This window comes from Lissotriton vulgaris, unplaced genomic scaffold (assembly GCF_964263255.1).
Source record: "Lissotriton vulgaris unplaced genomic scaffold, aLisVul1.2 SCAFFOLD_959, whole genome shotgun sequence".
In the NCBI taxonomy this organism is placed as follows: domain Eukaryota; kingdom Metazoa; phylum Chordata; class Amphibia; order Caudata; family Salamandridae; genus Lissotriton; species Lissotriton vulgaris.
Genome location: NW_028250762.1, coordinates 508833 through 653011, shown reverse-complemented (window position 1 = coordinate 653011; position 144179 = coordinate 508833). Strand labels below are relative to the sequence as shown.

The following is a 144179-nucleotide window of genomic DNA, read 5'->3' as shown; positions in this document are numbered from 1 at the left end:
GTTGAGGTGAGTTTGAGGCAATAGCCATGTTGGATAATTTGCCTGACCCACTTGTCTGTAGTGATATTTAACCAGACTGGCAGAAATTGTTGTAGCCTTCCCCCGACCGGTGTTATATGGTCTGGGGGTAGTTCCATGAAGTCACTGTTTGGTGTTAGTGGAGGATCTATTTGCATTGCCTCCACAACCTCTTCCCTTGGTATTGTTACCTCTGTATCCACCCCTGTTTGTGTTCTTGTTGTATGTGGATTGCGTGTTACTTTTGTAGGTGGAGGATTGCTGTGATGTATTACTTCGCACTCCTCCTCTATAATTGGAGCGACGAAAGGAGCCTCGGTGTTGTTGGGACTGAAGGGCTCCCATGGATTTTGCTGTTTCAGCATCCTTTTTCATTTTGTCCAGAATTGAGTCAACTGCTGGACCAAACAAAAAATCTGGGTTTATGGGCTGATTAAGAATAGTGGATTGGACTTCATTCTTAAAGCCTGATATGCGAAGCCATGCGCGTCTCCTAAGCAGCACGCTTGTGTTGATGGATCTGGCAGCTGTGTCTGCTGCGTCTAGGGCACATTTAATTGAGGAATTTGTGCTGAGCTTTCCCTCTTGTATGAGTTCATCTGCCTGATTTTTGTAAGGCTCAGGTAAGTGTTGGAGAATTTCCTCTAAACTGTCGTAGTGCGCCCTGTCATACCTGGCCAGCAAGGTCTGTGTATTGGCTATTCTCCATGAGTTTGCTGCCTGGGCTGCTACTCTTTGCCTCTAAGATCTTTGACTCCTTGTCTGGAGGGGCAGCCTCTCCAGTAGTTTGTGAATTTGCACGTTTTTGTGCGTTAGATACCACTAAGGAGTCTAGAAGTAGGTGTCCCTTGATGTATGTAGGGTCTATAGGTGCAGCCCTATATTTTTTCTCAATACTAGGGTATATGACACGTGCTCTAGCAGTGTCCTTAAAAATGTCGTATGCGTGCTTCAAGACGCCCTTCAACATGGGGAGTGTTTTTACATGTCTAAAAAGTGGTGTCACCGAGTGGAAACTAGGGCGAGACAGGTCATACAGCTCTACCTTTTGAGTTATAACCAAGGCTTGAAAAATTCTCATCAGGCCACCCTTAATGGTGGAGTGTCGTCACATGAGATTAGTAAAAGGATCCAACCATCGCCCTGACCATCTGCTGATGGTACGGAGGTGGATACCAATGGTGTACTCCAGCCAATAGTTTCTCAAAGGTGGTGCTGATGTGGTGCAGTGCAATAAGGAAGTGAATAATACAAATTGAGCAATGGAGCAAAAATATGTTTAATAGGGGTTGTTCCAGTGTCAATGGTTAAAACAAGCACGCAAGGTAGTTATGAATTTATAGCTACCCCGTTGCGTGGTGCAGGAAGGTCAACATGTTTCTGCCATGAGGATCTACTATCCGGCTTTCATCAGGACCTAATAGGATTGAATGCTACTGCAAAGAACCAAGAAGTGATTCGTGATAAATAATAAATGTGTGATGGTGTAATCAAAAATTCAAAAAGTCTTACTACCAGGACCTTGGAGCCCCAATGTGTCCTTGCAAAGTAGACCACGAATTCTCACCTAGAAAAAAGGAGAAAATTACCAAACTATTAGTCATTAAATTATAAACCTGTCCCATCACCCAGAACACACTCTAAACACTACAAGAGTCAATTAATCTTGCTCCTGTCTAAGGACTAAGCCCTATGTAATCTTAATGATATACATCTCTTAGCACTCCTACTACATTTACGCAGGGGCATAAGAACAAGATAAAAAATGTTGCTTATATCATGTATGTCAAATCCGAACTCGGGGGTTGGGATACGCACTCCGTTTTTCTTCAAGAAAGTTCTTAGCAAGTGGGTGGTGCCCGTGGGGTGGAACCCTCTGTACCAGGGTTGGGAAAAATGAAATTGATGCACTCTTTCCTCAAAAAAAGTGTCTCCCCAGAGCACTCTAAAGCGATTTTTCAAAATAATGTTCACAAATTTGAAGTTAGGTTCATAATGTCTTTTAATTTTCTTTAAACACGTAGTTCATTTTATCTTAACATGATTCATCTCATGATTTAGCATTTCAACTTGTTGGCCCAATGCATTTCGGGCATAGCCCTTCTTCGGGGGCCCTGTGATGGGACAATGAATGCCCCGTAGTTCATAGCAGATAACGAGAATCGGGTGGTTTGTACACGTCGTGGTGATAGAATGTCCGATAAAAATATCAATATTCGGCCGGTGAGTTGCGTTCGAGTATCCATACTCGGACATTCTATCACCACGACGTGTACAAATTGACTCTTGTAGTGTTTAGAGTGTGTTCTGGGTGATGGGACAGGTTTATAGTTTAATGACGAATAGTTTGGTAATTTTCTCCTTTTTTCTAGGTGAGAATTTGTGGTCTACTTCGCAAGGACACATTGGGGCTCCAAGGTACTGGTAGTAAGACTTTTTTGAATTTTTGATTACACCATCACACATTTATTATTTATCACAAATCACTTCTTGGTTCTTTGCAGTAGCATTCAATCCTATTAGGTCCTGATGAAAGCCGGATAGTAGATCCTCATGGCAGAAACATGTTGACCTTCCTGCACCACGCAACGGGGTAGCCATAAATTCATAACTTTGTGTTTGTTTTAACCATTGACACTGGAACAACCCCTATTAAACATATTTTTGCTCCATTGCTCAATTTTTATTATTCACTTCCTTATTGCACTGCACCACATCAGCACCACCTTTGAGAAACCATTGGCTGGAGTACACCATTGGTATCCACCTCCGTACCATCAGCAGATGGTCAGGGCGATGGTTGGATCCTTTTACTAATCTCATGTTACGACACTCCACCATTAAGGGTGGCCTGATGAGAATTTTTCAAGCCTTGGTTATAACTCAAAAGGTAGAGCTGTATGACCTGTCTCGCCCTAGTTTCCACTCTGTGACACCACTTTTTGGACCCTAGTGTCCTTCTTCTTGTTGTTTGGCTGTAGTAGGGGATTGGGACACATCGGTCTTTAAATATTCCCCTCTTTTTGACCCTCACTTAATGTCGTTTTTTGGTTTTGAGTGTTTTTACATGTCTTTCCGATGTTGTTAATGTATCAAAGAGAAAGTCTTCTTCAATAGCATCAGAATGCATTTCTACATTATGGTAGGTTGCTGCTCTATCTAGTAGAGAGTTAAAAGCCACTGTATCTTCTGTGGGTGATGGCTTTGTTGGGTATACTGTAGGGTCTGTAATGGGCAGAGACCCGTCAGTGTCTGGTTCACCTCCCCCGCCCCATGGTTGTGAGTTGGGGTCTACATATGGGTTTTGTGGATAACCAAACCCCACATCTGCATCCTGATCTTCATCTGGGTTGTAGTCAGAGCGTGCAGGTGAGTTTGTGGCATATGGAGCAGGCATAGCTGGAGTGATAGGCTCAAAATGTATTGGAGAGGTAGCACAGTCTCTCTTTTTCTTTAGTGGAATTTTTGTAGAGTCTTCAGTTGGCAGAGGTCTTTTCTTTTTTGTATAAACAGTCACCTTCCCAGTATTTGGCTCTATATATAGTTTTGATTGGTCTTCTGTGGAAGGGTCTGGATGTATAATCGCTTCTTCCACAGTTTTTGTCCTTGGTGCCGTAGCTTTTGGTTTGACCTGTTTCGCCTCAATGCATTTAATGGGTTCGACCGATCTTGGTGTTTGGATCGGTTTTGAGGTTTTTCGACCGGTTTTGTAGGTTGTACGTCTTTGGCAGGCTTCACCATTGTTTTCGGACCGAGCGGTTTTGTCGGTTCGGAAGTGTCTTTAGGTGTTAGAGGTGTCTTCGGAGCCTGCGGCTTTGGCTCGATGCCCCTTTTCGGATCGACGGGTTTCGGCTCAACCGATTTGCTTTGGTCCACCTTTGGTTTCACTTTCAGTTCGACGTTTGTTTTGGGCATAAGCCTTTTGCTTTCGTCGACCTGTTTTTCCCCCTTGTCGATAGTTGAGCCTGATTTGCTCAATTCGACGTGCTTTGTCTTGGGGTCGAGTCGACGTGCTTTTGTTTGGTGGTCGATTCGACGTGTTTTGGTCTTGAGGTGGACGCGACTGTTTTTGACTTCGAGGTCGTCTCGACAGCTTTTGTTTTAGAGGTCGACTCAACGTTCTTTGGCTTCGAAGGTTGTATTGGAACTGTGGCCTTCGGGTCGACGCCACCTGGCTTAGTCACCTTCGGTTCGACGACGTTCGGTCCGAAGACAGTATTGTCGACGAGTTTCGGTTTAGATTGAACCGGTGTCGTATGTCGTGTCTCAGAAGGTTCTTTTTGTATGTTCTTAGCTGGGCGGTATGGCAGGGCTGTAGAACCAGAATTTTGATCTTGGCTAAGGCCTGTTGGCGATGCCTCGACCTGAGTCTCTGATATGGGTGTAGTGTCTATACTCATGGTTCGCCCCTCGTCGTCATCGGAGTCGTCTTCAACAGCTACGATGTCTTGATCGTATTCCTCGAGATCGACGGTTTGTTCTTGCTCTTCGTGTCACAATCTGCTCCTCCTCGGGATCAGGGTGATGCTGAAAGGGGTCCACCTCCTGAATTCCCCACACTCTGACTGTAACATAAACACAGAGCGTAGAGGTAATCAAGCGAGGGATAAGTCAGGGAAGGGTAAGGGAAGGAACAGCAACGGAAGGGATAGCTGAAACGACAAGAGGCAAGAATTAACACATCAATTCTAACTACTCTCATTCAATTCTCGCTAATGAACCGATACATACCCCAATAATCAGGAGGTGACCTCTGCCTCTCTATTTCATAGATACTTCTCTATACATTGAGCTTCCTGTAAGAAAACTAGAGGTTACTGTTTAGTCAATAATTTCAAGGACATGCACACAACACACATACCCTTATCTCACTTCCCCTGAAAGTATAACAACTCTCTCCAGTAACCCAGCGTGGGAATTTTTGTCAATGCGTAACCAACAGTTCAAGACACTGGAGGGTAAGGATTCAGTAAAGTCTTTAGAACAATACCAGTTCATCCAAAGATAGGAAAAATAAACACGGAATAGTATTCCTAGCAGGGCCCAACTAACATGGAACACTAACAAAAATAGAAATAACGGATTCAACCTCCTCCAAGGCTTACCAGCTTGTCGAATAAATTGGAATGCACCTTTTAGTGTTTTGCCGCGAGCGCTTTGCTCGCACTCCTTGTAACAATTGTTCTCCACTGAACAAGCCGACTCCTTCCTCGCGGCAGCCGCACGCGGGAAGAATGAAAGTGCCAAAAACCCAGAAGCAGGGTTTCCTTTCTCGCAACCGAAATCCAAACAAAACAGTTCTCCAGTAGAAGCACAGGAGCAGGGAACCCTTCCTCGCGGCCGTCTCACGCGATAGGGTGTATTGTCAGAGTACGGAGATACTTTCCGTTGTCCACAATCTCCAATCTAAGCGTCTCCGCCGAGACACGCTATTCTTTGCTCGCGGCAGCCGCACGCGGAAAGAAAGGACGGAGAGTAGGTTCTCTTCCCGATGTCTTCACCAGACGAATATTCTTGCACCAGAAAAGCCTACAAGGTCGCAGGCTTCTTTTCTTCGATCCTGAACAACAGTTCCCAAACACGGAACTCGATACAAACACAGCCAGGTTCAGAAGAGTAATCACTTACAACGCCCCCTGGTGGACGCCGGGGATATAAAGGTTTAGCTCTGCCCACACCTTAGCATTCTGGGATACGTAGTCAGGTAGGCGCAAGTAGGCAATTCATGACACTTCGAAGTAATAATCGGAGTCGTGATCCGAGTATTATTCTTCGTCTTGATCCGAGTCTTCGGCGTTAACTAGGTCTTCCTCATCGTCGAAGATATTATCGGGCTCTGGTGCCGACCTCTGCATTTCTTGCCTCGCCGCCCGTCGATTCTGGATCGTCTTTTTTGACCGGAACTGGGCACAGGCTAGGCAACTATCTTCATTGCGATCTGGAGATAGGCATTTGTTGCACACTGGATGCTTATCTGTGTGCGGGAACTTGCAGTTGCACTGCGGGCAGTATTTGAATGGACTTTGTTCCATTGACGGTCGGACCACGTGGCGTCGAGAAGGCCTAACGGCCCGATTCAACGACCGGAGTGCAACAGATGTTCAAGAAGTGTATCGGTACCGAACGCTTAACAATACCGACGGACCCGAAGGCCTTTTGGCCTTAGAAAAGTTTTTGCTGATTCCGAACTTGGAGTGCTGGAAAGTACATCCGAACCCAATGGCGGAAAAAAACAATCTGAGAATGGAGAGGATGCCTATGCGCACTGTAGTCCAAGGGAGGAACCACCTATCTCGTGATACTTCGAAGACTCTTCCAGGACAACAATATGCAATCATCCGGACCCAACACTAGGCGGCGATCTATGCACAGATATGAATTCAGCAGCCCACATGCCTCGAACACTGTTTTTTTTTTGTGATGATAACATCTGCCAGGAGGGTTTGCGAGTTACAAGCACTCTCCGTTAACACTCCCTACACCTCATTTCCTCCAGACCAACTGGTTGTAGGGACTCAAGCATCCTTTTTTACTGAATGTGGTGACACCTTTTCACATCTGACAAAGATCACTCTGCCTGCCTTTTTCCCCGTTCCTCATCCTTCTAGAGAAGAGGCGATACTCCACTGCCTGGATCCAAAGAGAGCATAATCATTCTATATTGATTATACCAAACACTTCTGAGTGGAGGATCGATTCTTTGTTGGATTTGCATCGGCAAAGAACGGAAAGGCAATTCAAAAGAGACCCATCTCTCAATTGCTCATCCTCTGTAATAAGATTTGCTATAAAGTGGCCAAGAAACAGCCCCATAAGGACCTCTGAGCTCACTCTACCAGAGCTACAGCTGCAACCACTGCGTTAGCTAGAAGAGTCCCAATCTTGGATATCTATCAGGCAGAGATGTGTGCATCGCTGCACATGTTTGACAAACACTACTGCCTCAACAGTCAAGTCTGGTGAGATAGGCACTTTGCCGGTGTGTTCTCCAGGACTTCTTAGTTCGAAACCCAGACCCACTTCCTGGCAGAGATATTGATTTGGTATCTATTCTAAGGTAAGGAATTGTCAAATAGAAGTCTATCAGATGAACACGTTACTTACCTTCTGCAATGCTTTATCTAGTAAAGACTCTATCTCTCCGCAGCTTCCGTAATGACCCTTCCTCCCCGTTCTGCAGAATCATTTCTCTAAATTAAGAGATCCTTTTGGATCGCACTTTTGGCACACTAGCCATTGTTCCTCTACTTGGCTCCGTGCTTCTGGTGCCGAAAAAAAAGTCAAGAACTGAATACAGCATGCTGGGAAAGTGCCTTTATAGTCACCACACACATCACTACCAACTTGCACGACGTCTCTGATGCCACTCAGAACAGAATGCAGTCCCCTACCTGTGTCAAAAGGGGGATATCTGCAACTATTTCTGGAACCAGTCTGATGCCTGGGAATATTCTAAGATAAGAATCTGTGGCTGTAAAAGTCTTTACCAGAATAAGCGTTACCGAAGGTAAGTAACTTGTTCGTCCAGCGTTGACACTCAAACTTCATGCCTGCTAACCCCAGAGTGCAGGAGGACTGGATAGTGCCACAAACTGAATCTTAGTGTACTATTCTTTACCCACAGGGATATTGCCCTCATCAAGGTGGAAACACGAAGAAATGCTCTGGCAGAAATCTTAGACTCAGCGTCACAGAGCCCTTTTTACAATTTAATAAAGATTCTCTTCAGCCCATTTCAGCTGCTTGGTAGAAGCCTTTCCATGCCTCAGTGGTGGAAAAACAGATAGCACACAATCCACACTTTGCCTCATCTAGTGCTTATGGTCACCACCAAAGTCCAAGATCGTGGTAGTCCCGGCCTCAGTGATTAAAGCTAAACAGATCGACTATTCCCCAAGATTTGAAATCTAGGAAGTTGTAGAAAAAAAAGGAGAAAACCATCCATGTCTCCGATTCTTTACATGCACACAAGGAACACAGCTTCTACATCACAGGATCTTCATTAATTGTCATAAACACTTGAATAATTCCACGCCATTTGCATGGACCCCGGAACACCATTAAAAAGTTCATAATCATGTGAAAAGCATCAAAGATAGGTCCGCAGCAAACTCGGCTAATTGCAGAATTCCAGGTTTTAGGCTTTGACTTTGAAGGTTTGCAAGGTGGCTCAGTGAAGGCTTACTCTTTCATTGTGGTTTGGGTTACAGTGCCATAACACGAAATCGCTGATTCCCGGTGCAAGCAAGAATCCCCATTGTGGTCTTGCTATCTGTAATACCAGACCAGGGTACCTTGACCATCGTTTTTCGGACCCTACCACCGAGGGCATTCTAAAACGATCTAATTTGTCCTTTGCTCTCAAGCAAATCATCAAGCCTAAGGAATTTTCCGTATTGGGTGCCACACAATTGTGTTCCATTTGCAAATGTGTAACTTTAAGGCAATTACCCTCTGTCCTGAGGATGAACCTTTATTAAGTATGGTTCGAAACGTCGTCGACACATTACACTAAATGCATAAAATGTATATATAATTTTTCTTGCATATATGTATACTTTAGATTGTCTGGTTTATGTCTTATTCTAATCAGATGTCCTGCTATTGCCTGTCATTTTGTATGTTGTATGTCTTCTCAGTGTGTTAGTCGGACACCGGACGGTGTCCCGCTTCTATCACACCTAGTGTTCTATTGGTTTTAGAATTACTTTTGTATCAGGGAAATAAATCGTCCGGCTGGACAATTCCCCCAAATATATTTCCATTTGGTTTATATTTATCTTTCACTTCATTGGTTTGTTGCTCTAAGGACCCTTGTTCTTTACAATATAACACGAAATCAGAGTAATGCCATTTAATAATTAAATAGTTGAGTCTGTGTTATATTCTGGAATTAACCATACCACATGGAAAAGTAGTTCCTAAATTCAGGATTACTGCAGTAGTGCAGATGTCCTAGTTCTGATGGATAATTATAAATGTGGATTCCTCACCTTTTGAATATCCCCATGTGCCAGCATTTCATGGAAACCTTTTTGAACGCTCTCCCACATCAACAAGGGCTTCACAATGCCCACAACTCGCAGCACTTCATGACGTCCCTCAAACCGTGACAAGCCCTCATTGGCGTGCTGATGTCCGGTTTCCTTTTTTCCGCACATTCAATGTGTAACAGTTTCTGTTGGCTCTCTATTAGGAAATTTTCAAAGCCTTTCGATGTTTTCTTGAAATTGCTGCAGTTCTTGGTAACAAGGTCTCCACCACGGAAGTAAGGATTTAAGTCTTGTAAAAACTGTGAGGGTCAGATGTCCATTACTGAACCTTATGGTATTTCTCTTTGGTGCCTGGGGTCGAATCATGATGTTGACTCCTGCTATTCGTGCCAGAAGATGAATCCTAAAGCATTGAAGGAAAGGGAGGTAAAGCTGTTCTTAGCTAGAGCAAAGCTTGAGAAGAGAGGTCACCAGAAGTCTCGTCCTCAATCCATGTCCTCGTATCCCCAGTCATTGAGGTCAGCAAGGAAGAAGAACAAGCAGAAGCAGCGTCATGGTTCTCGACGCCATTCTTCCAAAGAGTAGTCACCGAGGTTGGTGTCTCCGCGACCAAATTTGGATGTTGGACGTCAAGAAGTCACTCCGGCTAAGACTGACTTTGCCTGAGATGCAAGAAGAGATGCCGTTCTTGGATCTAGCGCCTCAGCCTAAGCAAGTGCAGGATTATCCATCCTTTCCTGTTCCAGGTGGGGATCCTTACCACTTTATAAATGCTATAATTATCATTTTTAATAGAGTGATGAATCCAGGTGGTGCACCTGTGGTCTCCATGTGTCCGCTCTCATGTTCTTTGGGCTTTCAATCAACTTATCAGCAGGATCCTTTTACGCCCTTCATGCCGGTGGCCCAGGTTTTCTGGCCAACTCTGGAGCCGAGAGAACCCCCGAGAAAGAATACTTCTCCACTGGCTATTCTGCCAGCTGAAGTGTTGCCAACGTCAATCATGACTTCGCTAGCGCTGGCTAGCTCCGTTCCAACAATGCATGCTTCGACTCTGGCAACACTTCTCACCACTACAGTATAGTTGCCTATGACACTGGGGACTGTGCTGACATCGCGAGTGCCGTTACCGATGCCACGTCATAGGTCAAGAAGAGAGGCCCAAAAACTTCTTGAAGAAGAAAGGTATTTCTTTGGAGATAAAGATCCTCCAGAACTAGAAAAGGGAGACATTATATCTCTAAACCTGGGGCCTCATTTATGAGAAATGACGCATCGCTGCGTGAAAGCAGCGATGCGTCACTTCTCAGTGCGCAATCCTTGCGACATACCTGATGCGTCATAATTAATGTATGACGCATCATGTCGCAAGGAGTTATAGATACATCAGTATTTCTGACGTATCTGTAAGCGTAAAAATGACGCATTGCTGGAGTGTGTCACAAAAGTGACGCAACTCCAGCAATGCGTCCTTTCACATGGGGCAAGCCCCATGTGAAAGGGCCTGCGTCAGTCTTACGCCTGCTGTGAGGTAGGTGCAGGATTTTGACGCAACGGCGTCTTAGAAGTGACACAGTGAAATCTTATAGATTTCACTGCGTCACTTCTACGAGGCTTTTGCGGGGGAACGCCCCCCCTGCATACATTATACCTGATGCAGGTATAATGTAGCGTATCGGTTTACAAAGTGGCGCATCTGCTTAGATGCGTTACTTTGTAAATAGTGCGCAACAGGAGGCATGTTTTATGCCGCCAATGCGTCACAAAATGTGACGCATCGGAAGCGCAAAACTGATCAAGGCCTCATAAATGAGGCCCTGGACTTTAAAGGGTTGGAAGAGGCAAGTAGTTTGGACACGTTCCCGGAATGGGAGTTTTAGATACCAAAAGGTTTTCCGCCTCCAGAAGTAACTTCCTACCACTCAGTTATAAGGAAGGCAGTGGAAATGTTGGATCTGCCTATTCCCACTACAGAACTTAAGTTCAATCTGTTGAGTGAGGTGCTTCACTCATCATCTTCAGAAACTTTGTTTTCTTTTAGTGAGGCTTTAACAGAGTCGATATTGGACGTTTGACAAAAGCCTGCGATGACGCCTACTGTATCCAGGCCGATACCTAGGAGGTATAAGCCATCTCCAGGTGATCTAACCTTTTTGTTTTCTCACCCATCACCTGAGAGTTGTTTGTTAAGGCTTCGTGTTCATCAAAGATGACCCCTCAATTCTTTCATTCTACGCCAGCAGATAGGGAATCCAAAAAGATGGAACATCGGCTACAAAGGTGTTTTCTTCAGGCATCATGGCGCTGAAATCCACAAACACAATCTGCTTGTTGGGTTGTTACATACATGCCTTGATGACTTTAGCTGAGACAGTGATCCCAAAACTGCCTGACGATATTCAGGGGCACTTTTGCCAAGCTTCTGAATGATGGCCAAGCTGCCGCCCAGCAAGTGACACAATCTGAGTTGGATACCACCGATTCAGTGACTAGAGCGATGGAATTATATTCGCTACAAGAAGACATGCATGGCTGAGGGGATCTGGTTTCTCTCCAGATGTGCAAAATGCCCTCATGGATTTGCCTTTTGATGAGTCAAAAGTATTTGGTGCCGAAACAGATTCTACCCTTGAAAGGTTTACAGACAGCAAGGCGACAGCTAGTTCCTTGGGTCTTCAGTTTCAGCCCAAGGATTACAGACAGTTGATAAGGTTCCGGGATTTTGGCAGAAATTTCTCCTTTTGTGGAAGACAGCAGCACCAACAGCAGCAATCATTTCTCCCTTACAATCAGGTTTCATCGCTACCCGCTCTACATCAGTTAATCTAAGAACCATATTTGCGGTTTTTACTCCGATCAAACCAGGATCTACCCGCTGCAGCAGTTCTACTTGATGCTGAGAAAGCATTTGGCTCACTGGAGTGCCATTTCCATTTGGCAACCCTGAGCAAACTCGGCATCCCTAAGGGTTTCTGTGCTCTTGTCCATCTTTTATATGTGACTCCATTAGCAGGCTTAACAATCAATGGCACTATAACAGACCAATTTTTATTTACCCGGGACACTAGACAGGGATGCCCTCTGTCCCCTCATTTATTTGTCATAGCTATGGACCCTCTTGTATGACTTGTACAGGAATGCCACTTGACAAGAGGCCTCCGTTTCCACTCTGGCCCCCTCTTGGCATCTCTATACGCAGAGTATGTAATGCTATTTGTCAGGGATCCCGAGTCTAACCTTTCCCCTATCCTTCGCGACGTTGTACGGTTTGGGGTGCTATCTGGCCTTGCGGTTAATGGAATAAATCTGAGATCTTTCCCCTAACAGATAACACAGTGCCCTTTCTCTTACCATTTCTCCTGCAGAGGTGCACAGACCCCCCCCCCCCCCAAAAAAAATTCCTCGGTATCTGTCTCCATTGCCAAAACACAGAAGTTGTATGTTTAAACTATGGTCCTACAATCGACAAGTTATCACCCAAATTGACTGATGGATAAAACTTCCCCAGTCTCTCGCAGGCCGGATAGCGGTTATAAAGATGGTGGTACCGCCCCGTTTTTTTAAATTCATTCGTAAACATTCCTATGGTACTAACTAGTACATTCTTTGAAAATCTATGTAGCATGCTTACGTGCTTAATATGGGCAGGCAAACAACCTACATTTAGCTGTCAAACCCTGATCCTACCATAAGAAAGCGGTGGGTTTAATGTTCTTATTTTATACCTCTATTGCTTAGTCGCACAGGTGCATTTTGCTTACCACAGGTATTTCACTATGATGCATGGCTACAGGTTCTGAAGCTGGAATTTTCACAAGCCCTCCCATACCCACTTTCCATACTCCTGCCACGAGGAGTACCTAGAAATTCTTCATAAATACAAACACTCTTAACCACATGCAGGGCATGGACTTAACTCCAGTGGTACCTTGGTTTTGCTCATTTATGTTCTCCACACATTTCTCTTGCTGACAACCCTTGGCTATCACTCACTAAGAGAACCATATCCACTTGTCTGCTCTGTCACATCTCTAGCGGAGGAGCATGGTGTTAAACACATGGACAGATTTATTTTACATAGACTACACATCGCACTACGCACAACGATCCTGACACCTTCTCTGGAACCTTTTGACTTACCCCCCCATCCCTGGTCATTACTATCCCAGATGGGACTCACTTTATATCTTGACTCTACCACACAGCTCTGTCTCTGCCTGTTGTAGATAAGGGAGCTAGGGTGGCAGGGAAGAGAGATCTGGGAGGCCAGTGCCAGATAAGATGTGGTACTATTGCTGTGAGCAGACTAGAATGGTCTCTAATAATCATCAACACAAACTACTCTACTGCACTTCAAATACCTGCACCACACTTACGCTACCCCCATTTGTTAGCTCAATTCGATTACACCAGGTCAATTGCTGCCCTAAGTGCGCAGCTGAACACGCTTGCTTTACACACCTAGCTTTAGAACTGTACACCTATACTTGCTTACTGGGAAGAGGTGTTCCCTGTCCTGTCATAAATGATCGAGATCAAACTTGATCCAACACCCCTGACGGCATTATTGGGCTTTGTCCCTCTGCTCCCCATGGGGGTTCCGCCATTATGCAGCTGTTGCATTTGCACTAGCTAAATGGCAGGTGTCCCTATACTGGGGGGTTACATCTATCCCAACGGTCAAGAGGTGGTCCCAGATCCGGTGAATCGCGATAACATGAGTGATACCTACAAAGCTCTACAACCACCCACTCCTAGGCCTAAAAGCATATGGCAACCACTGGGCACATATTTATTGCTTTGCCCGCTTGAGGCCCGGGACCCCGTGCTTGATTGATGAATCTAGGATGAGTCGGGCTGTGCTGTTCTGTATGGTATGAAGTATTTTGAGGAGCTGGGTGGAGATTCTGGCGTAGAGAGGGTTGCCATAGTCGAGGCAGCTGGTGACGAGGGCTTGCATGATTATCTTTCTGGTTTTGAAGGGGATCATCTGAAGAGTCTGCAGAGCATGCGAAGTGTGTGGAAGCAGGACAAAGCAACTGAATTAACTTGTAGTTTCATGGTAAGTTGGCTGTTGAGGATGATGCTGAGGTTGCGTGCATGGTCTGTTTGTGTGAGAGGTGATCCGAGTTCTGCCGGCCACCAGCAGTAGTCCCATATGGAGGTGTTTCTTTTTGTCTGAGTTGAGTTTGAGCCAACTCAAATGCTATAATTATGCAGATGACACACATATATTCCTTAAATTGGAAAGCCCCTAGGACATAGAAAACTCACAGATCTTCAGTTGCCTCAGAGCCATTTATCTGTGTATGACATTGAGCCATCTCAAATTAAATGTTTCCAAAACTGAAATAATCACATGTTGCGATTGGAAAAATTATGACCCACCCTTCGCCTGGCCTGACGTTCTGGAACCACCTTCTAAAGTAGCTAAGGAAGTAAGAAATTTCAGAATCACCATGGACTCCAAGTTATCAATGAATTCTCTCATGGGTAAATTAGAAATATCAAGTTTCACAACTATAAAAACTCTGCAATGCATCTTCCCCCACCTGGCATTCCCACACAAGGTCCAGGCTACTATCTGTCTTGTGCTGTCTAAATTTGATAACTCCAATGGTCTTTACCGAAGTTTATCTTTATCAACTGTGAAAATACTACAGTGGATTCAGAACTCTGCGCCAGACTACTTCTACATGTAAAGCCACAAGCCCACATCTCCACTGCCTTGAGGGCCCTACATTTCTTACCGGTTGCCAGGAGATCCACATTCAAGTTGATTTGTATCACCTACAAAGCAATACATGGAACAGGACCGCTTTCCATCTGAAATAAAATCACCAAATACATTCAACAAAGGAACCTTCGTCTCAAGATGGGCACCTCACCTCGGCACCCTACCATACAAAAAAAACATAGGTAGTACATCTTCTCTTTTTAAAGAGAGAAACTATGGAGTTCATTACTCCCAAACATAAGAGCCACAGATAACTATCTTACCTTCAGAAGACTACTCAAGAGGGCAAACAGCTTTTACAACAAGGTAAATTCATCGCATGCATTTGCCTCGCATTTTTTTAGCACGCATTATTTTTATTATGCATTTACATCGCATACCAATACCACAAATTTAAGGTAAGTTGGGGGGGTGGTCCCCCCCACAAATACATTGTTTTTAACACGTTTACTGCGGCCCTGATTTTTCGGAAGTGTGGCACTCCCGCAAAATGGGCGGGGTCGCGTCGGCCATTGGCCGACGGCAGCACTTGGGTGGTAGTGCTGCCGTCGGCCATTGGGTTAAATATAAAAACAATGCGTAGTATTGGAATGCGATGTAAATGCATAATCGCAGAAAAAACATACGTGCTAAAAATGTGAAGAAAATGCATGCAATGTATTTACCAGCATTGTGCAGTCGTACAACCCTCAAGAGTTGCCTCTTTCCTACATAATCACCATACTCAAACACTAAAGTACAGCATATCCCTATGTTTGCAAACACTTATAATTTGATTATATGTATGTATCTAGATATGTGTTTTACTTTGTACAAATATGTACAATAACTATAGTTTTAAAATTAACAGATATTCTTTAGGTCGGCTCTACAAATGTAGATATCTGATCTAGACTTCTAGCTGCAAATAATTATGCATAACAGTTAACAACAGCCACGTCAGCTGCAGCCTCATTTATAGCAGACACTGTGGCAGCTACTGCCATCTCACTGTCGTTATCATCGTAAAAAATGGATAAACCTTTGACGAAGCTTCTATCGATGAAGACTGTTGCCACTATCAATAATAGTTAATGAAAACAGTAACCATGTCAAGTGCAACTGATGTTACAGCGACCACAGTGCATTATATCAACGAGAAAGGCAACATTAAATTCCAACCATTGTCAGTAGACACACAAAGAATTTGGGAATGGTGAGTACCCACCATTGTCACTACTAACCACGGATTCCTCATCTTTAGAATACCCCAGGTGCCAGACAGGCTGCTGAAAATTTTAAAAAGCATTGATCGAGCAGGCTAGTAACTGGCACTGTGCGGCTCAGTGTTGACTTTTTCTGCCATGGAAGTGACAATGGGAGCTGCATATAAGTGCCACCCATGTGTGTCAACGTCAGTTTCTTTCTTTCTTCGCCTTCATATGCTGATCCAGAGCTTATGCCCTACTTTTTCTCTTCAGTTGATAAGTTTTTTCTTACAAATTTCAGTTTTCCAGGGTGAAAGGGAACAAGGACCCCTTCAATAACTGTAGGGTTTAAGCCTTGTAGTGATTGTCGAGTTATCACTGCCAGTTCTGCGCTTGGCGCCATCTATGCCTCCCAAAACAGCTTCTTATTTGGATACTTTCCATATCTCGTTATAGACAGCATAAAGGACGCGCTTTTGACATGGTTTCAGAGGACCCACTAAGTGCTGTTGTACCTGAGACAGTGTTGAGGTTGTTAGCAAATCAAGGCACAATTTCCCAACACTGTGAGGTTTTTACCACCCCTGAATGTTTACTCTGCACATAACGCATGTCAGGCCTATTTGCTGTAAATCCGTCGATGTTGCCCAGGAATCTATCCTGACATTTGTCAGCGTCTAGTGGTCACACTAACACTCCCTTTCAATTGGGATCTGATGAGTTATGTCTACTCTTACGCAGCATAGGGTCAATAGTGTTTTCGCCATATGGTGTTAACCACTGCCAATTGTCAAATTGTGTAAGAGTGGGAACCACGGATGTGTTTAAATCCTTTATTTTGGCTAGGCAAAGACAGGTTGTCTGCTGCTCAGTTTTGTTCAGGATAACCATCTGTTGTGGTATTAAATAGGCTCCGAGTAATCTACATCTACTGTGTCCCTCCAAACATTGAAACCTTGTACAGAGAGTTGGGAAAGGAAGGAGGCAGAGTAAATAACCTTAGCATCAGTTAATATATTTTTCTTTGCAGGTGAAAGTCAAAGCCTATATTAAAATGAGGCTGGGTCAGATGTGTCATAACCAGAAAAATAGTCAAACTTCTGGGCAAATGCTTATGAACTAACTGTAGGAAGTTCCCCTTTTTGCACTGTTACCCCCTAACCTTTAGCCTAGAACTGATGCCAACTTGACTGGAGTGTGTGGTGGGATCCTGATAACCAGGCCCCAGCACTTGTGTTCGTTCCCAAAACTGTACCTTTGCATCCACAATTGGCACAACCTCGGGGCCAGATGTACGTCCCTTGTAAAAGGTACCACTGTTACCAAGGGCCTTGTGACCAGAGAGAGCCTCTGAGGGCACTGGCGTAACGAAAACGGAGGCGGCCTCCCTGCACGGTACATAGAGGGGCCCCCTCCGGGCTCAATTATGAGCTCTCTGGCCAGAGTGCAGTGCCGAGGGGGCCTCTTGGAGCTTGGGGCCCCCCTGCACTGCGGGGGCCTGTGTTACGCCCCTGTCTGAGGGCTGCAGTTCGATTACGCCACCCTCAGAGACTCCTCATCTGATACATACACCCTGCCACTTCAGCCTATGTGTCAGAGTGGGGCTTCAAACCCAGAAGTCGACATGGCACCCATCCCTAGGTCTATAGGGGGGTGGTATGCACACCGATTCCTTCTCTTGTTTTAGTCCCGATTTCAAACGTTACTAATTGCGTGCACCCGAAGATTAAGAATAATCTATCAGAAGAATGTTCCATTAAGCCTGCGTGTTTGGCGTTACAGCGAGTTCTCATCAACTTTACAGGCGGTTACATCTTGGGAGTGAACATACAGACTAGTTTTGTTTGTATTGAATTTAACATTAGATAAATGCGCGCACACGTTTCTTTTTATATTTGTAATGTCAGCATGGTAATTTTGTTAAGGAACACAGTGAATTATGGGAGTTGCAGTCCATAGTTTGGTTGGTGGAGTCAGGTGATTAATTAATTAGTTTTTTGGGGAGGTGTCTTGAAAGAGGCTTTAAATGGTGGGTTTACGCATGGGTCTAAACAGCTCATGAAGGTGGATGTCGAGTGTTTTGATAGTTTGCAGAATGGGCAGGTACGTGCTCAGTCGAATATGTACTAATGTTGTGTGCTAGATGGCCGAATGCGAAAGGAATATAGAGGGTTTTTGTTGGTTAAGTTGCGAGTGAGTTGGAGTTTATAAAAGACAGGATGGATGTGCTTGAGTGCAGGGAGTGTGAGCGGACAGAGTTTTGATTGAGTGGGGAGTAGGTTTCATGGGATGCTAAAAGGGAGGAGTTCTATATTAGTTGGCAATGAGGGTTGATATACTGATTATCATGGCACAGTTTTAGGGAAGGATGGGTTTTGGTTTGATAATAAAAGGTGCAAGTTTTCTCATGTTGGGGTCACTTTAGAGTAATATGTACAAAGGGTTATCTGTTTGTAGGAGAAATTATGTTGTAATTAGCTGAATGTTTTATGCTATACAGAGGACAATTCAGTAACTGTGTTTTTTCAATGTGTTAACTTGCAGTTTCCCCTGACGAAGGCTCAAAATGCATTTGGACTTAAATAAAGAACTGCTGTTTTGAACAATTCTTTGCATTTTGGTTCATGTTCTTGAAGAGGTCCGGATGGACACACTAGGATATGTGAAGCATTCGAAATGCATGACGTCACACACACAAATTAAAAAAAGTGGAAAGCATTTAAGTTTATGAAAGAACTGTGGATAAATATGGATTCATAAGGAGGAAATCTAAAATGGAATTATCAGTAGGATCTTGTAACCATCACAGCAGTGCATCTGGGAGTGGAGCGTCACAGCGCTCCCCACAGCATTGGTTAACCCGTCCCTAGGTGCCATGCCTACCAAAATAAATTGCCTGTGGCATAGGTAAGTAACCCCTCTAGCAGGGTGCACTATACCATAGTTGAGAGCACAGTGGCACAAGCACTGTTCACCTACGGTGTCTGTGCCATTCACTGACATTGTAAGTGCAGTGAAGTCATTTTGAGTACATGGGCTGGGAGTTTGTCATCACGAACTCCCCAGCTCCATGATGGCTTTACTGAAGACTGAGAAGTTTGCTATAAAACCTCACAGCACATTAAACCAGCAAACACCCTGCAACCTGCACCTGGTTTGACCACGGTACCTGCTGTCCTTCCAGAAATCCGGCCTGACCTCCAAGAAACGCTGGAGGACCTGCACCCTTCACCAAAGTGCCAAGAACCTCTATTCGAACTAGAGGCCCCGGTGTCCGACAGTAGAAGAACTACCAAAGTGAGGACCGACACGGGTGTCGACATGACTCACTGATATAAAAGAACTCGCTGTCCGCAGTGGTAGAGGACCGACACTTGTGGTGAAGCGACTCTGCCCTGCCAGAAAAAAAGCATCCCATCCGGACAGCCTCCATGACCTCAAGGGATCCTCTCGGCCCATGATCTCAGCTGTGCCCTGCTGATGCTCGAGAGCCCGTACCCTCATGCAAGTGGCCCTGTTGGGCTCCTCCGGCGCCTCCTGCACTGCCTGCCCAACCACAACCTCCCGGTGACGGTCCAATGAAGGAGGAACTTCTCCACCCGATCGACAGCAGTCAGCCGCCAGTGACCGTGACGGTAACCATGTTGGAGGTCTGATGAAAACCAACCTGCTATATTACTCTCCATGGACTGAAAGGGTAAATCTCATATCCAGTATCGACCACTGTGGTGTAGATACTGAATCCCGCACATCTGGGTGCCCCCATTCACCCACGTCCGACATTGCCCACAGTGTTGACATGAGACCACCTGAAGGCTGGAACTGAAGCTGGGTACTTATGCGTAAGTCCATCACCTATCTTTCCCTCAACAGCATTGCATAGCGTTCTATCTATATTGCACTAACTGTATATCCTGAATACCAAGTATTTTCTTTCTGACTGAAAAGCATTGCTTGAAACTCTACAAACCTTTCTACCTGAAAAGCTTTGATACTTTGATACTTTGAAAGTTTTACAACTTAACTGCATTAAGTAACCCTTGGTTCTTAAATAAAATACAAAGTATAACTTTTTACACTTACCAATTGGTCTGGATTCAGTCTTTGAGTGATTGACAACACTATACCTTGCTTTGGTATAGTATATACAGAGCCAGCTTCCTACACTACCCCATGGTGGTGTAGGGCAATGTTCCCGTTGTGTAAAGTTAAACACTTCACAAGGTGTAGTGGCCTTGTGTAAAAAATGATGACCATAATGTTGAAAGCAGAACATGTCATCAAAATTAGCTGTACCATCATAAAACTCCTCATAAGAAAACACGGTTGAATGTTCTAGATCTTCTAGAATTTCGTATGCTGTATCAATATCCCTATCATCAGAAATAGTACTGGGGGTGAAAATATAATTTAAAGAAATCTTAAACAAATGCGGTATTGACAAGAGTTCAGTGGGACTATACACATCAAATGATACTCTGTCCTATACAATCCCAAGCGAAACTGAACAGCAGAATTGTTCGCCAGGGAGACGTTTCTATGCTCACAGTGTGATGATGCATGTGGCTAAAGAACTAAGTTCACAATGTGTACTGCAGAGTGTTCTGGGACAAAGTGTCCATTCCAGAGAAGGAAGAACATAGTCACAAAACCAATCCAAAGGACAAGTAAAAGTAATGCAATTATAATCCAAAGGTGTCCCCTTGGAGAAACAGGTAGTCCAACCACGAAGGGACTTTCTTTGCATATTACTGAAGGCCCTCTGCCTGATATAGGTGATTGGCCAAACTGAGAACCGAGCCTAATACCCTTGCTGTTAAAGACTGCTTTAAGTCCGGGTTTTTCCTCTTCGCGACCGCATTTCGCTCAGGGTGGTATGGAGATGAGAAACATAGGGTCACATCCCAACTTTCCATGCCCTCTTTGTGAGCCCTAAAACTAAATGCCAGATCCTGGTCGAAATGTAATATGCCAACTGTATATCTCTCGATAAAAACTTTCAGATTTCAGATCCTTTAGAACAGCTCAGGCATCAGCTGATTGCTGTGTCCATCCATACCCACAGAAATCGAGAGCAGGAATCCACTACCACCAAGATGTACTTGCAAGCCCCATCAGATGATAGGGGGCTGCAGTGGTCCAAATGCACACAAGCCAGAGGCGTGTTTGAAATCAAAAGAGATATCTGGGGTGGACATGCTACAGTGGAACTGTTCATCTGTTGACAGATGTCACATTTTAGGTCAACTTCCTTGGGCTGTTTATAAAGAACTCGCCACTGATAGCGTTGCTGCTATAATGAAACTGTAGCTGCTACCCCTGCATGTGCCTAGGCGAGAACCTCATGCGCAGCCAGCATTAATCCCAGTTTGTGATCACTGTTAGGTATTACTGTGTCCCCCACTCCTGGAATTTGAGCATACTGAGTGTTTTGTGCATCCTACTTGTAGAAGTAATTGAGTGGAAAGCTCTTCGGCATGTCTGTGTCACTGCGCGCAGCCTTGACGGCCATCATGATGTCTCTCCCCATTCTCATACTTGAACAAGTTTTCGCACCAACTGCGGCGGTGTGAACTGTCACTTTTGCGGCTCTGTCAACCAGTGAATGCCCTGCAACGTGAACGCCAACATGTTGATGACTAGGTATATGAATGACATCAGCCTGTGACAAGCATTCTTTCAGCTTTGCCACCTGTTCCCAAAGAACTTGTGCTTCACTGTGCATCCTTTACAGTCCCTAAATCCATTCTGGCTCCAATGATGAAGATACTCATTATATGACTGCACACAATAATATGAATCACACACTACAAGTGTAGGGAATCCAGCATCCGTATTCAGTAGTGCCAGTACTACAGCCTTAAGTTCCGTCAGGTATGCAATCACCTAGTGACTGCATATAGGTTTTTTCAGGAATGAAGGTTCCATCATTCATACGGCCTTTCATGACTTCCCATGTGGCTGAATAGTACTGTTTGGTCCCTACAGAAGGCTCAGCAGAACCATCAGTGTAAATGATATAGTCATAGCATTCTAGAGACATTATTTAATTTGGCATAAGATATTCTTACTTGTACTGAAGCAATGCATGTGTCTGTAATGTAGCGTCAAATCTGTAGTCTACATCTGTTGCAGTGATGGAGTTTGCCTATTGTATCCATCTTGGATGTAGAGCTTTAGCGTTCGAAACACTTGCTCTGGGATACCACATCTAAGGTTGGTACTGGGGTCCCAACAATAATTTGTTTCCCCTGAGCCAGGGCTCGCTCTCTCACTATAGCAGTCTGAACTGCTGTCAGTATTTTTTCAGTCAGTGCAAAACGCATTTCAGCATTTGTATAGAGATGCGATTTATATGCAATTGGTACTGCGTCACCTTCATTGAACGTGATATATGTGTATCCGGATGTATCCGCGATTACACAAATAACCATGGAGCATATTATCAAGGGGGTTTATCTCCGCTTTTTTGGCTTTAAAAGCCAAGAAAGCGGAGATAAAATTATCTCCCTATTACCAAGCTGTCGCTAACACCAGTTAGTGACAGCTAATAGGAGATAGCGACCATCTTGGGCCCCGCTTTGCATGTCAGTGATATTTATCACTAATGACATGCAAAGTGGGCGTGCCAAGATGTTAGCGACTGGAAACAGTCCCTAACATCGCTATCTCCTATTACCAACATTTGGAGATATTCGCGCTAAGCGCGAATATCTCCAAAAGCTAACACCTGCCCTGAGCAGTTCTTAGCCATGTTATCCAATGGGAGGTGGATAACATGGCTAAGAGCATTTGCTCGATAATGCTTGAATATCGCTGACTTTTCAGCGATATTCATGCATTGCGGCCGTTTTTTATCGCATTTGCGATAAACCTTGCTAATAGCAAGGTTTATCTGCGATAAAAATCGCCGATGTGCGGCGATAATTTTTGTCTCTAAACAAGTTAGAGACAAAAATTATCGCTAGTTGTTGGTAATATGCCCCAACCATGTTTGTAGTGTTTACACAGGTATGTAAGTGTTTGTAAGCTATAATGTCAGCTTGTATGGAATGTGGAATTTCCGTGTGTTCTTGTGTCCAATGTGTCCCTGAAAAGTCTGGAAGAATGAAGTCGTAGATTGGTTTTACCTATACTGTGTAATTAGGAGTGTAAATTCTGCCAAAATATAGAAAACCTAATATGGATTATAGTCTTTTCAGAGTTGTTGGAGATTTGAGCAATGCACATTTTTCTAAAAAACGCATTGCCCGGCTCTTGCCGTCACTTGACAACTCGTATCCCAGAAACAAAACACTGAAGAGGGCAATTTTAGATTTTTTTAAATTGAACCGAAAGCCCATGTGAGTGAATCCTAAGATTACACGGTCCACTCTGGTCAAGTACTCCATCAGGTCATCATCTTGTAGGTATACGTCATCGAAATTTGACAATACATGATCATCAAAATTCTCAAGTAATTCTGTGGCTCTGGCTGCAAATTGCTCTGGGCTATTCTTATTCCCCTGAGGTACACGGAAGAACTGTTTCTGAGAGCATAGCGCTATGAAGGCTGTCAAATATCTGCTTCCAGGTGCTATATTTTGGCAAAAGAACCCATTAAAAATATCAAGTGTGGTTTTGATTTTTTTTCCACACAATGTTATTCATTAGCGTTGTGTGCATTTTGTACTGCAAATGTGCAAGTAGCTGTGTTTAAATGTCTGTAGTCTAATACTAGACGGTATGATTGATAGGGTTTCATAACTGGAAAAAGAGGATTATTCATTGAAGACGTGCAACTTTCAATCACACCTTGATATTCAAGTTGTTTTAGGAGTTCCCTAACATTTTGTTTTGCTTCATTTTTTATAGGGTATTGCCTTTGAGGTTGTGGGGTTATCCTCAATGGTATATCATGATAAGGTGAACCGTCATCCCACCCCACATGGTTGCAGTGTAACGCAGAAGCCGGAGATAAAGCTCACTCCTTGGCATATGAGTGTTTAATTGAAACTGGAACGAGGTTTCCTTCTTTGGGCAATCCATCACAAAGTCAGGTGGCCAATATTTTTCGGCCAGTAGAATGTCATAACTTTGAGTGAGTTCCTCCCAAAAGAGGACATTTATAAATCTAGGTACGTCCCCCTCTAACTGTAGCTGGACTTCATATAAACAGTGTTGAATGCTTACCCTGGTATCCGGTTTTTCTACTGTGATATACTCACTCAGTGTAGCTCCCACCAGACAATCCATCAGATTCTGGTGAACTATTGTGACTTTTGCCGCCCTGTCTAGAATTGTTAGTGCTCACTCCCCGTTCAGAAGCGATCTGGGGCAAAGCCTGACTTTTAGTCTGGCTACTTTCTTCTTTTTAAATTGAGGTTTCAATATTTTAGGTTTGTCTTCCTGTTTAATAATGTATTCAGTTGAGAATGGTGAGTCCTTCCTTTGTTTCATGTTCTCTTTTGATCTCCACTCTGACCGTCCTCCTCTCTACGAGGGTCTGTCAGATGTATCCTGAAAGGAACAAGAGTAAAGTGTATCAGTATGCTGATACCTGACATGTGGTTTAACATTATCACGGCTACGTAAACTGCAACTTTATTGGTCGATTCCTGTGTAGGAGACCCACCCCATGATTTTGTTTTTTCTTATTTTTTCTTGTTGTCAAAGTTCTTTGTGGAAGAGTCAGGTGCTTGCTTAGAGTTATCCTTTTTAAGAATTACTCTTAACCTATGTTTTACCTGGTCTGTCTCCCAAATTAACTCTACTCAGAGTAGCTTAGGTTTCTTTGATCCTTTCAGGTAATTCGCGATCCTGTGGCGCAGCGGGCAAATCTCTTAGACGTTGGCGCATGGCTAATGCTACTGCTTCTCCTTTAATGTTACTCAACATTATGGCAGATACTACCACAAAAATTGCCCATCAGTTTCATCCTTAAATGCAGGGCAGGTGCTGCGCCATGCTCCTTCTCTGCCTGTTTAATACCATAGGTAGAACCGCTAAGGAAGGAGTACCATGTGTTCTGATATATACTGCAACAAAGAGTGGCACAATTTTCTACTGAGAAAGCCATCCCCATTGGCAAGCAAATTGTTAGTATCCTGTGTTTTTCCTGCTTGCCCATAAGGGGAAAAATTGCTTCAAGCTGGTTTGTTTTTTGTGCGATCCAAAGCAGAATTCCCGCCCTTCTGTTGGGAATTTACCCTTTCACTGCATTTAATATGTAAGACCTAATATCCGATGTTGCTAATTTTAGTGCTACTGCTTGAATGGTCAACGCAGAGGCGAGTGTTAAAACCCCCATCACAAGGATTTGGTGCTAACACAGGAAGTGAGCATCTAACTTTGGGTTACTTACATCACATACAGAGGTTGGAAAATCTGTACAGATACAAAAGAAGTACCCTATAAACAGAAATACTTCAAATCCTATTGAAAATGAATCTGCATACATTTTTTCAGGTATACAATTAAGGTAATGTAGCACTGAATAAGAACCTATCAAATGGTGCACAGCAATGTAGAATACACTAGTCATCTTGAAATCAGCCATTATCAATATCAAATAACTTATAAAATGGGAAGGTTGATGTGTCTATATTGTTCAAAACAAGTTCACTTTACTATTTGTTTTAAAAACTAAGAGTACCTTGTAATTCGATCTAAGTCTTGGAACATAAAAAACAGTGTTATTTATTGCAGGTCAAGTTCTCCCAGCAATTCTCCTTTCCATGACATGGTATACATACTTCTAAACCTTTGGAGCCATTGAACCTTTCCAGGTTTACTATCACTAATTTCTTCTACAGAAAACATGCACATCACCGGTACAGTATACTTGTGTTGATCACTATATCTGCATTAGCAATTTAAAGAGTGTTATGAAAATATGCGCAGATTTTACTCACATGGACGAAGATAATGACTGTCATGTTGCTACTACATTACTGATGAGTAGAGATGCTCCTGCTCAGCTTCCTTGGAAAGAAGAAGGCACTGACTGGGCGAATGGAAAGAGGCCAACAGTTCACATGTCCCCATCTAGAATCGTATCTGCTGGTATGAGCAGCAGAGGGTTCTAGTGATGATTGGTGCATCCTCCAATGTAGAGACTGACTTGATTGTAAGTTGATGCTCAGCTAATATGAAATCCAGAATAGGCTGACTGCCACAGACACAGTATACCGATATCTGAATAGCGTACTGGCTGGTACAAAGAACAGTAGCTGTACTGATAATTGCCAGTCTTGATAAGACGACAAATAAGTGGACAGCAAGTGCTTTGCTACCGGAACTCAAGGTGGCTAACAGTGCTTTGTAATACTGGTTCCATATTTCTACATATGACAAGCTTATGTGATGAGGCTACGTATCCACTATGACAGAAAGAAACTAAATGGACAGCAGGCTAGTGCTTTGCCAATAGTGCTTAGAAGCATACTGGCTGCTCTCTTATTGCCCCTGAATAGGTTACTGACTTCTGCAATCGCTGTCAGATATCTTCAGCTGACACAGGCATCAAGGGGACTAGAGGCTGACTGAGGAGTAACTGTTGTTTCCCTGGCCATCAGAAGGCCAATAATGCATGGCGGTGTGATAGCTGCTGTCTTCATGCTCCTGCCGAGGCTATTGGCTTCTGTGATCACTGCCAGATTTCTTCAGGTGGCATAGACTCAAGGAGAATGGAGAATGATTGAGGAGTAACTGTTGTTTGCCTGGGAAATGCGAGGCTGCTTCTCTGCTTGAGAGAAAGGAATAGCTGATTTTTTAAAAGGATACCTACGGTGGCACTTCAGCAAATCTGCTGATGGCTTTATTCAAATTTACCTACTTAACCTTGTTAGTTTCACAAGCCATTATCATTAAATCACGAGTCTCTTGTCTCCACATTTATTATGCATTTTCTTTACCCTTTTCTTACAGAAGAATCTCTCATTTGTAGCAGTAGTAATAGATAATGTAAGAACTAGATGTAAAAGATTCAAAACCCAAGGAAACGCTCCAGGTAGATACATGAGATACAGCCTGATAGTGAATTCCTGATACATTCTTTTCTGAAAGATACGATTTTGCAGTTTCTAGTTCCAGTTCAGATTGTAGAAGACTTCGGTCTACTGCAGCCTCTGGATATCTGTCAACTATAACTAGTGCAGAGGAAAAGTCCAAAACATTTGCAGCTTTTGGATTGAACATTCTGACAGCAGACATGAGACCCATGTTGTCTGTAAATTGAGCATCAAACTCAATTACAAATCTATCCAAAGCAGAGAAGTAAACGTGCTGCTTTAATTGCTCAGACAGTGGAGTTTAACTTCCTGAGACACCAAATGGCTGGAATTGTTCCTTACAGAGGTACTGAGAAAATAACCTGACAGTTGCTACTATATTTATGATGTCTCAAATGTGGAGCCCATGGATTGGATTTTTCTTCAACCTCAATTCCACACTGCTCTGCTACGTCCTTAGCCTGACTTAACAGTTTGGTCCACCGACTGTCTTGATGGAGTTACACTAAATCACGTCTTGTTGACTTGATTCAATCACATGCTCTCTGCAAGTGAAGGTCTTTGCTCTCTAGTACTTCGGATAGACTGTGAATCTTTTGAAGAATAAGTTCCATACATTGCAATTTTAAGCAAGAAACCAAATTTCTCAATATTCTTAGGAAGTTTTTGGCTTCTGAACTAGCCTCCTTGTCATGTTGTTGTGATTCTATTACACGGAGAACAACGATAATAGACTCAATCCACATCTGAACTTTTCTAACATAGGAGTACCAGTAAAAACACCTTGTACATGAGTCTTTTTAGCTCCATTGCAAACAGCTTACTCTCTATCTGAACTTTCACAAAGAGCTCATGCCTTGGTGAACTTTGTGAAACTAACCCATAAAGTACTTGCAATGCTGATTGTATGTTAGTTACTGTTTGCACTAATGCAAGGTTTAGGCGATGGGCATGGCAGTGTGTATAAATTGGTTGTGATGCAATCTCTCTTATTTTTGCTTGGACACCATTAACCCGTTCCCAGCGTCGAACGTTCAGAGCCCAGTGCTGAACGTTCGGAGAACGAATGCTGACCCGTCGGCCAACGGTCGTGCGCAGCACTGGGGAGGTAGCGCTCGTGACGACCGTTGGCCGACGGCAGCAATTAAAGGGTTAAAACAGCCACTCATAACGGATGCCCCATCATAGCACTGTGCAACACATTTCTTCCAGTCAAGTCCAGCTTTCTGTACTTCTTCAAGAATGCCAGCTGCAAGGCTGGAGGCATCTAACTTCTCCATATGGCAACACCCTAGGGCATTCTCCTGAACATTTCGATCACCATCAACAAAGAGGATAATAAAACTCAGCTGGTCTTTATGTGTGACATCTCTGGTTTCATCAACTACCACCGCAAAATATTTTGTCACTTTTTTGAAAATACGCTCACGGAAAAGAGCTGCCACCATAGATATCATATCATTTTTGTAATCAGGAGACACATAGTGCCCATACCCCGGGACATTTTTTCTTTTAACATCCCATCTTTAGAAGAAATCATCTCTAACAATACGATGAAATGTACCCTATTGTGAGAATGCTCCGTTTCATCAGTGGCTCAAAATGCAAGCCCTTGATAACCCAAGAAACATGTTATCTTAAACAGATGCTCCACATGTTGTCTATTCTCCACAATTTCCTGCTCCGCACCTCTTACTATCATGGAAGAAACTGACTGCTGACGGTTTGTAGGATACAGTAATCTTCTGAAGTTGGTCCAAGCAATAAACTTCTCTAACTGTGAATGTTTGGACAAAGAACAAGTAAGCTTTTCCCACTTAATGAAGCCAATATCAATGAATGCAAGATTGCCAGGTTCACGTCCTCCTCCTCCCACAGAACCAGCACTAAAATGCCTGGATGCAAAACAGTTAAAAGCATCTTTAAAGGAAAGAATACTCTACTCAAGGATGGGTTTGTAATCTCCATTTAACCTACGGCATGCAGTAAGGGGAATGTTTGAAGTTTTGGTTGCACTGGGTTGCTATAATGTCTCATTGACAAGTCGTCTGCCAAGAATTCACTTGCCGGGTCGCATTTTGCCATTGGTGTTTGACTAGTTCCTTTGATTCGAGGTGTCTCTATTATGTCACTCCTCAAAAAAGAGCTGGCAGTATTGTCATCACAGGATGATGAACAGTCAGCAAGGCCAGGAAGTACAGTCATCTAAGCTACCAACATAAGAAGATGAATCTTCAACCGCAGCGTGAAATGAACACTCATTACTGTCAACATGTGAAGAAATATCAGTAATGTCAACAATGGCAGAACTATCATCAGCACCGGGAGAAGCAGCTGCAATGTCAGCAGGTGATGTTCCAGGGGTGTCATAAGAATGAGAGCACATGCCTTCACTAATAGACAGAGCAGCAGCAGACAACTCTTTTGTTCTCCTGCCTTCATTAGCACCTGTAGGAGGGTCTTCGGAACGCCTTTTTTAAGTGAACAAATCTAATATTGATCTTTATTTTGGATCTTTGGGTTTTGTAGTAGGGAAATAAATGTTTCTGTGTTTCTCTGTTTCCAGCTGAACTCAGCAATGTCACTGCTAAAATGTCAAACATACAGAAAAAAGGGTTATAGCATGGCATGGCATATAACAGTGAGAAAACATCGGACACCGAACAATGAGGAAAATTTGGAGCATGAAGGGCAGGAGGGAGGGGGCTGGTCCATGGACTCGGACAACAGAGGGCAGGGAGGCAATGGGTAGAGGCAGCAAGATAACTGTGCAGGGTAGGCTGGAAAGGCAGTGGCAGAATAACAGCCACAAAGGGCTGGACATGGTGGAATGGGTATGAACTTGGACAATGGAGGGAAAGGAGGAGGAGAGGGTTGGGGACAGCAAGTTTTGATGGGGACAGCAAGTTTTGATGGGGACAGCAAGTTTTGATGGGGACAGCGCAGTGAACAATGCCAGGCCAGACCCTGCACCCTGCCCCCCTGCCGTGCAATACAATGGACATCTTTGTTTACGTTATATAAACCCTATAAATTCACTGAAAAAAACAAAGGTTAAAGTGACAATATAGTTAGGAATTTTGAGAATATTTGACTTTACATTATTGAAACCTTCAACATTCACTGGGAAAAAACGCTTAAATGTGTAGTTAGAAATTGTAAGAATACCTAACTTTACAATAACAAAACCTTAGATATTCACCGGAAAGTAACGAAGGTTAAAGGGATGTTATAGTTAGGTGACAATGTAATGTAAAACATACCATTTTAACCCCTTCCATGCTCATGACGAGCTTAGCTCGACATGCAGCACAATGCTCGTGTGCTCATGACGAGCTGAGCTCGTCATGACCACACCCGTTTTAATTGTGGTCCAGCACAGAAGGGGAAACTTGTAAGCAGCGATGTGGTTAAACTAACAAAACCACAGAATTTTCACCCTAAAGTAACTATTACTTGCACCCTCTCCAAATACTGCTTTTGCCCTTAAGAGGGAAAGAGAGACACAGTCTGAGATATCTAGGGAGAGGGAGAGAGATATTTTTGAAGTATCAGAGGTGAGAAAAAAGAGAGTAAGAGATAAGCATATCAGCGGGATCTTGGAAGGTAGCAGCCTTTGCAATTGTCCTCATAGATCATTCCTTAACTCCTTCCGTGCTTATGACGAACTCAGCTCGTCATGAGGCACGGTGCTCGTGTGCTCATGACGAGCTGAGTGCGCTGCAAGGTTTGGGGAAGGGCATGCTTAGCTTGGTTCACTGCTGAACTCTAGGACATAAGCAGCAGTGAGTGTAAAGGCCGTACCAACAGCCCCACGAAGGCTTCAAGGATATGTGACCTGCAGGTGAAGTGTTCTAATAAAGGCAAAACTAAAGCATCCTTCTGAGGTTGGAGTACTGGGTACTTTTTAATTGGGTGAAAGGGACACTTCTACAGACACTGCTTACAAAAATGCACAGTGAAGTGCTATACAGAAGCACTTGTTCGTCTTTTACAAATACTCACTGCAGATAAACAGGTAAGAGTATCAAGTCTATTCCCAGCAGAGTTTGCATCACCAACAATTGATGCAGACCAGTTACACACCCCCAGGAAGCACAGCTAGTGAGGCATATGGCCTAGCTCCTCTTTCTCTTATTTCTCCCTCTCCCTCTTTTATGCATGTACACACATACATTTCTATTTTCCTCACCTAACACCACCCTTGATCTCACTACTTCTCATGATTTTTGTTCACTATTTCACTCTCTATTTTCTTGATATCTCTTCTACTCAGTTATGGTACTTCTTTCTCTTGCTTGTTCTTTTACCACAATTGTACTCTTTCGATCCAGCACTTTCTTTCTAATATGTGCGTCTTTCTGTGCTTCTTACTCTTTTCACAGCCCTATCTTGCTTGGTCTTTTCCTCCCGCCTATCCCACACCTTACTTGCTCTATCTCTTATTCTCAAGGATCTCCTCTACCTTTTCTCCGCCCCCTAGCTTGTTAAGTTTTCTCCTAGTTCTCCCTTTTTGCTTCCTCTTATGGTACTCCCAAGGTCTGTGGGCTTGCAGGGGCAGCACTGCTGCAAGACATGCGCAGAGAGCCTGAAGGGCGCAGGGACAAGGGCAGCATAAAGCAGGGGATGATGTCGGGCTCATACAGGGCCCGATTCACAGAATGAACTTAAGACTCAATCCTAAACTTACTACTATTTTGGTATTCACAGAATGCACTTTCTCATTTCGGTATTCACAGAATGCACTTACTCATTTCGGTATTCACAGAAGTTAGTAGTCCTAACTTTAGGGCTCCTAAATGCCTTCTGTGAATACCGAAAGTCTTAAAATTAGGATTTTTCTCAGTTTAGTAGTAGTAAAGTTAGGAGTCCCAACTTTAGGACTCCTAAATGCCTTTTGTGAATACCAAAAGTCTTAAAATTAGGATTTTTCTCAATGTAGTAGTAGTAAAGTTAGGACTCCTAACTTTAGGACTCCTAAATGCCTTCTGTGAATACCGAAAGTCTTAAAATTAGGATTTTTCTCAGTTTAGGAGTCCTAAAGTTAGGAGTTCTAACTTTACTACTACTAAATTGAGAAAAATCCTAATTTTAAGACTTTCGGTATTCACCGAAGGCATTTAGGAGTCCTAAAGTTAGGACTACTAACTTCTGTGAATACCGAAATGAGTAAGTGCCTTCTGTGAATACCGAAATGAGTAAGCGCATTCTGTGAATACCAAAATAGTCGTAAGTTTAGGATTGGGTCTTAAGTTCATTCTGTGAATCGGGCCCACAGTGAGGAAGAGGTGAAAATGGTGCTTCACTGCTTCTTTTTTAAATTGAAAGCTCCTTTGAAACCTGGTGGATGGGCGAAGGTTTCTCACTGATGGGAGGCTTATCTTGCACTTATGTTTGGGTGTTTTTAATGTTAAATATTTTGAAAATAAAAAAGATATATGTTTTTGCTAAACCAACTCCAATTAAATGATATGGGGGCAGATGGGTGCGCTGAGAGTTTTAAGCCAAAAGAGATGTTGATGTATGTCAAAAGTGTTTTTGTGGCTTCTCGCTACTACATCTGTCACCAGCACCGCCTCTAAATGCATGCGTGCATTCAAGGGAAGCACAGCAAGTTAACATACGTTTAACCCCTTAAGTGCTGCCGTCGGCCAACGGTCGTTGCGAGCACTACTACCTTGCCAGTGCTGCGCACGACCGTTGGCCGACGGGCCAGCATTCGTTCTTCGAACGTTCAGCACTGGGCGCTGAACGTTCGACGGTCCTAAGAGGTTAAAAATAACTATTCAGAATAGGTGTTATTTAATTTGGTCTCCTGGATAGTATATGCATGATCGACTTGTAAATGTACGTGTACGTGTTTGAGGATTCACCGGCTTCAGCGCTGGTGGCACTCAGTGCGACAATCTTTGTTGGCCCTGTTCTCGCATGCATTTAATTGTTTTATAGCGCAACTCATACCAGTAGTGCAGGGTGTCAGAGCACTTTACGTCACACACAAAACAGAGCCAATGAATCATGCATATGTAAATCAGTCTATAGGCTCTTCACAGCTGGACTTCAGTGATGCTGGTTCTACTCACTCCCCACCGTTCTCCAGCCTCAATCTGCACACATTATTGTGTCCATGGGTGGCCCAAGACAGCTCCATACACAAATGCTATCAGCCCCACCTAACAGGTGTGGGATTACAAGATGTTATCTGCTCCTGCTGCAAGCTTTGAGAGAGCGTGCTTATGCCCCACATAAGCCCTGGTGACGCCAGACAATACACGTCAGCTCACCGCAAAACCTTTTAAAACGTGCACACCACTGGATAAAAAAAACAGGCCACAACTTGGCCTCAGGCACTGGCCATTCGCCCGCTGTCCGAATGCCCAGTGTACCAATCCAACCCTGAGTGTCAGGCACAGCTATTAATGGGGTACTGTTTCTTACCTTCACTCATCACTGTTTATGCGACGTAATGTAGACCAAAGTGAGAGAAACTACTGCAGGAGGACAGGGACGAAAGTGAGGGGCCAGGCAAGGCAGAACAAATAATGATGCCATGCAGCCAGTGCAATTATTTACTACCACTGGCTGGTGGTTGCTTTCGGATTCCACCTGGGCCCGGGCTTGGCTTGGTGGCTGGCCTGAGGCAGTCTGCACAATGCACATGCATTGCACAGCCTCCAAGAGAGAGCACCAACAAGAGATCTTCTGACAACTCGGAAGGAGGAGAGGCTGTGGTGTGTGACAAGGTGATGAAGGGTGTTAGGAGAGCACGGGGCAGGAAAAAACGATACGATTGGTGTGATATTATACAAGGGCTGTCATTGGTAGCACTTTTGTGCGCTCCTACAGATTGACGGCCTTGTGAGCAAACTCACCCCTGGGGTGGTCCTGTGGTGTGTATTCTTTTTTTTTAAGTAACAGTTGAATCCATGTAAGCACTGGCCCAGGGAGGCTGGAAATAACAGTGAGAAGTGAGTGATGATTATGCTGTTCAAGGGGTCGGAAGCAAGATGGCAGGGGTCGCAACGGGGGGCTAAAGGGTCAAAGTTACGACCTCTGGTGACCTCTAGTTGATGTCCATGTTCTCCATCTCTCTACCTGGGCTATCTCCTGTCTTTTCTATTCCTGATAGTTCTGCTTCTGCACTGTCACTCATCCAGCAATTTCTATCCTCAAACAACCCCCATCCTCAGGTGGACAGCATCCTTGATTCTCCGTGCCCTCTTCCTCTGCGGATGTGTCTGCTTTCTCTCCTCCTACTTCGCCCATTCATTTGTGAAGGTGCAATCCTCTATTCTTTACTCCTTTTTCCTGTCATTCCATCAAACCAGTCATCCCTTCAGGGATAGGGAATATCCATTCTTGTGCAGCTCCCCTTACTCTCTTCACACTTATTGCCAACACCCCTTACCCTTATTCACTATATCTGATTTATCTGGGACCATCTCACTCCTTTAGCTTTGTACCATACTCTCGCTTTCCCGTTTTGTTGAAAAATCTAGCTTGTCGCCTGTGCAGGAGGCATCACCCAACAATCCCCGTTGTGTCTCCACCTCATTCCCTCTACCACTTGATACATGATGTCCATCCGAGGCAGCATCTTGTTAGGTCCAGATACACTCTACGGCCCGTCTGGGGTCTCTCCCCATCACCCTCAAATCTTACTGAATTTCTTGGGGCAGCGTCGGGCTGCATAAATGACCCTTTCGGATCTCATACACACTGTAATATTGTAACATCACAGCTAGTGTTTGCTGCACTCCCCACACTCTAGCAATTTCCCTTCTTGCCACCATCAGCTCAATAGCGTGCAATATCTTTCTGTATGTTTGTGTGATATCGTCTCATCAGATTCCTATTAATTCAAATTTAACTGTCAAGTCAACTAAGGTTGCAATCCCTCCTAACAAGCATACTCTTACCCTTCCCCTAAATATCTTGTACTGGTGGGACTCTCATAGCCCCCGCACGAAGCCCACTCCAGCATAGCATGCAATCTTCTATCACCTGAATCTCTCATAAAAACAGCCAACATGCGTTGTAGTTATTGTAGTCATTGTTGGCCTCAGTTTTATTACCATTAAATGCATATATGCATAATACTCTCTTCATTTTAACAACACTCTGGTCATAATTTTATGGCCCCTGGCCATAAACCACAATTGTGAACTGGCATATCTTGTTTGTCATAGATCATAAGATTTGCTTTTCATAACACATTGCTGGTCATAATTCATTTGTACATCATAAATTCGTAAATCACCCCGACAGTTCATTGGTCCACTCTTTTGCAGGCTTATCTCATTTCTTGCCACATCTGGGTCATAGTATTGTTCTGTTGGTTTCCACGCTCTTTGCGTGGGGGGGATAGCTGCTCCGCGGAGTTAGGCCCCCAACTCGCTACCTTGTTAGTCTCATTTGTGCTCTGCTGTCTGGCGGGCTCTGAGCTGTGAGCGCCGTCTCCATTTGCTACCCCCTTTTCTCAGGGCTACTCAACCTGCCGTAAGGCATCCCAAAGTGAGTGGCCCAACCCCTATACACAGACCTGTTGGTGTGTCTCCATAATCTACCACTGTACCCTTACTTATCCGCCACGCCGTCAAGGAGGCTAAAGTCTTCCTGAGGCTCTCCCCTGCGTCATCAGTTGTTTGTTTTTTACTTGTAGCCTGCCAGAACCATTGTGCCCCACAGGTTATCCCAAAACACACGCATCCCTTCCTCCGATAGGTGAACCCCATCTCGCCCATAGAGCTCTGGGCGGCCTGGGTGGATAAGGCCATGCCTGATGCTTTCCAGTCCATTGATTTTGCTGAACTTGTTTACTGCGATGTTCAGTTTCCTCCCCGAGTTTTCAACCGCCTTGAGCGACTCGGCCCCTCGTCAAGCCATTCTACTGATTCTACTGATCAACTCTGAACATCAGATGTACGTATTACCAAAGCACCTTGCCACCTCTGTTAAGTCTGTCTGGATGGCCTGGAGGAGCACCTTCCTCCCCAGCTGGGTCAGGTTGTTCCTCCGAAGTGTATTATCAAGATGGAGAAGTGTGGCTCAGTGGTTAGAGGCGGCAGACCCGGAAGCTGGGATCGACCGTGGACCAGGGTTCGATTCCCCGCCTCGGCGGGTCTCGGGCTCAAAAATTCCACGGCCTCGACAATTCTCGCTCCGGTGCCTACTCAACTCACGGGGTCTCACTCTGCAACTCTGGGCAATAGCTTGCTTAATCTCCACGACGGCCCCTCGCGGCGGGATGCCTGGCTTTCACCCTGTGATCTCCCTGCCGGGGCCTCTCACAGGGGAATACCAGGACGGGTTCCCTAAGCAAGCGCCAGGATGGCCTTTGGGTGACAGGTTGCGCTATATAAATACACCTACATTTACATTTACATTTACATGTCCGGATGCCACGCCGTGTCAGCCTGTAAATCCCTTAGTGCCTCCAGCAACAGGTTCCATCTCATCCCTGGATGACACAGCCATCAGGCACATGTGTTGACCAGCCTTCCCGTCTGCTTGTGGCCCCCCCGCTGCCACCAAGACTGCATCCCAGATACAAAAGAGTGCCCCACCACCCTTAACAGTCGGGGTCGCCTAACTGCTGAAGTGATAATCACAAATGTCAGATGGCTTCTCGCACTGGAGGCTGCGCCCCCCTCACAGCTCCCTTTTCTTTTGCCAAGCGTTTCTACAATAATTGGGGTATCAAGTAGGTCCTGTATGCCCTGGACCGCCATTTGCCGGTTGCCTTGATCCCTGCCTCAGTCATCCCGTGTTGGGCTGCTGATGTTGCTGTGCCAATCCGTAAATGAATGAGAGCCGAATGCTGCTGTGGGGGAGCCATGCCCTGTCGAGGACTTGGCACATCACTGCTGTGAATTGAAATGTACTTAAGGGGCTCCCATCCCCATGTTTGAAAGGCAGACCCTCCCTTGCTGGTCGCTCTGTCATGTAAGTTAGGAGGCAGCAGACTGCGCAGTATCTGTGGTCCTTAATGCACTTCTACCGCACCACTGCCCCTTTGCCAACCTGGTCTGTTTTTGGCCACCTCAGTAGTAGCTCAACCTCCGCCAAGCCAGGTTTGACGTCAGCTGCTTGCAAGCTGCGCCCTGCTGGGCCAGACTTCCTGGGGCCACCAGCTCACTGAGCAGAAATGCCCAAAGAACACGGTCGCGAAGGCAGCCTTGAAAAGGTTTAGCTCAAATGTGTCCCTTGCTGTTAACCTCAGTGTGTTCATGAGCCGGGCCACTCTTGTGAAGTCTATGGGTCGCCTGTTATCTGTTTTATCCCCCTCTGACCGCTTCCACCCTTTCATAGCTGCTTTAATGTAGTGAGAGGCAGTGGGGTCCAGACCAGTGATTATCTTAGCGAAGTGAGCAATAGCTGACAGGTGGTCCTGCGCCCTTGACCTCGAACTTTCGCTAGTGAATGCCCACTGGATGAACCGATCGACCTCCCTCCTCATCTTGAATATATCTCCCAATTGCGCACTGCATTCCTGGAATTATATGCAGCACTTACGCTGGCAGAAGAGAAGCTGGTCATAGATATACATGGGGGTTTGGATAATACAGATTCGTTAACTGGAGTAGCCCGCTGTAAGGCTAAGATCAATATGTATTGGAGTACAGAGACGGCCAAGCAATATATGACTAAAAAACACTTGAATTATGAGTATGGGGAATCTAGTGGACGGTGCCTCGCTCAGAAACTAAGAGCTAAAGAGGCGGCCCAGAAGATTAGTGCAATTAGAAACAGTCAGGGTGATCTTATAGAGACAGAGGCGGGGATCCTGGAAGTATTCCATGAGTTTTATGAGACTTTATATAAAGGGGAGGATTATGATATACAAGCGGGTGAGGCTTTGGCCTTGCACTTCTGTGATAACAACCTTAATGAACAAGAGGTCGATCTCCTTGAGACTCCTATAACTTTGGAGGAGGTGGAGCAAGCTATTAATAGCTTGGCATTGGGAAAGGCCGCTGGGCCGGATAAGCTCCCACTTGAAATCTATAAAGTTTTCTTTGACTGTTTGAAATTGGATATGTTGGCTACGTTTAAGCAGGCACAGATGGGCTCCCCTCCGCACTCATGGGACGAGGCAAGTATTCTAGTGTTAAAAAAAAGATAAGCCTGCCGATAATCCAGCTTCATATCGTCCTATATCTTTATTAAACACGGACAGTAAGATCTATTCGAAAATCCTTGCGACCCGTTTAGTCGAGGTTATATCCCCCGTAAGATAACATGGTCTTTGTTCCTCAACGAGGGACGATCAATCACATTAATAGGGTGGTGACACTAATGGATATTGCCAATACTACGGGGGGGGGTCCCTTTAGACTTATACTATTAGATGCCGAAAAGGCTTTTGACCAGGTCCGGCCCTCCAAAACCGACTTTGGAGAACCCTGACTGATTTAACAGTGACATCTAGCAATAACCAGAAGTGGTACCATTTGTGATGACGCTCATGTAATAGCAGAAAACCGAAATGGGCCTTGACTCAAAATCAGTCAGGCTAAGTCAAAACAATCTAAAGAACAATATGTATGTCAGGACTGATAGTTATTTGAAACAAATACTTTATGATTTATGAATGAAACATAAACGTCTGCTTAATCATTTGCATCATTTAATGATGTAGCTTGCATTTTTTCTTTTTTCATACATTTTTGAAAGAAATATTCTTTGTGCAAACAACCTTGTATGACAAATTACTAATTATATATAAAAATATGTATACAATACATTTTCAATTGAACAAATTGCACTTACACCACATACATACTTCTTTCAAACTTCACATACACACTGCACAATGGTCCCTAGGTACACTCCCTAGGTACTCCCTAGGTACACTCTGACGTGGGTCCAGCGGAGGGGCACATCAGAGCTATGACATTGTCATTAGACATATCCACCACTCTATGATTGACAAACCTGGGCTCCTTTCTTGTTCAATAAAACGTTACCAAAACCCTGAAACTGACAGAAGTGACTAATGAGCATTCACATTCCCACCTTGCAATACACAACAAATGTGCAAGGTTGATGAACATACATAATGAAACTGTGTGACTGTAAATTCAACATTACTGAGGTGTGTGGAAGAGTCAGTGATCCTCAGAATGTCTCGATCACTTCTGTTATGTTCACTCTATGTTAGACATGTAGCGCCCTTTTCACGCCACATCTTGTTCATCTACAGATCTTACACCTCATCTCTTTCCTCTTCAGCACTCTCTTTTCAGTCTCTCCTGAATCCATTCCCTCTCATCTCCTTCACTTCACACCCCAAATCATATAACACCCACTCACCTGTACAAGGGCTGCATTTCCTTTTCATGTTGCTTCATCAATAATGTCACAACGGTTTACTTCCTTCCCACACACTTACACAGAATCACAACTACAATTGGAATATGTGGCCATTGCTTTGTGAGCTCTGCATAGAGTCAAGGATTACAGGGCATTATATTCTGAATACCTTTTTGAAGCACTGAGAGGCGCTGTCACAAACTTGCACTGCCTGCAGCATGAACTCCTGAGCTCACAATCGTGGCCCGTTATAAACACCTGGAGGTGACTCAGTTCAAAGTATGCACTACACAAAAGTAAAATGTGGTGCGCAAAAAAACAGAAACACAACATTCTGGAAATTGCTAGCACTCTTAGGGACAGCAATGTTAAGTCATTCATCTAAACATGTGAAACATGAACAGGAACTAAATCGCTGACAAAGATCACCTTAACGTTTTATACATATTTGTTCAGAAATCGACCAGTGTTTTTGCTATTACATTTAAGGACATGGATATTAGGCCCGATAGGGACCTGTTTCAATGCCTATTTTTTTTTTGGGGGGGGGGGAACCTTTATTGTTACTTCAAACAGTTACAAATATGGGCCTACAACCACCAGGGCCGGCCGCTAATCAGTTTAATCACAGCAAGTCAGTTAGGACACGACTCGGCAGCCCAGGAAGCGAAGGTACCACAAATTCGGTTGTAACTGGCTATTAAGCATACCAAGCAAATGACAGGATTCTAAAGGCTCCATTTTATAATATAAAACTGAAAGGATCAGGTGCCATACAATATCACAGAGTCGCATAAAGGGCGGGCAAAATAGTAGGACATCCACAGTTAGAACGATCTCATTTAGAACAGTGGCGCTAAGGCATACAAATCAGGATAGACAAGCATACAATCACAGTTCGCACCCGTTAAGCGCCCGCCTATCGATACTGATATACTGTAGAAAGTATAGGCACAGATAAGGAAAAATCGATAATAGACACAAGAGTGGACCCACTACGCTGACCCGAAAAAGAAAGAAACGAAAGAATAGGCAAAAGGAAAGATACGAAAGAGAAAAAAATGCCATAGAAACAATAAAGGCAAAACAAAAAATAACCCTCCCCCAACCCCCCACCCTGCAACCCTGCAGATGACTACGGCCTACCCCCCTAGCTGCGTGCCTGCCGCCCCAAATAACTGAAACCCGAAATATAGGAAGAACAAAGAGATATAAAAGAAGAACAAACCCCTACACTAAAAGTAGAAATGGAGGAGGGCATTATCGTACACATTCCCGGTCTCCCCCCACCGCCTTAACAAAGAATCCCCCACAAAGCTGACGCAATCAAGTAGAACACAATAGAAGATTACACCGGAGGAAACTATAGACCCCGCCCGGTCTCCGTGAACCTAATAAAGCAAATCGAGTTACCGATGAAACCACATTAGTAAACCCAAAACAACAGTCTCAGCCTTGACCCTGTCGATCAAACTTGCTGACTCCCTCTGGTAAGTAGAGCCCCATCCACAAAGTGTCAAAATATACATAGAAGTTGCCGAAATATAGTCCGCTAGATGGAGAAAGGATGGCAAACCCCAAAGTACATGGTCGGTTCCAACGACGCCCCTCCCCGACTCCAAGGCCAGACACTGTCCCCTCCGCCATCTTGATGAACCAGCTGGGAAGGGGGTGTGACACAATTCAATGCAGTTCACAGCGCCGACCAAAAGTTTCCAGAGTGGGAACAGCAGTTAAATGTTCCACTGGTAGCGAAACCAAGGATTCGCCCACCCACGACAAAGGTCACTTGCTCGACCCAGTATTTACCAACTGCCCCACTCTAACTGTCCGTACCATAACTCCTCTACCTTGGACAGACCACTATCTAATTTCCCTTAATTGGTCCACGGGGAAAGCCACGCCGCCGTCCCCCCAGAATTCACGGAAGATGAGAAATTGGTCTAAACTTTCCTTAGAGTCGTGGGCTAGCCTTCTGTCCAGCTCCAAACCTGTCCTTTCCAAAAACCCTGAACAGGACAGCATAATCTTTAACAAATGGCTAGAGAACTCCATCGACACCATCCTCCCCATAAGGAAAACAAAGCTAAAAAGAGCCCGAGAAACCGCCCCCTGGTACTCGGAGAAACTCAGGGAACTGAAAAGACAGTGCAGAAAAACGGAAAGAAAATGGCGCCTGGGATACGCCGCCACCGACAAAGAAAGATATAGAGAAAACATCAGAGCCTATAAAACAGAAATAAACTCTGCCCAAGCGAACTACTACACGGAGAAAATCATGGCAGCTCGCTCCAAACCTAAAGAAATATACCAGGTAGTAAAAACCCTCTCCAATATCCCCCCACCAATAACCACAACCCACGACCCCATTTCCCGCTGCAATGAATTGGCTAATTTCTTTTACCAAAAAATAAACAAAATATACTCATTATTTGCAGCCCCCAACCCAGAGGAGGTTACACCACAACCCACAAACGCTATAGAATACCACACACAAGTTCATTTGAATGAATTTCCATTATTAGACCTAGAAGTACTTAAATCTCTCGCATCTCAGGTAAAATCTGGCTCCCCCCTTGACCCAGTACCCCCTAAAATAATGAACATGGCCGACCAGACCATCTTTCCCACCCTTTTGGACATTCTCAACTGCTCTATATCAACAGGAGTGGTCCCGCCCGTATGGAAACAAGCAATGGTGAGAGCATTGTTAAAAAAACCCAGCCTCAACCCCTCAGATCCTAATAACTATCGCCCAATCTCCCTGCTACCATGGGCAAGTAACATTTTGGAGAAGTATATTAACCTCCATCTTGCTAAATATCTTGAGGAGAACCTTCTATTGGACGCAACCCAAACTGGGTTTCGCCCCAAACACGGCACAGAAACGGCGCTGTTAGCCGTTACGGAAGAGGCCAGGAGGATCTTGGATCGAGGGGGATCAGTGGCAGTGGTCCTCCTCGATCTAAGCGCAGCATTCGACACAGTATGCCATAAAACTCTGCTGTCCCGACTGCTCGATCTTGGCATCTCAGGAAACGCCCTCGGCTGGCTGAGTTCTTTTCTCAGCAAAAGAACCTTCCAGGTCTTTGACGGCGACTCGTATTCTGAAAGCCAACCCCTGAACTGCGGCGTGCCCCAGGGCTCATCACTGAGCCCCACGCTGTTTAATGTGTACATGAGGCCGCTGGCTGAGGTCGTTCGAAAATACGGTATCAAAATCATATCGTATGCGGACGACACTCAGCTGGTGGTCTCTCTGGCACAAAAAAACAGCAAGCTCCCCCAATCCAACCTGGCATCCTGCATGGAGGATGTCAGAAGTTGGATGACAATGTCATCCTTAAAACTCAATGGCGATAAGACCGAGATAATGACCCTCGGCCCACCCTCCTTCACCTATGACCTGCCATGGCCCGCAAGTTTAGGGCCACCGCCAACTCCGAAGGAAGACATCAAAAGCCTAGGAGTATGGCTAGATAAGAAGCTCACCTTTAACACTCAGGCAACAAAAACAGCGGCAACCTGCTTTGGGATCATCCGAATGATGAAAAAAATCTTACCGATACTACCCTTTGAAGCCAAGCAGGTTGTCATACAGGGCCTCGTACAATCCAGGCTAGACTTTAATAACGCGCTATATCTAGGAGCCCCTGAGTATGTGCTGGAGAAACTACAACGAACACAGAACTGCGCTGCCCGCATTCTTCTCCAGATTCCGCGCAGACAGTCAGTCAAGGCAGGGATCAGATCTCTGCACTGGCTCCCTGTCAGACAGAGAATAAAATTCAAAACACTCTGCCTAGCGCACCAAGCATTCCACAGAGCGAGCCCCGAAATCAATCACTCACTTCTCTCCCCTTACTGTCCCGGCAAAACCCTTCGTTCCACTAATGCATTTCTCGCTGCAATTCCACGAATCAAAAGGGCTAGAGCAGGAGGCAGGTCCTTCTCACTCAATGCTGCCAAGCTCTGGAACTCTCTGCCACTTTCATTAAGATCTAACCCTACCCTCCCGCTTTTCCGCAAAGAACTGAAAACATTCTTATTTAAAAATTAAATCTTCTTCTTATCCTCCCTCTTCCTTTCCCCCTCCCTCCCCCTCTAAACCCCTTTTCCTCTACCAGCGCTTGGACGCCTTCGGGCAGCAGTCGCGCTTTATAAAACTCCTTCACTTCACTTCACTCACTTCACTTCTGACCATATAGTCGATACAGAGATCTCAGCATGTTCAATCAGTTCCACTTCTGTAGGGGCAGGCACAGCTCCATGCACCGGGTCTGAATGCACCGCTGGGGTGTCTATCGGGAGTAGAGCTGACCGCCGAGTCCCGAGCAACGAGTCAGGATCTGGTCCCAATCGCTTAATTCCATCTGCTGCCGACATCAGTTTACAGACCTGGGCCTCCATAGTCACCTGAAGTGCCTCGAGGGCTGCCAGCACTAACCGCAATGACGGGCCGCACTCAGCCCGCTCCGCCGGGTCTAGGATAACATCAGGCATAGTGATCCCCTCGGAGAGCCGCTCTCCCCGAGGGGAAGATAAGGCGGAGCAGGGATGAACTATGAGGGACAGATCGTCAACTTGCGTTCGTGCGTGCCAAGTCCCCAACCCAAGGGCGCCGGCGATGCGAACGCTGGGCCTCCGGGTCAGGGACCACCGCCACACCGCCTCGGGCGTCACTCGTCCATTCACCTTCGATACGAGACCAGGCAGCAGATCGGCAGCAAAGCAGTCCAAAAGATGTCGAAAGTTCCATTGACCGGACCCTGCCGCCCTCACCAGTCCGCTGTTATTCAATTAGGACCCGGGTGGACCAGCAATCGAGACCCCGGCTTCCAGTCTGGGTTAGGCCTTGAGTCAAACCTCGACATTACTCCACTCCACAATGTCGGAAAAGTCTCGGGATTGCTCCATCGGACTGCAGATTAGTTCATAGACACGGATATGGGGCGGAATATCAGGATAGATGACAGGATCTTCAAGCGAAAGACGAAGGTCGGCGGAGCCGGGAGACTAAGCGGCCATCTTGGTTGCTGTCGTAGCTCCTCCCCCTCAATGCCTATTTTTATTTACCACCGGTTTTTTGACCAGGAAGAACCTGGCTCACTTAAAGCCCTGGATTCGTCTCTAGATCCTTATGCACTGCAGATACCACATTACACCCTCCTGAATTTAGATTTGTCTCCTTCCAGACCTCTTGACTAACTGCAAGGATTTCGACTGGGAGTTGTGGTTATGTTTTGTTTAATTCCCCTCAGTTGTTCTCTGACATAGTGATATTAATCTGGATGCCATGCGTTGATTAGTGGGTGTCCAGGTTTCATCTGACACAATATATATATATATATATATATATTTTTTTTTTTAAAGTTATCCTGGTCTTTCTTTTCTGCTGGAGGAGGAATTCCACTCTCTGGACAGTCGAAAGCTGCTAACACTTACTCACATTCCTATGGTACAGCATTCTATACAAAGAGTTCAAGGTGAGGCCAAATTTTCCGCCACACCACTGCATTAGACTGGGACCTCAAATGGTGTGCTATTACATGGACATATGGACCAGCTAGGATTTAAGCTCTTTCTAGGGTCGAAGAGGCAACGTGTGTGGAATGCAAGGTCTCCCTTATAACCTTTTGTGAGACGGCTACTTTATGTATCCCATTCTCTTCCACTGCACTCTAGCTGATATTACTGCAAGACTAAAACAAGAGTCTTCGGGCCTAAGATTCTAACACAAGAGGCCTATGAGTGCTGTGTTGCAAGTTGTGGGATAGGTACACAACACTGGTACCACAGTGTGGTTCCTGTTGATATGTTGTGGTTGAAGCATCTCGCCAGTAGACCAGCTCGGTGGGTATGAACAGATATATCCTCAAATAAGCAATGAGTGGAACAAGAATGGAGAAGAGAGACGAGGATCTGATGATTAGATTATTACTGGTTAATGTAGGGGGACTCGTCGAATGTGGAAGAAACTAATAATTAGAAGAGGAGTCGTGGAACGGGTGGAAGATCTTGAGATGTTGGGTTTCTTATTAAAGCTGTGTTGTCCAATTGAAAGTTCAAGTTTGCCTAAACTCTCAATGGAAATGTATTAACAACTAAAGATTGGGGTTCTTGCCAGTTGTTTCTATTACTTCAAATACCCTATTTCTCATTACACTCACCACGCCGACTTGGATAGCTTCACGCCACGCAAGCTGTCTTCTAGGGAGGTCTTTCTAGGGCCCGACTGGTCAAGGAGGGGCAAACCTCCTTGAACTGAGTTCTCTGAGCAAAAAAGATAAAGGTGGCAACACAGGCTCTGCCCATGAAAGTGACTGAACTGCAGAACCCCCCACTCTTAGCGCCTTGAGACACTCACGGTGGGTAGTCGTGCTTTATAAGATTTCTGATTGATCGATTAATACACCAACCAGCAATAACCCTTACTCTGTTGAGAGAACCCGTGAGGAGTTTGGTGGGAGCAGGGACACGCGACACAGGTCATCTTTGCAGAAAGGGGTGGGAGTGACATGTCCTGCCACTGCTGACCTTTTCTTCATGTTACATTATGTCACAGCTGTCAAATCACCCACATTTGACGTCACGTGTCACCCGCTTTTTACTTCTAAAATAGACTTTAATGGAGTCACCAGCTTTTCAGACCTATATCACTCTCCAAAGAAGTGTTCATTTCCAACTGACTTAAAGGATCAGTCTTTTAAACTCACATTTTTTAGACAAGAGGCTGTTGATGTTGGCAAGAAGTGTTATGGATCTGAAACCTTACAAGTAACCGGTGGGGAGGGTGAAAATGTGACTTTCTTTACAAATGGTGTCTCCAGGCCCGGACTGGCTGTTACAGGCACCGGGCAATTCCCCGGTGGGCCGCATGGTTGGGGGCCGGTTTTGGCCCCCTGGGGGCCGTTTTTGTTACAGGGCCGTTATTTTGCAAAAACGGCCCTGTAACAAAAACGGCCGAAAACCGGCCCTGGCACAGAGTGCGGTCACACCTCCCACTCCTCCCGCAACGGGGGGGGGGGGGGGGCGGGGCCGGCCGGCCGAGCACTTTGCCAGGGCCGGTTCTGGTTCCCAGTCCGGCCCTGGGTGTCTCCCTCATTGAACAAGGGGCGAGGTGAGCGCAGCTAAAGTCAAAATCCCGTTTGTGGGGTTTTCTCGCATCCTCTTTCCGTCTGACACGTTTCGGGGGCACATTGCGTAGAACAAGACATTTGTAGCCGGCGGGGGTGGTTTGTTTAGAGAAGGGAAGTACATTTTCCGAGTAGATCAGGGTGCGATTCTCTGGCTTACCCAAGGAGCATGCACTCGATCACGGCACCCGCAATCGCTAGACTGCACAATTGGCCCTACTTCCGCTGACTGCATCACTTCTCAATAGTATTTGGCAATGCAAGCGCAGGGGGGGGGGGGGGGGGGGGGGGGGGCGGTTGCTCAATCCGCTCGAGTTCAGTTTCATTTCTCGCTCTCTGCACGAGAAGTAGCAAGTTAGGCTCCCTCCCCTCTCTGCACGTGACTGTCCGGGTATAAACTTTGTACAGAGCGAGGCGCCCCCTCCCTCCCTTCACCCACTCGCTAGTTACTTTCTTCCTGCACTCCATATCCGCAGACAGCAGCAGCCGCACCTAGCGCTTCCCGAAGCATAGGAGACCACCCAGCCGCTGACATGGGCAGCCCGACGCTGTGGAGTTTCATTCTGGTCTTATCTGGTGAGTGTAGCGCCTTGAATCCAGCCCTTTTGTTCACGATCAGTTTGGTGGATTTTTAATTATATACGTGTTGTTCGTTTTATTGTTTATTCACGATACAAGCGATTGTTTCTCTGAGCTGTACGAATGAATGGTTTGATTTTAGTTTCCTGAGTAACAAACTCGTATCTAACTGTACACAAAGACACGCACGAAGGAGCGCTGAGCGCTACATTCCATGAAAGTGCACTCACCGTGTCGCTAGTTTCGGTGCATCCACTTGGCAATGGACCCGTGCCCTCTGTGAGAGGGAGGAACGTTTTAAGGCCCTTCAAACTACCCCCCCCTCTCTCTCTCTCTCTCTCTCTCTCTCTCTCTCTCTCTGTCTCTGTCTCTCTCTCTTTCTCTCCATCCATTATTTCTCCCTCTCTCCATCCATTATTTCTCTCTCTCGCTCCTTCTCTCCTCTTCTCCCTCTCCTATGACCTTCTCTCTCCCCCTACCTCCCTCTCTCCATCCATTTATTCTCTCTCTCTCCTTCTCTCCTCTTCTCCTCTCGTCCCCCTACTTCCCTCTCTCTCCCTCCATCCATTCTCTCTATCCTTCTCTCCTTTTCTCCTCTCCTATGGCCTTCTCTCTCCCCCTACTTCCCCCCTCTCTCTCCATCCATTCATTCTCTCTCTCCTTCTCTCCTCTTCTCTCTTCCCCCTACTTCCCTCTCTCTCTCCATTCAGTCTCTCTCTCTCTCCTTCTCTCCCTCTCCTATGGCATTGTCTCTCCCCCTACTTCCCTCTCTCTCTCCATCCATTCATTGTCTCTCTCCCCTTCTCTCCTCTTCTCCTCTCTTCCCCCCTACTTCCCTCCCTCTCCACCCATTCATTCTCTCTCTCTCCTTCTCTCCTTTTCTCCCTCTCCTATGGCCTTCTCTCTCCCCCTACTTCCCTCCCTCTCTCTCTCTCTCCATCCATTTATTCTCTCTCTCTCCTTCTCTCCTTTTCTCCCTCTCCTATGGCCTTCTCTCTCCCCCTACTTCCCTCTCTCTCTCCATCCATTCATTCTCTCTCTCTATCCTTCTCTCCTCTTCTCCCTCTCCTATGCCCTTTTCTCTCCCCCTTCACTCTCTTTCCCTTGAAGCCTCCCCATGCCTGCTCACAGCAGCCAAGTTTTCAGTTTGCTTATGTGTGACATTTCCAGTTATTGGGTTTGCTTATCTGTGACTTTTTAAGGCCATATGTGTGATACTCTGAGTGATCCTTTTTTGTGAACTGAATAAAGCGGTTTTGATTGTGAAATAAGATAAATATTGGGAAACTCTCGCTTTGCATATTAAAATGGTTTAGAAATTGTCCTAAAACAGACAAGAAAGCTGATTAGTCTGTTCTTGTTTTACTCAGAAGATCAAAGATGTCAGTTGTCCAAAGAGAGGATGACTTGTCGATCAATCAGTCATTCAATCAAGTGGATTTATATAGCGCAGCTAATCACCCACAAGGGTATCCAGGCACTTGAGGGTCATGATGGCTCAGGTGACTCAGTCGAACAGCCAGTTCTTGAGTGCTGTCCGGAATTCCAGTAGAGCGGTGTAAGGTCCGTTGCAGCACAGGGAGGTCCTTCTGTTTTTTTGCCGCGCGGTAGAAGGAGTGTCCTTCTCTGTTGCTACGGTGGATGCGCGGGTGTGGGCGAGTGAGAGGGAGGCGGAGCGTAGTTGTCTGGTTAGGTGGCAGTCGAACAGCCGGTTCTTGAGTGCTGTCCGGAATTCCAGTAGAGCGGTGTAAGGTCTGTTGCAGCACAGGGAGGTCCTTCCGCGTTTTCGCCACGAGGTAGAAGGAGTGTCCTTCTCTGTTGCTACAGTGGATGCGCGGGGTGTGGGCGAGTGAAAGGGAGGCGGAGCGTAGTTGTCTGGTAAGGTGGCAGTCGAACAGCCGGTTCTTGAGTGCTGTCCGGAATTCCAGTAGTGCAGTGTAAGGTCCGTTGCAGCACAGGGAGGTCCTTCTGTTTTTTTGCCGCGCGGTAGAAGGAGTGTCCTTCTCTGTTGCTACGGTGGATGCGCGGGTGTGGGCGAGTGAGAGGGAGGCGGAGCGTAGTTGTCTGGTTAGGTGGCAGTCGAACAGCCGGTTCTTGAGTGCTGTCCGGAATTCCAGTAGAGCGGTGTAAGGTCTGTTGCAGCACAGGGAGGTCCTTCCGCGTTTTCGCCACGAGGTAGAAGGAGTGTCCTTCTCTGTTGCTACAGTGGATGCGCGGGGTGTGGGCGAGTGAAAGGGAGGCGGAGCGTAGTTGTCTGGTAAGGTGGCAGTCGAACAGCCGGTTCTTGAGTGCTGTCCGGAATTCCAGTAGTGCAGTGTAAGGTCCGTTGCAGCACAGGGAGGTCCTTCCGGGTTTTCGCCGCGAGGTAGAAGGAGTGTCCTTCTCTGTTGCTACTGTGGATGCGCGGGGTGTGGGCGAGTGAGAGGGAGGCGGAGAGTAGTTGTCTGATAAAGTGGTGGGAATGGTTGATGTAGGCTGGTCCTGGTTGGGCCAGCTATATCATTTTGTCATGGCTTGCCACTTTCCCATCATGCACCCCTGTGCACGAGAACACAAACACATGCACACACAAATACACACACACAGAACTTCAGATATTGCAAACTGTTCTGTTTAGTTTTGGAAAATGCAGGTCCTGTAAAAACATTATTTTTATCAGGAAAACCACTATGATCTAGTCCGTTTACATTTTAAGCTTTGTTATGTTCCAAAGCAAAACACCACCTAAATGCAGACAAAGAACAATGGACACGTCTTCAGGCTGCTGAAGAAGTTGCAGTGTCACTTAATTATATTTTACCTCTTTATGAACAACATAAACTTGCAAAACCAAGAATCTTTGAATTATAAAGTGGAAAAAACATTGGCAGATTACTTTGGAAACTCACCAGACTGCTGGCGCTCCTACTCAGGATCCTGTGGACTAGTTTGAATTCAGCAGCAATCAGCAGCGCTCCTTTTTTTTTAGGGCCAAGGAGACGCTGTTAACAAAAATGGCTTGAAACCTGCCTGTACTCAAAATATGAGGATTATTTTATTAAAAAACAATGTTGTTTCTTTCTTCAGTGTAATTTCTTAAATTATGCTTTAACACATAATCATGCAGTACACCACAAACCCTCCCCACTCCTATCTGCCCCTCTCCAATCCACACCACCTCACCCCATACCAATCCACCCAAGAACAATCAAATCCACCCCATTTCAATCCACTCACCCCAATCCACCACACTCCAGTCCTCCCAACTCACCCCACTCCAATCTGCTCTACTTCAATCTAAAACAATCTGCCCGCTCCAATCCAAAACAATCTACCCCTCTCCACTAAAAAACTGCCCCACTCAATTCTAAAACAATCTGCCTGCTCCAATCCAAAACAATCTGCCCCGGTCCACTCCAATCTGCCCCACTCTAATCTGCCCCAGTCCAATCCAAAACAATCTACCCCACCCCAATCAGCCCCACTCAAATTCGCCACACTCCTTTCCACCTCACCCCAATCCACCCCAACCCACCCCAATCCATCCACCCCATACCAATCCTATCCACCCCCACACTAATCCAATGCACCCCACTCAATCCAATCCACCTCACTCCAATCCAAAACAATCTGCACACTCCAATCTGCCCCACTCCAATCCAGAACAATCTGTCCATTACAATCTGCCCCAGTCCAATCTGCAGCAGTCCACCCTGCCCCACTCCAATTCAAAACAAACTGCCCCACTCCAATCTGCTACGCTCTAATACGCCCAACTCCTATCTGTCCCAATCCAACTCAATCTGCCCACTCCAGTGCACCCAACTCTAATCTGCCCCATTCCAATCCAAAGCAAATCCCCCAACTCCAATCTGCCCTACTCCAGCCTGCTCTACTCCAATCCACCCCACTCCAATCCGTCCCACTCCAGTACAGTCTGCCCCACTCAAATGTGCCACACTCCAGTGTATCACACTCCAATCCAAAACAATCTGTCAACTCCAATCTGTCCAACTCTAATAAATAACAATCTGCCCCACTCCAATCCAAAACGATCCGCTGCACTCCAACACGTCCCACTGCAATCTGCCCCACTCTAATCTACCCCACTCCAATCTACCACACTCCAATTCGCCCCACTCCAATCCAGTCCACCCACTTATTCTGATTCTTCCCACTGCAATTCACCACAATCCACCCCACACCAATCCAATCCAATCCACTACAATCCAGCCCAGACCAAACTATTCCAATCCAATCCACCTCCCCACCCCAACCAATCCACCCACTCCCTCCTCAATCCACCTCACTCCAATTCAATCTACCACAATCCACCCCACTCTGATCCACACCAATCTGCCCCACTCAGTTCAAAGCAATCCTCCCTACTCCAATCCAAAACAATGCACCCACTCTGATCTGCTTCTATCCAATGCAAAATGATCTGCCCCACTCCAATCCAAAACAATCTACCCCACTCCAATCCAAAACAATCTGCGCCACTCTAATCAGCCCCACTCAAATCCAAAACAAACTGCCCCACTCCAATCAGCCCCACTCCAATCCAAAACAATCTTTCCAACTCCAATCCAGTCAAATCTGCCCCACTCCAATCCAAAACAATCTGCGCCACTCTAATCAGCCCCACTCAAATCCAAAACAAACTGCCCCACTCCAATCAGCCCCACTCCAATCCAAAACAATCTTTCCAACTCCAATCCAGTCAAATCTGCCCCACTCCAATCCAAACCAATATGCCCACTCTAATCAGCTCACCCCAATCCAAAGCAATCTGCCCCACTCTAATCCACTACATTTTACCCCACTTCAATCTACCCACTCCAATCTACCTCAATCCAGCCCAGACCAAACTACCCCACGACAATCCAACCCACTGTATTACCTGCCAATCCACCCCACTCCAATCCACCACAATCCACCCCACTATAATTTCAGACAATCTGCCCCACTCTAATCTGCCCCACTCAGTCCACCCCACGCAGTCCACCCCACTCAAATCGGTCTCATTCCAATCCAAAACACTCTGCCCCACTCTTATCTGGCAGGCTACAATCTTCCCCAATCCAAAACAATCGGCCCCACTCCAATCTATTCCACTCCAGTCTTCCAACTCAAATCCAAACCACTCCAATCTTTTCCACTGCAATCCAAAACAATCTGCCCCAATCCAATCCAAAACAATCAGCCTCTCTCATCCATCCCACTGCTATCCAAAACAGTCTGCCCCACTCTAATCCACCCACTCCAAACTGCCCCACTCCAATCCAAAACAATCTGCCCACTCCAATCCGTCCACTCCAACTTTCGCCACTCCAATGCAAAAGAATTGGCCCCACTCCAGTCCATCCCACTCCAATGCAAAAACAATCTGTTCCACTCTAGTCTGCCCCACTCCATCCAAAAACAATCTGCCCGACTCCAATTTGCCCGACTCCAATCCACCTCACTCCAATGCAACCATTCCAGCCCAATTCACCCTACTCCAATCCACCACATTTCACCTCACTCCAATCCAATCCACCCCACACAAATCCGATCCAGTCTAAACCAAACTACTCCACTCCAATTAAATCCACCTCACTTTACCCCAATCCAATCCACCCCACTCCATCCCCAATCCACCCTACTGCAATCCACCACACTGCAATCCAAAACAATTTGCCTCACACCAATCTGCCCCACTCAATCCAAAACAATCTGTCTCACTCCAATTCAAAACAATCTGCCCCACTCCAATCCTAAATATTCCACCCACTCCAATCCAAAACAATCTGCCCACTCCAATCCATCCACTCCAACCTTCGCCACTCCAATGCAAAACAATTGGCCCCGCTCCAGTCATCCCACTCCAATGCAAAACAATCTGCCCCACTCTAGTCTGCCCCACTCCATCCAAAAACAATCTGCCCGACTCCAATTCGCCCGACTCCAATCCACCTCACTCCAATCCAACCATTCCAGCCCAATTCACCCTACTCCAATCCACCACATTTCACCTCACTCCAATCCACCCCACACAAATCCGATCCAGTCTAAACCAAACTACCCCACTCCAATTCAATCCACCTCACTTTACCCCAATCCAATCCACCCCACTCCATCCCCAATCCAATCCACTCCATCCCCAATCCACCCCACTGAAATCCACCACACTGCAATCCAAAACAATCTGCCTCACACCAATCTGCCCCATTCAATCCAAAACAATCTGTCTCACTCCAATTCAAAACAATCTGCCCCACTCCAATCCTAAATATTACACCCACTCCAATCTAAAACAATCTGCCCCACTCCAATCGAAGACATCCTGCCCCAATCTAAAACAATCTGCCTCACTCCAATTCAAAACAATCTGCCCCATTCCAAAACAAAACAATCTGCCCCTTTCTAATCAGCTCCACTCCAGTCCAAAATAATGTACCTAACTCCAAGAGGCATTTGGCAAAATAGGAACAGTTGGTTTAATTAAATTCTGTGGCTGAGAGTACAACATACAGAAAAGGATCTGAGGACTCACTCAAAGTACAATCAATTTGAGCACCATTTTATACCTTTCCTGGAGCATCATAAAACAATTCCTAGATCCTTTTTAAGATTTTAGGAAGAGGAATGTAAGCTTAGTCATTGAGTCATTGTGGAGTGGGGGTTGGGGCGGGCCGGAATAACAGGCGCGGAGGCCGGATGAAGTGCGCTATGATTAGCGAGAATTTATTGAGTGTACAGAAACCAGGTCTTTAGAGTACATGTGCCAGGGTTGGAGTCCAGGTAGGAGATGCAGGTGGGGTCGTTGTGGTGAGGATCCGACGAGGGGGTCGTCTGTAGGACGTCCGCTGCTGGGCTGAGGTCGTCTTGCCGCGGTATAGGTAACGGTGTGCCCCTCGGAGGTACAAGAGAAAAATACAGGGCGATTAGTCCTGAGGACAACGGACCTAGGAGTACTTTCACCCGCACCGGGGAGTGAGGGGGTTTGAAGCGAGCGTGAGGGAGGTACGGTAGGGCAGGTGGAGAAGGGAAGTAAAAGACGGGTAACGGGGAGAGAGTGTGGTTTGGAGGGAGGGGGGGGAAATAGGTGTCCAGTACTATACAGTGCCAGGGGTGCGTTTATATTTACAGTGGGTGCTGTTCGTGACTCTATATACAATATTTACACTAACTACAAGGGGAAACACGGAGAAAGGTGACAAGGTACTCACGTGCCCCGCCGTAACTCTCTTCCGAGTTACGGCCGCTCTCCAGCCACCTCCTGAGGTCGCCACCAATCCTCGCACCAAACGTCTTCCTCCTCTTCCTTGTCTCGGCTCTTCCTTTCTCCTCCGCTCTCCGCTGCAGGTTCTTCGTGTGTTGCTAACTCCTGCCACGAGTCCACTGCTGGGAACCCCACATCTTCTTGCTTGTCGGCTTTTCTATCCTCTGGTCGGGAACCCGGGGAATGACTTCCGGGGTCAGGTGGGGTCACTTCCGGTCCTTCTTGCCTCGCCACACTTCCGGGGTCACGAGGGGTCGCTTCCGGTCCGCTGCGCACCGCTGTTGCTGCCGGCGCCTGTAGGGAGAAAGAGAGAGGAGTAGCCCAGGTTGGCTGAGTTGCGGCATGTGGGGTTCTGAAGGCAAGGGAGTCCACACTGGGTCGCCGCGCCATGGAGGTAAGGGTCGCTTCTTCACAGTCATAAATTACTCCACCTGATAACAAATGCGGGTCGGTCTCAACCTTGCGTGGACACAATGGGGGCCAGTGGGGAAAGTGTTGATATGTCCTGCATGGGGAGTGCGTGATCACTGCATGTGCTGTGAGTGCTGTGTCCTGATTGGCTAAGTGTTCCTAACTTCATGCGTCATCTAACTTTATGATATTTTGGGAACACGTGACCCTCCGTCCCTGTATTCGTTATTGGGGCTAATCTCCTCGGACCATTGTGGTGCAGCTGACTGTCTGTGGGATTAATCTAGATTTTTCCTGTTCATGTGTTTGTTCTGCTGGCTACATGTCACTCCAACTGTGATCTGTCAATCAGTTGCCTCAGGCCTAGGTTACAGGGCCTGCCTGACCACATGGTTCTGACTCAGTGATGATGGGGCGGTCATAAGGGTGATTTGGACAACAGTAATTGAATTTGTTTTCATGCACACATGTATTGTTGCATACATCAACATCAATATTAACACACCACACCCCACTCCAATCAAATCCACTTTAATCTAACCCCACACCACCCCAATCCAGTTCACCCTACCCTAATCCAATCCACCTCAATCCAATCCACCCCAATCCAATCCACCCCACTCCAATCCACCCCACTCAATCCAATCCACCTCACTCCAATCCACCACATGCCAATACAATCTACCCCACTCTAGTCCACCTCACTTCAGTCCACCACACTCCAATTCCGTCCACCCGACTCCAGTCTCATCGACCCACTCCACATCACCCCACTTCACTCCAATTCACCCCACTCCAGTATACCCCACACCAATCCAATCCTCCCCACTCCAATCTAATCCACTCCATTCAGTCCACCTCCCTCCAATCCAACCCACTCCACTGCAGTCCAATCACCCCACTCTACTCCAATCCACCAGCTCTTGCCCAATCTAATCTGCCCCCCAACTGCTGTCCACCTCACCACTCCAGTCCAATCCACCTCACTCCAATTCAGTCCACCCCACTCCAATCCAATCCAGCCCACTCCAATTCAATACACCCCCTCTGGTACAGTCCAATCCAACCCCACTACTCCACCCACTCCAAACCACCCTACTCTAATCCAATTCACCCCACCCGAATCCACCCCACCCTAATCCACCCCACTCCAATCCACCTCCTCACCCATCTTAAATCCAACCCAATCCACCCCACTCCATCCAACCCACTTTACCCCAATCCAATCAACCCAATGTACTCAAACCCAATTCACACTGGTGTACAACATGACAAAAACGCATTGCCAAAGCCAATCACTCATGTATAGGTGAAACCTATTGGCTTTGTCAATATGTTTTTTTGTGTGCTGTTGCCCAAGCAACTTGGTTGGAACAGGTCTGACGAGACGCTGTACCCCCTGAGGCTTGGACTGGATCCACAATGTGCGAGTGTCACCCAGAGGCCACAGTTTAAATGGTTTCAATCAAAGCACAAGTAAACAAACTTATACCGGGGGCCCAGGTAGTCACCTAACTAGAAGTCACCCTTCCTCGATTTGGGCCACAGTTTCTAATTTTGTTGGGTAGCAGCGCATAACGAGTAATGACTGCTGCTTTGCATATTATAGTAACAGTCAGCTGCCCGTAGTGTCTAGCCAGGCTGCTGGGAGCTAGCTTAATATGTGTAACTAAGAATGTTTGGGCCATATGTATCAAAATCCTCATTTGCGATTCTCAAATAGCGATTTTTTGTGAATCGCTATTTGAGAATCGCAAAATGCTATATATGTAGGATTTGCAATAAATTTTGCGAATCTTACATATTCCTTAATTGCAAATCTCAATTTGCGATTCGCAATTAAGCAATACCTCCCCATTCATTCCTATGGGGCTAGGGGCCCATAGGAATGAATGGGAAGACATTCACAATTTGCGATTAGCAATTAGAGAATGCAATTTCAAGGGTGCAAGGATGTCTAAAGGACACCCTGTTGCACCCCTGAAATAAGGATAGGTGCACATGTGGCACACATACATGCCAAAGGGCATGTATGTGCTTCACATTGCACTTTGAAAAATGCAAAAAAGTATTTTTCAAAGAAATGACAAATTACAATATTCTACGAATTTCGGCATTTGCAATCGCAATTTTGCTTGATACATATGGCCCTTAGTGCGGTGATGCGGACACCAGCACTAAAATGCGTTAGTCTGACTCCTGATGTGTGGTACTTGGCAGGGCGGCCTGCTGCAGTTAACCTCTGGCAGCTGAGACAAGGGATAGAGGCACCAGAAGGGGGCACTGGGCTTTCGAACCAGGCTCTATGGGCTCTAGTCCACCATGGAAACGCCTGTCTGGTCTTCTGGGAACCCTGCAGGCTTCGGCTTGCATGTTTTAGTTAATATATAGCGACTATAGGATAAGCGAACCACAAGTCATTTGAAAATACTGAGAGTAAAAGATGCAGGTGAAAAGTGTGACTACCGTTTTTTCTTTTTTTTATACATGATTGTAAGCACTAGTTTGCAGCTGGGCTTGCTCCCTGGCTTTGTTGCACCTTTAATGCAGTATTTGGCATGGAAGGTTCCACAATGTGGCAAGCAGCAAGCACAACAACTCGGCTGACCCTTTCCTGATGGATCTGATGGTAAGAGGAAATAGTTTACAAGATTTTTGTTTTTTTTAGGTTTCGCCTACAGACAGCTTAAAAAACCAAAAGTGTGATCAAACAATGTTTGTTACAATGCCATTTTTCAGATATATGGTCTTCAAAGCCATATGTTTTAATGGCACTTCAAACGATCCTATGAAATATTGCTTCTAGAGCCAGCGGATGAAAAATAATGTGGTGCCACGTAGCAGTAGGCACTTTGCAATAGTTGACTGGTCACCTTTTAGCTGCCGATAGCTGTATTCAGGACATAACCTGATTTTACCGAGGTGAAATGTTGCCATGGCAGTATTAATGTGTATAAAATAACAAAATAGCCAAATATTACAGACAAAGAATGTGGCACTTTATGCTGTACAAGTTGGCTTTTTTTGCCACATAATTTTGTCAACCATGCCACATAATTTGTTTACCCATTATTGCATAATTCCAGTGGCCCTTCTTATAACTCTTCTCTGCCCCCTCACCCCCAACCACAACTCAATTTTCGTTTTCTATGCCTTACTTATAAATTAATCCATGGATTTACACGTTTAAGTTTAGGACGTCAGTTTAATGGCATTTATTTTTTACATATCTGTATATTGATGCCCGCTTATTTAAGCTGCATTTTCTAACTTTAATTTACGTTCTATTGAAGCTAAAGTCTCTTCAGATTAATTTTGCAGAGTTGGTTCCCTGTAGCTTGTTATAATTAGCCTTAAATAGTCTAACAATACACTCACCTGGCTACATTTACATTGTTGAACAAGAGCACGTGCAGCTATTTACGCATCACTAGAATATCTCCTCCCTTTAACTCCCCATAATGTGAGTCTAACCAGCTGCTGTCCTAGCATCATGATTGATAGCATGGGGAGCCAATGAAAAATATCTGCTTTACCAAAATAAAACCAGACAATGAAGTAGGTTGTTTGCACAGATTCAAATGTAAAAATCATTACAATCTCAATATGGGATCTTTTTTTATATTTCCAATTTTTCTAAAGTCTACTATTTCCCATCCTTCTGACATAAGATTTTGTTTGTTCCTCTAGCTCCCCTTTGTTTGGATATTTTTTCTATAAATTGCAATTCATTGAACTTCATTTTTTCTACTGCTTTGTCAAGTTTTCATATCTTCTCTCTAAATTTACCAACATTTTGTAACCCTATTACGTATCTGTCCTAACACTTTTTTCATAGCCTTATGCCCAGACCATCTTTTAAAGTGTGTGTTTCTTGATTCCTTTCTTTATCTCTCATATTAAGTAAAATATCTGAACCTTACCACTTTGGCCACTTTGTTTTCCACTGACCTTTTGCAAAATATTTTATTTACAAAGGACAGTTCTTGGCTCAGAATCTCTATATAGACTAATAAAAATCAAATATTAAATACATGCCCTCACAGACCTTTTCAAGTAGGTGCTTAATTTTAAAATAGCGTAAGTACAGAGTCCAAAAGTATTTCTTAGGAGCCCTATGGTGGGGTTGCCAAATACCAAGTATGCCTCGTCTTGGTTCCGGTCAGTTTGCAAATGTTGGCTCCCTTGTTGGGAAGAAACCTATCTTTTCAACCCCGGGCCACTAGATGAAGATCACTGTCAGTACAACATATGAGCTGTCATTTAGGACTCTAGCTGATCTATCTGAAACGGTTCTAGGACGTCCAACTAGAAGAGTGACCTCTTGGGCAGAAGCCAAAGGGATATCACCATCAAACATTTGTAAAGCATCATTGTGGGGATCATTCTCCACTTTTGCAAGATAAAGGAAGTGGTCAACCCATCATTTTTAGGTCAAGCAGACCTTACTCTCAATGCGTGAGCATTGAGAGTGTCTGCTTCAGACCTTTTGCCGCCCGTATGGGGAATGAGTTGGGAATGAGGACACCAATCTGTTACGAGCTGCGTTTTTAGGTTTTGCCTCGCCGAAGATGCGCTCTGCGCATCTTTTCGGCGCAGGCGAAAACCTGTTGAGAACTGTAGTGTGGCTTGGTTCGGCCCTCGTCCTTGATTGGCTGGCTCCGTAAACGGAGCCTTGCCATTGGACGAGGGGCCTGTCCGTCAATGCCGGACCAGACACGGGGGCGTTCCCGAGATTCTTTGGCTTTTGCCGACGTCACGCGACGTCAGCCAAAAGCCGGGAACGCCCCCGAATCTGTCCCGGCATTGAGCCGGCACCCGCCTTCCTGCTTGCGTGAGTGCTTTGTTTTTTTTGCCGTGTGTGTCTGTTCCCGCTCCCCCCCCCCCCACCCTCCGCTGTCAGTGAGTCCGTGTGTGTCTGTTCGCGCCCCCCCCCCTCCCTCCCTCCCTCCCCGCTGTCAGTGTGTCCGAGGAGCGGGAGAAGAACGAAGGAGCTGCCCTGCCATTGGCTGAGGCGGTCGAGCCCCCTCAGTGCCGCCGCGCTAGGATTGGTTCTTGAGCCGCCGCGTCATAGCTGGAGCCGCCCTGAGTTTGCCGAGGAGCGATTATGTGTACAGCCGGAGCGGCTTCGTGAACTCCACCCTCGGTAATGCACGGTGTCTTTCTACTCGTTTTAAAATGAAGATTGTAAAGGTAATAAGTGCGATCCATCGCTCCCCGTCTACAATAGGTAAGGGATGGACACTCCCTGACGGCAAGAAGGGTGCCTCGCAGAAACCAACGTTTTATTGGAATACTCTGCAACGGATTGTATAAACTGGCCTTCGCAAAGGTGGGCGGGGGCGTCTTGTCCAGGCTAGAGGTCTCCTCTGATCTTTCGAAGTGCCCCCTGGCTGGCATGATGTGGTAAATTCTCTGCTCCAAAAAATGTGCTACGTGTTTTGAATTTTCAGAAGATGGCTGTGTGGCATGTTATGTGCGCACCAAAACACGGAAAATAAATGTTGTTACACCCCAGTCCGTTTAAAACCAGGCCCCTGATTATAAATAGGCTGGAATCTCGTAGAAACAGATTTGGGTGCCATTCCGTCGGAGCGCCTTGCATAAACTCGCATTCATTTAGGGTTGAATGTAGTATTCGATGAAATCCTCAAACTACGCGTGTACACTCACCGCAACAGAAAGGACGTGTCTCAAAGTAGATCGCTATTTTTCGAGGAGACCCTGGTGACATATGGCAAACACCGTGACGTGCAATGTAAGGTTTCGCACAGTTAGAGGGTTGGGATGCGGCAATCAAGGTGTCACATTTGAGTGCTTAGAGACTTGGGTTCCTTTAATCGAAGTGCCTGAATGCTTGTTTGATTTCAGATCCGACAATCCAGGTTACTTTTTGCGTTGTCTTTCCTCTGGCTAGTAGTAAGCGCTGTCGATGGGGTGTAAGATTGGCGTTATCCATAGTTCTTTACAGAGGGCTTTTAAATACCTTTAGCCCTAACCACGTTTTTATGAGGATGATAAAAATGGGAGTTATCTCTAGTATGACCTAAAATGCCGTCTCTGGGAACGTACTGTTTCAATGAGGTTTGAGTGCTTTGTATTGGAACCGTTCTGCTGGCCAGGTACGGAGCGCTCTCCAAGATATAACAATAAGTTAATATCTTGGTCTTGGTTTCTAATATTAGCAAGAGCAGAAATGACGTCATTAGTGCTTTCGGTTTGTGGGCGCAAATCACTAAGAGTCTGTCTGACACTCCCCCTGAGAGCGCAAACCTGCTGCAGTCCTGACGTGGGCAGGGCGGGCACGGTACTGTAGGCACAGGTCAGCCATTGTTCCTTGTTTGAAATGCATCTTCATGCCAGGCACACATCGCGACATCTTAATCCGGGGGCTGAGCTCTCACTGAGGCTTTGGTGTTTTGTACGGGCGCTTGTTGGGCCAGTTGGAATCAAAGGCCAGAATGCTAATGTGGGGACGCGCTGTGATCCGGCCGCTCTTTTGTCTGCTATGAACTCCCAGTGACCCTTCCTTCCTCCGAGGCCTGCAGAGGGACGGGGACCCTCCTGCAGACGCAGCTGAACAACATCTAGTTGTCATCTCACCTCGAAAAGTAAATGTACTACAGTGCACGATATTAAGCGGATTCCTTTTTCTGGCACCCTGGACACACCTTAGTGCACACACCCGTGGATGTGTGGCTCGTACGGAACACCCTTAGACACGGCCTCGCTACTCGCTCTTAACGTCCATTCTTAGAGACATGGGCATCTTGCCGGACGATGGTAAGGACAGCGGGCTCACACAGTACACGTTTTATGTCTAGGCGCTCACATTGTACACTCTGTCCAGTCCCGCAGACAAGGCTCACGCTGTGAGATTCCAGGACTGTGAGGTTCAAACTGTACCAATCTAGTGACGTGAGGCTCCCCTGGCACAGTCATGAGAACACGAGGCCAGCTCCGTAGAATCCTGCAAGCCAGAAGCAGCTCACACTGTACCAGCATGCTCGGGAGGATTATACAGTGACAAGGAGTGCGCGCGAAGGCCCCTGCACAAGTCTACGCACTTGAGGGTCACACAGAACAACTTAAGGGGGGACGGGCTTCTCCTATATAATCATGTGGACATAGGCCGACGCTACTCACTTATTCAGGTAAGTGCGGTTAGTTTTGAATGTGTATATGTTTTTTTACGTTCTATGTTAATCTTTCCTCTCTCTCCCCCGTGAGCCCGTTCTCGCCCCCCCCCCTCCCGCTGCCGAGCTCCGACTGAGGAGGGGCGGCGGCAGAAAGGAAGGAGGGCTGCAGGCAGAGCAGAATTCAATCTCTATCGCACTTTTTTTATTACGCCTCTTATTCTCCCAGAATAGCGCACATTCTTCTTTCACTTTCATGGCAAAAACGCGTTTGAATGTGATTTATTCATGTCAACTGAAAAAGGAGAGAGTTTTCATATTATCCAGTCGTTGCCTCGCGCCCTCGGGTGACTTTCGGAAGAGGGGTGGGTGGGGGCGATTGTCCCATGTCAGGCGTGAGACGCTCCTGCTGTGTTAGTTTTGTCATGGCTTTCAGGCGCTTGCTATTGTGCCTTCTGTGTTAGAAATGCTGGACCACACATCCCAGAATGCAGATGAAAAAGAGCCCTCCGTAAACTGTGCACACACATGTTAGGTGGTGTTTGATGGGGGCCTTTATCTCGAGCCATTTGAGTGAATTGTTCCGGGGAGTGGGTGGAGACGATTACCCCCTGGATCAATCCAGACCGATTTTAGATAACGCTTGTCTGAAATTATTTGTTACTCGTAACATTGGAGGAGGGTGCTAAAGCGCAGTACTGGGAGCTCCGTGTACTCATTGTCATATAGCGCCTCTCTTCACGGTTACTTTGCATAAAGAGCAGACGCGTCTGCATTTTTTTGTTTCGTAAGGATTGTGTCTGTCGGGAAGTGTGAGGAGGGAACTTTCTTTAAGTGCAGTTTCCGGAGATTCTTGGGACTTCCCAAGCCAGGGGGGATCCCTGCCCTTTCGGGATCCACTTAACGAGCGCTCATTTCTTGGAGTTGACCCACTGTATGAGGGGGCGCTTCCCGCCTCTACCTCTCAAGGTGCCTGGACTCCCTTTTAATGTACCTGTGCCGCCCCCCCCCCCCCCCCAGCCACTGGAGACAGAGGCGCTGTGTGCGCTGCCTGCTAGGCTGGGGGCGGGGCTCCCCACGGCCCCCAGGCAGAAGGTTCAGGTATCACGGCTGTAAACAAAGCGCCAAGTGTCCCCGGCGCTGCACAATGGGCGGCTCTGATTGCGCCATTTGTTTAAAATCAGAGCGCTCCCTGCTGAAAAACACATAAATCACTCCTTCCTCTACACCCCTTTCACACACTTGCACCCAGACACACACATCCCCATCTCTCCAGAAAATACAGCATTCCCACCTCCCTCCAGCGCACACAGACATTGCCTCGTTAATCTCCACAGAGAAACCCCATGGTCCCACAATGCTGCAAACCCCCACACACCACGCCTCTATATACATGCGCACCCCCACACACGCTGAACACATGCTCCAGGCTCAGGGCTGCCGCCCCTTGTGCTCCTTCAAGCTCACCCCTTCCATAGAAACCGCTCCCTCAGCATAGGAGATCACACATGCATACATTCTATAAATGCTCCCTTATATGCATCCAATGCGTGTATAAGTCATTTTACCGGGCTGAAGTTGCTCAGCTGGTTGTGCGCCGGCAGGCCACGGGTTTCGAACCCAGCCGGGCATATTCGGTCTTTTATTTTCATGTGCTTGGTAAAATTGCCGCAAGTAACATGGTCGATAGTGACATCTATATGGTAAGAGCTAACACCGACAAACCCCACGAGAAAAGGACAGAAACCCCAATTTTCCGTTTACCATGCCCCCCTATGTCCCCACCCCTGACGTGGGGGGCTGTGATACATCTCTATACACAGCCTCCTTACAGCAGCCCCGGAGCAGCACCCCGGGGTGCATGGTGGAAGCTCACCTCCTCACACAGTGCATCGCCATGTGTGATCGATAACGCATTAGCAGACCAGGTCTCTGGAAAATCTGTTTATTCCCCGTAGTAGGAGGCTACGAGGAGAGGAAGGGAAGCCGGGTGCACTCTAGATGGGGGGAGTGCACTGTGCAGGGGAGCCGGGCTCCATGTCAGGGGCAGGGTGAGGACACCGCTTGTGATGTTTGTGTAGATTACACCCACAATCGAGCACTGCACCGAGGGTACATTAAACCGTGCATACCTGCTGAGTGGGGGTGATGCGTGTACAGCAACCTCTGGGGAAGACAGTTGTGTGTGAGACATTGGTGGGTGAATGATGTATTAGAGTGCAGGGAGTGAATATGATTCCCATGGCGGATGCACCCTAGGCCAGGAAGCACCGCACTGCTGCCCCTTATCCGACATTAATCCTGGCAACCAATACACCTTTGAAGCACCTGTGTCCCCGGTTTTGACTTTGGAGTCACCCTGCAGCTGAAGCAGTTACTGCGATGCTGCTTAATGTTGGCAAGCGGACTATTGCAGAGACCCTAATCAAGGCCCGCTGCCACAAGGTGTCTGGCTAGGGACAGCTGGCGGGACCAGGCGAACGTGGCACATCACAGGCCCTAACTTGCTCCCTGCCAGACCACGGAGGAGCCTACTGACCAGAGTCTAGGTGCGGAGAGTTGTGAGCACCGTGAAATATATCCCTGCCCACTGCTGTGCCTGAGGCCCGGGACACTCACCATACACACTACTCGAATCAAATGACTATCCAACCGGTGTCCCAGGGGGGACGCAGTACCTACGGCGCTGCTACACCACCGGGCCCCTTTTCTTCTAGCATCTGTTGCGGGGCACCTCGCCCTGGGAGAGGTGGTTCAGGGAGTAGGGGCGGGCGTCTCCAGGTGCAGGTGCGGCTCCTGTAGTCTAAGGGCAGACCCCTACAGCTCTGCTGGGGCCTACCTGCTCTGCTGGCCGTGGGCTGCGTTGCTATCTTGCTCCTAGGCGGCCTTCTCAGACAAAGCGGGCACTGGCTATTTCCGACTGCCCTTCCTGGTGCCTGCTCTGCGCCTTGTTGCCTACCTACACAGTGGAGACTGTCCGGTCGCTGGATCCCTGGGAGCTGTGCTCAATGGCCCATGACCAGAAATGTACTGCCACTGGACCCTGGCCACGCAGAAAAGCCCCTCCCCACCATCCTTACTTGCCGCAGCGCCTGGCCTTCTCCAGTCATTCCTGTGTCGGGGGGGGGGCTCGCAGTGTGTGGGGGGGGCTCGCAGTGTGGGGGGGCTCGCAGTGTGTGGGGGGGCTCGCAGTGTGTGGGGGGGGCTACAGTGTGTGGGGGAGGCTCACAGTGTGTGTGGGGGGCTCGCAGTGTGTGGGGGGGGCTCGCAGTGTGTGGGGGCTCTGTGTGGGTGTGTGGGGGGGCTCTGTGTGGCTGTGTGTGTGGGGGGCTCTGTGTGGGTGTGTGTGTGGAGGGCTCTGTGTGTGTGGGGGGGGCTCTCTGTGGGTGTTTGTGTGTGGCATTTGCGAGAGATTAAGCTATTGGCATTGTAAATGACAATGCCATTTATTTATGTTAAAAAAACATAAATAAAAATAATGTCAAGAGCAATGCCAATAGCTCTAACTTTAACAAAGGCAAAACCATTGCATTGTAAATGCTTGTTCCTCGCGGGAGCGCGCGTCTGATACCTGCGCATGCGCGGTGCAAGCCCTGGCTCTCACACAGACACAGGCAGCCCCCACCCCTCTGCATGCACGCACGCACACACACAGGCGCAAGCCCTCGCTCACACACAGACACAGGCAGCCCCCACCCCTCTGCATGCACGCACACACACACAGGCGCGCGCATGCACACGCAGGCACACTATCCCCTGCCTCGCATTCTCTCAATCACACACAGTCACGCATGCGCACACACATGCACACACACACACAGGCCTTCACATTAGCCCTGCCCCCGTTCCCCCCCCTCCCCTCCCCTCCCCTCCCCTCCCCTCCCCTCCCACTCACCGGGCTCTTTCGGCGTGTCTCCTCTGCAGCGCTGGTCGGAGTCGGCCGGCTTCACTGCTTCCTCGGCGGCGGCGGGCGGAACTTCCTGCTGGATTGCAGGCCCCGCCCCCGTCTCGGCCAAAAGTGCCTGACTTCCGGTTTACACGGAGCAGGGCTGCGGCGGTGATTTCGAATGCTAAGTTATTGAATTTTTTTTTTTACTGCTTTTAACATAAAAATGCGGGCCAAGCCAATAAAATATAGTCTTGTTTTTTAATGTCGTGAGTTTGTTTTATATTACTCGTCTAGCCTATGTTTCCTGACACAGAAACGTTTACCCGCTCAACACACATCACACTTAATGCTACAACATCCTGTGTGATTATGTCCACTCCATGCAAAACAAAAAAAACACCAAAATAATAAATAAACAATCATTATAAAATAGTCAGTGAGGCTTGTTACATGTGCCTCGCACACCGCTCATTAAATGCAACGTGTACGATCAAGGCCGGGCGGCGCTGTGACCACTGCCCGGCATGAAGACTTCTCTTCCCCACCTCGTTTAGTTTCTCCTTTCAGAATCAATTAGCCGAGCGCTTGCCTAAATTTCTCCCCCCTCCCCCCTATTGTTTCTCTCTCCACGTTTTGCCCCTAACATCAAATTACTATGAATTGCTATGAATTGCAAAGCAGCTGCCAGCTGAGCGGAGGGAGCAGGCAGCTTGCCGAACACAATCGCGTCTCCTCATGTAAATGCAGGCATCATTTTTTATGCACGTATTACACGCCACTTTTTTACAGCCTTTACTGCTAGGGACGGCGAATACCTTCACATATTCAGACCTGCTCAACTCATAAAAGATGCACATTCACCGTCTCCGCTGCCCTGTGTGGCAAAAATAAACAAGACGCAGGCACACATGTGTGCGCACAGGCAGGCAGACTCACAGAGATGTCTGTAGGGGCGCGCCTTACAGACCTGCCAGGGAGGTGTTCTGAATTCCTTGCACCCGTGGACTGCTGGATGCCGGGTAAGTGTATATAAATTGCCTTTATTATGCTTTTAAAACGCGCATTTTTTCTCTCAGCCTGGGTTTAACTTAAAGCACAAATTAATTTAAAGCACAAATATCTTAAATCTAGTTTCTGCAGTCACATCGACCTCTGATCATTTGACAGAAGTCCGCTCGGACAGGGGATGTCGTTACCAAATGCTTGCCTTTGTAGTTTGCAAAAAAAAAAAAGAAGCTTCGTTTAGTTTCTCCTTTCAGAATCAATTAGCCGAGCGCTTGCCTAAATTTCTCCCCCCTCCCCCCTATTGTTTCTCTCTCCACGTTTTGCCCCTAACATCAAATTACTATGAATTGCTATGAATTGCAAAGCAGCTGCCAGCTGAGCGGAGGGAGCAGGCAGCTTGCCGAACACAATCGCGTCTCCTCATGTAAATGCAGGCATCATTTTTTATGCACGTATTACACGCCACTTTTTTACAGCCTTTACTGCTAGGGACGGCGAATACCTTCACATATTCAGACCTGCTCAACTCATAAAAGATGCACATTCACCGTCTCCGCTGCCCTGTGTGGCAAAAATAAACAAGACGCAGGCACACATGTGTGCGCACAGGCAGGCAGACTCACAGAGATGTCTGTAGGGGCGCGCCTTACAGACCTGCCAGGGAGGTGTTCTGAATTCCTTGCACCCGTGGACTGCTGGATGCCGGGTAAGTGTATATAAATTGCCTTTATTATGCTTTTAAAACGCGCATTTTTTCTCTCAGCCATCAGCCTGGGTTTAACTTAAAGCACAAATTAATTTAAAGCACAAATATCTTAAATCTAGTTTCTGCAGTCACATCGACCTCTGATCATTTGACAGAAGTCCGCTCGGACAGGGGATGTCGTTACCAAATGCTTGCCTTTGTAGTTTGCAAAAAAAAAAAAAAAGAAGCTTTCTTTATATGCGTTTTCCTATTTAAAAAATGTTTTTTTGGTTCAGCTTAATGTTGTATTCGGGTGGGACCGGGGAACTTGAGAGATTCCGTAGAAACATCTGACATGGGGTAAAGGAAGGGAGTGGGGCCGCCTGGCCAGGGACATGTTTGGCATTTATTGCAGTTAGGCCCAACCAGGTGTACAGACACAAAATAGAAAAAATAATAAAAAGCAACCATCGCAAAACACACAGAGCGTCATTTGTGAGTGGTTTCGTTGGCACAAAAATATTGTTATTGTATTTATATAGCGCCTACAACTCCTGACGAGGTGTTGAAGCGCTTTTCAACGAGTATCACGATTTTTTGTATTTATTATACGAAGAACAAAGCCAAAAGATTCCCTGATTAATCACTGTTTTCCCCAGCCCAACCTACACACCGTTCACATGGGGGGAAAAACTGCGTGAAGGAGGGTGGGAAACCAGACTAGCAGGTTACGTCAAAGGGTTCAGTGAAGCTTGCTAAAATATAGCTTTTTGAAGACTGTCCGCCGCTGGCACTGGTCGTCAGAGAAACTATGCAGGGCTAAACTTTGTCATGATTTCAGAGTTTGGAGAGGCGCGGAACACAACAGTAATATGGTGCACATCTGTGGTGGGACGTCACAAAACTGGACGAATACTGGCTTTAGGTATGGGGCTGTTTGAAAGCTGCCCTTCATATGACCCCTGCCTGCATGGCGCTGCAGCATGATGTTTCATTTTTATTTGCACTAACAAGACATGTAAGATGATTGGCAATTGCATTGGGCATTGCTAGATTGGTTATCCTACGTCATTCAAGGACAAGTAGAAGCCTGACACTTTTATTTAAGTATTAATTACAAAAATTAAAAGCCATTGTTATTTGTAATATCAATACATCTAAGTCACGTAAATACAACACATATTGCATTACAAATGCTATAGGTGTCACAATTGCAAAAGTTATAACTATTGGCATTGTAAATGACAAAGCTATTAATTTCGCTATTTTCAAAACCAACACAAATACAAAATGTGTCATTTGCAATACCAATAGCTCAAACTTTCCTAATGCGAGACCTATTGCATTGCAAATGCTTGTTTAGCAGGGGTGTGGAATTTAATAAAATATCTACTTGTCCGTGGGGCGGGTTGCTTCATAAATCTACTTGTCCTGTAACAAAATCCATTTGTCCCTTTGGTTCCATGTAGTGCAGTGACAAATTATGGCAGCAATCTTATTATATAAGAGCTCTGATATAGCCTCTCGGATTATGCCAGGGCTCATACCATAATAGTGTTTGAATACTTGCAATCCCCTTATGTTGCCACGTTTCCGCAGATCTACATACAGGGTTGAAGGTACGAGTAAGCAATAGCTCCAGGGTTAGAAGGCCCTTTTGAGTCTGTGCAAACCTACTAACTTGCATGTTATAAGGGTTTTCAACAGCTCTTCTTTATTCTTTTTCCATACTAAGAAATGTTGGAAATTTACTGACAATGGCAGACGTAAACCTTCTTCCAGAGTTGGGGAAAAAGTGGTTGGAGGGAAAGTGAACTTGCAAAAACTCAGATTTTCGTATGAGCAAATCTACACTTGCATATTTGCTCATATTAAAATGCAGTTCACAGATATTTTCTAGGAGTATTATTTGTTGTCCTACTTCTGTAAATTCTTGGGAATTCACAAAAGCCGTAAACCTGCACTTAATGCAAGGACATATAACATGGGTGCACTTTTGAGACTTTCTTTAATAATTGGGCCCCTAATTTGGTCTGGCGTTGACAAGGACCCTTTGCGTTTATTGAAATTGTGTCTCTCTCTATGTATCAGCTGGCTTCCCTGTGAGTGACATCATTCTGCTCTTTCACAAGGAGCATATCGGCACACAAAGTAGTTTTGTTCAGTGCCAGTAATGTAATGTTATGTATGTATACTTGTAAAGCGCACTGTTACCTCGTTACGTGGCGTCCTGGCGCTGTATACCGCTGGGGAACGCGTCCTGGCTTTCCCTGTGAGAGGGCACCCCCAAGGTGAAGCCAGGCATCCCCGGCGCTGCTAGGGCCGTTGTGGAGATTAAGCAAGCTAGAGTTGCAGAGTGGGACCCATGGTTAGCGTAGGCACCTAGGCGAGAATTATCGAGTCCGCGGACATTGACCCAAGACCCTGCTGCGTCGGGAATTGAACACTGGTCCCACGCCAACCTCTGCTTCAGGGTCTGCCGCTTCTAACCAGTGAGCCACACTTCTCCACTACCTACTGTGGCAGTGTGTGCTTTTTGAGACCAACAATTATTTTGTGCTTTTGCCAATGTTTATTAGAATAGTGAGGGCCCGGCAGCTCCCACACCAATAAGGTTTTACAAAAACCATGTCAAAACAAGTCACACATTGACAAAACTAAAAAGCTGACCACTAATTTCAGACCTCCTGGCTTTGCCAATGCTTGTTTATTTTTGTTTCCCATAATCTTATTGAAACTGGTTACACTGATTTTCCAATATGAATATTTTTGGGAAATACTAGCATGCATCAACACATGTTACTAAATGATGCTGTCAAGAAATGGTACCTGACATTTTTCAGTGGTTTAGCAAGATATTCTTTTCCTGCTTTTAATTTTTTAATGAACATTTTATTTTGAAAGCAAAGAATCATCAATCTTGCTTTCAAGATTCTGCAAATATTAGCATCTAATCAGAGAGCATTCTGGGAGCATTATATATAACTTCATATTGCTAAACTTTGAAAAAGTATGTACACATTTTTATACTGGAACCTCTGTCAATAGTGCAGTCAGAGCTTACAACATTTTCTTAGAGCGCTCACCCTAATAATGAAGACTTTCAATTAATGAACTATAAATACAAGATTGAACAGCATTAACATATGGACAAAAATATTACCTTAACTACAGAGATAGAGTCCTTCCTGATCCATAATGTGGTACTGCAAACTAGCAGCCAAAGGGTTTGTGCTGCAGAGTGTTGGGCCTACTTGTCCCAAGGACAAAATACACATTAAAACGTGTTGCCTTAACCCCAAATAATATGTCCTCGGTGTTAGTCTATAGAGGTTATAGAGATTCCACATCCCTGTTTTAGGATAAAATGTCCACTTGCTATTTCAACTTATTGATGTCATCAATTCAGATCCAAAATTAACTCTGAGACAGTAATATTTAATAAGTCTTTGAAAACCAAGCTATTCTTAGCTTCTTCATCTTTAAACTTTCAATTGGTTTTATATATTATGAAAGTTCAGCCGACGTGTTTCAACCCCAGGGTTACTTATTTCCTTGGCTCTGGTCAGAATTCCAAAATCTCTCACGTTGAAGTCTAAGACACTTGGTCATATGCTCGGTTATCATGATTGGGGTCCACAATAGACATGCTCAGAGCCGTCCAAATGGGATTTTTCGATTTATGTATGTTGTTACAGTCTTTATGTGGGGTCACAATGAAAATTAACTTTTGATGAAGGAGTTTTGGCATCAGTTTCACAGGTATATGGACAAAATATGGAGTTAAAAATATCGAGTGGACAAAATATTGTGTCAAGAATATCAAGGACAAAAATGTTGTGAAGGTAACTTTCTATGGGTAAGCAAAGTTTTACTGTACCTAACTCTACATATATGTACCTTTACTATATGTATAGATATATATATATATATAATATATATATATATATATATATATATATATATATATATATATATATATATATATATATATTTTTTTTTTTTTTCAAACAAAGAACAGGGTCCTGCTGGGATTCTTTTCTCCCGGGTCAGGTGGCGCATAGAGATCGGCGGACCACAGAAGCCGATTAACATTCAATCCAGGGATTGCTTCACAGCAACAAAATTGCGCACTCAGGAATCCAAAGTTAGCATAGTAGATTTATTTTCAGATCACACGCTACGCGTTTCGACACAAATGTGCCTTGATCACATATATATTATATATATATATATATATATATATATATATATATATATATATATATATATATATATATATATATATATATTCAACACGCCTCTGCACACAAAACAAGCACCAGGACGACGCTTGGGGTCACTTGTAGAAATGGTTTTACTTGTTGCACAGGTATCGCGTTTCAATCGCAGCCGCGATCTTCGTCAAATCTTCATTTTTTCATTGCCACGTTAATTTAAACCTACTCCTGACGTCAGCACATTGTTGCATTTTTTTACAACTTTCTTACTTGCTCAGGCTCTAAAAGCCCCGGTACATCATATTTATTCAAAGTGACAGTGCTTTATTGAGACATTATGCACACTGCAATTGGGACTTGTGGCTTACTGCACAACAGTCCAGGCTGTCATATAATTAAATATTGCAGTCAACACACAGATACAGTGCAAAGGAATAAAGTGACAAGTGCTGTTGTACATAAAATGGATAATTAAAACCATCTATGTCCTACTGCAAAACTCATTGTATATAAATATACTAATCTATTAGTGTTGTATCCCTTGACCTCCAGATCGGCGAAAAGGAATACACGAACTCCACATGAAATGCGATAGGATTCTTTATTCTCTCCACATCCTAGTCATGACGCGTTTCGGCCGATAGAACGGCCTTGATCACCAATCTACAAATCTATCCACATAGAACCAATTATGCTTAAAACCATCACATTCTCTTTTATATCTATAGTTCCAGTGGTCATATGGAATCACACTGTATATGTTCTGTTGGGGGAAACAGCCATTGTTTAGACGATTTAGATGATTTAAAAAGACTAAAACGTATCATAAACTTATCTCATAAAATTTCAAATTACATCATGGCAAGTGCCTATATCAATTCCCCTCCGCCAATGTGACCACAGCTGAAATGTAATAGTAAAAAATGTGCAAAAATCGCATCCATGTGCAAAAGGAGTGCAAAGCCACTATCAATTTGTCTCAATAACTTATTCACTTAAAGTGCATGTGGAAAAACTAATACAACAACGTCAGGATAAAAATCACAAATTACATGGAGCTTCATCACAAGGATTTGTTGGGGATGGTGCAAATGTAAGTACTGCTGAAATAAGTCTAATTCAAATGTAGTGTCCCTTGATACAGAGCTAAGACTCACCATATAGATGTAAATACAGGTCCTCCTCAGTGTTGAGACCATGGGGCACCCTAGAGTTGAATCATATAATGTGTTTGGATTCTAATTGCCTCAAATGTCGTTCTCTATTACCTCCTCAGAGTCTCACAGGCACCTGATCCAAAACAAAATATTCTAACTCTTTAAGGTTGCTATTGTGTTTCAATTGAAAGTGTCCCGCCACTGGGTACGTTTGATCTTTGTTCCTGAAAGCTCCAATGTGTTGCAACACTCTCTGATGTGCACGCAGGATGGTGCTGCCAATATACAGTGTTTGGCAACAACATCTTAGTACATAAATGGAATATTCACTCCTACAGGTGAGAGATTTAGTAATTCTCTATTTCTTGTCCCCAAAAGGTAATGCTATCTCTGTGGTGTTTGTGCCGTATGTGCTCGCTTTGCATTTGTTGCACCTATATATATATATATCGTCAAGGAATGTAGATGTGGAGTTAAAAATAGTAAATATATACTTGCCTATATGCCCTTACCTTCTCGATAGTTGAATCCTCAATATCTTTGACCAGATCTTCTGTCCACATAATATTTTTAGCTTCAATATTCTATCAGACAACCGTATGATTCTTAATATACTGATCTAAAATGGGATATCACAAAAGGGCGTGACCTTACGCTAAAGGAACAGGAAGACCTATAAGGAAGCATTATATATGGCTAATTCCATCAATCTTTCTTTCTGCTACATTCGAGACCCTAGTCCCTCCCGTCCTTCCTTTTGTGTGCACAACTTCAGTGATAGGCTTGTATAGTTACATCTTGAAGAATTATGGGAGGTTCCCAATACTATTGGCCATATATTGGCAAGGAGGGGTAAAGGAAATGCCTAATTTGGCACCAAGATGTTGTCCGAAGAGTGGAGCCATTTCATTGTTAAGGCTTGGAGCGAGGAAGGGCGAATTCCAGTGATAGGATTAGCATGTAATAATCCAGGAACTAAAAGCCTTCTCGGAGACCCAGTCGAAAAGAGTAGGTGGCCCTAAAGCTCTGAAATTGACTCTGAAATCCCTAAAATGAATTTCAAATAGAACCTGGGGTATTTTGGGATCTTTTTATTGCACAAACAGATCAATTGTAAAGTTGCTACAACCGACTTGTTGTCACTGTCATGAAAGTATTCCATTTATGAGTCACATATATGGCCAAATTGTCCCTTGGTGCCAGGGTGCACCTTATACGATTCTTAAATAAACAAGTGATTAAATGCTACAAGTGTTTACTGAAAGGCTGGTCCTGGAGGTAGGCCAGCTGATGTCGGATTACTGTGATGTGAATGGTGCATGTGCAGACAGAGCAGTGCAGGTAAGGACAGGTATTGTATTTCAGATACAACAAACCAATGGACTTCTCTGCTTGTAAAAGCTGTTGTGTTCCGATCTGCTGTGTGGGTGTTTATTTCAAGCACACAAAATGCTGAATTCTGTGCCAGCATTTTCATTCTCGCTACAACTTTTCTTTTGAGATAGAAACTAACCCCTGATGTTCAATAAGTGAGCGAATACTCCTGAACTTGGCATAACTGAAGCACTAGTCACATGATTAGAACAAGAGCACACAATTTTGGTTAAATGTGGAGGTGGGATTTTGAATCTGCATTACAATCAATCATGGTTTTGTTGAGCACGACTACTCACCCATAAGGGTCTCAAGGCGTGTGGGGGGGGATTTGTGAGAGCGCAGGGTTCAGTCCATCAAGGATGCGGTCTATTGAAGACCCATGTTTTGAGGCCCCTCGTGAAGTTGGGGAGTGAGGTCGTCTGTCTGAGGTGGAGCAGGAGGGTGTTCCAGGCTCTGGCCGCGAGGAAGGAGAAAGAGCGGCCTCCATGTCTGGACTTCCTGGTGCATGGGACCACGGCATAGGAGAGCTGGGCTGATCGTAGGGTCCTTTGGGGTGCGTGAAATGTGAGTCGGCTATTCAGGTATGCTGGTCCGGTGTTGTGGAGGGCTTTGTGTGCGTGGGTGAGGATCTTGAAGGTGATTCTTGCCTCGATGGGGAGACAGTGGAGTGTGCGCAAGTGCTGGGTAATGTGGCAGTGTTGTGGCAGGTTGAGGACTAGTCTGGCGGCGGCGTTCTGGATGTTTTGAAATTTGTGGTTGAGGTTTTTGTTGATTCTGGTGTAGAGTGCGTTGCCGTAGTCGAGTCTGCTGGTGACTATGGCGTGTGTGACGGTCATTTTGTGTTTGAGGGGGATCCATTTGAAGGTCTTGCTTAGGAGGTGGAGGGTTCCACATTTAGTTACCTTCCACTTAGATCACATTTCTTCTCTACCTTCTTTTTCATTCCTTCCCCTCTTCCTTCCTTCATGGCTTCCTTCCTTTATCCTCTTTCTTTCCAGCCCTATCTTTTTAGTTTTACCCCTATCTCTGGCTGCTTCCTTCCTTCGTTCTTCATTTTGCTCATTCTGTCCCTCTTTCCTGCTGTCTTAAATACATTCTTCCTTCACCCTTTCTTCATTATTCTGTTTTTTTGTGTTTCTTCAATTACATTCCTTCAGTTACCAGTGTCTCATGATGCTCTATTACTTCAGTTGTTTCCTTTCTTCACCACTCCTCTACTTATGTTATCCTCCCCCATTTGACATTATTTCCACAGCCCCTCTTCTCCTTCCATAACCCTCCCCTTTCATAGTTACATTATCATTTCTCAATCCTTTCCACTGTTTTCCCTTCCTTGCTTCACTTCCTCCTCATCTGCTCCTTCTTTTACCCTCCTTTCTTTGACCATTGCTTCCTTTTGTCCCTTCGTGACCCCTATTCTTTCTTCCGTCAAATTATATTTCCCTCTTCTGTATTTCCTCTTCTCTTTCCCCGATACCACCTACACAGCAGAAGCTACTGACTGCATGTGGCATTGGAGAGGAAGTGAAACTGCTCCTGTTGAGACACTTTATGTAGACATCTGAATGTGATCAGAGAGTCTATTCATCTGGAATCCTGGCTGGGTCAATGTAGTCTTTCATTCTTTTGGGGTTGATAAAATACCTATGGTAGACTTGACTTACTCATACTAATATCTGTTATTGAGTGCTTATGAGTAAACTACTTTTGAATTAAGCCACAAACACCATAAGACTGCCTTGTACCAACTGCACCCCAACCTGCTCAAACTTTTTTTCCTAAATTAAACTGATAGCAACAGCTGTTTTGAGCCACACAAATCTAACTAAAGTAAAGATTTTCATGGCAAATGATGGACAGCAGAGTTGCCATGTTGTAAGTGCCAGTGGTCATGCACTTTGATTGGGTGGCCCGCGCTGCCCTCTGATAGGTTGCTTTATAGATTCTAATCATGTGGAATTAAATGCAATACATTTTCTGGCATGCTAGCATAGTTTGTATGATCTTCACTGTTAGCATTGACTAGCTCTATCTACTGCAAGTTGCAATATGTGATGATTGCCATCTGTGGAGTGGAAGGTGGCAAGAGGTTCTGGAGCCGAGGACATGCAACCACACTAATGGCTGGTTCCTGAAACTGTGGTCAAGTGAATTTTGTTGAGGTAGCTGTTTTAAGTGCCAGAGTTTCAAAGGACAGTAACACAGAACATTGGCTTCCCTGGAATTATTTGAGCTGCTCTTTATGGTTTGGGTAGAGGGTAGAATAAATCCGCGATACTAAGAAAGAAGATGATCCGATTGAACTTTCCTTCAACAAATTGCGCAATTTTCTGAAAGGTAGAAGCGGAAGAGACAAAAATAAAAAAGGACAAATCTATTTACTTCTGAATTTTTTCTGCTGACATATTGCTCAAAGTGTTGTTTGTATCCTTTGGATACATGTACCAATCCATCACTAAAAAGAAATATATTAATCATCTGCAATTTTATATTCAGAAAAATGTTTCTATATAAGTGACAGTGATGTGCACAGAAAGTGAATATAGAGTGTGTAAGAATTTGGGGTACTGGTTGAGTGGAGTTAAACTGTACTCAAGCAGGAACCACACTCCTTGTCAGGGTGAGGCACAAGAAAACCCTAAATTAACCTGTGCTCAACCCTCGGTAGCTTGGCACAGAGCAGCCAGGCTTAACTCAAAGGCAGTGTGTAAAGTAAGTGCAACACTTCAAACAGTAAGAAAGTGAAAATCCACCGTGAAAATGATCTCACACCAGATCAGAAAAATAGAGTGACTTTTAATAAACAAAACAAGACCAAAGTGATCAAAATGGAATCAGTAGAACTAGAGATCTCCAGGTTTAAACGTTTCAATAAAAATAGCGCGAAAAAATACAAAGCGCCAACTGTGGATATTTGGTCACGCCAGACTGGGACAAAGTCACAAGTTCAGGCCGACCACGATGGAGTGCAGGCCATCTAAAGGCACGCAGTTAGGTCTGCTGAACAAGAGTATTTTAAATACTGGTTGTGGAGCATTGTGAGGTCCTATGTCAAGGATGCATCGCGCACCTGAGGCGATGCGAATTCTGAGTTAGAGATGCTTTGGGCAGCATCAGTTCCGCGGGAGCGGTGAGGCTACAATGTGAGGTCCTGCCTCATTGTCAAGGAGATCGTCGACGGGGGTAACTTGCGGTGCAAAGTCCTTAACTATCGCCGAGGATGCATTGCTCCCTGGCTGGTTCAGCAGAGACTGCGAGTATTGCTATGTGAAGTCCTGCATTGCCATTGAGGTTGCAGTCGATGAGGGGCTTGCGATGCAAGGGCCTGTGTTGGGTATGTGTCGCGTAGCAGCAGTTCCGATGAAGTTGCAGACTTTATGGTCGATGTAGAGTCTTTGTACTGGAAGAATCCTCTCAACAGAGATGATGCGTCGGCTCTGCACAGGGTTGTGTCGCCAAGCAGAGCAGATGCGTCAGTTCTGCTGGATCCACAGATGGGCTCGCAGAGTGACTTCAGGCCAACTGCCAAGGGTCAAGGACTTGGGTGGCACCACTTGGCGGGGTAAAACTCACAGTTGAAGGGTCTAGGTGCTGGTTACAAGTGACTAGCCCTTGGAGTCACTTTGCTGGTCCTGGGTACAGGTTACATGTCCACTCCTTCTCACCCATGCAAGAGGGAAAGCCTGCAGGTCAGCACAGCATGGAGCTGTCCATCAGGGCAGCAGTCCAGTAGAGTGGCAGTCCCTTCAGCAGCATAGCAGTCCTTCCTCCTGCAGAGTCTTCCACAGGTCCAGGTGTCTAAGGTCCAATATCTATACCTAATGCTTCCTTTGAAGTGGGAGAAATTTCTAGACGTTTCACTTTGAAGTGCACAGGTTTCCTGCCTCCCCTGCCCTGGCTCCAGCCTAATTACAGGGGGTATGCAATCCTTTGTGTGAAGGCAGGAAATAGCCTACTCAGGTGGAAATGGCGCTGTGCCCAACTTTGTCCTTCTATCCTGCCAGTGTTGGCCCATCCAGGCACACCTAAGCTCTCTATTGTGTGTGGTTGTATTGGAGGAATACACAAAGACCTATTGCCAACTACACCCTGTCATGTAGCCCAGAGACAGGCTGCAGGCATTAAATGGCTAAGGCAGAAAAATGTCAACTTTCTAAAAGTGGCATTTGCAAAATTGTAACCAAAAATCGGACTTCACCATAAAAGAGGACTTTTCATTACAATTCCTAAGACTCCAAACATAAACTATTTACCTGTTCCCATGTGGAAAGTACAGCTTATTAAATGTATTAAAGTACCTCCAATATTATCCCATGGGAGAAGCAGGCCTTGCAATAATTTTATGATTGTTCATGTAGATTCAAACATGTGTGGTGAAGTTTCAACTGTTAGTGCTACCAGTCCTCTGGTATCATCAAGGCAGAATGCAATAAGGGCTCGTCAGGCTAAGAGTCTGATTAACAAAATCGAGAGAGTAGTCAAAGGAGCCCTCTTACAGCTAGAAATGTTTAGTTGTCATTTTCAAGACGTTCTGACACAGGTGTATTGTCTATTGGTTTTTTCAGCGCAGATTTATTGACTAGGCTAATGTTTTTTGCTGATCCTGCTCAGCATTGGCAAAATGAAAAAATATGGTTAAGGCTGCTATTGAACATAAACAGCAAAAAAACGTGATGATGCATATAAATGCACGAGTCATGCTTTCACATACATGGCTTATGACACTATGGTAGCACTAGTGTGATGATGTATGCATGTGCATGTGTCACCATGGATGAATGTGCAAAAGTCATGACACAGTGGCCATTTTGATATTTTGTTTGAATTTAAGATTCCAAGATGATGTACTAAACATGCCGGGTACTCCACAAAGAAAAGAAAAAAAAAGGAACCGACAGGGAGAATGGAGCAACAGGGCAGATTGCTGGGTGGGGTCCAGGCATTAAGTATCAAGAAGTGGACAACACAGCACACAGCAACATGAAGAGGCAGGGGACTGGTATTTAAATGGAGAAGCAGCATTCGAGGGAGAGAGAGCAAGAAAACGTGTGCAGAATGAAAACGAAAAGCATTTTCTGAACATAAGCAGTGGAAGAATATAAGTCATCCAGCCAAAAGGATGACAAAGAAGCTAAGCTTCAGGGGATGGATAAACACAAGAAGAGGAAGGAAAGCTATCAAACAAGCAAATTAGATGGACCAGAAAGAAATGGTAAACGTTGGGCTGACCTAAAGCCTGCTGTAAATCCTGGAATTGTCCACAATTGATCTTCAACAACAGACACTAAAAGATCTCTGTGAACAAGACCTAAAAATATGACCTTTGAACTTAACTCCAAGAATGATTTGTTGTTTTAGGAGTGCATTTTCTCACAAAGAGAGGCAGGGGGGTAGGTGTGAGCTACATTTGCTATTGACATGGTAGGCATTGTTTGAAGCTCAGAAACAGGATGGCACAACCCGCCTGCCCATGCTGTTCAAAAAAGAAAAACACCTCTACACATCCAAGCCTTTTGTCCACTGTCTGGGAGCAATACACATAACACCACAGGGGAGCGGGTAACAGTAAGATAACCATGGACAATGGCAGAAAGGCACATTTGGCTTAGGCAGACAATTGACAACTTTCTACATTTTTTATTTCCAAAATAGTATTGGAAAATCCAACTTTACTATTGGATATTAAATTACTATTTAAATGGGTTTTTGAATCATTTTTAAGCTGCTCTCAAACTGAACTTAAACATCATAAATCGTTCTAATGTAACCCAGTTTTCCCTTATGGAAGGGCTAACCATGCCAAGTTGGGAAAAACAACTTTGGAGGTTTTTCACTGTCACAACATGTAATACATTAAATAAACATATCCTCATTTTTAAGTACCCTGCCCAATAGGCATTTAGTTCCTACCTTAGGGGTGACGTATATGCATGTAAAGAAGGCTTAGGCCTGGCTAAAGGTTGCCAAGTCAATAATGTATTCAGCAAACAAAAAGTAACTGTGGGTCAAAAATCAATCTGTCTACTAACTATGCATCTGACACAAGGAGAGTAGTGGTAGAAAAAATATTTGAAAAGAAGTCAGAAGGATACTTTCCAGATACATGTAGTACCATCTACTAGGGACTTATAAGTAAATTAAATGTACACATTGCTGTTGCTCGTTTTACACACCCTTTGACATAAGAGAGGGCTTGCTCCACAACCCTAACCTGCTGTGATCTCACTCCAGAAAATGTATTAATCTGTTTCGAATTCGGGCATTTTAGTAAAAGGACCTTGGTGAAGCCATGGCAGGATCTAAGTATATGTTGTGTCAAGGTATTGGTTTTGTCAATGTGATAGCTGATAGTTGTTGATGTAATGGAGGGGCACTACAGTCTCAGGTTAAGTTGATAGTTTGGTTTTAGCATAGAGTTGGGCTGCCTTTGTGCAGGGTAGCCCCTCAGAACTGCTTAAGCGCTGGGATACCCGAGTGCTGATCTTTCTACTAGGTTGTCTTATGTCTGGCATGACTGACAGACCAGGGGGCATATTTACAAGAGGTTATCGGCACCAGAACATCACTTTTTTGACGTTATGGTGGTGATAACCCCATCGCCTTATTTGCAAGGTGGTGGTCACGCCACTTAACATGGCCTAACGCTGCCTCGTAAATAGTGCCCCTTTCATGCAGCACTTAGCGTGAAAGGGACGAGTAGTGGGTGTTACAGTGGGCTTTTCGCTGCAACACCCATTGCTTTTTTACGCTGCCCCCTATTTACAAGGCTGGCATACATATGGAGTAGTGCCAAAAATAAGACTAGGGAAAACCTGGTCTTAAACTGGCATAACAAGGAGAAATGATTAATCTTTCCTCATTTTTGCTTTTTAGGTCTCTCCTAGTGACGCAGCACATGCGATGCACGCTTGCGAGTCTATTGCCGTCGATTTAGCTTCCGAAGCGAGGGTGGAAGCTCCACCCATGCTTCTGATTGGCACGGCTCCCAAATGCGTGCTTTGCATTGGAAGGGAGGCTTTTTTTGTTCCCTCCCTGTCTCCTGCTCGCCGTCCCTGCCCGGACAGGAGATGTGCATGCATACCATCGCGCGCTTCCACTTTCTTTTGCATTGTATTCTGCAGAGTCCCCCGGCTTTCTCTTTTGATTAGGGCGGCACTCTTTCACTTTCTTTACGGCGTTTCAGTAGAATGCGCGCATAGCGCGCTTTCACTTTCTTTACTCCCCAAAAGATTACAGCGTTTCAGCAGAACACACGCATGGCGTGCACACAGATTCTAACACTGTCTGCGCCACGGAATATCGGGCAACAGTGCCAACATATAGGCTTTACACTAAGGTCTTGCATGCTTTTACCGTCCTTATTCAGAGAGCGATCTTTGGAAGTTTCTTGGTGTGAGGGCGGGCTTGACAGGGGCGTACCTGGGATTCTCTTTCGGAGTGCTGGGGAGAATGGCCACATGTCGTGTATGGCCAGGCGATGCACATTTACACATTGCTGACACAACCTTAGGGCAGTGCGTGGCACGGCAGCCGTGGTACTTCTGCCAGAGCAGCAGACAGCCCCTATACATCAACCCTTCACGCCTGTCCACAGCGACGTCATGTCAATCTGCCTTTCCAACAGGTTTTCTGGCTGGTACAGAGCGCGCGATCTCTCCCTAGCCAAAATGGAGTGCGCGGGCGGTGGAAATAATTGATCGGCACGATTAGGTGCTTCGGGAGTCAGGTCGGTCTCTGCGGGGGTTGCCGGGCAACAGCTGAGCTGGATGCTGAAGAGGCATCCTCAAAGCCCTCTGAGGAGGAGGAGGAGGAGGAGGAGGACGGAGATCAGAAGGCGCAGGAGGAGGGTTGCAAGGGGCCCACCGAGCTGCAGCCACACAACTGATGCAAAATTGCAGCCATTTGAAGCCTTTGCCCAGAGTTGTGTGCTACGAAGACCTACAACCATTGTACAACATAGGCAGATGCAACCTGTTATCCCACACAGTAGTGCCTGTAACCCCCCCAAAACCCTTTGAGTGTTCTGTCAGTCAGCCACGTCATGGGACTGACTACACCAACCGTGTCGCTCTTTCAGAAGAACTGGCAAACATGTGGCCGACCCTGCCACAACTCTTTTCAAATTGTATTTTGTTGGTAAATACTGGCAGTACTACCGTTAAAAGATCTTTCCTCTGCGCACGTTTATTTATTCTCAGAAACGAGCATGGACTCTGCATGTGTGAGGTCCAGGGGCATAACACAGGCCCCTGCAGCCTCCACGGTGCGGGGGGCCCTTCACCCTCCAGGGGGCCCTGTCAGCACTGCACTTCTAAGGGAGCTGAGAAGTGTAGGGTTCCCAAGTTTTCAAGGACACTAAACTTACTTTTTAAGCACAGACATTGACTTTTTGGGTGGGGGAAGCAAAGACTCATATTTTGGAAGATTAGGCTTATCAAAAACTAGGCTCATCTTGAAAAGACAGAGAGCAGATCCCTGTTGGCTCCTGCCTTCTGTGGCAGTGAAAGCTGTGCTGAGTGAGCACCTCTCACTTATTCTCATGAGTAATGATCACTGCCCAAATGAATCGCCATCCTGTGCCACTAACCAATAGTTCGGTCCATGGATTTATTCATTTATTTAGCATTCCAAAATGTTTTCTTTACAATATCCCATGTATTTGGTAATAAGATTAGAAATGTACGCTACTGCCTTTATCCTAACAAATGAAGGGGCATATTCTCAAGGAGCTATCGCCGAGTTAACAATACTTTATCACAGCCAAAGTCGCGATAAATGTATCGCCCCATTCACAAGCTGGTGCTAACAACCCATAGCACCAGTTTACCTGCGATAGCAGCTGCAAAAAACATCGCCACAGATGACCCCTGCAACTATCGCTAATGAGATGCAGAGTAGGCGTTCCAGAGCAAAAAGCTGCAACAACACCACTCCGCAACATTCTCAATGACCAGCCAGATCGGTGATAAGATCACAAACCATGCGATAAGGTGCGTTAGCAGTAGGAAACTAACACCTGCTCTGACCTGGTGTAAAGTCAGACCACAGCCTGCACCACAAACTGGAGCCCAGCCCAGAGCCACACCTGAAGAACAACAGATGCCATGGAGCCACTGAACATGCAGCCCGGACACTCAAGAGGGCCACAACACCGGCCGCCACCACCCCAGGAACCCCCTATCTCCCCCCCTCCACCCGGACAACGACATTCCACGTCAACTACACGGAATCATGTACCAAATATTCCGCCTGATGTCGCAAAATCACATCTGGTTACATGCATGTGTCGACACAAAAATGAACATCACACATTCACCTTCAAAGCAACAAATGAAAATGTATTAAAACAAACACAGAACAGAAATGAAGACACATGGCGGCACCCCTCGTGACAATCCATAGGTCACAGCCTGCAAGACAAAAACCATAATGAGAAGGTGTGTCCTGCACACATCAAGGGACAGAGAGAGAAAACGAAGGAAAGAGAGAGAAAAAGAGAGAGAAAGAAAGATGGACAGAGAGGAGGAGAGAGAGCTAGGCGGACAGAGAGGGGGAGAGAGAGATAGATGGACATAGAGGGGAAGAGAGAGATAGACTTTACAATGTTGGCCCGTGGAGGGCCAGCCAGAGTCCTTCAGGGAATGACAAGTCCAAAGGAAGAGGAAGAGTTCAGTTCGCAGTCTGTTTGCTGTGTCATTGGCGATCATACAAAATATCGCAGTCCATTGCGAGGTCCAAGGTGAGTGTTGCAGAGTGTATTGGGGGAAAGTGGTAGGTGATGATGCAGAGGGCAGAACCACGCTGAAACTGGGCAGATGGCGGAGATGAATGCTACTGTGTCCTTACCACGATGGCGCTTTCATCCGCCTCTTCGTCCTCTGCTGTTCCATGTGCCTCGTGTGTTGGTGGTGCTGGCCCATCTCCAGCACTGTGTAGCAGTGACACCTCAGGGGCTGGAGGTGGAATGTCTACCGCACTGTGTGGCACAGACACTTCAGGGGGGCGGAGATGTGGATTTAGTGGTAGCAGCAGCATGCATCAGCGTTAGGCCTTGTGGCAGCAATGCCATGAGGATGGTTTTGGGGTCATTGAGGAATCCAGCTACCACTCACTGGTGTGCAGCCGTTGCAGCTGCTCATTCCGCATTGGCCCGCTCCATGAGCCTCCGCATGTTTCCCACCTCCTGGGCGAGCTCGCTGGAGCCACTCTGACTTGTCAGTCGTTCTTGTCTCTGAGTCAGGACTCTGGCGATGTTAGCCATGGTTCATTGGAGAGCATGGAGCGGCCTGTGGGTGTCCCTTAGGGACTGTGATTGGTTCCTGATGGGACTTAAACACCCACGTTTGGCATCTAGTTGGGCTGCCATGAGATTGAACCCCACCCGCACCTCTTCAGCCAGCTGCTCCTGGCATCCCAACACATGGCGTTGGAAGGCCTTGTGTTCTTCGTGGGGGTCCTGGGAGGCAGCCGTGATGCAGTTTAACAATGTTTTCACATGTGAGTTGTCGCATTGTTCATGTTTACATACAGACTGCATGACTGTGTACATCATGGCTGTTTGGGAGGAGCTGCCCATTTGATGGTGGACAGTGTACATTTCGACAACAGATGTGTGTGTGTTTGTACTTGTACATTGTCATCTCACATTTCCCTGCAGTGCCACTTGTGATTGGCCAGTGTCTACACCCAGTCAGCACCAGTTATGTCCTGTGGTCTGTTGTAGACGTGTTGTGGTTTGTTTATGTACGGGAAGGGGTTTGAGTTGGGAGAACAGGAAGCAGTGGCGCTCAAAGCAGTGTGATCTCTCAGTTGTGGAGTTCGTGAGGTAGGCACGCGAGGTAAAACAGGACAGGGGAACACAAACTCAAAAGGAAAACAAACCCCTGTGTAGGTTCAGGGCGGCCTGGACCAAAACAGAAGAGGAACGGATCCTGTGAACACTCAAGAGAGATTGGTTGTCCTGATGTCAGGACGCAATGATACATACGAGTAGGAAAGTATGTCAAAGTACAAAATTCAAGCACACAGGTTCATGTACGTGTAGAAGTCTTTTATAGAACAACTGTTGGTCAGTACAGAAGATAATAGCCAGCCGACACGTGTTTCGTCACACCGTGAAGGAGATGTGACTCATCAGGGCTGCTAGGTGGACTGGGTCGTCGGGTGCGTCGTGGCGAGCTTACACGTGGAAGTGGCCACGTAGTCGAGAGGAAATAACGGCAAAGGCAACCCCGTTCCTCAATGGTTGGTGGTGGAAGTAACGGATTGGTGCGTCCATCGTTTCCAGGGGGTGCTTGGAAAAAGGGTTCAGGAGCGCATCGGGTTGGTGCGTCCGAGGTGCGTGGTCCGGGTAATGGACAATGTCAATAGTATATCAGTGCTACAATTGTCTTAGCGTTGGCCACCATTTTATGTTCAAATGCCTGGGATATATCCACTACTCATTCTTCAGTGCTTTGCCATCCTTCGTAATTTGCACTGCCAGTCACATCAAAGAGTTAAACGCATGTTGATAAACCATGAGTTGAGCACACGTTCCAGTTCATACAATGGCAGATTCACACTTCCATCCTTCACTAGAGGGTAAACTGAGTGGTATCCTGACAATTGTGTAATAACAATATGTTATGACCGGTTGTATGCATCAATGAATCTTACGAAGAAGATTACTGTTGTCTGGTGGTCTCTGTAATTTTCCTCACAACACAATACCTGATGTGTACAACGCTTGGGAATGCAGGCATGCGGTATAAAGTGCTATTTAAAAAAAAACACACAAATGCTATTTGCCCGTACAGTTAGAGTCACCTGAATGCTTGCTGTGCAAACATCATCTGAACTGTGCCTTAAGTTTCTGGGGAAGGCAGCTGCGTATTTCTTTCTGTGCATCATACCTACTAAGATATACCACTATTTTGACTCCTCCTCTGCTGGTGCACTTTAGGCTGCCACGCACACACCCTTTCACCTTAGTACAAGGGTATGTGCGCAGGGCTGGCTTTAACGCTGACAGGGCCCTGTGCGACAATCATTTTTGGCGCCCCTCACCCCGTGACAGTCTCCTCGGATTGTCTCACTACTACTGGGCAAAAATGCCGCTCATCTCTCCAATCATAGGTTATTGCTAAACACAGTGCCCTCTCCTGAGGTCAGCGCCCAGTGCGGCTGCACCGGTCGCACTGCCCTGAAGTCACCCTGGGTTTTGTACCGAAGGGGGTCCTTCCAGTACACAATCTATGCTTTAATACTTTTCCCACTTAGTATGTGTGCTGTACAGTGCAGCAGGCACCGAATCTTCAAAGTTCTGAGATGCCTGAATTCCAGAATTGAAGAAGGTGATTCAGAAAGGATTTAGGAAGAAATTGATCCCATGGAACCACTGCCATAGTGGCTACCATAAATCCCTGGACTTTGAGCGAGGTCGTTGCTGGAGCGTATTTTCCTAATAGGAGTTTAGAGAGATGAGACTGTAGAGTGGAGATTCTCTTATCTGTAAGGAAAACCTTGTCCCCTTGCGTATCAAACCTAGACCCCATAAATGTCACTTGTTGGAGTGGTGATAGTTTGGACTTCTCTTGATTGACAATTCGTCCTAACCTTTGAATTAGGTCCAATTCTATCTTGACTTCTTCCTGTGCCTTAGAAAGGGAAGAAGAACACAAGAGGCAGTCATCAAGATATGGGAAAATAGACACGCCTTTTAACTGAAGCTGGGCTATGACTGGGACAAGGACCTTCATGAACCCTCTAGGAGACGTAGCCAACTGAAAAGGAAGAGCTTGAACCTGAAAATGTCTCCTGTCAATAGCAAATCTCAGGTACCTTTTGGCTGTCTTTGTGTATTGATATATGGAAATAAGCATCCTTCAACTCCAAATTCATCATGAACTAGCCCCTTGACACCAGCAGGAATATTGATTGAAGGGTCACCTTTCGGATATCGTCTTTCATGAGGAACTTGGCCAAGTCCTTGAGATCCAGAACTGGAGGGTACAAGCCACCCTCTTTAAGAAGTAGTAAAAGAATCAAGTAGAAGCCCTGCAGTTTCTGATCCTTGAGCACTTGAACAATTGACCCTTCGTAAAGTAGATCCTGTACTCCCTGCAACGGTGATGTCCACTTCAGTGGATCTAGAGGCAGAAGTAGCTGGCTGATGCTTGAATTTAATGCAATATTCTTCTTTCACCATTGAAAGAAGCCAGGGATTCCAAATTGTCTCTGACCATTGTTGAGCAAAATATTTTAGTCCCCACCCCTCTCACATAGTCATTTTGGCTGCTGTTGAGCCTGCGAGGACTGAAGCTGAGTTTTTTTCTCCCACTAGAGCACCCTGGTCACAAAAGAAATGTTTATCCTTCTGAGCCTGAAAATGTGGCTTCTGAAGGGATGATTTCTTGGCTGGGAACTATTTGAAAGGTCTCAGTATTATCTACTCTTCAGCCAACTTTTGGACGATAGTGTTTAGCTCTTCCCCAAACAACTTGGGACCAGAAAAAGCCAAGTTATGAACCAGGGAGCGCTGACAAGGATCTAGCTTCCCGGGGGTTGTCCAGAGAAGCTGCCTACCCTGAATCCAGGCACACCGGATGTTGCCCCAGATCTGAATAAGTCACATGAAATGTCAGAAAGGAAACAAAAAATGTGTTCCATCTTAGCCTGGAATGGAACATGCATGGCCCATTCCATCTTGAAGACAATCACACAGTGCTAGGAAATCATTTAGCAGCACTTAAGTTGCATACGCCGCGTAAAAGCTTGCTTATAAAGCAAAGATGTTTACTGCATAAGCTCTCTTTAAAGAACTCTCAACTTTTCTGCCCACTATATCCGATAGTGTTGCATCCCCTGATGCTAGTGAAGTCCTTTGACGGTAGTGAAGAAGAGGAAGCCGTGGAAAAGAGAATAGTGTTGACATTTGGTATTTGAGAAAAATCCTTCTCAAACTCCTCCATTAGGTATCAGAAAACAAATCAGGAGGAGGTACTGAAAAGGGGATTTTTTATACTACTAACAGTAGTAGTAGACAGAGGGCTCCAAGTCTGTTTAGATCTCGCCTAGACATCGCATGCGATGTCTCTTCGAGACATGTTGTTTAGTCTTAATGGGCTTGAGTGCCACCCATTATTTACCATTGGTGAACTTCAAAGCCACTGTCAATTGCTTGCTTCCTGCTGCTCTGCTCTGCTTTCAGCACTTCCATCTTCTTGCATGTGACCCTCCCCTAGAGCGTTGCCCAAGTACTTGTGTCCTTACACTACTCACGATTTTTTTAGCTTTTTTTTCTTTTTGTTGAGCCACTCTACAGAGAGCATGTTTTGTAGTTTTATCTGCCCTCTGCTCCCTACGGCCATCTGTATGTGCTTCTTCCCTAGTGTTGCCACTCCCTCCCGTTGCCTTGCTGGCCTCCCACCCAGCCCAATAAATGATACGAGAGGCCAGAAGCATATGTCTCATCCTGCTTCAGGAAAGTCTCTGACTTTTGCTTTTGTTGCTGTTTTTAGACAGCACAAACTAGACCCAAAGGTATTGGAGCCCTTTACACAAAGGAGGCATTCATTTTTATAGGCACGGAAAACGAAGTGATTCGCCCAAGGTCACAGGATGTTGAGCAGGCACCGAGACTCGAACCTGGTTCCCCATCTGCAAAGTGGACAGCTTTTTTGGAGTTGCTTCAACTCGCTGTAGTAGGTTGCATGTTGCAATTAAGATGCTTTACATTGTAATCTCAGTGTTATCTTTTGGCCAACAATCTGAAGTGCTGTAGGTGTCATTTAGCACTTCAAGACACTTCTTTTAAATGAACAGGCTCTTCCATTTGTGCTTAGCATGGATGATAAACATGGAACCTGTTATGTACTGATCATGTCTGCTCTTGTTTTTTCTTACATCGTCACTGGCTTTTGTTCAAAATAACCCCAAAAACTGTCTTTGGATCCAGCATTCCGTTTATTTCTTTTTGTATTTTCTGTGTCATGGGATTGCAGCTTCACTGCAACAAGGGTGGCTCGCTCGCAAGCTCCTACATGTGGCGAGGAATGTGAAGCCTACAGCCACAAGCTTGCCAATTCCTGTTTATGTGCACTCTTGCGAATCGGAATGCATCCGTTATTTATTTGTTCTGACACATCAAACATGTTGTCATAATAGCTGAATGATTGCTAGATAATCTTGTTAAAAAATATGGTTCATGACTGGAATGCAAATATATTGTTTCTGGAATGTTCCACTAAGCCCATATGTTCACCAACCCTACCCGCCCTCCAGTTCACCACCCCCCACCCTATTGATGAAGCCATTAGCTCACCCATAAGCGCGACCTATTGGCTTTGCTAATGCTTGTTTGCATTTTTTTATTGGGTATGGGACACAACCTGTACAACGGAACTTTTACAACGCACTGCCATTACAACGCAGTCATTACAACGCAACATCCCTTACAACGCATGCCATTACAACTCAACCATTACCACGCGTGACACTACAACGCATACAATTACAAATCATGTCATTACAACGCAGTCATTACAACGCATACCATTACAACGCATAGTACCCTTACACTATCCAACACTTACCCTACTGTTGCACCCCCTGGAGTTAGAATAGTACTTTTTACCCCTACACTATCCAACACTTACCCTACTGTTGCAACCCCTGGAGTTAGAATAGTAATTTTTAACCTTACACTATCCAATACTTACCATACATGCAATGTAATGGTATGCGTTGTAATGGTTTGCTTTGTAAAGGTAGTATGCGTTGTAATGGAATGCGTTATAAAGGTAGTTTTTAAAAATTCGTTGTAATGGCATGCGTTGTAATGGAATGCTTTGTAATGGATGTTGCGTTGTAAAAAATACGTTGTAAATGTATGCATTGTAAAAGTATGCGTTCTAACGTCATACATCCTTGGGTATATATATACCCATGCAGGAGTCGAAACTCCTTATAAAGTGAAAGCTGGGACGAGCGGGGTGAATGATGGGTAATTTAGGATGATCGCGCCAACTCCCCAGGGTTTGTTGAAAGTCCCATGTATCCTCAATATCTTTTTTGTAAGATTGGAATTTGCCTTTTTCTTGTAGCTGTATTCAGTGAAAGCTTGTTGTGTTGTATACTGTGGAGATACTAATTAAAAATGTTTGTATATGATTTTCCTACTGGAGAAAGCCTCAAAAGTTTTGTCTCCCTGTCAAAATATGACTATTTTTGTACAGGTAAAAAAAAATTCAAAAGGCTCCTTTAACGTGCACTGCAACAAAACAAAATGGGTTTCCTCCTGTTAAGACCAGAATGCATGTTTGTTTGTGAATGCCATTACCCAGCAGCGGCTTCCCTGGCCCCCTTTCACTTGATATGCTCCAAAGCTGCTTCTATTCTACATAAATACAGGACAAGTCTATAGCAAACTTTAAAATAGGGCAAAAGAAAAAATCTATATTACTGCACTATGCATATTTTTAGTCTTCTGCATATTTCCTTTTTACACGATCACAGAGATAGCATTTGTTTATTCTTCTATGTCAAGAATGCTTGTTCTGTTCTACACAAACATTTAACAGTTCAAACGCTTAGAATGCAATTCACGCATACCATATGCAGAGGAGAAGCATTTTTTCGCAGTTGCAATTTAGCTAAGATAAAAAATATTGTTGACACTGGCAGCAGTATTGGTTTACATAAGTACATTTTTTTGGATTGCCCAAAAATCAATACATTTGAAGAAAAATGCACAAAGATAAAGGTGTCCTAAATACAAAACCCCCATCTATATCGTTTTGGGGCGAAGCTCCTTAAATACTCACTTGACTAAAGTTACAAGCAAGCTGCAAGTATACCACCACCACAACACACAAATGGTGAGACTAAAATAATAAATGTCCAAGGATCCGTTGGCAACGTTATGTAACATGCATCTTTAGAAGATAATTCTAAAGATTCTGTGGACGAGTTACAGAGATTTTAAAACCCTGGGATCCCTCCTTGATTGTCTATCAGAATATTGAGATGTTATTGTGGTGTTACCATAATATAGTCACAAAAAACTTGACAACCAAAATATTATGGAGGTTAGTATATATTAGGAACTATAGATTAGCTGTTCTTATCTCCACATTTATATACTTTGGTGATATATATAATATATATATATATATATATATATATATATATATATATATATATATATTTAGTTTTTTCAAGGGATATAGAAGTTACATTGAAGATATACATATCGTCAGAGTACATACATGTGGAGTTAGATATAGTAAATCTACTTACCAGTGTATACTTGTTGATATTTTGGTCTGCAATATTTTTGTTTTGCTACAGTATTACGTTAGCATCATATTAACCCCTTCGCCGCTGGCGGGATTCCCCCGCTGTGCTGGGGGGCGGGGCGCGTACAGCACCCCCATGCTCATGACGAGGTCAGCTCGTCGAGCTGAGCTCGTCATAACCGCGCCGGTTCCAATGGAACGTTCAGCACAGCAGGGGAATCAGCCCAGCGTGCGAGCGTTCCACGGAACGGGCGCGGTCATGACGAGCTCAGCTCGTCATGAGCACCGGAGCGCCATGGCTCATGACGAGCTGACCTCGTCATGAGCATCCAAGAGGTTAAGCATTCGAGTGCAGCTGACAAACCGTTCATATCAAGTGTCCTACCTTTGTAGGTTGATGTGAATGGTTCGTCAAGTGCACTTAAAAAAGAAAATCCTTCTGGTACTCGCTCCATTGTGCGTCGTGGTTTCACTTTGATTGGTGCTTGGCGAACGGCTCAAAATGGGTCAATGCCTCCTTTTTAGATTCCTGCTTGGAGATTGCCACACAGCCTAAGCAGGGATCAACCCGCAGGAAAGGAAGGGAGCGACCCTCCATGCTTGGGCAAGTCCTACACCCAATGTAAAACAATTGTTTACAGTCTTTCTGCTCCCCCACCCCAACCAGGGGCAATTGAGTGTATTTATATACCCATAACCGGTAGCACAGTAGACACCAGGGAGAAAATAAAAAAAAGTTAAGATGGATTGTTGGCGGCCTACCCTGCCATTGGCCTGTGCCCCAACCCCAAAACAGCCCAACACTCTTTCTTCACCCCTGGGGGGGAGGTAGGAAGCCCACTAGACCCCAATAATTATTTTTTTCTTTTAGAAATAACCATAAAGCGTGTGGATGGCGCTCCCATGCATCAGGCCGAACCCCACTCCTAGAGGGCAAAAAAGTATTTATGTCTCCCCGTGGGGCAGATCAGGGTAGGTTTATCCCTAATCCGTCTCCCAGGGAATCTCACTGCATGGTACAGAAATGTGAGTACACAACAGAGATATAATTGTGTTTTCAGAAAAAAAATATGGGGTGGGTGCAGCCCACCCTGGGCATTATGCCCAACTCCAATTCCTGAAACCCAACAATCATTTTGCCTCCTAAGGGGTAAATGCATGAGGGACTGTTTTGCATCTTGTTTCTTTGTGATACAAAGGTTTGATAGCAAGGCAGCCATCTGAGCTTTGTTTCCCACAGAAATACTAATAATTATTTAACTTTAATAATATTTACCACTCTGGAAAACAAGGGAAACTGCATTATAGTTCATGTGAAATAAAGCCTGGGTCTTGCACCAATCCTATTTATTTTCACAGCAAAACAAACTGGTTCTAGTGTCTGTCCCAGGTTACTTAGTGCTGTTCATCAACAGCCCCTCAAGCTTCCCACCCCATTACGTAATCCTTCTGCTGCTCACTGGACCTCTAAGTGTGTCATATAAGCTTCGATCTCTTACCCTTTTTATGGTCTGGCTTGACAGCACAGCTGTCGCCAGACAATCATGTGGGAAAACCAGCAGAGGGGCTTTGGCTCCGCCCACTTGTTGGGAGCCAGGAGTACATGTTTTACTTGGGCTCAAATTGTGTGCTTCCACAAAAAAGTGCTTGCTCTACGCACAGCTGTGATCATTTTGTTTACTTATCCAGCTGCCCAAGGTTGTACTTTCAAGGGCCCACACATGCTACTAAGTTGTCTAAGATAACTAGATAACTCATGTTTTTTTCCCTCTGGCAGCAGCACAAATGGGAGGAGAGCAGTCATTAACCTACATGGATTTTTATGTCTGGCTTGACAGTGCAACTTGTACCTGACCTTTCAACCTGCAGCAGTATTATTCTACAGTTCTTTGCTTCTACACAAATACATCTCCATTCTCGAGCTATCTATTTGTAATACTTCACAGTACAATAAAACATCCTTTAAAGCCAGACCGCTTGGCTTTGCCAATGCTTGTTAATTTAGGTAGCAGTAGCAGTGAAAACCAAAGCATTTTGGAATTGGAGCTCTGCTGCATGTGCAATCAACCCATGAGACTGGGAGCACCACTTTCCTCCTGACATCACGGACACCACCACAAGGCATGCACTAACACAACAAGCGCCAAGGACCTTAGCACTTCTATTAGACAAAATCTTAAACCTCCTGCCATGGCCGTTAAGGGTCCGTCCACCAAACCCAGAGCCATCTTGTAGCAAGACTGCAACACACCAAGCCTTCCAGGAGCAATCGCTAAGAATTATCATCAACATTACTACTGCCAATATTAACAAAACGCAGCCACTACCCATTCCACCGTCACCGATAACGCACCACCCCCAATATCAGATCATCACCATATCCACGTTCCATCAATATCACCAACAATACCACCACCATCACCAATGCCACCACCAAAATCACCAAAAAGATGCCTGCCAGTGTCTGTGGAAGGGTAGCTTAACTCTGGCCTGTCTATGTGGTTTTCAGGACTACCCCCAAGAATTATGAAAACTTCATGGCAACTCAAATGTAATAGGGAAGCACCACCTGTTGATGACTCTGATTGGATATGAAGCAATTGGCATGGCCAATCCTGCTTTAACCCAAAGAATTGCACCTGGAGGATACATTTGAAATTGCAGGACTAATAAAGATGAGCCTGTTTAATTAAATGGGGTTGTCCTAAGCATGTCATGCTCCTTTTTCTGATCCTTTCTTTTTGAGTAAATAATGCCGGAGTGCACTTTTAGAGTCAAGACTGGTCCGTTGTTTGTTTTCATAAAAGTGTTCTAGTATCTGTTCCACAGACTTATGTTGATAATCAGACTCTGAAGTAGAATGGGCTTTCCCACACTTCGAAGTGGTGTTAGCTTGCTTGTAGGACGCTAAACACGCTCTTTAAATAAAACCTAAAATATAAACTAATGATAAATATATAAAATATCCTGTTTTTTTGTTTTAAAATAAAAATTGCTTTAATGATTTATTTTCGTCTGTTTATTTGCAGCATTTTTAAACTACAAAGTTGCCGGCGTTGGACAGTTGCCAGAAATTAAAGTAGGGAGTTCAAATGCAGCAACGCCTGCACTGCTGACGCCGCCTCCAGCCACCAGTAACGCTATCCCGCATTCAACCATCGAACCCACAGATGCACCATCAGAGAACAAAACAACAAAACCTGCACCCACCACAAAGCCTACCACCCATACAACAACAAATGTGACACAAGCACCTACCACACCCGCAACCACAACAAAGATCACAACTGCACACACCGTGAAACCTACCACTCACACAACCACAAATTCAACCCAAGCAACTACAAGTCCATCAAATACAACAGTCCACACAACTGCAAACACTACGCAGACTACGAACCACCCAACTACAAATTCAACACAAGCACCAACAGCGACAGCTAACACAACAGCCCACACAACTGCGAATACCACAGTGCCGACAAACCACACAGCTAATTCAACTGTAACACCCACCCTGCCAAGCAACATAACCACCACTATTCCTGCTAACCACACAACAACTGTTCCAACCAACATAACAACATACACAACAGCAAATGGCACTCACACAACCACCCACATAACTGTCATACCAACGCCTACATACTCACCGAAACCCTCGCCTCCTGTTACTGGAAACTACTCTGTCTCAAACAAGGGTGCTGACTGCATTTTGGCACTCATGGGACTTGAACTCGTCATTCATGCCAAAGAGGTAAGTTGTTTTTTTTAGAACATCCTTTCTTATTTCCAAGTGTCTGTGAATATTTGTCTCACGTAACCTTATAATAATGCATTTACTTTGGATGGGAAAACATATACAACCTTTGAGTGCATCTAACCATGTTGCTGATAGTGCTCTGGCGTTTACGCCACCATCTTAACATAAAAAAATTATGGTAAACGCATTTTTGGAAGATGTAGATTCACTGAACAGATTTAATTGTTTTCACGCTAGTTAGCTTTTTTGCAGGTCTTTTGTCATATCTCCTTGGCAAAATTTTAGAAGTTACATCTGTTATTATAATGGATATTTATTTTATAGTGAATACTTGCAGATGTTTAAGTTGGCACCAGGTGCCAGATGTACTAAAAGACTGGTCGCATATGTGGTTGCAGTCTTTTAATTTTACAATGCAACTAATGCGCTGATAACTACAATCACAAACTGTAATGATTATTAATGAGGTAGGCCCATATTTGTGACTCAGTATGACTGGCTAAAACACTTCCATTGTGGCCCACAGGAACAACAGACCACTAGTACTGTCTCTGCATTCCAAAATGTGTTTTTATTTTTTTAAAGCAGTCCGTTTTAAAAGGTTTTTATGGAACCAGTGCTGCTTTTTTAAATTTTATTTCTTATAAGTTTCCCCGGCAGGAAAACCTTAGTGGAAGCAGGCGGTGGTCCATGGAGTTACTGCCTACTTCCCAATATGCTGTAACACCATTCACTTGGTACCACTTTCCCTCTGCCAATCAGTTACCACCTCCTTTCAAGTGCCAATATTTGCAATTATTAGAGTACGGTCTTTTTACGTCACTTTCCTAATTGTAATTCCAGATGGGTCATTAAGCCATTTTGCGAGTCAAAAATGCTTTCCCGAGTCGCAGCCACATATCAAACCGAGATTTTCTGTGAGCAACCACTGTGTAATTTTGTGGATTGCAGTATTTGTGATCTCAAACTGGCTTTGTACACCTGGCCTCAGATTCCCAATCATTTTCGTGCATTTACACTCACCTATAGAGGTACGGCTGATGGCGTTCGTGTGGCTGATTCCTCATTGCTCGAAATTTACGATTAAGCTCATGAAAAGGGGCAGGGGCATTGTGTAAACTTAATGGCATCAAAATTAGTCCTAATGTCCAAATCTCATTTTTAGGTATGTGGGTCCATGTGGTCTTAGGGCCTTCTTTAAAGTAGAGGGGGCTGCACTCCATTCCACCAGGGCAGCAGAGGGACGTACTCCAGTGCCCCGGCAAAGTACAACCTGCCCTATGTCGATATCTCCACCAGGAAGACAGAAGAATCTCTGTGCCACCAGCAGAGCTGCCATAATGCATCAAAGGTGATGACTCTTTGCTATGCCGCCACCATGTTGTGTGCCCACTCTGCAAAGTTTTTAGTTTTTCTAAAAAAAAATTCCAATGCAAGAGTTTGCTGTGGACAAACGAGTCATTATTGGCCCTAACGTTGTGGGAGTTTTACCCAAAGCTTGGGAATCACCAGGCTATCCCTGTCGCTCCTGAGCAGGAAAATAGGACATTGGAGCTTCTGCTTCATTTTTGACAACCATTTACCAACAGTCCAGAATCATTTTGGTGGTTGGTCAAAGGGCTTTGCCAGATAGGCCAGTGTAGGCTGTGCCCTTGGAAACATGGCTGTTCCCCTGATACTTCAATGAGTGAGCAAAACATAGGTTTATGTGCTGGGTACTGCACTACATTTCTGGTGGAGTACGTTGTCTTCCAAACTCTAGAAGATGTAAGCTCTCGTTAGGATTAACTGTCGGCCTTGACTCAAATCAAGAAGACCCAACCTTTTTGAAACCCTATTCTAACTTATCTCAGTGCTTTGAAGTTCTGGAATACTTCATCGAACAAACCCAGAGAGGCGTAGCATATTTAGAGCCTTGACTTCCCCTACTAGGATTGCCATTACCCAACTTGTAATGGAGTACAACTTGGGGGATGACTGTAGGCTACTTCTTCCAAATTAAGGCCAATAAAGCATCAATTTTCAAAGATATGTGACCATCTCCATGGAGAAAGCTTACTTATCCCTATCCTCTTTGTACACAGGTTAATGGATTTATAGATTCTTACAGTATATATATATATATATATCATAGAACAGACTCCCATCTTGGATAAATGCATGGCATGCATGAGCAAGCTGTATAGATCATAACCCAATCATGACCACATCATATATGACAACTTCTTTAGAGGTTTTATGGATTCACTGATTGCGAGCAAGTAAGGCGCCAGGAGGATCACTCCATGGATTGAAGATTCGGCTATTGCAGATTCGAAACATGAACGGCTCCTGGCCCTTTCTACTCTGTAGTACAAAAGCTCAACGGCACATTGACACCGAGGCACATGAGGATTCACCGCACCCTTTGGAATGCATTGTCACACTTGACCATCACATTGGTCACTAAAAACGACAAGGTTGCACTGAAACTTGGCAGCTACTGCTCAATCTCCCTGCTCAAAGTACACTTTAAAATCCGCACTAAGGGCCACATGCATCAACCTATTTAGGAAGTGCAAACGGTGCGAATCGGTAAATTCGGCCGTTTGCGATTCCTAAATAAGTTTTTGGGATGCATCATACATTTTTGTGAAATTCGCTATTTTTAGCGATTTCCAAAAATGCGATTGCTTTTAAGGAATCGCAAATTGGCGATTCCTTAAAAGCAATGCATGATTGTTTTTCAAATTGCGAATTAGCAATTAGGGGGTGCAAATTACCACAAGGTTGAACCTCGTGGTAATTTGCGAAAAGTCATGAAAATGCTCAAAGATGCATTTTTAAAACTTTCATGTTACAGACACACATGTTCTTAGGACATGTGTGTGTGTGAAACATGCACTTTAATATAAATTTCAGGGGTGCAGGGGGGGGGTCCTTTGGACCCCCCTCTGCACCCTTGGAATGCATTAACAAATTGCGAATCGCATTTTCAAATTCGCAATTTGTAAATGCCTTCCCATTGACTCCTATGGGCCTTTTGGCCCATAGGAATCAATGGGATTTGCGAAATCGCAATTAGGAATTCGCATAATATTTGTGATTCAGTAAAAATTTCGATTTTTACCGAATCGCAAATATTATGCGAATGAAATCATGCATCCCATTTTGCGATTCCTTATTTGCGATTCCCTAAAAATCGCAAATAAGGAATCGCAAAACCTTACAATGATGCATGTGGCCCCATGCCTATTGCAGGCAGCACCCAATGCCATACCCTCCAGATAAAACACGCAGATCAAGTTGGGTACAAGAAAATCTATGCTGCATATTGAATATTATACACAAAGCACCCAACAGAAACCCCACACGTCCTTGATACCTGCTGGTGCTGAGAATACCATTGATTGTGTGGAAAGCTCCAGATCCTTCATGAACTGAAAGAATTTGGCTTTTCAAGTTGCTTCATCTTCTCAATACGACATGCTACGCTTTCTCACAGGAATAGACCGACGCATTGTAATGTAGTCAGTGGCATGACGATTAAGAGTAAAGATAGATGTCATTGAAGTACCCATGGCACATCTTGAAATAAACTGCTGCTGCATGTACTTGTCATCTTGTTAACGCAGTCCGCTCAGACCCAGAAGTTCCAGTAAACTCTGAGATTTGCCACTTAGGAAACCCCTCAGATTTCAAAATAACATGGAACAGGATGGGGTTCCTCCCTTAAAAAGGGTAATCAAACATCACAGTGGGGCTGATCCACAGAACTAACTTAAGACAAAATCCTAAACTTACTACTTTTGGTATTCACAGAAGTTAGGATTTTGTCTTAAGACAAATTTAAGACAAAATCCCAACTTAAGTCTGTCTTAAGTCTGTTTTAAGACAAAATCCTAACTTCTGTGAATACCAAAAGTAGTAAGTTTAGGATTTTGTCTTAAGTTAGTTCTGTGAATCGGGCCCAGTGACTTTCAAACGAGATTCACTTCTGCTCCCAACTTAACTTGGAATTACGTTTCAGTACACCCTTAAAGGTATTAGAATGCTGCCCTTTTTTTAACATTAAATAAACATGGCTTTATGAGATGATCTTCCAGTCTCACCTTTGGGTCGATTTTCTCTTTTATCCCAGAGGAGTAATTTCTTTGGGAATGATACATCTGATAATACCAAAACATACTTCTGTCTGTTGTATAGGCTTGTGTGGCAAGTAACCTGAGCTCTTATGAGAGGCAAAGAGCAAGGTGGTTTAAGAATTTGCAGTGTAAATCTGATAGCGTGACACAGAATGGAAAATTCAGATATTGTGCGTCAACACAAGGACTTTATTTTGAAACATTTTGACATCGCTGTTGGTCAAGCCGACTGGTTTGTTGTATTCGCATACTCTGATCTTTGGACATCAGTAGAAGTTCTGGAGAGAAATTCACAAAGGAGAAAACATTGATGTCTGCCTCACTTCCACCTCTACAATCTGGATACATGACCACGTTCGCATTGATAGCCGGTTGATTTACTGAGAGGATTCGAATGCTAAGAGAGTTAGATATTTAAACTTATGCTACCTTAGTATAGTCTTTGATTCTTTTAATATTTTCAAAATCTTTGTAAGCCGGGAACGGAAGACCTTTCGAAGTTTGTACGGCCACAACGCTGCACAAGACCGCTGCACCACTGAACCACACAGAGAAAGTAGGGGCGGATCAGTATGTGTAACTCTTTAGATCTTGAAACTATGTAATCATCTGGGCCTATGCATTTCTGCAGCCAAGTATCAAAATCCTTATATCACGAATAGACTACAAATCAGAAGATCTGGTTTTGTGGATCCCAGAGGGGGCTTGATGAAATACAGAACAGACCAGGACAGATGTATGAAGGGGTTTTGTATGTACAAAGCCTGTGGTGCAAAAAGTGCATGCAAAATCACAAAATCCATTGAAAAAAAGAACAACAAATTAAACAGCAATGAGCAGAAAAAAATGTGAATTGCAATATCAACAATGAGAGTGCATGTGAGTTGCAAGTGAAATGGAGTACTAAGGTGCTGTCTCCCCCTGTTGGTACTGTCAAACAAATTTAGCAGTCTTTTTTAGATGGTCATGCAGTTGCGAAGCATTGAACAAATGTTTTCTTTTAGAGGCAGCCCATGATATTTCTTTCAAAGCCATGCCTATGACTGAGGGACAACTACCAGCAGCAGCAGTGGAGGGGGGGAGACAGCAATTGGCAGGATGGCTGCATGCTATCGCTAATGTCCTATTCACGATGGGCAACACACAACTGTGTGGACCACGGATGGCGAGTCCAAAATCCTCGTCCCAGAAACTTGGAGCAGCACTTCCGTGGCATACTTGGATATACCGCTAAAATTCACCAGTCATAGTTATCACAAGTAACTTTAACTCATGCCCTAAAGTAACTATGACTCGCTCCTTTGCCATGCACTGCTTATGACATCACATATTACACCTCTCCTGGTGTGTTCAGTGACATCATTTACAGCATTACTGATGACAGCTGAACTAGCATCATCGATGACAACACTGTGCATGGCAGGGGCGTGAGTTATAGTTACCCATTCTTGAGCCATAAAAACCCTAAGCTCCCTGTCCTCTACCCACACCAACCCTAAAAACCCTCTCTTCTTTTAACTCTACCCTTCCCTTAATCCTAAAAATCCCTTACCTCCCTTTAACTCTACCTGCTTAAAAACCCTAAAACATCCTACATTCCTTCCCCTTTAATCTCCATTACCTTTAGCCATCCCTTAACCATTGCCTATCCCTTAACTTTTAAATTCCCTGTTTTAATGCCATAATATTTATTTTTAGATAAAAAAAGACTTAACCTGTGTGGTGAAGTACAGAAGGGTAAAATACCAAAGAGGGGCCTCCATGGGTCTTACCTGTGTGTTATTGCACAATAACATCTTGCGGGGTAAAGAGGGTGGGGATAAAAACTACACACACCGCATCATTAATAGTTATTCTTGGGTCATCTACCACCTCAAAGACAATCTATTCAGTGCTGCTCCCTGGTCTGAAACATGGCTGATGAGGGATGAAATGATCACCTTTATTATCAATAAAGAATTGAAGTTGCCAAGCGACAACTGACTCCGGTATCTTTGCCAAGGAAGTCAGATAGGATTTTTTTGTAATGTTCTGTAGGGTCCAATGAGTGATTTTTGATAAATAGGGTCGCAGCAGTGGCTTCAGAGTCCTGCTAGACTGTTTCCTACTTCAGTAACATACCACACAGTGTTTGGCCTTAAAAAAAATTTTTTGCATTAAACTGCCCAGTTTTTAAAGATTAACAAATACTACAATGCCCTCAGTTGCCCAATTCGGTGCATGTAATTCGGGCCATTCTAGACGACAGATTTATTAGATTTATTTTCAAATATTACTCATATTTTCGGGTACATTTTACAATTACAAATATTTACATTGTACGTACTCATTGTATTGGGAAATTGAACGATTATCTTTGTGAATTCACAAAACGTGAATTTGCACCTATAAAAGTCTCAGGTGTTATGCATGAGTTAATCTCTTCCTGGTGCAGGCATTGTGTGTTCAAGGATTGGGCAGACCCTTACACTTTCTGCACACCCAGAAACTTATAACTTTGTCGGTAATCACACACCTTTCCATTACCTCTTCGCCCTCTTGAAATAGTCAGACATTTACTTCTGGCAATTTGAAAAAATACAATAAACTTTGCTGTACTAATACTAGCAGGAGATACACATTACTGTTTGGATCAATGGTAAATTAGTGTCTTCAAACAAATAGCATCAGGGTAGCAATTGCTACACCTTGTTATCCTTTTGAAAGGGTATTTAACCTTTACAAAGTGACAGCAGCAGCTTTGTCGGTTTATGTGTGGCACAGCTTCCATAGGACGAACATTTATTTTTTTGCTATTTACTTTTCGCTGTTTGACAACCCTTCAAGAAATGTTCCGGAAGTAAAAGTTCTTCCACCTCAGCTCCTTCCTGGAAAGTTTTGAAGTGATCTCCAAGTGGGCAGGGTGAGAGAAAGGGGTTCCCAAAACACTTTTTCCCCCATGCATTATCCGTAGGCAAAATTAGACAATGGTACAGAAAAAATGGCTGAACAGAATTACACCAAATTTGCCAGAAATCTAGATCTTTACTCAGAAAGTCTGATTTGGTGTAATCTGTTCTGTAGTTTTTGAGACATTAAGGTTCAAAATGTATGGATATGTTGACAGTTGGTCCTCCAAGACCTCAAATTAAAAGCATAGAGCGTTTTGATTGGTTGCAAGAGCTTTTTGTCCTGAAAGACTGAGTGCTCTCATTTGTTGGTCACAACTCTTCCTACAAAAAACTATCCTGACCATAATGCAGGCACTTGCGCCATGGCGCAACGGACTCTTCGTTGACGCAAGGCAGCCCAAAGTGCGCCAGTTTAAAAAGAGACCTGAACGACGCCATATTTTTATAACTATGGTGTAGTTCTGCTCTCTTTTCATTCACGTAGCACAGCACGGCAACTTTCCTTGCTCTGGTACGTTCCTTGAATCTTAGTGAATCCAGACCTTAGATCATAGTGTTGGGTAGTGTAATTGTATAACATATTTCTGACTAATCAAAAGACACAGGACAAAACAAAGTGGTAGTTGACATTTTTAACAATATCTCCTTACAATCCTGAGTATGGCTTAATGTATTCACCCTAGAACATAAAATGTACGTTCTTTTTGTCTTGCAGGATAGTTTCTTCAATATTGTACCTAATCAAACAGTTTATTCTGGAAGTTGTGGGCTTTCCAGTTCCAACCTTAACATAACGTTTCATGGCGGATTCATTAATTTTAACTTCATAAAGGTAGGTGGAAGTTTGTGTTTTCTGCATTCTGCTCTTTTACATTTTGAGATGGTCCCATTAAGAAAGCATCATGATTTTGATCTACCTGCCTAATATTTAAAAATTTCAGGAAGATTTTAATGTTGCGTTTTAGCTTCCATATTGTGAATATCCTTCTTAAAGAGTTTCAAAAGTTGATATAAAAGAAAACGTACAATCTGGGACTCGCGGCGGTGATCATGCAGGTGTAGCGAACAACACTTGGCTTGTGTTATCCGTGTAGTGAAGTACAAGCTCAAATGTTTGCTTTGACTCTGCTCTTTCTTCTGTTTACTTTTGAGTTGGAATCCCAGAAGCCCTCAGTGTGGTCCACTGTGATCACCATTGTCATGTCAAAGTTCAGCTTAAGTGTATTCTGGCTCTTACAAGCACTGTTTGCTGGCTTGAATTTCGTGATTTCAAAGGCAGAGGTGATGAAGGCTTAATTCAAGTGCTTAGATATCATTGGCAAAACATACAAATCAAAATCAAATCTACAGTTAATTGCGTCTTAGCGTTAACATGAAGACCGCATAGCTTAGGAGGCAGGAAAGGCTTATGTGGCACTCCACATGATAGGGTTTAATGCCACAAGAGCATTGCAACCCCCATGTATCTGATTCCATATAGATCTTTACTGATTCCTGATATGAAAACTAAAACCTTGATCCTACTTCTGTGCAACACTTTATCACTGCTGGTTTCCTTTGGAACAGAAAGTAACAGAAATAGCAACACACAAAGAAACATGAGTAAAATTATGTTGTGTTTTTGTGCTGATTTGTGTTTTGGGATGTAGCAGGATGTTTTGTGTTGTTATTGGGTTGTGCTGGGATTGTGCGTTTGTTGTGTTTTGTTGTGGGATGTTGAAAAAGAAATGTGTTGTAGGAACATGTTGTTTTGTGTTATGATTTTGTTCGATTAGATTAAATGAGGCCCTGCTGCCGAGAGTTTTCTCTTTTGTTGCATCTAATACTGTTGGTGGGCTAAATAAAGATTAATGCTGTTGCAAATCTGACTAGGTCACACCATGATTGGCAGCCAAAATTGCCTTGGAGTGGCACCAGGAGTATAGATGCTGTCGAGGGATTTAATTCTCCATTCACCTGTGACCCCTCAGTTTTGAGAATCCAGAGACTGCAGATTCCCCACTGCATAGTGCGGAATCTGTTCTTGCACCATGTCTAACGGAGAAGTAAGACTGTGTGTGTGTGCGCACGTGTGTGTGTACATACCAACAAGGGTTGGGAAAAGCTCCATAAATTCCAATAGGGGCACTCTATTTTCTGTTCCCTTCTAAATGTATAACTATACAATTCCATCACTGGGCCCAAGCTACCTCCACAAGGATGGTGTTGCAGAAACACGAGTTCCAAGAAGTGTTCACAAACATGCTATACCAGTGGTTCCCAAACTTTTTCGACCCACGGCTCCCTCGACCTATTGGCTGTTGGCTGCGGCTCCCCATTATATTAATTTTTTGGGGCGAGTGGGGAGATGTAAACCTGGCCGCAGGAGTACATCCATTTTTCTCCCTGAAAATAATCGGGATGAAGTCTACGAAGGAATTCTAATCAAATTGTTACAATAAAACACCTTGTGGGTGCTTTGGCTTTTTGGTGTGTCAGCTACATAGTAAAACATATCTATATTGTAAATAGACATTGAGCAGTGCTAAAACAAGCTTGAGTCTGAAATTGTCTACAAGGCACTGTACCGAACAAGGTCAGAAGTGTAGGGGAAAGTTAAGTCGTTTACATTTTAGCGTTAGGGCCCTGTACAAAAGTAAGGGTTTTGGGCACTGATTGCTAGTTGCTTGGTACTGTCCAAGTGCAAATTGTGCATCCATAATTACTCTTAGGACCCTGCAAATACAGTGCAATTATGGGTTACACCCTTCGAATGGAGAATAACTGTGCCTACTTTGCATCATACTCCCTTTTTTGTGAGGGGGTTGAAAGCAAACAGTTACCATCTGCTCTGAGCAGGTGGTAAATGTGTGTGGGGGGCTTCTGAATGGGGCAGGGGCGAGAGTAGCATGGAGGAAAGGTAAGGGAGGGAAGGGAAGCGATTGGGAATATTAGTTCTGGTGGAGGTAAGATTTAATGTTCTACCCTTGCCAGAGAAAAACAATTGGGATAGAGCTCAGGACTGCTGAAAGTGGCGCCGGAGACAAAAAAAAGTGGTGGGGTGGGGAAATGAGGTGCCAGGGGAGCGTGGGGGCGTGTTTAATAATAATGCTTCCTGCTGCCAGCTGTCCCTTAGACAGCATCTGAGATTCCCAATTGATTCCCTGCACTGCTCTCATGCTATATTACCAAGCATGACAACTCATGGGTTGGCCCCTGGTGCCTGTATGATTTGACATTCTATCATGTATATATTATTGGAAATGACAATATAGGCAAGCATTATCACATTAAGGGCCAGATGTAGGAGCCAAAATACCGGTCAGTAGCGGTCGATTTCGGCCGTTACCGACCGGTATTAAGTATTTGGCATGTAGGGGCCCTATTTTACCGATTCGGTAAATTTACTGAATCTGTAAATTTACCGAATCGGTAAAATACCAAATCGGTATTTTTACCGATTCGGTAATTTTGAGATGTAGGTGGGACTCTTCTGAGTCCCACAGGCCTTACCGAACCGGTATTTTACCACCCAATCCAATTGGGTGGTAAAATACCGATTCCAGGTGTGCATGCACATGTGTGCATGCACACCTATGCCATGTGACAGACAGACATACCCTAAGGGCATGTCTGTGTGCCACATGTCACACGTGCCTGAATCGGGGTGCTAGAGGGTGTCAAAGTGACACCCCCTGCACCCTTGCAACATTCGGTATTTACCGAATCGGTAAATACTGATTCGGTAATGCCCATTGATTCCTATGGGCTTCAATGCCCATAGGAATCAATGGGCATTACCGAATCGGTATTTACCGATTCGGTAAATACCGATTCTTACAGAATCGGTAATTCAATTACTGATTCTACCTAAATCTCCCCCCTTCTATTTTACCGATTCATAAATACCGAATCGGTAAAATTCTGTATTTATGAATCGGTAAAATATACTTACCTACATCTGGCCCTAGATCTATAATCTTACATATATATTTACAGAATTTCTTGGTGGTGATGAGGACAACTGTAATACAAAAACTTGCATATACCCAGGAAAAGGGTGTCCTGGTGCTAGTGGAAAAAGCCTTAGCTCGGCGGTAACCAGAATTTGACCCCCAAAAAAAGAAATTTGAGAAGAGTAGAAGTCCAGTAGGAGGCTGTTGAACCAGTTTAGACAGCTGCCAAGAATCCCCATGACTAAATATTTGGGTAAAAGTTGAGTTCAGAGACATTTCTGAAATCCAGTTAAACAGCTTTTTAACTTTAAGACTGAGATGAGGGTCATTCTGTCTTTTGGCTGTTACCACTGAGGAGCAACTTTTCTGGAATTTAGGAATATGAACAAAAAAACAGGTGTGGAGCAAAGAACCCTGGTTGAAAAGTAGGGGACAAAAGAGAGGTGAGGTAGTCATGAGAGGTGGAGTAAAGCTCTCGATTGCAGAGACAGAAGAGTTTATAAAGACAATGTTTCTGCACAGGGAGCCAGTAAAACGTTTAAGGATCGCAAAGTAACCAGGTCATTTGTGGAGACCTAAACCCCGATTTACTAACACTCTGCAATGGATTTGGGTCGCTTTTGTGAACAATCCGACGCAAAGTGTTAGGGTGGGATTTTTTATCCAATGCACATTAGGATTTACGTTGGATAGTATCCCAAAGTAACACAAAGTTGCACTATGCTCAGCTTTGCTTTAATTTGCGTCAAGCACCCATGGGTAGTGCATGGGTGTTCCCATTGCAACCACCCAGGGGTTTGATGCAAATCCCTATCTACAAACATTGGTAGACAGTGATTTGCTGTCTTTTTTGTGACACAAATCCGGCGTAAAGTGTTAGGGAGCTATTTACTATCCAATGCAAATTAAGGTTTACGTTGGATAGTATCCCAAAGTAACAGAAAGTGGTGCTATGCTCGGCTTTGCATTGATTTGCGTCAACCACCCATGGGTGGTGCATGGGCGTTACCATGCAATCACCTACGGGTTTGATGCAAATCCCTATCTACAAACATTGGTAGACAGTGATTTGCTGTCACTTTTGTGACACAAATCCGGCGTAAAGTGTTAGGGAGGTAATAACTATCCAATGCAAATTAAGATTTACGTTGGATAGTATCCCAAAGTAACAAAAAGTGGTGCTATGCTCGGCTTTGCATTGATTTGCGTCAACCACCCATGGGTGGTGCATGGGCGTTCCCATGCAATCACCTACGGGTTTGATGCAAATCCCTATCTACAAACATTGGTAGACAGTGATTTGCTGTCACTTTTGTGACACAAATCCGGCGTAAAGTGTTAGGGAGGTATTAACTATCCAATGCAAATTAAGATTTACGTTTGATAGTATCCCAAAGTAACACAAAGTTGTGCTATGCTCGGCTTTGCATTGATTTGCGTCTACCGCCAATGGGTGGTGCATGGGCGTTCCCATGCAATCACCTACGGGTTTGATGCAAATCCATATCTACAAACATTGGTAGACCGGGATTTGTTCCGAAATCTTATGCTGCCTCAAGGAAGTTCTCATGTGTGCTGCATTGTAGAGCACACATATATAAAGTGGGGAAAGTCTTAAAGCATAGATTTGTTCTGGAGGGACAACTTCAAGTAGAAAACCTATGCTTTAAAGAATGAACATGCCTTTGCACTATGGCGCAAGTGTGTGTGCACTGGTGCATGACTGACAAAGGTGCGCCAACTCTGCGGGAGAGAAAAATGCGCCATATTTTAGTATAGGTGGCGCTGTTCTGCTGTCTCCGCTTGCTTTTAAAATGCAGCACAGCAACTTTAGTCCAGCGTGCCCTGCGTCAAAGAATAGTAAATCAAGACAAAGAAATAGCACTGGAACCGGCTAGAGAAATAGAGACAACAGGGCTGCAAAAAGTGACTTACACTGGTGAAGCCTGGACAAAGTGAGGGCCCGATTCACAGAACTAACTTAAGACAAAATCCTAAACTTACTACTTTTGGTATTCACAGAAGTTAGGATTTTGTCTTAAGACAAACTTAAGACAGACTTAAGACAAAATCCTAACTTAAGTCTGTCTTAAGTCTGTCTTAAGTTTGTCTTAAGAGAAACTTAAGACAAAATCCTAACTTCTGTGAATACCAAAAGTAGTAAGTTTAGGATTTTGTCTTAAGTTAGTTCTGTGAATTGGGCCCTGAGAGCTTGGAGTATGGTTTTCCTAGCCTATTAGGAAGGATTTTCTGAAACTCGTCAAATAGGAAGAAACAAGTAGAAGTAAGTTTGTTTAACTGTTAATGGTCGGGTCTGTTGGCTCAGTGGACTAATACGTCTATTTCAGGGGCCTGTGTTCGACCTCATGGTCACAGGTTCAAATCCTGGCGGGTCCACTCAGCCTTTCATCCATTTGAGGTCGATAAAATGAGTACCATTGGGTTGGGTTACAATGGACATCTGTTATTCAGGCCCAATACCCTCTGTGTGAACGTGCACTTTACAAATACTTATGTTATGTGAATCAGAGGTAAGTTTGACATCAGCGAAAACTAGAAAAAAGAACAGGTCAATGCATATGTCACAGACAGTAATGTAAAACGAAAATGTGGTTTCTTTTTTTTTTTTTTGCACCCCGCTGAAGATCTTATCGAATAACAAACAGTTGTGAGCATGGTTCTCATTTTGGGGTGACCAGGGGTCGCAGCTGTGACCCCTGGCTTGCCTTTTGCGACCCCTGACACTTCTTTTGCTGGCTTCAGAGGTCGCAAAATCAGTGCCTGTAAGACAGCGGCAGATTGGTTGGGTTTCCCTCTCATTGTTTTCTGTCAATTTTTTATTACACTATTGGTGAATTTTATTACATTGTTTACTATAAGTGTAATACAAATATAGTATGTTTAGCTGGAATATGACCCTTTGTAGCAGCTTAGGTAAGTACATAATGATTCTAACTGAATGTTGTGTGCATGCTTGCAAGTGAGAGTGGGTTTATGTGAGTGTGTGCATGTGCAAACGTGGGCGTGAGTGACCCCAGGCATTTTGATCAATTGACCGCCATGGTGGGGAGAAATGTACTTAAGTAGTCAAACACAGAGGGGCGAAAAAAGAGCAAAGCTCTGCGTCTAACTCAAGCACATGACTAACTTAAACAGAAGAAAAAAGAGGAAACTACAAAATCACTGATCTTCTTTAAATACTGAAACCTCATTACAATGACATTTAAGGAAGTAGGTTAGTTTCTAAAAGGGGAAGTGTGTTTCAGGAGACCGCTTGCAACTTGCAATAAAAATGATGCAGAGATGCGAATCTGTGTTTTCATTGCAGGTTTCATTGCAGAGGTGGGAAAGAGGCAAATCAGTGCTCAGGGCTGCCTGTACCATTTCTTGTTCCAGGCATTTATTTCAGATGTATTCATCACTCAGAGATTAATCATGGCTCATTCATTTCAAACGCCAATAATTAACATAACGTGTGTTTGTAAAGCGCATGTCCACCCGTGGGCATTTTGGCGTTGAATAACAGATATTTATTGTTACCCACCTCAATGGTACTCATTTTATTGGCCTCAGAAGGATGAAAGGCTGAGTAGACCCACCAGGATTTGAACCTGTGACCATGAGGTTGAACAAAGGCCCCTACAATGGAAGCATTAGTCCACTAAGGCTAGTGTGGTCAATATGCGGCTCCCCTTTCCTAGATATTGAAGAAGAATTCTTACAGACCACATAATACCTTGAATAGTGGCTTGTTGAAACTTCACAATCAGGCTCACCCAGCTTCTATGTGGATTTTCTTTTATGTTGTCTTATCACGATTTCCTATGAGATAGTTTCCTTTTCTCCGTTGGTTACTCTATTAACCAACACTAACTCCATGTCATGTTGTCGCGGCTATAACTTTGCACTTCTCAAAATAATGGTATTCTCCGGCAATGAGTTTATCCAAACCCCTCTGAGTATTTAGATGTTTCATTGTATTCTTCCATTTTATTTCAGAAAAGGACTTATTATATTTGACTTCTTGGTTTAAGAGAAGACATGATATGCCACGGCAACCAGTAACATATTGATATATAATGTATACATTCTCTAGAGGCTATGATATACGTTCCTTCAAAGTTTTAGTATTATGTGGTTACAGCAATATTTCTGTTTTCATATTTTCTAATAACAACCTATTTGAATGGGGGGGATAAACTTTATGGACATTCATCAGATGAGCCAAGAAGGACAAGTATGAGATAATATTCCAAGGGCAACCAATTCCGTAGGGGGACTATTGAAGGTGGGGAGGGTCTATTTAAACCTAGAGAGGTGGGGATGGTGCTCAACATTCGTGGATGCTAGTTAAAACCTACAAAGAGCCTTAAAGGGTTCAGGGTCATAACTGCTATTCACACGGAGTCACGTCCACTGTATACAGTACACGTATGGGTCTGTGATGTCTCATACTAGGAGGAATTTGTGCACTTGTAGGGGAACATCGGCTCATCCTACGTCAACTCGTCATTGTATCATCGTGATCATTCGTTGATTTTTCTCAATGATTTTGTGGTTACATTTTCAGGCTGCTGATTATAAACTATAAAAAATATTCTAGCCACCATTTCTCTGCCTTTGAAAAGGAACCACCCGCTTGTCCGTCATTATTAGTGATTAGCGGGTATCATTGTTGTGCCTGTCTTAGCTTGTGCACTACCTTGTTTGTTAGAACTTCACTTGACTCCATAACCCCTCTTTCAGTTGAAGAACCCCACAACAGAGAGTACATACATGACATCCCCTTTGTCAATCATTGTCACAGAGGTTTGTGGATTAAGTGAAGCTTTAATATGTCTTTTAGACATTATCAGTGATCGCTAGAATCACATCTGTGATGTTTGTTTGGGGATGGGGGTATCTTCCTCCGATAACCTCAAAAAATTCTCTCTGATCACTCTGGGTTTTTACTAAGCAGGTTCCAACATTTGGAGGAGAGCTTACACTAGTCGATGTGATAACCTGCGGACACGTTACCTTCTCAAAAAAAGTCTGAGAAGTCATGGGATTTGTAAGGACAATATCTTAAACATCTGTTCTTATATTTGTTTCAGAAAGCAAGCCAGAGGTTCCCTCTTAGCTGGTTAATACTATGAACTGGCTCTGTAATGTCTACACAGTAGCATTATAAAGTGGGCAACAATATAACACATTAAGCCCATAACAATTCCCATGTGTACCTCTTTACTAGCATTCACACTCCGTTTAGTAGCAATGGTAAAGTTGGTAGTCCTGAGCACTCCTGACCCTTTCTATAACAGCCTGATATGTTTTCTTGTTCCCTTTATGGAGATCGTCGTCTTTTGGTACCCAGACAAGCGCATAATAGAGTTTGACCCAACATGGTGCCATGCACGTTTGAGGTCATCAAAGACATAGTGTTAGTTTTTCACACCCATCCAAGAGGATGGTGTTGCTGACAGATTTAAAGTGTATGCTCCTATAAGAGAGTGTTACTAAAAGCACTTATTTTAACGCTGTTTGTAGTTAAGAGAGTCGTATAGACCAAGGCGGCTCAACTCCAGTGTCCTGGTGGACATGCAGCCTGACATTTAGTGATCTCTGCTTGCATGGCAGAGATGTACAAGTCTTCAGTGGAGCTGCTGTCAGGATGGCTCCTCTGAAGGCGCTAGAAGTTGGCTGAGCAACCACCATAGTTCATGCGGCCGCTCAGCAGCCATTTTTGTTTTGAAAACAATCTTCAAAACCGCGGGTGTGGGGTCATTTTCTTTCTGTTCGGGACTGACAGCCTTTGCGTGGTGGTCCCTAAAAGAAAAAATGACATAAGAACATCTGCCTTAAATTGGGCGGATGATCTGCGGTACTTACACTGCTGTCCGCAATTGGGTCTGTTGGCTGTCAGTCTAAGGTTTCCACCACTGGAAGCTGCCCTTCGAAATATGAAGGTCTGCTCAACCCTAAATAGAGCAGACAGACCGTCGATTTGCCAGTCAGGGTATTCTGCCACATTTGTGGTGGAGTACGATGTCTACCAAACTCCAAATGGGGTCCTAGGTCTTTAACGCAGACTTATTTAACTGCTAGATGAGTGGTAAAAACAATCCCTTAATCTTAACTCTTTTTTTTGTGCGAAGCGAAGTTAATCAATTTGCCTAAAAGTGTAAAGGTTGCTAGTTCATGGGTGCCCAGTGCCGGTGCAAGAAAGAGGGACTGATGTCAGCTTGTCAAGATGTCCGCATATAATGAATGTATGTGGATCATTTAGATCAGGGTTCTTCAGAGTCGGTCCTGGAAGGCCAGATCCATGCCATATTTTTAAGATAACTACATGTTGCTAAATGTGGAAATGCTAAAAAAAATCTGGCATGGATCCAGCCCTCCAGAACCGACTTTGGAGAACCCTGATTTGGATCGTCAGCGGCTAACCTGAAAGGCTGGCCTGGATTCGGCTTTTTGGACCAATATTGGACAGCCCTGGCCAGAACTAGATGCATCAGTAGCCAGTAACCCTGAGCAGTGCAAGTCATTTGATGTGCGAAGACCGCACTGTACGAATATGAGACAACGCTACTCTTTTAAACACTTGTCCCCACAGCAAATGCCTGCTTGTGCAATTCTTGCAAGCACCGTGGCCTGAAAAAAGAACTCGATTACAACATTTACAGCTGGGCTTTGTTCCGCCAAGCTTTGTTTGAACTCCCACAAGGGTTCACGAGGACGCAGCACGTGCGACGGATGCGTGCTTGTTAGGTGGTCACGCGCCTCATTGACGCCGGGCGTGGAAAGCGGAAGTTGTCCTGGGAAGCGTTTCACACTGTTGTCAACATAGGTGGTTGGTCTTTGTGTGATTATAAAAAGGGATTAAAAGATTTAGGGGCAGATTTACAAGCCCCTTGCGCCACTTTTGCGTCACTTTTCCTATGTTAAAAGTGACGTAAAAGTGGCGCAAGGGGCTTGTAAATCTGCCCCTTAGTTTCAAGAAAGCAGAACTGCATTCTCTGTGATAATTATTTAGAAGACTGTAAAATATGTTATCCGTTCACTGACATAAACCCAGGACCCCACACCCCCCTCCCCCCTCACCCACCCCGCAGGTGAAAGATGCATTCATCTCAAAAGGTGAGAGAGAAAAACAAAGGCTACGTGGGGAGATGGAGAAAAAATAGGAAGCAAGAAAAATAGAAAAAGACTGAGAGAGACCAGGAAAGAGGAAAAGAAGCAGAGAATAAGGGAAGGCGAGGAAGAAAGCACAAGGAAGAAACAAAACGGAAGAGAGATCAATACAGAGCTAGGCAGATGACGAGAAAGAACAAAAGAGATCGCGAGAAAGAAACGGATCAAACGAAAAAACGGAGGGAAAAAAAGAGGAGAGACATGAATGGGAAAGAAAGAGGGAGTGATAGAAAGTGAGGAAGAAAGCTAGAGGGCGAAAGAAAGCAGGAAGGAAACAGGGAGAAAGAACGAAAGAGAAAGCGAGAAAGAGAGAGAGATCAGTAGTGAGGGAGGAAGAGCGGAAGTGAGACAGGGAAAGAAAAAGAGAGCAAAGAGAGTGGGAGAGAGGAAGGGGGCATCATTTTTTGCAGTGATCGGAAGATACTGCTCTCACGCTCAGTGATTTCATCGTGGGACCATTTCTGATCAGTACTTTGGTTCTGTTTTTATTGGTGTCATTCCCCTTATCTCTCTTCCTCTTTCAGCGGGTAGCAGATGGTGCATTGCTCCAGCTTTAAGCGATGCTTGGTGAGTGGCTGACCATTGGCTGCAGCTGACCTGCAAAAGAGTTTACTTACCCCTAAGGGATGTAAGATTTCATGAGTAGGAAAGAGTGTTATTGTACAGGCAAGGCCACAAGGGACCGGGGGAGTATGGTTCTACAGGGAAGAAACCCTCTACAGCTCTGCGTGGAGCACGGCTCCCCAGGTGTATCCCGGGGGAAGTGGCCTTTACTACGCGTGGCCTGCGCCACACATGCCGTTTCCCCGCAAGCAGAACCACGCTTTCCTTAACCACGCATATGCGTGGTTCAGGCAGTGCGCGGTCTAGATGTGTGGATGGCAGGGAGAGGGAGCTCTGAGACACAGCCTGGTAAGTGGGGCTGCAGCCAGGTTTTGGGGTGGTGGGGGGATAGTTTGAGGCCTGGTTTTAGGGCTTGTGGGGTCAGGGTCGTTTTTATGGCTGGGGCTGTGAACAAGGGCTCAGGCCGCGGGGGACGGGGTCGCTTTTAGGGATGGGGTAAGTTTTTAGTGCTCAGGGTGGAGGGCTGGGGAAGTTTATAGGGCTGGGGACGAGAATTGGGGCTAAGGGGGGCTGGGGTCAGGGTAGTATTTTAGGACTTGGGTGCTGAGATTTAGGGTTCAGGGCGGGGGGTAAAGGACAGTTTTCCAGGTTGGGGCAGTTTTAGGACTCAGTGCGAAGAACCTGGGGTTGGGGTCGTTTTTAAGATGTGGGGCATCATTTAAGACTGAGGGGGGAGGGACAGTTTTCAGGGCTGGGGGCAGTTTTAGGGTGAATGCTTCTTAACCACGCATTTCTTTAGCAATCATGCCTTTACAATGAAATTGCCTGGTAAAGGCATGCGTGCTAAAGGAATGCGTTGTTAAGATACATTCGTTGTTGGGACTGTGTTGTTGAGGCACGTGCGGTTTAGCCATGCTTGCCTCTGTCATACAACCGTCCTTGGGTCCCAGGTGAAAGATGCGCTGTGGAACTGAACCAGCCTCTCCTTCTGACCGCTGTGCTACCTAGCCTGCTGCTCTGTAGGGGATGCGGGCAGATATACAAAGCTTTTTTGTGGTCTCAAAACCTGCAATTCACCAAATCACAGGGTTTATAATCACAAAAGCACTTTTCTTACAGTACAAAAGCTCTTTTATGAGTCTAAAAAATTCTATCCAACTATGTGATCCTTTCTGAATTGCAAATAGGAGAGGGTGTGAAAGGGTCGTCCCCACCTGTTTCTGATTTAGAAGGAATGTATCAGTTATTGGTGACCACAATTGCATTTGCAAAGCATGGGTGACTTACAGACGCTCAAGTTGGAGTGGTAACTGATTCACAAAGGGGAATCCTTCCGCTTGGTGGATCCTGTTGGCTCCCCCAGAGGAGCAGGCAGCTGTCCTGTGGTCCTGCAGTAAACCTTCATTTAATAGGACCCTTCAGGGTCCATTTTGTATTCCCCGTTAACCACGCCCCTACCACTTCACAACTACCCACTTCCCCCAGAGTAAACAGTATCAAAGTTGTTACTAAATCTGGTCGGGGGACTTTGTGGGAGGTAAAGGGCTAATCATAATGAGGCCCCTAGTGGTAAATGGGACTGAAAATGCGGTGGTGCAATTACATGGAAGAGGTTCAGTGTACTGGAATGGAAATACAGAAAAATGGCTCTTCAAGTGGATTATATATATCAAAAAACAACAACATTTTATTAGGTATAAAATAAAGAAAGAAATTATGAGATTGAAAAAAATGGCATGATTTGATTTGATATTTATTGCAAACCAAATGCTTGTACTCAAACTAATGCAAATGTAATGAAAATAAGCTGAATAAACACATTTAATCTTTGTAATGCAGCTTCGAGGTCTGAGTCCTAACTGAGTATGATGTATATTTCCATAAGCGCCCCTCTTAAGCCCAGAGCGACCGCCCATGAAATGCTTCAAATGGTTTTTGAGACTGTACTCTTCAGCGAGGATAAACATTGTGTGCTAAGGAGCAATGTATTTTAACATAGTATGTTTAAACCAAGCGTTTCTGGGATTCATGCTTCAATGCAAGCTGGTGTTGCGCAAAAAGCTGTAGTGCATCGTGTGGAGAGCTAAAATACCTAGCTGGTGCCATACAGACTCAATCATGGTGATTACTGTAGACGATGAGGAACAATTTACAGCACCCATGTTTAATTTACTCTTATATGGTCAGAATGGTCCATGCCCCAAATATGGAACCCAAAAGAAACCAGCATTTGCAATGCAATAGGCCGCGCATTTACGCAAGACTTATTGCATTGGAAACGGGAGTGCGGGCGGACCGGAAGGCACAAACGGGAGTGCGGGGGAAGCCGAGAAGTCACGGACTGCCGGGTGGGCACAATAAGAAAATAGTGTTTGAAGTAAGGGGCCAGTAAACATTGAAGGATACAAATTACCGTCACGAGGAGTGACTAACAAGCCTAAACCCCATCAGAAGGCATCATTTAGGACCTAAGCCAATGACAAAGATGGGCGGAGAGTGGGCAGAGCTTCCACAAAGCTTCCATGCTAATACTGCATGCCTCGCAAAGCGAGGAGCATATGCGCTGTAACCCTACACACGACCTAAAAACTATAATCAACATATGGATGTACTGATGGGTCTAATTCACACAAAAAATGGAAAGGGAGTCAAATACACCAGGATCAAGCTTGCACTACTATTCTCAGTTTGGATGGTTCACTTAGCATTGCAGGGCAACCTGCACAAGAAGTGGTACACATTTGACATATCCTGTTATTCAGGCAAAATCCACATATTAAGGGCCTCATTTACAAGGGATCTGTGCTTCTGTGGACAGATGCAAGACTCATAAGCATGGGTTTCACCCATTTGCAAATGACGCCTGTCCCTTTCGTGGACCCACAGTGGGGTAGAGTACACCGCCTGTTTTCTGTGAAATGGACAGTAGAATCCCACACAATACGTAATAAAGACCATAGAGTTTGAGGCTGTTTTCAGTTTAGCTTGTCGCTGAGACATGAGCTTCTACAATAACCATTGTTCCCATGAGGTATTTAAGAACTGTGAATGTCTTGAGGACTGATCATAATGGTTTTATCATTCAAAGGTAAGACAGGTGCCTGTAAGGAGTCCTAACGTACACATGTGTAATGTACTTTGCACCTTAAAAAGTGTGAATGGTTGTGTTAAAGTGTTGATCCTGGGGGAGTGTCAAGTCAGTAGCTAAGGGCATGTGAAACCTACAAAAAATATTAGTTTGGATCTTCACAAACATCTTTGAACTGTCTGCTCTTACCAAGTGTATGAAAGCTACACACAAATGAACCAATGTTCAGTGTGCAGAAAGTGAGGAAAAGTAGAATAATCCTGCAGGTTATGTTAGGTAATGTCTCAGAGATTTGATTCACACTGCATTGCTAGTAGTATGATCATTCCGGCCTGTTGTTTCTGAGACCCTTCGTGTCCTAGCGTTTGAGATTCCATCACAGACTGCAATGTGTTTCTGTTTGAGTTGGATGATCAGAGGTGTGTGGTAATTATTTGTGTATCTGTCTGGTTGCAAGTGGGATCTCTTGATTAGTGTTTGATGTGGCTACCTGCAGATCATTACTGATTCCTTTACATGTGTTCTCGAGGGGAGTTATATGCATTGGCCAGCTTGAGGTTTGTTTATGAGGCACTTGAGAGTATAGTGTGTAGTATAGCTGGTTCCACAGCATTCCTTTGAGTACTAATAACCTGGTATTTGTAAAGTGCGAACTAATCACCCCTAAGGGTCTCAAGGCGCTGGAGATCAAGCGAGCTATTGCCCAGAGTCACATGGTGCTGGTGAGCTGCCGCCGGAGCAGAGGATCGAACCACGAGTCCTACTCTCCGGAGTCAGCCGCCCTGGCCTCTGCGCCACACCTCTTTCTACTCTGCCGAGCACTCCATTTCCCGGTCATAACAGATTTGTAGTTGAAACACAGTGGGGTGGTTTGGGTCCCACTTTAATAAACAAAGTTTAGACCTGGGCTGTGGATTTGCTGCCTTAAACTATATAACTGGTTTGGGTTGCTGTTATTTCGAATGCCTCCTCATGCTGATCTCCAGATACATACTTTGTGTAGAGTGATGCTTTTCACAGGATAGCACTTATGCTGTCTCTAGCCTGGAGCACCCACAACAGAGGCACAAAGAGGTGTAGGATGTCTGCACCTGTCTGTCATCAGGCCAACTGAAGGAGTAATGAGGGACAGACAAAAGGACAGGCCTCACCTAGAAACGTTCTCACCTCTAACAACAGAGTGTAGTCTCACCTCTCACCCCAACCATCTACTGAATGGCAGTGTTCAGGAAGAGTAATGAGAAGACTCTTGCCCCTTGCTAAGAAAGGGCCACAAGGAATTTCTAAAGCTACCCTATATCCATCACCTTCACACCAGTGGTTGGATTTCCAGCTATAGGAATGCCGGCACTACACTTCCACTCACTGACTGGGAGCACAGTCCTCACCTTCCATTTTGTACTGTGTCAGGTCAGGGGAATCCAAAATGGATCCCAAAGGCCTCCATTGCTTAGGTTCACTTAAACACCATGTTCGTGACCACATGTGTTGCTCACAAAACCCATGCACATATACTTGACACATACAAGAGATGCTAGTGGAAGGGTCTGGCCATACACATAATATCAATACTTTACACAAGTGGGCCAGTCAGCTTCACTCTCTGTGACACTAGTAAAAGTGTCTTGTCACATTATTGATTCTTTTAAAAACATTATCTGCTGTGAACAGCGCTTGGTGCCCCTCGTGAGATCACAGGACTGGTCCAGGACCTCACATTGTCAGGGGACAATCCTCAGCCTCTGTGCACATGCTAGATTAGTGTGACACCAGAGTCAAAACAAAAGTCAGGATGTATGTATAGATGCATGTGGTATTTCTATAGCTCGAACATAGCTAAAAGGCAGTGGAACCAGATATACATCTAGTTAGGTACTCAGGATGGGGGAACATGCCTATATATCATGAAGGGGACATTCCTCTCCCAAGAGTAGGGTTCTCAAATTAGAATAAGTCAGTTGTGTACCATTCAGATGTGTGGGAGCTTTAAACAATATATACACTCACACTTTCATATATGTGAATTATGAAAAAGTTGCTACTTTCTCACAATCGGAAACATAGGGGCCCATTCGGATCGCGGACGGACTTGTATCCGTCCACGACCCCAGAGTAGGAGGGAACCTCCGCATGGTCTGCGGAGTTCCCTCCTGTGCAATTAGGATGTGACCGCCACCCTGGAGGTCACATCCTCTATTTTTACCATTGCGGCGGTTGCAGCTTCAAGCTGCACCCGCCGCAATGGTAAAAATGCATACATTGCATTTGTATGCAGAAAGCGGCAGGCACCGTGCAGTGCCTACCGATTTCTGCATACAAATGCAGGGGGTACCATAGGTACCCCCCATGTGCACCGCCCCCCCCCCTTCACCCAAAGGCCCCGCAACGGGCCCCTGCAGTGAAGTTCCACATGCTTTTCCACAGCAGAAAACCCGCTGCGGAAAAGCATGTTTTGAAACCCATCCTAATGTGGCTGGCGGTGTCTGAGAGATAACGCCTCCATATTAGAGCTTTTCAGCCGCGGTTGTAAGCCAACCGCGGCGGAAAAGCAGCAGACTGAAACCAGGACCCACCAGCCATCCTAATGTGGCAGTGGGTCTTCGGTGGGTCCGCAGCGGTTTTTGCGCATCCTCCGGACCGGCGGTGGCTTCCGCCGGCCCAGAGGATGCGGAAAATCCGCTATCCTAATAAGCCCCATAGTTTGTGTACTACATGAGATACCTATTTGTCTTACAGACTTGTGAACTGGCCCTCTGAAAATCTATTTACTTTTCAGACTTCCAACACTGACATTTTTCTGAATAATATATTGGATGCAATTTGCAATCTGCATGAACCATCTGCCTTTGATATTGGGAAATTATTGTTCATGTCGTTCAGTGGGTACGGTGGAATGTCTGATTTAATAAACCACATTTTTTGTCACTGTTTAATTTCGTGTGAACTGTAAGTTTCTCTCCCAAAACGAAGAATTTAGGGGCATATTAGCATGGGTTGTATCGCCGCTTTAGCTGTACTTTTTGCCGGTAATGCGGCAATATTTTTATCGCCCTATTAGCAAGCTGTCGCTAACAGCTGTTAGCGACAGTTTACTGGAAATAGCGCATGGTTGTTTGCCGCTTTGCATGTCAGCCATATTTATTGCTAATGACATGCAAAGTAGGCGTTCCTCACTAAAAGTAAAGGGAAACAGTCGCAAACACAACTTCCCCCTATTATTAATGCCCGCAAAGCGATAAAAAAGTCTCACTAACCGAGATTATCGCTTGATTTTAACGCCTGATGAAAACTTGACTTAGCCATCTTGTCAAGGGGGGTGGATTGTTAGGTTAAGTACACACTTGCCTATGAGCAAGCTTTTCATTAGCGCTGTTAATTTAGCGCTGGTATTCTCACGCTATTTCTTGTTTTCGCCGATATCACTGGATTTTTTATCGCCTTAGAGATAAGCGTTGCTAATAACGCGCTCTCGGCGATGAAATCCAGCGATAGACGGCAATAAAAAAAATGCCACTAACCTGGGTTAGCGATAATTATCGCCTCTTCTTGCTAATATGCCCCTTAAATGTTACCTTGAAGTCTCACTCATGCAATTCTAAAGTGGAGATATTTCAACGAAGCTGCATTGTCTTAAACTGTGCTTTGAGATGGCAATCTAAATTCTGGCGTAGTAACCTGCTTACTTGTTAGTCCTTTGGTTTGTGGCCTTTGAAAATCAGTGATTAAGAACAACCTCTTACACCGTCTGCCAAATGCTCACCAGCACCCATTATGGGCCCTTTTGTTTATAGGTGGTGAGTGGAATTTGAGTATAATACTGAATGAGGATATGCATCCCCAGCTCTGCTGCTGCCTTGGCCCCATTCATACGTCTAAAGGTTTTATCACTCACTCTCATAGGATGTCTCTTATCTCGTCTATTGACCATCAAGGCCGGACTGGCCGTACAGGGTATCAGGCTTTTCCCCGGCAGGCTGGAAGGGTGGGGGACGGTTTTGCAGCAGTGATGCAATATCTCCTCACAGTAACAAAAGCATTAAGAAAGCATTTCCAGTCTCCCGGGGCCAGACAGTGCTTCCCCAGGGGCTGGACCAGAAAATTGCCAGGACTGCTTTGGGTTCCCAGTCGGGCCATGCTGACCGTGGCGTTTATGTCTTCTACAGGGAAGAGGTGTGGCGCCGCGGCCAGGGCCACTGATGCTGGAATCTGGGGCTCACGGTTCGATCACCGGCAGCAGGTCAGGCCAGCCCAGCACCATGTGACTCTGGGCAATAGCTTGTTTAATCTTCCCGATGGCCCGCAGCATTGGGATGCCTTTGGGTAGCTGTTCGCCCTTTATAAAGACTGAATTTATTTATGCTACCTTTTTCGAGTCAGGCTTCTTCTTCCTCTGTGTGCTCCCTGTTACTCTTCTTAGAAGAAGCAGTCTCAATCTTTAAACATTAATGGTGGAACAGAAGCAGGCAACAATGTTGTCAGGTCCCCTTCCACCATGATTGACAGTTTCAATTCTATCCATACAGGTTGAACAGTGAGAGACCATAGGACCATTGTGAGACCACCAAGGAAAATGCCCCCACCACCACCACATAGGAATGTGATAGCATCGTCATAGGTCAGCCCTTGAGCGATGTCTATGACTGGAACGAAGGGCAGTCAATACATGGGTGCCCAGCCAGGGTAAAAGGAGCCCGAGTGGCAGATTTACAAACATCTTGCGCCAGGTTTGTCTCACAAAAGTGACACTAAGTGGGGCAAAATGTTTATTTTGAATTTACTTTCCAGCAAAAACGTGTTTTGCACTGGAAAGTCGCCTGAAAGTAATGTAAAGCAGCCCTTTGCACTGTTCTGAGTTAGTTTACTTCAAGGGGGCTTCCATGGATGGTACATGGGTGCCCACATGCAACCACCTATGGTTTTTGACACAAAACCCTATCTGCTACCAATAGTAGACGGGGGGCTTATTCACAAGCCCCTTGCACCATAGGTACGTCACTTTTTCCCATATTAAAAGTGACGCACTGGCAGAAACCGGTCCCCGGAAGCTTGTCTCCTTCCCAGTATAAGAATTGGCTTGGTAGTTTGGTTTGCCCTGTTCCAAACATGCACTGGGACAGGAACAGACTAATTTGCATATAGCCAGGTTCTGAGCTAGGATGGTGCAGTGAGCTAAAAAACGGTGATGGATCAAGCTCTGATCTCTTGACTGGGTAGGAGTATTCTGCATCATTCAGAAACTCTGTCCATCACCTTTTCTAAAATTGGTGCAAGGGACCTGTACACAAGCCCCAGGGTTTACACCAAAACAACGCCTATTTGAGGCAGGTTTAAAAAGGACAACTGCTGCACAGCACAGCACAAATCCAAAGTGGGAACGTTTTTAAGTGTGTCTAGTTATAATATTGTTTCCTGAAAGGGTACCCTTCCATTACAAAACCAATGCTAGACAACACGCACACACATCCTTGATCTATGGTGCATGGGCGTGCACGTAGCGCTAGGTACCCTGATTGTGAGACCAGGACAGTGCTATATCTTACACATGGCGCTTTCCTGCGTTCTCCATTTCACGCAACGCACCGAAGCAACCTTGGGTTTCGTGACATGTTTGTAAATTTGGGGCTGAGTGCCAAAGGATTTTGTAAAATAAGGAAGCATGGAGACTGCTGAAGAGTTTGTAGAAGTCATGGGAAGTTGTGGTTTGCAAACTCCTTGTTCATGATGACTTGTCATGGGTGTGGGTTATAGGAGAGGGTGCCTTATTCCATTGTTCAGATACACTTATGATCTGGTTGTAGAGTTGTCCTGCGTCCAGAAACCTCAGTGGCATTAAGGTTGCATTTTCTCTCCCCTGCAGGATAAAAAGAACTATTTCATAGACCGGATCCAGGCCGTGTTACCCAATCTGAGTAAGTCTTTGTGTGCTCCCAATCCGAGTTAACTGTATTACTCATCCCTTGTGTACTTAGTTGTGTGTTAATGGTATTTACGTGTGCATGTTTTATGTTTGGGACCAATGGATAATACTCACTTTAATGCAAATCAGAAAAAAGTGAAATGTGCTGTTTACTGCAAACCTGATTACTGAAACTATTCTTTGTGGCGACTGCAAAGAAAAATACAGAATTGGAAACAGGCCTCGCTTAAGTTAGCACTCCCTTAAATCATGGGCATGCTCTGTGCGAAAGACAATCATTACCAGCGCCACTGGAATGATGTGATTTTGCGACTTCTGTGTTTTCCGCATAATTCTTGATTTGCAACATAATCCATTATCGCTTGCATAATCTTTCAGAGTTGCGGAAAAAAATGTTTGTTTCAGCTTAAACGGATCAAATGTGTTGCAGCGCAGTGGAAGGACCTTCGCAAATGTTGACTGTTAACCTTTCAGTAAAATATTTGGTTGTCAAAGTGATAATTATGAGGTAAAACCTTTTCTCAGAAAGGTTTAACAAGTGCAAAAATGCCAAATCATTGAGTTAATGCTGAGGTAAAATGTGCCGCATTACGCCAAATCATTTGCGTATTCTTGATGCATAATTTAGTTTAACCCTGCTGCATAATTTGGTCCTCAGCTGCCCATAATCCCAGTAGCCCTGAGGATTTACTTTAATCAATCATAACGTTTTTGTAGATCAGGGGTATCACTGGAAAAAGTATGTGTGTTTACCACTCTCTGACACACTTGTGATGAAATTAACAACTCAAAGAAATAAAAAACGTTACTTCTGCAGCTACCACCAATTTGAAATATCAACTCCACAGAGAAATGTGCTGTCGTTTCTTGAAGTAAAACAGAGCTGTGCGTTTTTAGGCCAGCGGCTGTAACTAAACAACTCCCCCCCTGCACAATACACGCTCTGGACCCAGATAGGACCTGTCAGATTAGGGCACGTTGCCCGTGCACAGTGCCCTCACCCCGAGCTCGGCCCTTTAACGTGTGTACTAATGTCTTGTGACCAAAATCCTGTCGCAAAACATTCATATTTGACCTCCAAATCAAAATTGGTGGTAACCATTTGCAAACAGGAAGGGTTACCAAGGGGCAACTTCGACTTTGTGAAGGTCAACAAAAACCTTTTTATGAGTAGGCAGTAAAAACAATGATTATAAAAACATTCTTTTTCTTTCAGGAAAACGGGTAGGCAAATGGAATGCATTTAAAATAAAATTTGGATTTAAAACCAGTCACAGGCATGATGCTCTGCTGCCCCCAGCAGGCCACCACGCCTGTAACTTTAACCCCTCCATGGACGCGATGCGCTGGTGACCGAGTGGTTCCGTCACGGCGCGACCACCCCGCCTACGTGGCATCAATTCCGCGCCTGCGCGACCGTTTTATTGAGCGGGCGGGGCCGTAATAGAACCACTCTGTCACAAGCACAGCACGCTCGTGATGGAGTGGTTCCGTCACGAGCATGGCCGCGCCGCGCGGCCCCCCTCTCCCCTCCAGCGCCGCAGCGGAATTACCGCCGCGGCCAAGGGGTTAACCAACCATAAAGCTCTCAATTTCCAAACTACCTCATGCATATTAATAATGATGTAGGTAAAATGGTAACCCACTAGGAATCGGAATTTTGCGAACCAGCCTAATAATACATAGGTTGGTTCGCAAAACAGCAATGCATTTGGTAGAAGTCTGTGCGCATACTTCCTCCGAATCCATTTTAGTAGATTCCTCATAAGAAATTGCAAATTGCAAATCGTTATTAGATCAAGCCTGGAGAGTACCCATGATACAATGAACGGATGATTTCATTGTAAACATGCAGACTGAGAGACATCTTCAAGAATTGGAGTTATGTTGACAATCATAGGAATATAGGAAATATTTTTTTTATTTTAATGATGTGTACGTTTGAGAAATCGATATTCTTACCGAATTCAAGGAAAAAAGACTGACATTTGTAGCAAACTACGAATAAATGCATGGAGACTTATTGAGATACTAAGTGTGTGCCAAAAATTGTAATCAGCAAATAAGGAATGAATGCAGAGGTAAGAAAAAATTGTCTTGTTTGAGATTGTAGATTAGACAACAGTTGAAAGTTATATACTAAATTAATCTTACCCGATATGATCCAATACAGCATAGCAATTGGAAGCTTAGAGACTAGTTGTGAGAAGCATCTCTACACTGTGAAAAAGAATGTCTCATCGAGCAGATCAACTATTTGAATGAATACACACTGTCTCTGTAGAGCATATACAGGATAACAGCAACCTGTTGTGCCTTTCTGCAGACAGGTGAAACAAGCATGGGGAAGGCCAGTAGGTCAGCGTCAAGTCTCATAAAACACAAATTACTAGTAGTCCTGTGCACTGATGGGAACTATTTTGTGTGTGGATGTTCTCCTGCTGGTAGGGCAGAATGTTGTCACTCACAGTGAAGTTAGCCAATGCGGAAGTGGGCTGTCCCATTCCATCATACTGTTAGCAGTGGCGGGCAGAAGAAAAACGTAAATGAAACAACAGAGCAATGAATTCAGAGGGCTGGTGTAAAGCCCTTGTAAGTATATTAAGCATATCCTTTCAATAAAATCAAATGTTGTAGGCGAACTCCAGACATAATAAAGTTGCACACAGTGGTTTATGCATGACCAAACTGCAGCCCCAATTGTGTATGGCTACCATGTGTAACAGTATGAAAAACTAAGCAGTTTCCCGCTCCCAAAGATAGGTCATTCTGTTCTTAGGGCCCCTACCTTCCTCAGAAGAGTTTTCCTCCAAGCGCCATGGTTACACTTTTTAATTGCTCCCAAATATTCCCTTCCACCCCTGCTCAAGTAGGGGAGCTCATGAAGGTTTCTGGAACTGTCCATGTCTCCTACCTAAGGTCTCCACTAAACGTTCCCCACCTCTGGCTTGGCAGCCATTTATAGCTTCTTTGCTGACGCTATTTACCTATTCATCAGTATGCATATACATCCATAATAGTAGAATATGTACGCTCAAAGCGGGCGCAAACGTAAATTCCTACATTTTGCACAGCCAACCCTCTGCCCAGGCTCTCTGTGCCATCTCCTGTTGCAAATGGAACTCTTCCATGACTGCTATCAATTGTAGCCCATTTTTTTAGTGTTTCACAAAAATATCCAATGCCCCCACAGTCTGGCAGGTCCAGGGCCACCCGGGTCACAACTCCTCTATCATAAAATGGAGCCGCCTGTGAATGAGCGTGGGACAACTTCATCCAGCGTAGGACTAACGCCAAGGCATTCGAGCATGGAACAAGGGTTCTGCACAGCTCTTTCCTGGGACCAGGGAACTGAGGATGGCCCTGTCGCACACAAATGTACGGGACGGCAAGCGGGGCCACGGAGGCATGATTCCAGAAAACACAGTACCATATTCTTGTTGGTTCAGGTCCAGCCGCCTGCGAGTGCTGCGCCACTTCAGCCTCCACACAGGACCTCTTGGCTGTATCAGGCGGGGAAGCAGCCAACCGTACTGAGCTGTACCTCACATGCTTGAGGCAGTCTCGGCGGTCCGCTGGCCAACGCCCGGGCATTCAGGCTGATGATGTCTTCTGGCCTGCTCCTTAGCCTAGCGAAAACACTGCGCTGCTTTTCTCCTTTTGATGGTGGTGCCTACGTCACATGCGTCACTCACATTTCCCAGGCAAAACATTCGCCAGGAATGCGGCTTCGTCGCACACAGCTTGAAGCGTGACTTATAGAGACACATTCTACACCACAGCACGTCATGTAGCTGTGTGAAGAGCTATTTTCAAGCACAAGGAAGTGCTTGTTCCTCTCTGTCTCAACTGCTGGACTCAGGGGTTCTCAAGTCCTGAAGCAATGAGGAGCGGGGGGAATGTTTGGTGGCCCTGAGATTCCCAGAAAGTAGGGGGCCAGACAATAAGCCCTTGGGAAACACTTGCGAAGGCACAAAGAGGATAGCAGGCAGCAGGTTAGCCCATCAAGGCAAGTTGCAAAAGTGGTAGTGCCTTTAGCAGCCCAGCAGGCAGCAGACCAACACAGCAAAGTAGTCAGCAAAATGGCAGTTACTCCTAGTAGCACAGCAGTTATCTGGCAATGTGCACATGTAGAGCCAGAAGAGTCTGGCTCACAAGTCTGACGCTGTGTCTGATTAGATGGGGTCAGAGCCCCAGTATTTATACTCAAAAAAACCTTTGATGTAAGGGGTGACTTCAAAAGAATCTTTAGAAGTGCACAACTATCCCTTTCAGCCCAGCCCTGTCTGCAGACAAGCAGTAGGGGATAATCAGCCCTTTCTGTGAGAGCAGGACACAACCTTTTGAAACATCAGTGTGAACCACTTCTCCCTCCCGATGCCCAGGAAGACTATCAGTATGCAGATGAATGCAGATATATTCCCTGTCACACCCGCAACGAGTTATAAGCACAGAGAAATGACCTCTTTCTGAAAGTGGTACAAAAGGGGGTGGCGATGGACGGAGCATCTGACGTGAGTCCCTTGCTCACTTTGCCACTGGATTCAAGCAAGCCGGGCTGAAGACGGCTGGAATGCCAGAAACCGGTCCTCGGAAGCTTGTTTCCGGTCCAGGGAAGACATGGCTTGGCAGTTCAGGCTGGACTGTTCCCATGAGGCACAGGGTCAGACTGATTTGCATATAGCCATGTCTGAACTGGGGTGGCAGAGTGGGCTAAAGAACGGTGATGGATTAAACCCAGATCTTTTGACTGGGTGTGAGTGTTTGATTGATTCAGATGCTCCGTCCATCACCACCCCCTTTTGTACCTCTTTCTGAAAGTGGCATTTCTAAAATAGTAATGTGAAACCCACCTTCATCAGTAAGTAGGATTTATCACTACCATTCTATGCATACCAAACATGGCAATGCCACTCCTTTCTGATAAGGAATTACCACTTAAAAGTATATAAGGGAATTCCCAATGCTAGCCTATGAGAGGAGTTGACATCACAGCAGTGAATAACAAAATATGTTGTTTGTCACTACCAGGACATGTAAAACTTAAAAACAAATGTCCTGCCTTTTAGTTACACAGCGCCTTGCCCTTAGAGCCTACCTTAATGGTGACTTATGTGTAATAAAAGGGACAGTTAATGCTTGGCAAGTAGTTTTAAATGCCAAGTAGAAATGGTAGTAAACTGTGCACACAGGCCCTACAGTGGTTGCCTGAGACCGGTTTGAAAGGCTATTTCTGTGGGCGGCACAATCAATGCTGCAGGTCACTAGTAGCATTTAATTTACAGGCCCTGATTATTTGGTATACCACTTTACAAGGTTATTATAAGTGAATCAAATATGCCAAACATGTGTAAACCAATCATACTAAAGCCAACAAAAAGAAGGTAAGAAAAAAGGGAGGAGGAAGGCAAAAAGTTTGCGGATGACCCTGCAAAAAGGGCCAGGCCTAACAGGCACATAGGCCTAAGTCAGAAAGGTTTTGAGTTGGTGAAACATACTCCTTCATTGCTCCTGGTTTACTCATGCTTTGCAGGAGTCAGCTAGTATACTAACTCGTGGCTTATCCATGGCTTAAACGCTGGAATTCAGGAGTACTACAGGATAAGGTCAGTGCAAAATATTTGTTTATTGGGCCCATTTATCTTTAAGGTGTCCGATCACATTAAGGTAACATATGTTGCACATGAGTTGTGCTATTTGTACGGTGTTATGACCGAAGTTAGTATCAGTGCTTCTAGGTCCAATAAAAGCAGAAGTCCTCTAAAGATAATCCGGCCCGCAACCCCACACATCACATTTTAGCAACTTGGCAATTTAACCTACCTAGATTTCCCATGTGCCGCTTCCATTTAAGACATGATAGACATCAAAGCCTGACCTGGGGAAAGCTAAAGCAATTTACGAAAGATAGTTTTATTTTTTGCAATTTTTTATAGCATGAACATGTCTTGAAGGCATCAGAACTCTATACAATTGTAGCCGGATACATGGGTTACAACAAGTTACAGTTTCAGTAATTAAACTGGGACGCTTACATTGGAAGATGTGTGTAGGAGTTACCACATGAGACAATTACAACAGTTGGTCAAAAGTCATACACAGTTATAGCATTGATTTAGATGGTGGGGTCACATAACTAAGGTAGTTCAGATCCTATCGAAGAGAGTACTTAAGTATGGTTAAGGGTGATTAACTAAGGTCTGTCAAATAGGAGGAGCTTGAAGTCCTTTTTGAAGGTGACTAGGCAGGTGGTTAGGTGGAGGGAGGGAGACAGAGAGTTCCAAATTCTTGTGGCACTACCAGAGAATGACTTGCTCATGTATCAGGTACACAGATAGTTAGTCCTTAACAAATTCATCGCCATTCTAGCTTCGCCCCAAGCAGATGTAGAAACTGATGTGAATATTTGAAGTGCCAGAGTAAGTTTTGCTTGAATTGAGAGTAAAGTATATTTAGGACCTCTGCAAATATTACAGAAGCAGCTTTCAGACAACTCGTTAGTAGAAACAGACCACGGTCCTAAGAAGTTCCCTAGTCTTTAAAGAGGAAGTATACAGCATCAAGGAAGTCCCCTTTCCATTACCAAAAAGCTTTCACAGAAACCATTGCTAGCCTGCAATATTTATGCTTTTTTAAATAATCAAACTAAAGTAGACTTTCTTATTTTTAATCTAGTTGAAGCATATCAATAAGGAGAAAAGCAGATTCAGACCCTGGTTATCCGCTTCGTAACCCTGTTTCAAGCAGCCTAATCACGAATGAAAGGACACTTTGTCTTATTTTATTTTATTTTTTATATAATTCATAAGGATGTAAAAAGAAACAGCAGGAATAACACAATAACCGTGGTTATAAGATTTCCAGACTAAAATAAAAAAGACCACATTTTCATAACGAATAGCCTTATTCCGTGACCTATGCTATCTTCCATCAGTGACTCCAGCCCACAGAGTTACCGATACAGCGGGCATGGGGAGGAATGAGTAACTCTGGGCAGAGGAGGATTTACAGTAGATTACAAGTGGGACTCTGAGGATCCTGCTAGGAATGATGAAGTACTGGTGTAATCAGTAGTTCCAATCTCCATTCCCACAGTAATTTCAATATTTTTACAAATATTTCACACAGTGACCCCACCTGCAATTATCAGGTGGAGTCTGCTGGTGAAACTTCACAGATCTGCAGAGTTATAGGGCCAGATGTACAAAGCGTTTGTTGCAAATCGAGCCGTTTGCGAATGAAAAGACATTTTTCAAAGTACAAAGGCCCAATTTGCGATTCAGCAACCTATTACCGAATCACAAATTGGGTTTATGATTTGCTATTTGGAAGGAGGATGTTTAGGGCATTCCTTCCTAATATTGAATCGCAGTGGTATGTGTGAATGTTTTGCGACCTAAATGCGGTCTCAAAACATTAGCATTTTACTGCCTTCTTCAAGTTGTGGTAACCCATTGCAAATGGGAAAGGGTCCCTAAGAAGACCCTTTCCCCTATGTGAATGCGGTTATTTCAGATGTCCAGTTAATGGCTCAATCGGAATTACAGTGGACCTTGTAATGAAGCCGTAGATGTTTAAGAGCAAGAGTGAGGAGAAAAGACAGATAATGGTGCAACAAAGCAGAAGTGACGTAAGTGTGAGGAGGAAGAACACAGGAAAGTGGGAAGCATTCACGGTCCATTGACTTTGGCAGAAAAGAGGAAGTGACTTGCAAAATAGACATTTTTTCTTACAATGTGGTGAGAAGTGGAGCATTGCTAAAACAAAATCTCTGCAAGATGCCGATAGGGAAATAGAGGATTTACTGGCTGTATGATGCTGAATTTGCTAGGCATTTTGGATACAACAATTTAAAAGACTAAACAAGGGCAAACACAGGTAGCTATGACCTACGAATAAAGTTCATACTTCGCCAAGGCTGTAAAATAAATAAAACTGCTACCAACATGTGTTATGTTTATTATTACTCAACTCCCTGGCACTAATTTAATCTAACTTGGCAGGATAAAAACTGTGTTTGTTCAGCCCAGATTCAAACCTATGACTTGCAGCATCTACAAAAACCCTCTCCATCCATTGCTCAACCCTCCTGAGCTATCCTACGTCTCATTCGCCTCTTGCTTTCGCCACTCGACCTCAGGCACCTTGAAACTGCTTCAGGGGCATGCAGCGCGATATATGAAGCAGCACTTATCTGAGTCACGTGACATGTTATCTCTGTTCGTACAGACTTTTAAAATGACAGATTAAAGAAAACAGATTACGAAACGGTTATAAAAATAATTTACACCTATTTTACATTCGTGCAAACGTCATCACAACCCTAAAAGGGCAAACTTTACTACGGCAGCCAAACACCCATTGGTCACCTGCATACAGTTTTTATCTGTAAGTCTAGAAGAGTATACACTTCTGAAACCGTTCGTGACACGCTATCCAGGTAAGTGACGTGACAGCACATAGCGCTGGATACAGCACACGTCGTGTCTAGGCACTATTCTGTCCAGCTGCCTGACTGGAAGAGTCACGCAGAACAAGATGGTTTGGAGATGCCATAAAGGTGAAGAACGAATTCATTTTCCTGTAGGCTGAGTAGGACTTTAAATCACTCTCACTCATTACATTTTCTGGGTGTGGAAAATGCCTTGCTTAATTTGAGCCGGTTGTTTCCAGTGCTGGCACTTAATTATCAACACCGGCACTTAAAACAGCTGCCAGATGGTGGCGCAGTTTGTATAATTTAGAGATGAGCAGAACAGCAATTGTTTATTAATTCAGTATACATTAGAAACAACTAATACATGCCGGCCAAGCCATTTTTATAGCTCTGGAGGCGTGGAATAGCCTGGATTGTCACACTTGTAGTAGTGTGCTGGTTAGTAGTTATGTCGGTATAGTCATTGGCAACGTTGGCAGTGCCAATGGGTGGTGCAACCTGCGGAGGCCTCCTGACCAGGGGCCCTGGCACGTTTTATTTTTTACAAACTAAGCACTGGCCAGAAATTTCTCAGTATTCTTTACTCCTCTCGTTCCGGGAGTGAAGAAACACCAATTGTATACAGCTTACTGGCGTGTTATCTCCTTCACTGTATTCACTGAACATCAATAAATGTGTTTTCCTTCACTTCCAATAAGTGTTACTTCCAAGTAGCAGCAAACGGATGCATGCGCCATAATGCAATTTAGGCTAGCTCATCAAAAGGGTGGAACATCTTTTGGATACAAATAATTCAAAATTAAGAAAATTAAGTGCCGGTACAGAACTCTGGGAATCAAATTAGGCACTGCTTCACAGGTACGTTTTTATTATCTCTAACTTTATATATTTCATTTAAAAAATACTTACATTTGAATACTCATTTTCATGTAGTATTTACTTTTTTTTTAAATTACATTATTATTTTTAATTTACCTCCCACTAATATTATATATTACATTTATTCATTGATTTAAAATACTACACTTTTAAATTACTCTTCCCTCAACCCTAAAACTGCCTAACTGTGCCTTAAAGCTACCTTTCCCTGAGCCCTACAAACGCCTTACTACCTACCCCTTAATGCTAACCTTCCCTGAACCATAAAACCTGTTTCTAACCTTTAATCTACTCTTCCTGAAAACCCTTATGAACCCTTAATGCTACCAATCCCTAAACACTAAAATCCTATTACTACCTTTTAACGCTACCCTTCCCCGAAGCCTAAAAATTCCTTCCTGCCCCTTAACACCACCCTTCCCTGCACCCTAAAACCTTAGTTCTGCTAAATGCTATTCTTCTTTGAACCCGCAACACTCCTCACTACCCCTTAGCGTTACCCTTCCACAAACCCCAAAAACCCCTTACCACCCCATAACAAATCCCTGTCCTGAACCCTTAAAAAGCTTACTACCCCTTACTTCTACCATTCTCTGAACCCCAAAGAGGCCATTACTGTACATTAGTGCAAACTTCCCTGCATCCTAAAAAGCCTTTACTATTGCTTAACTACCCCGTCTGAACCAAGAAACCTAAAACACCCACTTCCCACACTGTTATCCGGTATCTGTAAGTTTGGGGAGAAGTTGGATGATGTTAGAGATGTTGGTATAAGGCCCTTAAGTGATGTCGAGCAACATGAAAAAAGCTTACCTCTTTAAAGCTTTGCATGAATGTTTTTAGTGGACACGCTTTCAGGCCTCTAATGGAATGTGTTCTGCTGTTTATGTACAGTGTAGCTGTGCCGCATTGCCATTTTACCGAAATGAGCACCACCCCACTAATGGAGTCATTTACAGAATGTCAGATTTATTTTGCTGGTATACAACTATTCTGTAATACCGTTACCACCACCAGCGATCATGACGTTACTGTGATATCAGAGATAAATGTGTGAGCACTGTTTCTGCCTGTTTTTCTGCAACCATTGGATTTCATTTAGCACCGCCTTTTTTCATGTACTCTGGCACTAATGGGCACAAATGCAGTACTTTTCTGTGAGCGTTATAATAGCGTTAAATGCACTGAAAAACACTTTCCTCACAATTTGTTGGATTTTTACAGCTACCCACATACCATTATAGTTAGTGCTGAGAAACCGGCACTTAGCGGACTCCTGGATGAAAGCACCATTCATTTTATACAACATAAATTTTTGTGTATGTTTTACTGTCTGGAGGTACTTATACTCTGTTAGTGCACCTGTAGAGTTTCATAGGAATGTGTCCGCAAATGTTGTTTCCTCTAGTACTGTTCCTTTTACTACAAAGTTCACTCTTCACCATTGATTATAAGAAACAGTTAAATCCGGACTCTGATGAGGAATAGTCTGAACAGATCCATGAACACCTAGCCGACCACTTGCCTGTCGCCTCCGGTTCCTGCTTGTTCCAGGCTGATCGAAGTGACACCACTGCTGCCTGGGTTTTCCCTCTACCGTTCTTCACACCAACAGATGCCCCACCCACCCTAGGGCCTACTTAATGCAAGCCAGAGCGGTCGCGCCACTGGAATGTCGAAGACATGCCAGAGGCAAGCTCATATGGGCCCATCCACGACTGTACAGTGCCCAACACCACAACCCCTAGCCCTCCCGCTGAGCTATTCACCGTCAACCCCGGATGCCGCAAAAAGGGCTGCCACCACACCGGCCCACACTCCATGATAGGCCCTTTAACCTGCACCCACAGTCACTTCACCTGCCACAACACACACACCAGCCAGAGGCAAGCTCATCTGGGCCCATCCACGACTGTACAGTGCCCAACACCACAACCCCTAGCCCTCCCGCTGAGCTATTCACCGTCAACCCCGGATGCCGCAAAAAGCGCTGCCACCACACCGGCCCACACTCCATGATAGGCCCTTTAACCTGCACCCACAGTCACTTCACCTGCCACAACACACACACCAGCCCACTGACTAGCCCCACCCGAACACACCATAGACACCATCTGAATTAAAACACCAACTCAAAAGCAAACTTCTTAACACACACTCACTATGCAAACACACCACAGAGATTTGTGACCTTATCTACACCCTCACACCTGATGTCCTCTTCCTCACTGAGACTTGGCTCAACTCCACTTCTGCGCCCAACATCGCCACTGCAATACCCAAAGGATACAAGTTCACCCACCATGACCGCATCAACAATCGTGGAGGAGGGATCGCCATCATACACAAGGAATCCATTCAATGCACCACCACAAATGACAACATCATCCCAGCCATAGAACACCTCAACTTCCAACTCCAAACAGCCAGCGAAACCACCATCAGGGACATCCTTGCCTACCGTCCTCCAGGACCACGTCCAGCCTTCTGCATCTTCATTGACGACTTCATCGCCCACCTCAGCATAGACTCCCAACAACTACAATTACCCTGGCAACCTCAACTTCCTTCTTGACTACCACAACGACATCAACACTACCAACCTCTTCGACAGCTTGAACAACATCAGACTCACCCAAACCAACCCATCCACGACCACACGCACACCGCAGGTCACACTTTAGACCGCATCTTCACTTCCAGCGACCACATCAGGTACAGCCACTACACAGACATCACCTGGACCGACCACTCCATCGTCCACTTCATCATCAGCTCACAGATCTCCTCCCCCAGTCTGCTCAATGCCCTCACAGCAGCTGAAACAAGTCTCAAAGGGCATATAGATCAACACCCTCTTCACCACCCACCTGATCTCTTCCAACAACCTAGATCAGAACTTTAGAAACTTCAACAATTGGATCACCAACTGTGCTGACAGCATCACTCCCATCGGCAAGAACTACCACAGAATGTCCACCAAGCAGGCTAGCTGGTACATTGAAGACCTCAGAACACCTAAACGACACTGTAAACAATTGGAAAGGCTATGGCGCACCAGCAAGGACACGACCAACAAGATCGCCTTCAAGACAGCCCTCAACCTCTACCACGGACAGTTGAGAGAATAGAAGAAAGAGGCCTTAACCTCATGCATCAAATCAAGCCCCAATAACAGCAAAGAACTCTTCAACATAGTCAAAAAATTCTTCAACTCCTCAGCTGCAACAAACAATATTATCCCCTTACAGGGTCTCTGCAACAACCTTGCAAATTTCTTCCACAACATCGGCAACATCTACAGAAACTTCAAACCCCAGCCCAAGACCACCAACCTCTTCAAGGAACACAACGACCCCGCTACCACCACAGACATCCAACTAACCAAATGGAGCCAACTCGCGCCACAGGACACCGCCTCCATCATGAACTCGGCTCACTCAGGGGCACCAACTGACCCATGCCCTCATGCCATCTTCAACCTAGGAGAAGCCAGGATCCGCCACATACTCACCACCTTGTTCAACACCTCAGTTGCCATGGCCACCTACCCCGAGGACTTGAAACACACAGAGGTCAATGCCCTTCTAAAGAAACCATATGCAGACCCCAGCAAACTGAACAACTATCAACCTATCTCCCTGCCCCTGTTCTGGCCAAAGTATTAGAAAAAGCCATCAACACCCAACTCTCCTCACATCCGGAACAAAACCTCCTGCTCGATTCCTCCCAATCCAGCACCGAGACAGCATTCATCACAACTACCAAGTACATTTGAGCGCTACTTGACCAAGGCGAGACTGCAGCTCTGATCCTCCTAGACCTCTCAGCAGCTTTTGATACTGTCTCCCATCGCACACTCATCACAAGGCTGCACAGCATAGGCACCGAAGGAGCTGCTCTCAGATAGGTTGCCTCTTCCCTCACAGAAAGAACGCAAAAAGTTGGCCTTCACCTCCGAACCAAAGGAAATCATCTGTGGAGTACCCCAAGGATCCTTGCTCAGCCCACCCTCTTCCACACATATATGACACCTCTGGCAAGCATCGCCAAAACCCATGGACTCACATCATATCCTTCGCTGATGACTCACCATTCAATCAATCTATCAATCTTCCTCTCACTCTCAGAAGACACCACCAAGACCTACTTCCACAACTGTATGACAGATGTGCCCAACTGGATGCAGGAGAACTGCCTGAAGCTCAGCAGGGACAAGACAGCGATACTGATTTTCAGAATGAAAAGCTCCCCATTGGAAGCATCCTGGTGGCCCCCAGAACTCAAACCTACTCCTACCACACTAGGAATCTAGGTATCATCATGGACAACAAATTTACCATGAAGACTCAGATCAACTTTGTTTCCTCATCCTGATTCTTCATCCTCTGCATGCTGCATAAGACATTCAAATGGCTATCCCAAAGCTCAAGGCACAGCATCAAGGCAGCGCTCTCTACTCAGAGATTGCAATTCAACGTCTCTGATGACTACAGACCATACAGAATGCGGCAGCCAGACTCGTCTTGGACCTCCCTATATGAACCCACATCACCCCCTACCTCAGGAAACTCAACTGGCTCCTTATACAGAAAAGATGCCAGTTCAAGTGCCTGACCCATGCATACAGGGCCCTACTAAACTGTGGACCTGTCCACTTGAACTACCGCCTGATCTTCCAACAGCCACTGGATACCTCCACTCTGCGTCCCTTTCTCTAACCCTCACCCTTAGCATCCGACGTAGCAGATTCGGAGGTCACTCTTTCTCCTACCTAGCAGCGTAGATATAGAATGAGCTACCCTTTCATCTACAGACCTCCCCACCTCTCCCAGAGTTCCAAATGTCTCTGAGGACCTGGCTATCAAGCTAATAAACTGGACCCTGCCAGTGTCTGGATACCCTAATGGGTGACGCGCTCTACAAATCTACTGACTGATTGAGATCTGTATGTTGTGTATCAAAAGCAACTCTAAGTGTGAGCAAACTTTTGTCAGATAGTTTGAATGTTTTAGTTCCACATTTGTAGATAATAAACTTGTAAAACATATCACTGAAAGAAAAAAAGAAGTAGAGAATGCACTATTAATAATTGTGGATTTCCAGCAGTCACTTTAGAAGGGGATTACAGCCAAAAATTCTGTTGGATTCTGAGTAATGAGTCAGTCTTTGAATTTTACACCTTACATTACAAGCATTGATTTCTTGTGCTTCCAAGACATAGGTGGATAAACCAGAGGGGGCAACAGGTCTCACTTCATTCTTTGCTAGAAGGTTGCTCTTTAAGAATGAAAAATTATGTCTGAGCCACATTGGATCATCGGCTGCTTCTGCTTTATCGATTTCAGTTTGCATTGAATTTAAAAAAACATAGGAGGAATGTTTGTTTAGATTTATTTTTCTTCATAGGCAGAAAAGTAATTGATGATTTTGTTATTGATTTTAGGTGTTCGTCAGATTGCAAATCAGACTCTAATGAAGACCGAATTGGGTGCCTCTTACAAGTGTGAAGCCTTGCAGAATGTTCAACTCGAGAAAGATTTGACTCTAGTAATGGTCAACGCCAGAATTCAAGCATTCGAGATTAAACAAAACAATTTTGGAACAGGTAAGTTATATAATTCTTTACAAATTTCTATGAATAAATAAATAACCACAATTCTGTTAGCTGACATTATGTAAGAACTACATTTTTTATTCATGGAACCATGGACTGCTAAAGAACTCTTGTTAACATAATATATATCATAAAATGAATATATTTCTAATAAGATCTGGGTACCTTACTTAAAATATGCAATCACAAAACATTAGCTTAAAAACCTCAAGTTACTGCAAACGTTATGTAAAGATATAGGCCAGTAAGCTGTCAGTCACTTCCCAACGAGGTCACAGATAAGGTACTAGTGTCTAGGCACTAGCCTGCAATTATTGTCTTGAGCTTACAGATATAGGGCGACATGGTTGAAGAATATTGGCAGTGCCCAAATCAGCTTTAATATAGTCCTTGTTGACATTCATTTGATCACTGATGGCAGGACTGGAATTGGTGCTACCTTCAAAAGAAAAAAATCAGGAAGGACTGTACTGTTGGAGCACCCATACACTGTACCCACTATCTCACAGAATGTCATATTGAAATTTCCGTCCTTTCTTAATAATAAAGTACAGCATTCCCCTCCTCTTCTGTTGAACATATTCCTAAGTCTTGAGATCATGGCAGTGCAAGCAGATAAGAGTCTTCTTGTAGATAACAATTGGGGATAATTTCCATTTTGTGGGCTACCATTCTCTTTTAATGAGTTGTACATCAGAATATTGATAACGAAAATATCCTGGCCTAAAGATCATTTACAAAAATATCATTGCAATGGGCATTGATTTTCTGTTAATAAGGTCCACAGTGCAATATTTTTGCAAACAGTATTTTTTCTACAAAATTTATACCAGACACCTCGATATATATGGTACCACACCGTTTCTCGATATGATTTGTTGTCGGCGCAGTGCCGCATTGTTTGTCTCTCCATCACAACCTTTTTTGGTATTCAGTGAGATCTTTTTTATAATGCTCAAGAGAACAGACAAACTCTGGGTGTTTTAATGAATGGGAATAATGACCTAGAATGTAAGATATTATATTTTTCAAACTCAAGTAGGCCTCACTTACCTAGTTAGATTTTCCCGAGAAAACCCTTACAGTACTTGTATTTGGTTCCAGTTTGTATAGCACAAGGAATGTTTTTTTAAAGATCCTTTTATTGAAAGTTTCATAAACAAACAAAACAACATGATTGCTCATTGCTTCACGTCTCAGAATTGGAGGTCCTGTACCTCTACATCACAGAGAAATAACGCAGTAAACGTTTGTTCTGCAGCTGCAGCAGATAAACCCCCATCGTCGTCACTCCCACCCCCAAATATCCCTGTCAGCAGGGCCAACCCGATCAAATCTTGGGTCGCTGAAATGTCCACAGTTGCCTTATTCTGTCCCATTTTTGTGGACATCCCCTACTTTTATAGATTAATTTCAGAACAGCAGTCCATGTCCATGCTCCTTTGATCCAGGTTTGGTGGAGACGGAGAAGCCCAGTATTGGACAATCTTCCTTCTGGCAACCACTAGGCCCTCCTTTTATAATTAATGCTCCCCGTTTTCCGTTTTTACTGATTTTTACAGATAAATACAGAGAGAAAAACATTTATTTTCTTGTCTGTATCTATTTTTAAATGTGGATAAAAATGGAAATTAAGTTGCTTTTTTAGTGATTCTAAGTATACTCTGTGCCATGACTGCCAGGCCAAATGCTGTGGGAGTGATAGGTAAGGGGGTTAAAAAAAGAAAGGAATATTAGTAAAGAGGGTTAAACCGCAGTAGATATGCACAAGGTTGGTACTGAAATTTGCATATTTTCATACAAGTGCATTGATTTATCTTCTGCAGGTGTTCATATCACTGAAACCTGGCAGCCATTCAAGCATGAGTGCATATTTATCGGTTAAATGAATGTGGAAATATACCAGGGAATTCTCAGAGAATTTCAAGAGTCCTCCCAGGAGGTAATTTCGGCCGTTACCGAGCAGTATTGGGCCACCTACATCTGGCCCTATATCCTTACCACTTGTTGTAGGACATGTCCATCTTAACTTTGGCCTGCATTCTTTGAGCCCAAACCCCCTTTCTGTGGTGAGCGAGTAGTCTACTGGTTCTCATTCCATTTGCCATGGGCACCTCCATAATCATTTAACACTGTACCTACAGATGTTCTTCAGTCATCTGGTCCTGTTTGTATCAGGGAATGCATGTTCATCCCTCGGGTCAACAGTCCAGTGGCAGGTGCCATGTCCAGGATAGAATGAGCTGTGGGTCTGCTCAAGCTGATACTGTGCCTGTCGTGCAGGTTTGCCTCAGACTGGTGCAATTCATTTTGTTAGCCATGTCATATCTACCCTTTCACCCCCCAAAGCGCCTTATCTCCTTGTGTCCCATATGATGTTCTACTGTATAGTTTAAATAGGAGCTTTGCGACTAATTGATGGGAAAGCTATTCACAAAATGACTATGTGCTGACAGTCTTCACTTACAGTACAGCAACTATCCAATCCTCAGAGGGAATCACTGAAACTGTGTCCATTGATGATAAGAATCCACCTAGGGGTATACGTTTGTGGTCATAGATCACCACTACCTAAAGGCAGCAGTGTCATTGCTTGTCAACCATCAGCTGAGAAACATGTGGGTAAAAGCCATCATTACATCCCAGTCTATCATGGTTGCCCCAATGGAGCGGTTGTGTGTTAACTATCTCGAAGCACCAATACATTGATTCCTCAGAACTAACTACATTCTTACATCATTCTTACACCTACTTTGACCCCATCTACCTGATCCTACAATTATATTGCCTTTTTAAATATGTTAGGTCATGAGCAGAGCATTGCAGATGTGTTTATTATGGTTTACAGTGAAATAGGAAATGACTGTGCTTTTAGGTTTGCATTGCAACTATTGTGTCCTCTTAACTGTAACTTGTAAGTAATTTCTTGAGTTTTTTAGGAGCAGAATTTTATTTGTTATGAGCAGAGGAAATCATACCTGACTTCTAGCAACTATTGTTTTAACTGAAAATAAACAGAGATATATATATCGCTATAGCTATATGAAATTCAAAAAAACAGATCAGTGCGAGACTTCATGATATGGATTAAATTTGATGGCTGTTTAGTAGGACGAAATGCATAACATGGTGAATTGTTAAAGATGTATAATTTTAGACCTAGTATTCCATTTAATTTGTATAGGATTAATACATACATGACAATGTAATGAAATCTGTGAAAAAGGATGTAAAACAATTATTTAAATTATTGGCATTTCTCAAGACACTTCCATTTATGCATACATAGGAGGCAATCTTGCAACAAACACTGAAAAAAACAATTTAGTATGTGTATTTCTGTCATGATTGAAAATTAGGGCTTATAAATATTTTTTGCCTAGAGCAAAAAGGCTAATTAACAATGTTCCTTCTCATTTTTTTCATCAGAATCTGTGTGCATCCAAGACCACACCTCCAGGATTGCTCTTGCTGTTGGACTTACCGTGGTCATCATAATCATTTTGGGCATTATACTGTATTTCATCTACCGCAGGAAACAATCATCAGGATATCAAAGACTTTAAAAGCTGTCCAACGATCTTATGTGAATTTTAAAAGGGATTTTTAAAAACATATTATAAAAGAGATACTCTTTTGAACTACCTTGTTAAATATTTCAAACATTTGCACATGTGACTGCAAAAACCAAGTAACTAAACATTAAAGGTGGTGGGAAATGTAAAAAGTGGTTCGTAATAATGTAGGACAGTTGTCCTACATGCCGTGATGAAAGTCCAATGCATTTGCAACACAATTGCAAGTTATGTCCGCAGGCCTGAATAGACCTTGCCCAAATTTACTGTGAATGCAGGTTCAACCAAAAAGAATATTTTGGGCCTCTATATCTTTTTTTTCCTGCCTCCCACAAATGTGCATTTTCTCAGTGGTGTATGTTACCTGATGGTTATTTTCTAGAAACGAGTTCTATTAAATGTAAAATACAATGGTTCAAATAGAGCCCTGTGCAAAACAGAGCCATGTGCATATGTTGTCTTTGATCTTGCAGCTCAGCCTACTAAAACTAATGAATCTGATGTCTTATCTCAGGGGGTTTGAGATGAAGCATGTGGTGAAAAGCTCAAGTCAATACAACTTCAGCAAGTTTTATTCTTATTGTTATTTAACTGAAGGTCATCACAAAAGAGAAAAATGTGGAGTTAGGTGGTACTTATCCCCAATCCTTATGAAACCATGCACTTCCACCATTAAAGTAGAATCACAGAAATTCATATTTAGGAAGACTCATCAGTTCAATAAGGGATGATCAGATATGTATAAACGTCCAACATTCTGCTTATAACATTACCAAGAGCCGGGTTAGTGTGTCTTGTCTTCAGTTTTGGAACCTATCCACTCACATTCAAGTTTAAGGAATGGGAAAATGTACCAGGAATGGGGCTATTGATGTCTTTCGGTCATTCTGCCACTAGGATAAGTCATGACACTCCGTTAGTATCTAAGTCTGTGTTATTTACTTTTCCTATTTAACAGTTTGACCGCTAAAACAAAAGTATGCAATAGGATGGCTAAAGTTGTTTGTTTTTCAATAAAACTGTTTAAAACCACATTCTTCGTTATATGTGTGTTGCAAGCTTTGTTAAGCTCTTTCATGTGCCTATAGGCTTTTATGGTGGCCAGCGATCAAGAGAGTCAAATAGCCTGTGACAAAAAAAATGGCTCTTAATACATTAAACATGCATTCTGCTGTCTTGATTCTTTATACTGGTTATATTATGAAAGGAGAGCGACAGGAATGACTGCTAACAGTTAAACAAAAGCATGGGATAATAAAAGTGACCCAACACATGGTGGGGGGGTCTCTATAGATTGTTAACCAACAGAGGGCTGAGCATCTAGGAGTTTAATGCAGGAGCTATATAGATGTAACAGGGTTACTACAAGGGAGCTTGGAAGACTTGGTACAAACAGCCAGGCCTGAGAGAAAGAAGATGTGGCAAAGTGGACAGAAACTCGGGACGATGCATGCAAAACTTTTCCGCTATTGCTCAGGGGTGTGGCTGACAGCTGAGGTTCAAAGATGTACTTGTCTCAGATTCTCCACACCCACCTTTTGAAACCATCATATCCTTCAGGTTGACCACTTGGTATCTCTTCTGGGTCTTACACAAAACGGTGTCCTGCGAGATTTTTGGGGAAGGCACGGTTGTGACGTTCTGAAGCCCGCAAAGGGATAAGATGCGCCCTGGTTGAACCAAGGCATAGGTGACAAGAGGGCATAAAGCATTGGAGCTGTTGAGTGTCTGTGACCCAGACTAACAGAGAGGTACCCTAGAGGCAAGAAGGCTATTGGCATAATGTTAATGTTAACTAGTATTTATATAGCGCCTAATCACCGGCAGGTCTCTTAGCGCTTGGAGGAGAGTGGCCAAAAGCTACTAAACGGTGTCATAAACAGTGGATGGATATGGAGCTAGACCGTATTCAGGGCCTCTCTTAACATAAGCATTTTAAGCTGCTTCCTGAGCAAGAGGAGAGTGGGTTCCTTTCGGAGATGTTCAGGTAACTGGTTCCATAGCTGTGGGACCAGGAAGGAGAAGGCTCTACCCCCTTTTGATGTGGTGTTATACTGTGAGCGGGATAGGCGACAGGCCTCGGAGGAACCCAATGTACGGCCTGGGACATAGGTCTCGAGGCTTTCTTTAACCCCTTCACTGCGGCGGCTATTCCGCGCAGTGCTATGGGGGCGGGGGCCGCGCGGCGCGCCCATGCTGGTGACGGAACCGCTTCGTCACCAGCCGCGGTTGCGCTGTGCTCATGACGGAGCGGTTCCGTCACGACCCCGCCCGCTCAATGGAACGCTCAGCGCAGGCGCGGAATCCGCGCCACGCAGGCGGGCCGTGACGGAACCGCTCCGTCATCAGCACAGTGCGACCGCCGCTGACGACGGAGTGGTTCCGTCACCAGCAGGGGAGGGGTTAATGTAGGTTGGAGCTTGGCCATAGATTGTTTTGTGGGCAATACAGAGGCCCTTGAATGTTGCCCTATGTCTAATGAGGAGCCAGTGCAACTTGCACAGCAGCGGGGTGGCGTGAGACCTTCTTGGAAGCCTGAAAATCAGCCTAGTCGCATCGTTGAGTACCACCTGTAGTCTGTTAATCAGTTTCTGCGGAGGGCCAATATATAAGGCATTGCCATAGTCTAACCTCAAGATAATGGTGGCTGACACTATCATCTGTAGTGAGGTGGTAGAAAGAAGGGGGACAAGTTTCTGCAACTGCCACATCAGGCCTGTGCAGGTACCAACTACTGAGGTGACCTGGTTGGCCATGGGGAGCTCGGAGTCAACTTTTATGCCAAGGCTTTTCACATAAAGGCTGAGAAGATCCAGAGCTGGCAGGAAGATCCTTGACCAGAGTACAGTAGG

At 44.7% G+C, this 144179-nt stretch overlaps 1 protein-coding gene and 1 pseudogene across 1 annotated transcript; one reads left to right on the top strand and one right to left on the bottom strand.

Annotated features, from left to right (window-relative positions):
• Positions 1 to 27264: 27264 nt before the first annotated feature.
• LOC147663133 (zinc finger MYM-type protein 1-like) lies at positions 27265 to 29312 on the bottom strand (annotated as a pseudogene).
• A 17383-nt stretch (positions 29313 to 46695) lies between these two features.
• LAMP3 (lysosome associated membrane protein 3) lies at positions 46696 to 142359 on the top strand. Its single transcript, XM_086950647.1, has 6 exons — positions 46696 to 46953; positions 94391 to 95118; positions 102855 to 102971; positions 122760 to 122811; positions 137582 to 137743; positions 141182 to 142359. The coding sequence occupies exons 1-6, from the start codon at positions 46911 to 46913 to the stop codon at positions 141316 to 141318; spliced, it is 1239 nt and encodes a 412-aa protein (XP_086806773.1). The 5' UTR covers positions 46696 to 46910; the 3' UTR covers positions 141319 to 142359.
• Positions 142360 to 144179: the final 1820 nt, after the last annotated feature.

What these genes read in the sequence shown, in the direction of transcription:
- LAMP3 (XM_086950647.1), top strand. Translation starts at nt 46,911, where the DNA reads ATGGGCAGCCCGACGCTGTGGAGTTTCATTCTGGTCTTATCTG. An exon ending in TTAATTTTAACTTCATAAAG is followed by an intron (nt 102,972 to 122,759) that starts GTAGGTGGAAGT and finishes TCTCCCCTGCAG; the next exon opens with GATAAAAAGAACTATTTCAT. An exon ending in GGCCGTGTTACCCAATCTGA is followed by an intron (nt 122,812 to 137,581) that starts GTAAGTCTTTGT and finishes TATTGATTTTAG; the next exon opens with GTGTTCGTCAGATTGCAAAT.